Below are 114,855 nucleotides of genomic sequence, written 5' to 3'. Positions count from 1 at the left end.
CATTGGGATCTAAGTGTTTTCATGGTATCAGAGCTTCAACTCCTTACGTGATCTCCATGTTCTTGTCACTGTGAAGAAATTCTTAGAATTCACTTTTGTGTGGCTTCTTAATCTTCTCCCAAATATCCCTACCCATCTACATTGAGCGTTGCAAACTTTGTAACGTTGAACTTAGCAATTCAAAATTTCTTTTGTGAAAAACCCAGCTAGAAAACCAAGATATGATTGAGTTTATCAATGGGGAATACCATGTGCTGGCCCCTTTGATTCAAACTCCAACAAGTGAACAGAGTTTATGGAACCTAGAATTTTAAGCCTCTAAGAAATCTGATAGACTCTTAAGAGGTTGGATTACCGGGACACTCTCAGAAAAGGACCTTGGAGTGGTTGTTGGACTAGAGACATCTGGTGATGTCTGAAAAGATCTTTGTACATCTTTCGCCCACACTTCTCAAGAAAGGGCAATCCTTCTTATTTGGAAGCTTCAAATGCATGGAAAGAGAGACCTCACATTAAATAAGTATATTAGTGGGTTTGAAAGCGTTTGTGATGAGCTTGCTTTCATAGGCAGAGTTATTGAAGGCTCCTGTCATTTATGACTACATTGATTAAACCCCTAATTATAGAGAAATGAGGGTAACAAAAATTTTTGCGGAAGCAATATAGAATCTAACAAAGGCACAATCAAATCACAACACAAGGGTTTACATGTTTCGGTCAACACGACCTACATCCACAAGGCACAGAGAGAATAATCCTCTATAATAAGAGTAAAGAGTACAATATAGAGAGTACAGCGTCCAATAGCATGCCCAAAGCTAAATAGAATAATGACAAAGAATCACAAGAAGAAAGGGATACAAGATTACCTCTCGGGTGCACAACCCGAGTCAAAACCAACACCTCTCTCTGAGGATCAATGCGTGGTGACGAACCTTTTTCCTTCCTCTTCTTCTCTCCACTCTCCCTCTCTCTTACTTTTTCTCTCTCTGCACGTTGCACACAACCACTTTGTTCACAACACTCTGCTCTTCTCCCCCCAGCACACAGCCTCTGCACCCCTATTTATAGATGGCATAGAGCCTTCTAGATGTGAGCCTTCCAGACTCATTCCAAAAACCGAAGGGGTTTTGACTTTTCAACTTCCTCTGCATTAATGGGAAGTGGGTGGCTATTCCACTTTCCCACATCATTAATGAAGAGATGAGGCTGACCCTTCAACTTCTCTTGCATTAATGGGAAGTAGTGGGTGTCTATTCCACTTCCCCACATCATTAATGAGGGATAGGGTTGGACCCAACAATCTCCCCCTCCAGCCCAAGGGGATACTCTAATTCAACTAATCAACTGGAGTCCATGCCTGCTAGCTGTCGACATGTATTTTGTTTCTTCATCAATAAGGCCTTTGTCAGCATATCTGCACCATTATCATTTATGGAGATCTTTGCAAGATGAAGTAAATTTTTCTCAAACACATCTCGGATTCAATGGTACCTGATATCTATATGTTTTGACTTTGAGTGAAAACTCAGATTTTTGGCGAGATGAATGACACTCTAACTATCGCAGTACACCAAGTACTTGTTTTTCTCTAAAACCAATTCTTTCAAGAATCTTTTCATTCATAGCATCTCTTTGCAAGCTTTTGTAAGAGCAATGTACGCTGCCTCAGTAGTAGACAAAGCAATACACCTTTGTAATTTTGACTGCCATGATACAGCTTCCCCCTGCAAAAGTGAGTACAAAACCTGATATGGAGTTCCTTGTATCAATATCATCAGCCATATCTGCATCTGTGTAACCTGTCAAGACAGGTGGTCCACCCCCAAAGCTTAATCAAACTTTGAAGTTCCTTCTGAGATATCTAAAGATCCACTTTAGTGTTGCCCAATGCTCTTTTTTTAGATTTGCAAGAAATCTGCTAGCAACACCTACTGCATATGCGACGTCTGGTCTCGTACATACCATCGTGTACATCAAGCTTCCGACTGCTGAAGCATAAGGGACTTTCTTCATTTTCTCCTTCTCCCCGTCACTTGATGGACTCTGCTCTGAGTTCAGCTTAAAGTGACCTGCAAAAGGAGAACCAACTGGCTTTGCATTATTCATACTGAACCTGTCCAACGGCTTCTCGATGTACTTCTCCTGTGATAATCATATTTTCTTGGTTTTTCTATCACGAGAGATTTGCATGCCCAATATTTCCTTTGTTGGCCCCATGTCTTTCATTGTAAAGGTCTTACTCAGTTCCTTCTTGAGCCTATCAATTATAGACATATCTTTTCCAAGGATAAGCATATCATCAACATATAACAAGAGAATAACAAAATTCTCACCAAACCATTTTATGTAGACAGAATGATCTGAAGCTGATCTATTGTATCCATTTTCAGCTATAAATGAATCAAATTTTTTGTACCACTGTCTTGGAGTTTGTTTCAGCCCATACAAGCTCTTTTTCAATCTACAGACAAGATTTTCTTTACCTTTGACTTTGAAGCCTTCTGGTTGCTTCATGTATATCTCCTCCTCCAAATCACCATGGAGGAATGCAGTCTTCACATCTAGCTGCTCAATCTCCAAGTTCAGGCTAACAACAATAGCTAGATCAATATGAATAGAAGACATTTTAACAATAAGAGAGAAAATCTCTTCAAAGTCAATACATTGCTTTTGACCAAAGCCTTTCACAACCAATTTGGCTTTGTACTTTGGTTGGGAACATTGTTCTTGAGTCTTCAACCTGAAAACCCACTTGTTCTTCATGGTCTTTCTGCCTTTTGGTAGTTCCACCAAGTCATAAGTGTGGTTCTTCTGTAATGCATCCATCTGATCATGCATAGCTATTAGCCACTGTTTTTTCTGCTCACACTCCGGTGCTTTCTGGTAACTCTCTGGTTCACCTGCATCAGTAAGGATCACATACTCATGTGAATAATACCTTCTGGAAGGTTACGACTCTCTGAAAGATCTTCTCAGCTGAGGTTCTGGAGGAGGTTGTTCTCCAACTTCTACATGCTCAACATGGCCAACAGGTAAATCAACATCAACCTCTGTATAATTTTCCTGCACTGCTCTTCCTTCAACTTGTGCCACTAGAAGAGTAACTGGATCCAAGTGGATAGATTCACCTACAGAAGTCTGAATTGGCACCTCTTTCTTGATATCTTCAAGTGTCTGGTCTTCAAAGAATACCACATCTTTGGATCTGAATACCTTTTGCTTCTCTAGATCCCATAGCCTGTAGTCGAATTCAGCATTACCATATCCCAGAAAAATGCATTGCCTCATCTTATCATCAAGCTTGGACCTCTCCTCCTTGAGGATATGTGCAAATGTTCTGTATTCAAATACCCTCAGGTGCTTGTAGGACACATCATTTCCTACCACACCATATCTGCAATATCATTTGTTAAGGCATGAGCAGGAGACAAGTTGATCACATCAACTGTTGTCCTTAAAGCCTCACCCCAGAATTTTTTGGTAGCTTAGACTGCGCAAACATACACCTGATTCTTTCTGCAATTATACGATTCATCCTTTCTGCAACTACATTGTGCTGAGGGGTACCTAAAACTGTCAACTCATGGCGAATTTTATGAATTTTATAATATTTATGGAATGAACCTGTGTACTCACCACCATTATCTGACCTGATGCATTTTAGTTGTTTTCTTGTTTCCCTCTCAACCCTAACATAAAATTGCTTGAATATATCAAGAACCTGATCTTTGGTTTTCAAAGGATATACCCAAACTTTTCTGGAGAAGTCATCTATAAAAGTAACAAAATAAAGTGCACCACTGAAAGTTTTCACATTAGTAAAACTATTAACAGTTTTTGTTCTTAGAGGACCACAAACATCAGTATAAATTCGCTTCAAAATGTGAGATTTTCTGTGAAAGACATTTCTAACAAAAGATACTCTATGTTGCTTACCAGCTAAGCAATAAACACACAGGTTTAGATGTATACCTTTTAACTCTAGAAGTTGCTCTCTTTTAACAAGAATCTGCAAGCCCTTCTCACTCATGTGGCCTAATCGACTGTGCCACAAATCAATAGAAGAGTCATCAACTATATTCAATTGTCCCTTGCATACCTTACCTTGCATCTTATAAAGAGTACAATACCTCTTTTCTCTGGCCTGAACCAATGACCCGTTGTTGAGTTTCCACTGTCCTTAGCTGAAAACACTACTTCTGCCCTCTTCATCAAGCTTTCCTACTGAAAGCAAATTCAACCTTAAGTCTGGAACATGTCTGACATCTTTGAGCACCAACATGTACCTAAGACTGGTCTGGAGATGAATATCTCCAATCCCTATAATTTCTGATGTTCCTGTGTTTCCCATTCGGACAACACCAAAATTATTGGTCATGTATGTACTGAAATACTCTTTTTGTGGTGTGGCATGGTATGAGGCTTCTGTGTCTATGACCCAATCTGTATCTTGACACACACAGATACATTGATCATTAGTAGTAGACAAAATCACAAGCTCACATTCAACTGTGACTGTGGTATCTTCTTTGATTTTTGATGATTCTATCTCTTTTCTTTTTTTCTAATTTTCTTTGGCTTTTTGCACTGATTCTGAAAGTGTCATTTCTTTCTACAATTGTAGCAAGTGATGTCCTTCATTGATCTGGACTTGCTCATATATTTGTGGTCATTTTTTCTGTCCTTTGATCGACCCTTGCCTTTGGATGAACTCACCATCAATTCTTCACCAGAATCCTCATTTGGTGATGATATTCTCCTAATTTCATTTGAAATGAGCGTATCTGTGACCTCTTCCATATCTAATGTTTATTTTTCATAAATTATGGTTGTCACAAGATGCTCATAGGACAGAGACAATGAGGTTAGTGACAACAAAGCTTTATCCTGATCTTCAAGTTAAAATCCAAACTAAACAGACCAGCAATAATCTTATTAAGCATACTGAGATGGTCAAGAATGAGAGTATCTTCCTTCATATGAAGACTATAAAGCTATTTCTTGAGGTGTAACTTGTTGGACAAGTTCTTGGTCATATAGAGGCTCTCTAGCTGCAACAACAATCCTGCTGCTGTCATCTCTTCCATCACGCTACACATGACTTCATCTGATAGATACAACTCAATCACACCAGCGACCCTCAAGTCAAGATCATCTCATTCGTCATCGGTCATGGTCTCTGCTTATTCACCTTCCCGACAAAAGCCTTATATAACCTTTGTTGTGCAAGTAGAGCCTCCACCCTTCTTTGCCATAAGGAGAAATTTTCTTTGCAATCAAACCTCTCCACCTCAAACTTGAAGCTAATTGACTTAGAAGACATGACTTTTCACGAACGTGGCTCTGATACCACTTATAAAAAAATGAGGGTAACAAAAATTCGTGTAGAAGTAATATAGGATCTAATAAAGGCACAATCAAATCACAACATAAGGGCTTACGTGGTTCGGTCAACACGACCTACATCTAGGGGGCACAAAGAGAATAATTCTCTATAATAAGAATAAAGAGTACAATGTTCAATAGCTTTCCCAAAGCTAAAGAGAATAACAATAAAGGAATCACAGGAAGAGAGAGATACAAGATTATCTCTCGGGTGCACAACCCAAGTCAAAACCCACATCACAACAAACACCTCTCTCTGAGGATCAATGCATGGTGATGAACCTTCTTCCTTCATATTCTTCTCTCCACTCTCTCTTTCTTATTTTTTCTCTCTCTACATGTTGCACACAACCACTCTGCTCACAGCACACTGCTCTCCTCCTCCCAGCACACAACCTTTAAACCCCTATTTATAGATGACACAGAGCCTTCAAGATGTGAGTCTTCTAAACTCATTTCAGGAACTGAAAGGGTTTTGGCCCTTCAACTTTCTCTGCATTAATGAGAAGTGGGTGGCTATTTTACTTTCCCACATCATTAATGGAAGGATAGGGCTGACCCTTCAACTTCTCATGCATTAATGAGAAGTAGTGGGTGGCTATTCCACTTCTCCACATCATTAATGAAGGATAGGGCTGAACCCAACACTAATTTCACCCTACAGTGATGTTGTGGCCCTATTACAAGGGCATGAACCTGGGAAATGTTCTCATTGTGGTGAAAAAAATCCAAGTTACAACGCTATGTTTTTGGGTCAACGTGTGCATGACCAAAGGTTTAGAAACAATAAAAAAACACAATATTTCACCTCGAAGGGTAGAGGGTTCACTTCTGTCAAGTCAGGCCAATCAAAATCAAAATCAAAATGGTGGAGAATTTGAGGACAAGAATGCTCAGCAGAGCAACCTGAATCAAAATCAAACCCATCCAGACAAAACAAAAATAAGGAGTGATCTGCCAAATATGTCACAAACCTAACAGTAACGCCTTGAATTGCTGGCATCAAGCCCTGGCAACAATGCAAATTTCTAACAGTCAAGATGAGGCCCGGTTCCTAAATACTGGGGCATCATCTCATGTTTCTGCAAATCCAGACAATCTCATAAACTTATCTAAATATTCTGGTCCTAAAAAAATTATGGTAAGAAATTGAGAAAAATAAAACATTACACATGTAGGGACTGTCAAATTAGATATTGGGGATAAGTGTCTTACTCTTGATAATGTTATGGTGGTTCCTGAAATCAAGAACTTAATTTTTGTTAGTCAAACTTGCGACTAATATGCATTTTGTTTTTGAATTTTTTTCTAACAGGTTTGTGATCAAGGACAAGAAGACCTGCAAGGTGGTGATAGCAGGGAGTAGGTTGGGAGATCTGTACGGATTCCAGACACAAATAAAGGAAGTATTATTCTCATCCAAATGCAAATCTTCAGATAATAAAGTATGGTATACTAGCTTAGGGCATATTCATAAGCAAATAGTTGATTTTCTTAGTGGTAATAATGACATTGATGTGAGGTAGAACTCCCTAAAATTTTTAGTTTGTTCAAGTTGCCAACTCGGTAAGATGAGTGTACTTCCCTTCTTTTCTGTTGATGAATATTGCAATAAGATGTTTGGAAAAGTTCATACCAATTTATAGGGTCCAATGCCTGTAGCATCATATCAAAAATTAAAATTTTATGAGATTTTTGTGGATGAGTTTACACGGTTCACATGGTTCTTTTTCTTAAAGTTTAAGTCTGAATTATGTTTAAATTTTATGAAATTTCATAAAATGGTTCAGGCTCAATTTGGCAAAGAAATAAAATTTTTTTAGGGTGGTGAATATAATAGCAAAGAACTTAAGGCATATTTAAAGAAAAATGACATTCTACGTCATAAGGCCTACCCAAAAATGCCTGAACATGAGTATAAAACATCATTGTCAGTCTAAGCTCGATTATGGTCTGATGTCTACACTCAGCCAAACCATTTTGTTCAGGCATTTCATATGCAATGCTGATAGTATTTTCATCATTTTGTTCAGGCATTTCTTTATTATTTTTAGTTGGCAAAAACAAGTTCCTAGGTTTATCGAAAGAGAAAGTATTTTCATAAAAAATAACATGTTGAGATACAAATATGTTGGGTTGGTAGGTACACACATTTATGCCCTTTATGTTCACTTTATCCAACAAAAATACATAGTAAAGATTTTGCCTCAAATTTATGAGAGTAATATTCTAAAAAATAAGGAAAACATCGACTACCAAAAATTCTTAAACACTTGAAATCAAGTTTTTTTCTCAAACGAAGATTTCATATGCAATGCTGATGTAGGCAATCTATTTATGAGCCAAATTGTGGTAGAAACAAGTGTTTAAGAATTTTTGGTAGTCGATGTTTTCCTTATTTTTTAGAATATTACTCTCATAAATTTGAGGCAAAATCTTTACTATGTATTTTTGTTGGATAAAGTGAACATATAGGGCATAAATGTGTGTACCTACCAACCCAACATATTTGTATCTCAACATGTTATTTTTGATGAAAATACTTTCTCTTTCGATAAACCTAGGAACTTGTTTTTGCCAACTAAAAATAATAAAGAAATTGTTGGTTTCAATGAGTGAAATAATGACAGAATGCTTGACAAATGTCAAACAAGCATAAGCAAAGGTGGGAATGGACCCATAGAAGACATCCAGATGAGATCTACTAGTGAGGATCCAACACGATCTCCGTGGAGGTTCATGATGATATGCAAACCTCTATAGCACCTATAGTAAAAAATCAAAGTCCTACAAGTTAAGAACTGAGTGAAGGGCATGGTCGTCATGATAACAATTCTTTGACTAATGTGGGTGCTACTTCTCAAAACAAATTCTATGATTACAAGGATGAAAGATGCCATTGTTAAACCAAACCCAAAGTATTTTATGGCTATGACTATTCTCTCAAAACCAAGAACTCTCTAAGTTGCCTTAAAATATTCAGGGTGGCTTAAGGCTATGGAGGAGAAAATGAAAACTCTTCATGACAATGACACTTGGGAATTAGTTCCTAAGAGACACATGAATGTGGTCAGTAGTAACTGGGTTTACAAGACCGAACTTAAGAGTGATGAAACTGTAGAATGGCTAAAAGTTCTATTAGTTGCTAAGGTTTTCACCAAACACCAGGGATTGATCTTCTTGAAACATTTTCTCTTGTCATTAAACCAACAATGATCCACATTGTTTTAAGTATCTCTTGTTCACAATTATGATATAAGGCAACTGGATATTAAAAATGCTTTCTTACATGGTTTTTTAAATGAAACAGTGTATCTTGAGTAACCACCCAGTTTTGTTGATAAACAGAAAATTACCTATGTGTGTAAACTTAATCGAGCACTTTACGAGCTGAAGCAAGCACCTAGGGCCTGGTATGATCGGCTTGAAACTTTTCTTTTTGAAATGGGTTTCTAATCTAGTATTGAAGATTCATCTATTTGTTTGCCATCAATAATGCATCGCCTTACTTTTGCTCTATATAAATGATATCACACTTATAGGGAGCAATTCAAAATTTTTGAAAATTTTTATTCATGAATTTGCCATGAAATATCTGGGATATCTGCATTACTTTTTAGGTATCACTACAACAAAGCAGCAGATTAGCGACGACCACATTCCGTCGCTAATCCGTCGCTAACCATGTTAGCGACGGATTAGCGACAACGCGGCGACAGTATGCTTACGTCGCGAATATTTCGACGCTAACTGGCGACGGAATAATTCCGTCGCCAAGTCCGTCGCTAATTGCGACGGAATAACGAGCGCTATATTCCGTCGCCAATCCGCCGGTACTAAACGGCGACCACGGCGTGGCGACGGATTTAATTCCGTCGCTAAGCCGTCGCTAGATTAATATGAATAGCGACGGAATCATCCGTCGCTAATCCGTCGCAAAAACGAAAAAAAATAAAAAAAAAATTATTTAAAAATTAATTACCGAGAACTGTACAATTTATATTTCCTGTACAATTTATATTTCCTGTAAATAAAAAACAAACCACACAAAAAAATTCATATAACAAGTATCTATAATAATTAATCGTTCCACCTTAAAACTAAGAAGTTTAATTATTTACAATTCAACAATTAAATTAGGAAAAATAAAAAAAATAGAACTTCTTCAACACAGTCCTCTAATCATCGCCAAGATTTTGTGCGTCTTCTTGTTCATTGTCTTTATCTGTCCCTTCAGCTCCACTACCCTGATTATCGCTAGCAGCCTACACAAGAAAAGAACAGTCAGTATTGATAAACAAAATATAATGAAATAAATTACACACTATATGTGATTCTATCATGTGCTCATGTGTGATCTAAGGCAATAAAAAAACTCTATATGTGATTCTATCATGCTCATATGTGTGCTAAGGCAGTCAAAAAATTGAATATGTGATTATAGCATGTTCATATGTGTTCTAAGGCATATAAAAAAACTCTATATGTGATTCTACCATGCTCAGATGTGCTTTAAGGCAGGCAAAAAACTATATATGTGATTCGATCATGCTCGTATGTGTGCTAAGGCAGTAAAAAAATTGAATATGTGAATATAGCATGCTCATATGTGCTCTAAGGCAGGCAAAGCCAAAAATTTTATATGTGATTCTATCATAAATGATATATAACATGTTCATATGTGTTCTAAGGCAGTTAAAAAACTCTATATGTTATTATAGCATGTTCATATGTGTGCTAAGGCAGTCAAAAAACAGAATATGTGATTATAATATGCTCATATGTGTTCTTAGACAGTAAAAAAACTGAATATGTGATTATAGCATGCTTATGTGTTCTAATGCAGTCAAAAAAACTTTATATGTGATTCTATCATGCTCATATGTGCTCTAAGACAGACAAAAAGTTAAATATATATATATATATATATATATATATATATATATATATATATATATATATATATATATGTGATTCTATCATGCTCATATGTGTGCTAAGGCAGTAAAAAAATTGAATATGTGATTATAGCATGTTCATATGTGTTCTAAGGCATCTAGAAAAACTCTATATGTGATTCTACCATGCTCAGATGTGCTTTAAGACAGTCAAAAAAACTATATATGTGATTATACCTGAGAGGGACCTGAAATCGAAGATCCCCTATCCTGAACAGCGGCCTTGATCTCATTTCGGAGAAAGGGGGCGACGGTGTATTGGAAGTAGTTATTCAGTGATTCATTAATGATCTCGCGTACATCATCACCGGAAAGAATAGTCGGCTGCTTGGAGCTTATGTCGGCGCAAGAAGTTGGTGAGCCGTAACTGGAAGAACCAATAACTGGTGAAGTGTTCATATTACTCCCAAACCCGAACACGCGACCTTTTTTGGGTTCACCTGCTGCAGTCACCCATGCTGTAGGATCAAATGATGGATGCTGAGTAGCGTCTTCGCCATATCGCTCTACCATTTGTTGCTCATATGCCTCCTACAAAATAATGTTTAAAGTATTCATTAATAATTAATGATAACATTATGATGACTTGCATATATATTGCAATGATTATTAATAGAATTAATACATACCGTTGTCGTTCTCGCCTTCTCTGATACGAAGACTCCCGTGGTCTTCCGTTTATGTGTTTCTACAAACACATCCTTATATGGTACACTGCCTCCTTTTTCTGCTTCCTGCGAAGTTAAATGACAAAAGATTTAGTACACAAATTTGCAATAATACTTATAAAATTAATATTATATATTGATGAGTTACCATTTTCTTTAGGTGGCTCCCAAATGTCTTAGATCCACCTGTGTGTAGATGGGCTTCGGGCATCTTCGATCGATTTTGTGAAGCCTTCGCAGAGCGATTTTTAAATGCATCTCCCGCCCACATATCGCACATTTCATCTCAGTAATCTCTCCTGATAGTAATAGGACCATGGCCCTTCCACAGTAATGGATCATCTACTACGCCAGATGCTTTTTTTGCTGCAGTCTTCATAGTGTGCAGCATGTCTGCAAATCGATTGGCAGCCACCTTCTGCCACACCTTCTTTGCATCATTTTCTTCCACCGTAGTTGCAAAGCGATTCGAAGCCTACAAATATTTTCAGAAAGTTAGTAGACATTGCTTAAATAAATTAAATATGAAACACATTAACTATGAGGAACAACTGTATACCATGAATGAGGACCACAATCTGTCTAATACCTCCTTTGGGTACTCTTTCCATTGAGCAACTGGTCCTGGTAGATGTTGAAGAAGTGAATTCCTAATCTCCCGTACTACTTCTTGTGGCTCAAACCTCGTGCTGCACATGAATTGTTACACAGTAAATATCAATATAAAATATTTAAAAGATATGCAATAATTGAAAACAAAATACTTACGGTCGATTATCGATATACACTATTCGAATGAGTCTTCTTGTGCCAGCCTGAGAAGACCCTGTTTTCTGTGTTGGCTGTTGACTTGTGCGATCAACTGGTGTAGGTGGGTCGTGTACAGGCGCAACATCATCTGTAAAAAAATACACACCAAGTTCTCAGAATGTGCATTTGAACTAATCAAGCATCTAATTAGTTATATGATATACCTATCACAGGAGCCCGTGAAGATGAAGGTTGAGCCTGGCTACTACTGGATGAGCGACCACTATAACCTCCACGAACCATATTCTAACAAATAACATATGTCATACAATACATTCAAATAATTCACATCAAGTATTACAATGCATTCAAGTCATTCACATCAAGCATTGCAATGCATTCAAATAATTCAAATCATTGACATCAAGTATTGCACTAATTCAAATCATTCGTTAATTGCATAAATTATAATACAATCAGATAATTGAAATCATTACAATGCATTCGAATCATTCGTATCAAGTATTACAATACATTGAAATAAAATTTTTAATCATTCACACCAAGTATTGCAATACAACTCACATCAAGTATTACAATGCATTTAAATAGAGGTTTGTAGTATAAGATTTTGCTCACTAGCTTGAGAATTCTTCCTCGTCACTAGTTTGACTTTCTTCTTCTTCTTCTTCTTCATTGTTTGCCCATCCACTTGGTACATCATTTGGATCACATTCCTCTATGAATGTTTCATCAGCCAATGGAGATATGACATGCATATCATGCGCAACATCGTGACCATAAGCGAAGTCACAGACATCATCTGATTGATAGTAATCACTGTCTTCAGCTAACTCATCTTCTTGTAACTGATCATACTCGGGGTATAGTTTGGATTTCACCTTGCAAACTGCCCACCATTCATTTCTATCTGACTTTTTTATACTCGGATATGAAGTATAATAAACTTGTTGAGCTTGCGAGGCTAATATGAATGGTTCATATGTTCCAAACCTGGATTTATGATTCACCTCCACAATGCCTGAAGCTTTGTTGAGTCTTGTTGCAGTTGGATCAAACCAATGACACTTGAATACCGTAACCCTGTTATTCATGCCTAAGTAAGTCAACTCCATTATTTCCTCTATAACACCGTAGTAATCATGTTCATTTTCACCGTAGCTGCTACCCTTGACACACACGCTACTATTTATCGTTGATTTGTTTATACCGTAGTCTTTTGTATGGAATCGATAACCATTTACGATATACCCGTTGTAGCATTGCACAACTTTGGTCGGACCATTTTCTAAATCACATATTCCTTGATCTTTAACATCACCATGGCGAACCTACGCACAGACATAAACAATTATTGTGATCACGATCAATTAAGTAACTTAGTGTTGTTTATAAGTACAAAATTTATGTTAGCTTCTTTACCAACTGTTTCAACCACTCCACAAACTTAGTTTCACATTCTTTTTGTACTTCTGCATTAGTGAGATGTGAAACTTTGCTTTGCAACTCCAGATCAAATCGTCTGCAAACCACAAATACTTATATTACCGAGCCATGTATCCACATATAGAACATAAAAGGATTTATAATTGAGTTGCATATACATATACTTACTCGATGTATGGGTCGATCGCTGAACAATTAAAAAGAATATAGATGTGTGCTGCATCTTGCTCTCGATCTGTCAATAGCCTTGATCGGCAACTACGAAATGCATGCCCAAGTCGTTGAAATATCGACAGCTTGTCAGCTACAGTTACTTGTTCTCCATCATCGTTACGGGGCGGGCATGTGTAACGTGTTGAAATATGAGGTTCGAAGTACATAGATGAGAAATTTGAAATCTCTTCTAAAGTGTACGCCTCACAAATAGAGCCTTCTACTCTTGCTTTATTACGAACCTTTTTTTTTAGGTCGAACATGCATCTGACAAGAATATACATTTCAAATTTTAAATATCTGTCATTAAAGAGACAAATATAAAAAAACATATACCTTTCAAATGGGTACATCCATCGATATTGCACAGGGCCACCAACCCTTAGTTCATATGGCAAATGTATGATCAAATGTTCCATAACATCGAAAAATGCTGGCGTAAATATCTTTTCTAACAGACAAACGGTCAAAACATGATTGACTCAAATTATACTCGGACTTCAAATTCATTAGTTGAAGAACTGCAGACAAGATAGTGTGACTCTCACAACCGTTCCAAAGTGGCTCATCAGCATCTTTAAGTAAATCATAAAATCTACTAGCTGCATCGTTTGGTGATTCTTCATCTACGACAGTTCTTACATCACTAGAACTCATAGCAGAACCCAGTTCTGTTCCTGCAGCATCAAATATCAAATTCGTATATGGATTATCGTGCACCACATTCACCCGTGCATCAAAATCGTTTCTAAATTCTTCTCCATGAAACGCCCAGTTCTGATAATCACTCACAAAACCCTTCCTGTATAGGTGATGTCTAACGCCATGAGGTTCTACAAATCGATTATTCTTACAAATCTTGCAGGGACACCTAATCCGACCTGTGGGATCTACCGTACTGACACTCGCCGTTGCAAATTCAATAAAACTATCGACACCATCCATATATTCATGCGATAACTCATTGTCCACTATCCTACGGTACATCCATTCACGGTTTGCAGTCATTCTGTCGTATGATGTTACGAATAGTATCCTAACAAATTAAGAAAAAAACAATCAGAATGCGATGATGAAGAAAATATCAAATTTATCATGCAATATACTATGTCAAACAATAACAAGAATTTTGATGCATGCATTGATAACTTAATATTTTCATGTGCAAACTATTAATGACATGATACAATCATTTGAAGCATGCTTTTATTATAAAATTTCACATGGAAGTCAAAATCAAATTGAAAGTAACTACATGCAAGCATGGATACAATTACATCAAACATTGCAATACATCATAATCATTCATATCAAATAAATGGCAAACATGTACCTGCAGCAAACACACTTCAATATCTCACTAACTACTACCATGCTTAGCATGGACTCCGTACTCCAAAAATAAGAACACTTCCATATTTCTACATTAAAATCATGCTCAGCATGATCTCCGAACTCCAACAAAGCAGTCCTAGATATCAACAACTAAGTGAGTGTGTGAACAATAAAGTGCTGCATTCAATAAATTAAATAACATGTGATACGTTTGCATCACTTACTCACCACGGGTATTTACCCGATTTGCATTGTTTTTGTCATTTACTTACCACAGGTGGCCGAGCACGAGTTGGTTCCGTTGAAAAATCTGCACAAAAACAAAACAAATTAAGTAACAAACTAACTAATCATGAAACAAGATGAAACACTAACTAAAAAAATTAAAACAAATTAAAACAACTCTAACTAATTGAAAGAAGAGAAAAAAAGAATAGTATATATGTTAAGCCAAATCTAACTAGAAGATGCTAATTTAACAAACCAGCTATAACATGTTGAACCAGTCGACTAACATAAAGTCATAGACAATTTCTAATCTGAACTACTTAGCAAAGGAATAGTAAATCAATCAATTAGTTTACTAGAAAAGATGTGAACTCCGTTTAACCACCACTATCATAAAGAATTCAAATAGCCCTAATCTAACTAACTGATTGTGAGAACATTAAATACCAATCTATCTAAGAAAAATTTAATTATAAAAGACTAATAGATTGAAATACTCTAACTAACCAGATTTCAAGAAAACAAATTGAAGTAAAACTAACTACCAGTAGACATTAACAAACTAACAAATTGAACAACATGGACAACTTGTATATATACATTACAAAAAAAATTTCAACTTAAAATCCATATGGACAACATATATGCAAACTACACTTAAAACCATATGGACATCTTATATACACATATTACAATTTTTTTTTCAAGCTAATCACATGGACAACATAGGGATCACATAATAACTTTTTTTTTTTTAAAAAGAGATCACATGGGCAGCATAGGTATCCATAACAAAAATTCTTTTCAAAATAGATCACATAGGCAACGTAGGTATCTCATAACAAATTTTTTTTCTTCAAACAAACACATAGGCAACATAGTATTCCTACTAAAGATTTTTTTTTCAAACTGATTTACATAGGCAGCATATGCATTAAAAAAAAGATTTTTTTGAAACCAATTCACATAGACAGCATAATATATCTCATAACAGATTGTTTTTTTCAAAAGCAATACACATCGGCAGCATGTTATTCCTACTACAGATTTTATTTTTCAAACGATTCATATAGGCAGCATAGGCATTCAAAAACAGAATTTTTTTTTTGACAAGTCACTTAGGCAGCATAACGCAGGGGGTCGACCCCCCCTGCCGGAAAGCACGGCAGGGGGTTAAACCCCCTGCGTTTCCGACAGGGAAGGGGCGTACCCCCTGCGTTTAGAAGAAGAAGAAGAAGAAGAAGAAGAAGAAGAAGAAGAAGAAGAAGAAGAAGAAGAATATTACCTGCGCTTCGCCGGACGGTGGCGGGAGGTTGACGGGGAGCGGCAGCTGGCGAGCACCGGCTGGCGAGCGGTGGACGGGGAGCGGCGGCTGGCGAGCGACGGTGGCCGGACGGTGGCGAGAGCCGATGGGCGGCGGGAGGGAGCAATACAGGGAAAAGAGAAAGAGGGATGGGATTAGGGATTTACGGGACATTTAGCGACGGCTTAGCGACGGAAAAATTCCGTCGCTAAGCCGTCGCGAAACCAAAATACCAAAAAAGCGACGGAATATATTCTGTCGCTACTCCGTCGCTAATTAGCGACGGATTAGCGACGACAGAGTTCCCTCTCTAAATCCGTCGCTAAAATGGTGTTCTTGTAATAAAAAGTAGCGACAAAAACATGCAGTCGCTAATCCGTCGCTAAGTAGCGACAGATTAGCGATAAAAGTCGTTTCCTCGCTAATCCGTCGCAAATTAGCGACAGATTCTATCTCTAGCTAATCTGTCGCTAAGTAGCGACGGGAAAAATCCGTCGCTAAAATGGTGTTCTTGTAATAAAAAGTAGCGACAAAAACATGCAGTCGCTAATCCGTCGCTAAGTAGCGACAGATTAGCGATAAAAGTCGTTTCCTCGCTAATCCGTCGCAAATTAGCGACAGATTCTATCTCTAGCTAATCTGTCGCTAAGTAGCGACGGGAAAAATCCGTCGCTAATTTCCGTCGCTAATTAACAATTTTCTTGTAGTGTATCGAGGTTCATAAATTTTCTGTAGGACTATTTCTCAACCAACACCGTTATGCATATGATTTATTGGAAAGAGCTCAAATGTATTTTGCACGGCCAGTTCATACACCAATGGCTCTCAATCTTAAACATGGTTCAAACGAGGATAAGATGTTTTCAGATCCTATATTTTATAAAAGTTTAGTTGAAGGCCGGCAGTATCTCACCATTACTCGTCCAGATGTCTCATACGGTGTTAATTATGTTTGGCAATTCATGCAAAATTCTACCAACTTTCATTTTCAAATGATAGAAATGATTTTAAGATACGTTCACGATACAATTGACTTGGGAACTCGATTTTTAGCTAAATCCAGTCTTGATTTGTATGTCTTTTCTAATGCTAACTTGGGCTGGATCTCCACTCGTCCACTCACCTGTCACTCTACAACTAGGTTATGTACTTTTCTTGGGACGGACTGCATTTCTTGGAGTTCAAAAAGCAACTCATGATAGCTCAATCAAGTGCTGAGGCCGAATATCGGGCCATGGCGTATGCAACCACTGAACTTACATGGATAAACTTCATACTCAAAGACATCTATCTACACAACCCATCAGTATTATTCTGTGATGATATGTCTGCACTTCATACAATGATTAAACCTATATTTCACACAAAGATGAAATATGTGGAAATAAACTATCACTTTGTCAGGATCAGGAAAAAGGCTGTTGTTGGTGCTCTTATTACCAAATACGTTTCAACTGGCAGACATTTTTACTAAGGTTTGACCACAGAGACAAATTGATGTGCTAAGAATCAAATTAGGCTTATGAAATTCATCCAAGCCTATTTTGAGGGGGAATGATAGAAAGAATATCAAATCCAATGAAGGAACCAAGTCCAAGATCGAAGATGGATCCAGCTCAGAGGAAACTACATCAAGCGATCTAAATGTTGTCTTATGGCCAACCAAATGATCCAACTAAAGACTTATCATCAAAAGGGTCAACCAACACATTTGAAGGTGATCCAGCTAAAGCTCTATCTAGAGACATATCATCAAGAGGATCAACTACCACATCTGAAGGGTTATCTTAAACAGGATCAAGCAGATCTTATCACCATTAACCACCTAATGTGATGAGGAAAAAATGTGAGGAGATGTCTTGCACTAATGTAGGAGCAGATAAAAGTAAAAAACTCCAAACCCCTCTTACTGTTTCAAATGGTTATAAATAAACTTTTATGGGCTCTATCTCCAAATCATTGAGAGATAGAGACAAAGCTCTTACCATGGATGTAGGCGAATCCCACCGAACCACATATACTGTGTGCATTAATGTATTTACATTTCTGAGTTTCATCACACCATATCTAAGTGTTTTCAGGGTGATGATGGGTGGTGGTGATGAGAATTTTTCATTTTGTGTCACTTTTCTTACATCTTTCTTTCCTACTTTTAAAAGTGCACCTATGCTGCAGCCAATCTTCAAACCTAGTTTTTGTCTGAAGGAAGTTGGCCTAGCTAGCCAAGTCTATATGAAAATTTCTCTTGGATGATTTTTTCTTTCTTTTGGATTTCTACCATCGCATCCCATTTTCATCTGCCTTGGCCCTCGATGATTTTTTATTTGTCTTTGTTGATCAATTGTTTTGATAACTATGCTCCTCCTCCTACCGCGAGCGAGAAGTGGCTATCTCGAGCAGAGAAATTCCACTGTAGGGAATGCATTAATGGACGGAAGCAGGTCATGGACGGCAGATCGAGTAGACTTGAGGTGGTCTAAAGATTATGGGTTTAACGTTGAATAGTATTAGCAGAAAAGCCAAGATCCGCATTAGAACCATTTCCCATCCTTCTTTTATACACACTAGCATAGTTTAATGGTCCATCCACATGTTTCTATTAATATTTTTATGATAAATGGATGAGCAAGAAATAAAAATATGTATTTAAACCAAATTATACATTTTTTTATTTAGAACATACAAACAAGAAAAGTAGAGCAAATGAAACCTAAAAAAAACTTATGGTACCAACGATTGTCTTTATCTTGTTTACCCACCCATCCAGCAAAAAATAAATAAAAATAACAATAATAAATTTTAGTTACCACGCTAAACTTTACTGCTACCATAGCTGCAGGCATCTGCGTGGGCTAAGATTTTCATCAAAATTTAATGCTGAATTGGTTGCAAGCATCCAATAGTATAACTAATAGAGTACAGAGGGAGGGTGACAGAAAAACACATCCCGTGGTGGAACGTAATGGCACTACGAAAACAAGACCTCCCCTTGCACAGACAATGGTAGAAAAAGGGTGCACACAGGACAGAACGGTCGGTAGCTTCATCAGTGAATACTCGGGGACATTATTACACGTCAGAACAATAAAGTTCAGCTTGGGTGAAAGAATTACTCCCATGGTCGAGATTCTGCAAGTTATGCTTCAAATTAAAATGCTTAGTAAATCTCAAAAACAAAGATATTGAAAAACTTGGGTTTGGGGAGCAAACCATGGGCGTCGTTCCTCTGCTCAAGCCAAAGCTAAGCATAGGCCTCGGGGCAGCCTCGAAGTTTTCCGCTATCCGCACGACGATTGTAAGTATGACAGGCTGAGCCAGAGCGATCAGGTTTTTGTGCCGGGTGCAGTTTCTTCTTGTTATAAAAAAAAAAAAAAAAATTTTACGGTGCCGCTAAAAAGTCAATGGCTCTTCATAAGCTTGGTGTTCCCACCCACGTGCGCGAGTGGAGCTTTTCAACAGCGCCCGGTTTGGGTGGGAGGGAATTTTTGAGTTTTGTTTATTGTCAGAGACGCGCCAACCGGAAACCCCCAATATCCCAAACCCTACAGCCTACCCTCATGTTTTTTTTTTTCTTTGAGAGAAGGAGAGAAAAAGAAAAGGTGGGGGTGAGGGGTGTGTGAGATGTTCTTCATCACTTTCTGAAAATGTCACAATCTGAGTCAGATCTCTCCCTCTGCAGTTTCTTATAAGCTGTATAGGCACCAATCATTAACCAAATGCGTCTCTTTACTCTTCTTCGGTAAGTTTTCTTCTTGAGCTGTAAATCGTCGTGTAACTGCCTGGAGATAACTGCTGGGCCGGTGAGAGGATCCTCTTGTGCTGCTACCAATGCCCAAAAGGAGAAAGATTGGATTCGTTGATGGAATTAATTGGGTCCCCTTTGCGGTTGGGGGCCACCTGACCTCGCTTTCCTTCTTTGCTGCTGCTGCTGCTGCTGCTGAATTTCTATGACGATATTAGTCGGTGGGTGTTGCTCAGGAGCGGCATCATGGTCGAGAGGAGGATGGTCAGGCACTCGGCGGCTGATTCCGGCGAGCTTCGCCTTAAGAAGGAGCTCACGGCCCTCAGAAAGGCTCGATTCCTGCGCGACCCGGAGACGTGTTCCTCCTGGAGGTCCCCACTGAGCACCACCCGCTCCTCCGTCGCCGCTGCCCCCCTGAATCGCTCGCCCGGTGGAGGAGGAGGTTTTAAGACCGGGGTGCCAATCTCTGCCCCTGCGGAGAAGGATGACGATGGGTTATTCGAGCTCGACGATTCGAGCTTGCATCCGACGGCTCCCGGTGGCCGGGATAAATCGGTCTTCCTCTACAATTGGAGGAATCGGTCCAGCGGCAAGGCGAGATGGTTGTTCCCGAACGTTTTGGGTGGTGGCGAGAACAGCCAGATTCACCCAAACAGGGACGACATGCAGGGATCGGTTAATGGCAGCAGCGTCGGAGTAGGCGAAAACAGTTTGAGTGATTCTCTTAGGGAAGAGCCCGCGAATGGCCTCGATTGTGTGGATGAATCCTCGGCCGTGCTGAGGAGATACGGAAGGAAACTACGGGGTGGCGGTACGAGGAATGACCGCTCGAATCAGCACCACCATGGTATTATCGAGCCGGAGCAGCAGCAGCGGGAGCAGGGTCGTTCGGACTACTGCAATTCTGAGGATTTTGGAGTTTCTCTGTACGATTTGGCCCATGAATCCCGTTCACGCCCCGAATCGCCGCTGCTGCACGGCTACTCGGTGGGTTCGGAAGAGCACATCCCCAAGGATGGGAAATGGATCCGTTCGTCCAAGCTCGTGAGGGGCTCCAGGAGAGAGGAATCCTCCTATACCGCATCGACGCGTAACCCCAGTCTGATCAGTTCTTGGGATGGAACCGCTTCCTTCGGCGACGACGAATTGGAGGATTATTTGGACGTGCAGAGTCGACAAGGTTGCGGCATACCCTGTTACTGGTCGAAGAAGATGAGGTACAAGACCTCCCGAGCTCAAGAATGCTACTCTCCCTCCTTCTCCGATGCATTGTGGAGGAGGGGCAATAACATCTTGTGCGCAGGCCAATTTACATGCGCCAAACGCTCGCCTTCGCTCCGCCACAAACCCAAGGCCTCCTCTACCAAGCCTTCACAGGGCTTGCCATTGTTGACCAATGGTTCGTCTGGCGAAACTCTAATCGATGAGCTATCGACCGATTTTGCGGAGACTGATTTGGAGGCATCGAGTCGTCTGGATGGAAGAAGATGGTCCTGTTGCAGGAGCACTGAGCAACGGAGACCGGCATTATTAACCACCGGAGCAGGAGATGCGGTGCCTGACCGAGAAACACCCAGGAGTTTGAGCCAGAAGTATCGGCCGAGATCCTTCGACGAGCTAGTGGGGCTGAAAATTGTCGTTCAATCCCTTGTTAATGCGCTGTCCAGAGGGAGAATAGCACCAATGTACCTCTTTCAAGGCCCTCGAGGAACAGGAAAAACATCAGTGGCGAGAATTTTCGCAGCTGCACTGAATTGTTTGTCCACTGATGATGCAAAGCCTTGTGGCTTTTGCAAGGAATGCACTGAAAATGCTGCCGGAAAAACTGTGAGCACTGTAGAGTTGGATGCCACCAACAGGAAGGCAATAGCTAAAGCGAAGCAACTTCTGGAGGATGTCTCTGCATCTCCGCGATTGTCAAATTACACGGTGGTTCTCATAGAGGAATGCCACATGTTATCCATCAAAACATGGACAGCATTTCTCAATCTGATGGAGGAACTGCCATCACATGTGGTTTTCATATTCATTACCACGGAGCCAGAGAATTTGCCTCGAGCTGTTGCTTCTCGGTGCCAGAGGTATTTCTTTCCCAAGATCAAGGATACGGATATTGTGCGAAGGCTCGAGAGGTTAGCTATGGAAGAAAACTTGGATGTTGAACCAGATGCACTGGATATGATAGCCTTGCATTCCGATGGTTCTCTTCGTGATGCAGAAACGATGCTCGAGCAATTGGGCTTGCTGGGAAAGAAGATCACTCTATCTCTAGTCAATGACTTTGTAAGTTTGATTCACAGATCCTGCCTGTTGGTACGATGATGCTTGATTTCCGTCTGAGTGCTATATTTTCTTTTTCCCGTAGGCTGGCATCGTACCAGATGACAAATTGCTTGATCTTCTTGAATTAGCCATGTCGTCCAATACCTCAGAAACAGTGAAAAGAACAAGAGAGCTGATGGATACAGGTATTGATCCATTGGCTCTCATGTCCCAGTTAGCAGCCCTTATTATGGATATCATCGCAGGAACTGACAGATTAGCGGACTCCAAGTGCAATGGTTCAGTTTTTGATCAACAAAGTTGTAAGTCTCTCTCTCTCTCTCTCTCTCTCTCTCTCTCTCTCTCTCTGAGCATCCTGCTTGTTATGTTGGAGATGATGAATGCGGCTTAGGGGTTTGAGATTAAGTAGATATACATACAAAGAATGGTTTGAAATATTGGTCCCTTGTTTATATTCTTTTGATTAAATGACCCATCTCTTAATCAAACAAATTCCTTGCATACTAACATGGTGAATCAGAATGAAAAGTGTGATGTTAAAAAACATACTCAATGAGGGGGGTTGTTTTCATCAGCATCGAAGGGTAAAATAGTAGGGAATCACAAGAGAGTTGGAATCATTAAAGTTATGCATAAAACAGTGATCTAGTTCTTTTTATTTTGAAAAAGATGAAACCATCTCATGGCCCTTTAGCTAGTGCTGTCCATCCTCTTGGGCTGATATAATTAGATGAAGAATAGAGAATGTGAGAATTGAGGATTTACCTTAGTTCCAGTATGAAGTAATGGTTGGGTTACATCAAGGATCTTGATCTGCTTTAAGCCCTTTCCTATTTGCTATAGTGATGGATGAGCTTATGAGATCAATTCAAGAAAATGTGCCGTGGTGTATGTTGTTTGCTGATGATATTATTTTGATTGATGAGTCTAGAGCTGGGGTTAATGCTAAGTTAGAATTATGGAGACAGACATTGGAAGCAAGAGATTTTAAGTTGAGTAAGAGTAAGACAAAATATATGGATTGTCGGTTTAGTAAGCAACGAAGTAGTGATGGGAGTGTAGTGAAGCTTGGTGAGCAAGAAATACCGGTGGATGATTGTTTCAAATATTTGGGATCTATCATTCAAAAGTACGGAGAAATTGATGGAGATGTAAATCATAGGATAAAGGTTGGGTGGATGAAATGGAAAAGTGCAACTGGAGTGTTCTGCGATCGTAGAATGCCATTGCGGTTGAAGGGAAAGTTTTATAGGACGACTATTAGGCCCACTTTATTATATGGTATGGAATGTTGGGCTGCCAAGAGACATCATATTCAAAAAATGAGTATAGCTGAGATGCGTATGCTTAGATGGATGTGTCTCTTGGCAGCCCAACATTCCATGCCATATAGTAAAGCGGGCCTAATAGTTGTCCTATAAAACTTTCCCTTCAACCGCAATGACATTCTTCGATCGCACAACACTCCAGTTGCACTTTTCCATTTCGTCCACCCAACCTTTATCCTATGATTTACATCTCCATCAATTTCTCCATACTTTTGAATGATAGATCCCAAATATTTGAAACAATCATCCACCAGTATTTCTTGTTCACCAAGCTTCACTACACTCCCATCACTACTTCGTTGCCTATTTGAAAAAAAAACTTTTTAAATGTGATAAAATCTAGCGGTTTGATTTGGTTTTTGAACCAAATCAAATGAAATCTGGAGGGCTGGTTGCATGTTTTTGGAAAGTTTTTATAACTTTTACAAAATTTTGTCTGCAAAAAAATATTGGATTTTTAATAAAAAAGCAAAAATGGGTTGTTTTTGTACTTATATATCACAATAATATATATATATATATATATATATATATATATATATATATATATATATATATATATATATATATATATATATATATTGCTGATATTTTGAAAATATCGCAATTTCTTGCTGATATCTTTGGATCAATTTAAAATGCCAATATTTTTGTAATATTTTCAAAATATTGGCGATATCAGTGACATTGCCATAAATGCACCAAAATATGCAGACTAAAAAAACATATTTTTTCATTGAAAACAAGACCCAAGGGTCGATTCCCACTAAATTAACCATCCTGAACCCATCTGTTCATTTAGATTGAGTAGAAAATCACTTGCATCCTATGTCACACGGACTCGGCTCCAAGGTCGCCGCACCCGCGTCGACACGCACCGACACGGGTGCGGCTCGGACTCGGTCAACCCGACCCTGGCTGCGGTCAACGCACCCAGGGTCATTTTGGTCCATTTTTTTGATTTTTTTTTTTTGAATTTTTTTTTTAAAATTTTCTGGGCTACAGCTGTAAGGAAAAAAACCCATCACAACTAAAAAACCTGTACACTTTCAAGTTTTAAGTACAGAATGGGCACAACTCAAGTTTTTGTGGTTTTTTCCTGCATGAAGAAAGTGAATTATTACAGTGTATGAAGAAAGTGCCCAAAAGTGAATTATTCCTGTATGAAGAAAGTGTACAGAATGCCTTCACAACTCATCACCTGTCCCCTAATGGGCACAACTTTGACCGAGTCTTATATATATATATATATATTATTTTATTTTTAATATATATATAGCCGAGTCCCCGTGTCCAAAATTTTTGAAATTGCGCCGCACCCGTGTCGCACCCGCACCCGCACCCATGTGACATAGCTTGCATCTTGTCATGCCAACTAGATTGTAGGTACAATTGATTCTAGAATATATATATATATATATATATATATATATATATATATATATATATTAGCTTCCATCGAGTGTATGTAACCTCTAGTAGAAACCACTTGTTCATTGACATTTTCTTGATTTTTTGTGGAACAAACCCTATTGATATGAATCATGATCTATAGGGTTTGTTCAGTCAAAAACATGTTTTAGATCATCCGATAATGGTGTATAAGCTGATTTTCAAAGGGCAACAAAATTCAATGGTCTACGATGCGCTAAAATTTCTTTAAGAAAATCATGGTTTTCATGATGAAACCATCTGATACAAAGTGCATGTCCTAATAAATGTACCATGCTGAAGGTATTCATGTGATCAAATTGGTCAAATAAAGCTCACACCTATGAGATTCAGCTGGAGAATACCATGGCGTGTAGCCAATATTTTCCCAATTTATATATACACACACATACACACATAATATCTGTGTGTGTACTGCCATGTCCATGTATACTGATTTCTGAGAACTACCATGTCATACCAAATTTATCCACATTGTGTCCCTTTACCCCGTCCTTGTCTATGTGACACAGTTTTGGAGCTTTTTATTGTTTTTTCATTTTTTCTGGTTCATGAATAGCGTGTTGGGCAAATACTTTATACAATTTGCTGTAATAGGATCTTAGTCTTGGATTTTATTTTGAATTGTTACAAAAATATGGATTCCAGCATCAGCGTGTTAAATATGCATTGATTCACAAATGCAAATAGCTCATAATTTCAAGATTCTTAGACATTTTCACAAACATCTGATCTTGGACATGTTTCAACTCTTAAAAATATTAATGTAAGTGTATGCACGAGAGGCTGATGCTGTTAAAGATTGTTAGTTAGTTAATTCATAGGACATTGATGGGCATTAATGTGAAGAAACAATGTGTTGGAAGACACGTTATCATAAAGGTTTGAGAAAAGATATGATCATCCAAAAATTTTCAAGGGAAAACTGCAAATTGATGTTTTTGATTGTTCATAAGCATCAGGTACAACATAATGCTCCTGCCGCCTGTAAGGCAGTTCTGTTCAAAGTTCTAACTGATGGAGGGTACACATGCTTACTATTTGCTGCTGGTTCTGTAACACCCCAAAATTTTAACTTGTGATTTCGAAAAACATTGATGAAAAACCTTTCAAAGTTTAGGATTTTGACTTTTAAAATTGACAACTGAAGCAATTTAGAAAGGAGTACAAGTTGACAAATTCTGGCCACGCTAGCTATAAAATCACCACCACCCATAAAACAACTACTCAAGGGAAGTGAGGAATAAAACCATAGTTTATTACAAAAATGAGCATTTCTCTCATAATCCAAAAATCTAAAGAAAACCCAAAACACAGAGTCAGGACGTCAGCAAAAAGAAGAAAATCTCGAGCCAACTTGCATTGTGTCATCGGTCGTCTATAAAGTCCTACTCGTCACCTGCCCATGAAATGGGTCGGTTTCATAACAAACTGGTAGGTGCACGAATAGACAATGTAAAATAAATAAAGTAGGACATTCATAAAATAAGTAATTTATTTCATTAAAAGTAATAATTAAAATGCGTAATTGAAATACGAGAAAGTAAATCTATTCTAGCATAAGCAACATATGCAAAGAACTACTGTACTGAAAGAGATATTCATCACAAGATATAAGCAACATATGCAAAGAAGTACTATACTGAAAGAGATATTCATCACAAGATATAAGCAACATCGTAAGCAGTATGAATCTCATTAATCTACAACTATTGTGAACATGATATTCTTTAAGTTCTGATATTAACTGACCTGTGGGTACGCATAGACGCGAAACGTAGAAACAACTGAAACCGATCCGAGGGTTTATTATATCAAATATTTTTTATTAACCCGGATGGTTGACTGAGTCCGTTCCTAAGGGGACGGTCAGTGACCGAGAGAGTAAATCCCCAAAGACATTCGTGGCCCATGGATGCATCCAACTTCTGCAGAAGTACCTAGGAGCTACCGCTTAGGATAATTTATGGTAGTCCCACTTTTCCTAACTTCGATGACTGGAAAAATTGAGTCTTTTGCCCGTGGGGTGGTTATTAACAACCTATCCATCGAAGTTTTTGTATCATCCATCATCTCCCGTGATAAACCGTGAGAGTCGAATAGGCATGACGATGGTTTCTTAACTGTCGCCCCATTCCACATGCTCTGGTTTGCTAGACCTACTTGAGCCTCTTGCCTGTTAAGGCGAGTTGTCACCATTTATGTGATCTCAACATTGTGCTATATGCACGCTTCGAGGTTGCCACAATCTCATCATCCAAACGTCGCAACACCAGCGTGACGTACTTGTCTAAAGGTATGGTTACGATAAGAGGGTAACATTTAATATGTTGCAATTCATTTAGTTCAAACTTGACATGCATTGCTCTTTGAGCGTTTGGCCTATGGAGGCGAACATCATTATATTTATTTATTTCAACAAAGTACTCTTTGTACAACTCGAGGTGCTCAACGACCTCTCATACTACTCATCGTAGTGTACATACCGTACCTGTCTAACGGACCAGCTTTGATGGTAGATCATGAGTTTCTCGAAGGATAACCCAATACTATCTTTCATAGGATATAGTATAAGTGATTTCAGTTAGCAAGCTTAGTTTGTACGAAACAAGAACACAAGTCTCAGGATCGCCGTGGATCCAAGTATCTCTCCCGAGTAACCGAATCGGGATGCAACAACTTACAGAGAGAACACTAGCTTTAAAAGTAGGCTTTCGTGCTCAAGAAGACCCTCTTTTCGACACTACAGTGTCAGTACTCAATTTCGCACCCCTTTTGAAAGGTGCAAAAAGTTGTACGCACACCTGCACACCCAGCGAGGCTTGCCTGAAGACGGCAAAAGAACAAACATGTACTAGCAAAACTAAGTAACTACGGTGCGACGTCAACAGGAAGCAAGTACAGGAAAGCAGTAACAGGAATTTACTATAGAGCAAGTCTATGTATATAGAATACAAAAAAACATGTAAACTTCAAGAAAATAAAGACACGCATTCACAAGTCATATTTATCTACATATACGCATGCATGAAATATCAATTATTCTATTTCAGAATCATAATACTTTACTTAATTCATCAAAAGTTCTCGTGCAACTTTTCCCTACCTCGGGAGGTTGCGTCGGTGCGAGTGCCTACGAGTGTAGGTGATGTAGGACTCGGGCCGCAGGGCACGAGCGGGATCTATCGCGCGAACTGCAAAGTGTGAACACTTAGTATGCTATAGTCATAATAAAGAACAGAAAGGAGCAGTGGTACAACCACTGTCCGCCCATCAACAAATAACAAAGGGGCAGGGACGTAGTTCTCGCTCGCCTGCCTGATTGAAAGCGGTAAAAAGCGGGGCAGGGGTGCAGCCCCTGCCGAAAAAGGCAGTCGGCAGGAGCAAAGCCCCTGCCAGAAAATAACGACATTTGGTAGGGGCTTTGCCCCTACTGGAAAAAGGCAATCGGCAGGGGCTTTGCCCCTGCCGAAAAAAAAAAGACTGTCGACAGGGGGCCTTGCCCCTGCCGGAGAAATGACAGTCGGCGGGGGCAAAGCCCTTGCCGGGAAAGACTGTCTGCAGGGGCCCTGCCCTGTTGAAAAACAGTCGCCCTGCCAGAAAAAGGATAGTTGGCCCTGCTTGCTAAAAACTCCGGTGATAGGGGCGAAACCCCTGTCGACCGAACGGAGGTAGCGACTCACCCTGCCTGCCGAAAATCAAGGAGCAGGGGCACGGGCCCCTGTCGATCCTCCAAAACAAGCGACAGAGAGGGAGGGAAGGCACTACAGGGGGCCGCCGGCCTCCTGTCGGCCTTCCGGCAAACACATAAATAGAGGGGGAAGGCATGGCAGAGGCCGCCAGCCTCCTGTTGGCCTTCCGTCGAACACAGAGAGAGGGGGAGAGAAGGAGGGAGGGTGCGTACCTGAGAGAGGGCCGACGGCCCACACAGGGAGCGGGAGAGAGAGGGGGAGAGAAGGAGGGAGGCACAGGCGATGGAAGCCCTCCCTCCCCTCAGCGTGCCTTTAAAGGGGGATCAGGGAGACGAATAGGGAAACCCCAAAGGGGTTTCCTGTTTTTGAAAGAGGGAGCGCAGCTGGGAGGGGGTGGGTGGAAGAGGGTTTAAACGAACCCTCGCCCCCCATAGTTTTTTAACCCTAGCGGCTCTGGATCCGATTTTTTTTTAAGCCGTGGGTTTTACAGGTTCAATGACATGCTTAATATGCTTGCCTTCTCTACATTCCAATATATAAGAGACAGCATATTAAACTTTCACTTCAAATATCATTCATTGGTAACCAACAGCAGTACATCTTCAGTACATTTGATCTGTTAGAAGGCAATTTGAAAATATTAACCATGGGATGTGATGACTGAACGGTTTGAGATGTAGCATCCTAAAACAAATGGATCATGGTCTCATGCCCAACCCTGGTCGTTCACAGAAACAAGAAAGGAAAAAGAAAAAAGAAATCTGCCATAAGTTTACTTCAGAAAAGCAAGTCTTCTTTAGGTCATGGTTGTCACTGCAAAGGTACTAACAAAAAATTACATCGATCTTATGGTTACCTTTCTGACTACTTTTCTTTTGAAATGATCCTCCAGTGACCAAAGTTGAGTTGGAAAGACTAAGGCATGCTCTAAAAGTTTTTTCTGAAGCTGAAAAACAGCTACGTCTCTCAAGTGATCGCTCGACATGGTTCACTGCAGCTTTATTGCAGATTGGCTCTAATCATTATACTTCTCTGGCTCTCACATCAAATAAAACCAAACAAAATACTAAGGATGGTGGTGACAATGCAAGGGAACATGCCAATTTGCCTGCTGAAGAAGCTATTGAGCATAAGATGAATTCAGGTATTGAAAATGGGCAGCAGGAGGCAACATCAATGCCCCTTTCTAGATCAGGAAATGGAGATGCTTCACTGCACGGTATTCCTTTATCTTATAATTCTAAAACAGATGATTATATCAAGTATTATCTGCCAACATGCAGCAGATTGGTGGATGGTACCTCAGCTGCTGCTGAGGAAGAAATTGAGACAAATACTAGCAGGTTTGTATGCATAAACAGATGTGAGCTGGATGAGGTCTGGAGGAGAGTTGTAGAAAGATGTCATTCGAAGACTTTACGGCAGTTGCTATTTACTGATGGAAAGCTGGTGTCAGTTTGTGAAGATAATGGTAAGTTTTGATTGTCATTGGATGTGGATTCTTGTCTACTATTTGCAAAAATATTATGCTTATGTCAAAATTTCCTTTCTAGTTATCATGGATATTCTGTTTTATTCCAATCCACACTACTGTGGTCCACCACAAAGGCCAGGCTTTCTCTGAATTAGTCTTTATCTTGCTGTACAAACCTGGATTGTTGTCTACCCTTTACAAAATATTGTGTTCATGTCAATTTTTTTTTCTACTTTTCATGGATATTTGTGTTTTATTCCAGTTCCCACTTCTGCAGTCCACCAAAGGGACAAGGGATTTTCTGAATTATTCTTTATCTTGCTGTAGAAGGCACAAATTGGACATAGATTTCCATTAGAGATGCAAATTTCAAGGGAGAAATGCTCTCTCTCTCTCTCTCCAAGGAAAGAAAGTTTCCCTTAGGTTTTTTCATATCTGCCAGGATCCTATATAACCTTAAAGGTTTACTCCTCTAGTCTTGACATGGAAATGCTGATTATTTCATGATTATTATATGTTTCTTACACTAGGTATTTATTTACTTTACTGGTGATATATATATATATATATATATATATATATATATATATATATATATATATATATATATATATATATATATATATATATATATATATATATATATTAGTAACTGTGATTGCTTATCTGTTAACTTGTTACTTGGCCAATACTTTTTAATAGTGGATACTCTGTCTTGGAACTGCTGGTTGCTGGCTTTTATGAAGTTCACAATTCATTCGGCTGTGTCATTGTGTACTTTTTCCCATTCCGTTTTCTGTGTTTTCCATAAGTTTAACATTTTTCCTCTGAAACGTGTTCATGGCTAACTAGCATTAGTGCCAGTTTTGTTGTGGAGTGTGCCAGAAAATAGTTTTCTTTTTGTCTTCCATGGAATGGGTTTGAATGCTTCTACCATACCAGTATCCACCTATTACATTTGGACTAGAAGAGTGAATGGACTCTAGAATAGAATAAATGCTGTTGGAAAATGTCTTAAGAAATTATTATTTTCATAATCTTACTTATCCTAACATCGAGTTAAAGCTAACATTATCAGTGTGCTTCTACATGCAGGCACGCTAGTTGCTTCTATAGCATTTAAGCACCAAGATCAGAAAGACAGAGCTGAACGATTTTTGAAAAGCATAACAAATTCAATGGAAATTGTTTTGAGGCACAATGTAAAGGTTACAGTAGGACTTCTATCTCAAATGGCTGATGTATCTTCTAGATTTGCAGATGAGGTGCCAAATACTACCATGGTTAAAGAGACAAAATCAGATCATATCAATGAAAGTGATCACTCTGATCAGCAATTACGGAAGGAAGCGACCATTTGTAACCTGAGTAATCCTGAGGAGACTTTGGAAGACAACATTGATGATTCGTGTGAAGGCTCTTCAGCAATGGAAGAGAACTTCCACAGGTCAAGCTTGCCAGTATTTTCTACAGATGGAAATGGAGGGCCTTTCATCAGAAAATATACTGATCATGAGATTTCTGTTGATGGAGCAGATGTCATTATTGATGAACAGAGGTTAGAATCTGCTTGGTTGCAGGCAGCAGAAAAAGGTACACCAGGAACCATGGATCAGTCAAAGCATATGAGAAATCAAGTAGTCCCACAAGATGATTTCTGTCACAACCAAAACCTAACCACAATGCAACCTGTTACCACCCTTGGATGCCCTGTGGAGGATGTGAACCTTAAAATCCCATCCACAGGGATTGTTGGAAACAGAGGCCAGGACCAAAGTAGGTGTAGGGGTGATCATTATCCACTGTCGCCCAGCTTACTTCACACCAACAGCCGCAAATATGAATCTGACATGTAAGTTAGTCTTGCAATCCATGATGGTCTTGCTTCAAAATAATTTCTCCTTTCACTGCAGCTTTCAGTCAATTGCAATAGCTGGATCGTTGAATCCAACTCTTCAAATCGAGGGGCCTTGGATTTTGATTCAGCCTGAGGTATCTCCCAGGGGAGAAAAAAAGAAACGGATTTTTGAGTTGAGATAATGAGCTTGGGGCCTGTAACATGGACTTGGCGTTATTCTAAGCAATAAAGCTTAGTGCAAGAGGCTGTCAAGTTTGTTTTGTTGCTTCAGTTTTTCAAAATATCATTTGGTTGGTTCTTACTTTGAAGGTTGATGTTTTGTAGGGGGGAATATGAGTCCGGGACAGGTTGCAATGGAATTCTTTGCTGGAAAACCACCAGACCTCGCAAGAAAAAGGTACACAAACTGGGATGTGCTCAAGAGTCATGTATATCCTTAGTTTCAAATTCAATAATATTATTGGAGGCTGCTGAGAATTTCAATTTCCTCAATCTGATTCTCTTTCCTTATGTTACATTTATGACAGGCAAAGCAAGTGAAAACATCTCGGTCTCACGGATGTGGATGGTGTTCATGCGTCAGATGTGGCAGATTAAACAAGACATGATAAGTTTCAGAAGAGGGTCCAATAGGGGTTTGCACAAAAAATTAAGAATTGCATCTATTAAGCGTTGCTTCTTGGAGTCAAGAGATGTATTGATAGGAATGTTCTACCTAATTACAAGATAAATTATCTATCATTTTCATTGGATTTTTTTCCCGGTTACTAGCAGCTTCCATAACAAATCAACCGCTTAACGGCAAGTCACACCTGGATATGGAGTGTATTACAACCAGTGTCTCGTGGAGTAACAGCCCTGAACCCCCTAATGCATTTTTGGGGCAAAGCATCCCGATAACTAAATAATATTTAAAAAAAGACGCGTCCTTGAGTAACATCCCTGAATCCTCTCATGCTTTTTGGGGACAAAGCATCTCCATAATTAAATAGTACCAAAAACGAACTTTACATGTTATACTCTCTCTCTCTCTCTCTCTCTCTCTCTCTCTCTCTCTCTCTCTCTCTGTTTATCGATGAAACCGGGCTCAATCATAGAGGCCTTAGCTCCATCCGTTCCAACTTATGAACCCCAGCAACCGAGTCAATGTCAATCGTGCATGCAAAACAATGTACTTAACCAAGCGTGCCACATGGAGACAAGCAAAAAAGACAAAGTTGAGTGCTGCTTCTATCTTGAATGGAAGCCCGCCAATTAGGCTGCTAATGTGTACTCTTTCATCATTGAAGGGGTGGATAATCTCTCTCTCACACAGCCTCGTTTAGGATGAACCCTCATATTTTACTTTGATCATTACCCAAGCTCAAAACAGAAAGACATGAAATGTTGAGGAATTGTGGGTGCGCATATAACTTTGCTAGAAAAGTAGAACTGGTATAGAAAGGAAACATCATTTAGTCAATGTAAACTTAATAAAAAAATGATCACAGATTTGTTGTCATTCTATATCTCATTCTGTTTATTGGAGTTTTAAGTAGTGTTTCTACTTTTCAGTTCCATGACCTTTCTCTAACTTGTGGTTACACTTGTGGGTGACAAAGTGCTTTCTAGATTTGGTTCTCTATTTCTTATGTCACCAAAAGAAATGAAATTTTTACAGATTGCTTTCCAAACAGATAAATTGGAGAGATGTCAAGCTTTTTATTCATCTGTAGTCAGTATTCTTTCTGCAAGCAACATATCATCTGGTGTTGTTACCTGCACAAAAGGAAGGACCAATCAGAGATACTGCCCTTTTGTCAAAAAAATACAAAGATCTGATTCTACTTAAAGGGAAATCGACAAAACACGTCACATGGACACTTCACTTAGTATGCATATCCCATGTCAACACAATATGATACTTGAACACTCCAGAACACTTCATGGACATAGTCAAACTAGTGTTGGACACAATCAATGTTAAGTCATCAACTTTATCTATTTCCTTTTATGATCTTGATTACTTATTTTGTATTTCACTTATATTCTTTTCCTTTCAAATTTTGTCATCAATTACATTTCAATTTCAACTTAGTTTTGTTTTTAGGCTATGTTTGGAGACTTTTCATCGGAGGTCACTAGAGAGTTCTTGTGGAAATCACCTCTTCCTCCCTTGTTTGGGAGAGAGAAAATAGGAGAAAGGGTAACTGGTACAGCAGTTGCCAATGCCAGTTCCTCAAACCTACTGCCCTCTGATTGACACCTTTCACTTTCCTGTGATTCTTTCCAGTTATACATAGGTGAATGTTCTCCTTCCCAAACATCATGAGGTGGCAGCCACTGGTCCACAGCCGGTGCTCCCAAACAGGCTAGTGGGAGCTGACAAATCCATCAGTTCCTCATATTGCCGTGGATTTCACAATTACATCTTCAAAGGGAGTAGAGATGTCAATGAGTTGGGCTTGATCCGGACCCGACCCGTATCAAACCCTATAGGGTCAGGGTTTGGTGATAAAGAAAAAGGTTCAACTAGAATCTGGGTTGGACCTGAAGGGTCTGATTAATATATGGAGTTGCGTATGGCTTATGAAATTTTATACCAGACCCAGGCCCTACCCGAGTTCTAAGATCTGCAACTTGTCAATGTAAAAAAGACAAAAAATATTATTTTACGGGTATGGTTGAGTCTCATATAATCCTTATAGGATCTGGGTATGGTTTATCTTTTGGTGGGCCCAATTAGACCCGAGTCCGGACCCGGTACCATCATCTCAAATCAGGTCTGGGTCTGGTTCCACCTGGGTCTGAACCAAACCGTCTGAACCCGACCCATTGACACACCTAAAAGGAAGGTTTCCAAACAGAGGCTTAGTTATAGTGATTTAGATTTGTCATTCATGCACACACACATCTGTCGGTGTGTTGGGGGTCATCCCCATGCCCTAAATTTGTAGAATTGTTGTGTCGTACCAAGTGTATCTGCATTTGTCTCGTGTTCCCACATCTGTGTCCATGCAACGTAGCAAAATACTTCCTAACCATAAAATGGCCAACATGAAAATGCTGCAGAACTTTCAATTGATTACATGTGCCATAGTGTTTTCATCTACGAAACTGATTGTGTTCATATTGCTTTTATGTCAGTTCAGTCCGTGAAACCTAGCATCCTTATCTTTGCTTACATCTTCCAACCCTACCTATCCTCAGCTTTTCTTATTTTCCTTGTGCTTCTTTTTCCTTGTTTACCTGCCATCCTCTCATAATAAATGGACCCATGAATCATCCTTATGATTCCTGTTTTTTCGTTTTTCATCAACTCATGGCAACGAATCCTTGTTGATTTCAGATTCATTCCGTACCACAATGTATACAACAACAACAACAACTACGCCTTCATCCCAAAACAATTGGGGTCAGCGATATGAACCAAAAAGAAATTCATTTTGGGTCTTTCACATGAATCCTTTTCCTCCAATCATTTCTATCCAACGCCATGTCCTCGGTGAGGTTCAAAGCATTCATATCCTTTCCTATCATCTCCATCCAAGTCTTCCTAGGCCTACCCCGACCTCTTTTAACTAATATATTTTCCCATTTCTCCAACCTTCTAACTGGAGCATCATTAGGCCTTCGCCGAATATGTCCAAACCACCGTAAACGATTCTCTCGCATCTTATTTTCAATGGGTGCAACACCTACCTTCTTACGTATCTCTTCGTTCCGAATCTTATCTTTTATTGTATTTCCACACATCCATCTAAGCATCCGCATCTCAGCTACACTCATTTTTTGAATATGATGTCTCTTGGCAGCCCAACATTCCGTACCATATAGTAAAGCGGGTCTAATAGTCGTCCTATAAAACTTTCCCTTCAACCGCAATGGCATTCTACGATCGCACAACACTCCAGTAGCACTTTTCCATTTCATCCACCCAACCTTTATCCTATGATTTACATCTCCATCAATTTCTCCATACTTTTGAATGATGGATCCCAAATATTTGAAATAATCATTCACCGGTATATCTTGCTCACCAAGCTTCACTACACTCCCATCACTACTTCGTTGCTTACTAAACCGACATTCCATATATTCAGTCTTACTCTTACTCAACTTAAAACCTCTAGCTTCCAATGTCTGTCTCCATAATTCTAACTTAGCATTAACCCCAGCTCTAGACTCATCAATCAAAACAATATCATCAGCAAACAACATACACCACGGTATCTATCTTCTAAATTGAGCAGTTGAGAATAATATATGGATTAATCTGGTATGCAAATCCTAAGGGATAAAACAACACTAAACTATTTCAGAATAGCTATTGTTCAACAAACAAAAAATTCTTCTTTGGGAAAAATTCAGCACACCTAAATTTTGGATGACAATAAAAAACACTAAATTTTCAATATTGTTAAAAACACACCTAAACTTTTTCCTGGAAAATAAAAAAACCCATGGTTTACTTCTGTCAAAGTTTCAATTAAATGTGTGTTGTATGTTTTTTAATTACTGCCAAAAAACTTTAGGTGTGTTTGAAATTTTTTCCCCAAAAAATATTGTTTGGAGTGCATAACAGTAACTTTATCCTATTAACTCAACTTGGGTTAATAATAACCGATGTTAACTTGACAGAAGTGTGTTTTTGATTAACGGAACAAAAATTTAGGTGTCTTTTTAATAATATAAAAAACTTAGGTGTGTTTTTTATTATTGCAAAACTTCATGTGTGCTTTTGAAATTTCCTTTTTTCTTTCTAGTGCAGAGATACATGAGCACATATAACAGCAAGATAAAACAACCAAATGCAGGGAGTCCAGAAGTCATAACCTTTATATTTGTATATGATCCATGAGTTATGTAAACAGGATGATTAAGGTACTCCACAATGGAAACATCATCAGTGACTTCTAGCATATTCCTGCAAGAAGGCTTTCATGTTTCAACGTTCACAACGATTATGAGCTAAGCCTAATGTGCAGCTGCCAAGTCAGATATTTCAGTTTCCCTGAAAAGAGCATTCCTAGGAATAATCTCCAACAATAGGTACGGAAGCAATGACTGCCATAAAAAATGTTACTTTGATGCGGAAATTAAGAATGTTTCAGCTAGCAAGCACTTTTCATTGCACTTGAAAAATGGATGATCTTGGAAACAGCAAGATTGCAGATAAGAGCACAGCTGAAAATTAAAGGAAAGAACTGAGTACCTTAATAGGCACCAATTCTAATTAGCTAAGTTCTCCTGCTATTCCTGCTTTCTTTTTCACTTTCAGATTATAGTGCGTGAGGAAATCTGCTAAAGAAGCCAGTAACCACACAATGGTGATTAAACCAAGTTGGCATGGGATGTCAAGTTCTATAACCAGCTTCTGCTGCAGGACCAAAGAATTGATATCCTGCCCATACATGTGCTGCTTCTTTAATTGTTATAAGTAAATGTAGAAACCTTATTCCTCACTTTTGGCAGAAAAATATTTAGGATTTCTCTTCTTTTAGGGGAAGGGTGAGGGTTTTTTGGTAAAGACAAGACCGAAAAACGTGATGCATCTCATACCTTTGTACAAGCTCAAAGCCATTTCTTAGTAACTGCGGCTTGATAACCTGTATAAAAATCACATTTTAGCTCTCATATATACTAAAGAACTTCTATGAACTGAATGAGACGCTCCAAACTACACTCAAGAGGTAGAAGACAATGCCGATTAAGATTAAACAAATAATAATTCAAGGGATCTACGATCAAATATTTTTGTAACTGCAATAAATAGAAGAATCTAAAGCCTCTCAGTCTGCAATAAAGCATAAAAAAGTTACATCCATGACAAAGTTGCAAAAAATTGCCCAGGAATGTGAAAGCTGCCTTAAAAAAGTAAAATGACCCAGAATAATACATTTAAATAGAATTGATCTAGTCATTCACTTTTTCCTAGTTTTGACAAAATGAAATACATCCTTGAGGTTGTGAATGAAATTAATCATGAAATTTGACCCACATGTTTCAACCCTTCCATAATATTTTTTTAACAGCTATCACTGATTCATGTCAAGTGCTTCTTGCTTACTAGATTGGTGAAGAAAGACAATACACATGTTATCACACTTTATAAACCTCGAGTATTGTCTATGCACCTTCTGATAGGGACAAGTCATGGCATTTCCAAAGAGTTACGAAGTTGAATAAAATAACATCCATAATGAGTATGTTGAAATGCTAAAGCTTGAAAAAACTCAAAACTTTAGATTTTCAAATTGAAGAGTTTGACTCACAATCATCTTGTAATTCCAATAATGTGAGGACAAAGGTGCCTGTAAACAGGGCATACCATCCCAAACTATATATCAAAAGTCCCCCCACCCCAACACCCTCCTTTTTCCAAATCTTCAATTCCTTATGTCTAAAAGTGCTTAGGAACAATATGATAATGTTCTTAGCTAATTACTTAATATTGATATGACAACCATAATGTCACTGATATTTTGAAAATATCATGATATAAATGGGAAAATAACCTCAGCTAATATTAATGACAAAATATAAGGATATTTTCAAAATATAAGATACATATAGTAATATTATCATGGTAATATCACAATATTTTAAATAATCTTAATTCATATATTTTAAGTATATGTATTTTCATTTTCTGTCTTTTATTTTTAAAAACTTTTCTAACTATTCAATTATGTGTTAAAAAAGCACTGCTAAAACCTATTATTTCTTACCCTCTTTAATTTTTCTTACATGTTACAACTTTTTAAAACAATGGAGATATTTCTGAGATTTTCCCAAGAACTTTAAAAAAAAAGCACCTGAGAAAAACCTTGTGAAGAATGAGATTTGTGGCTATGGTTTGATACCTATGAGTAATTATTTATCTTAATAATTAATCCATTCCTTGGCCAAGAAATTTTTTATAGGAACATTTGAGATGCAGGTATGAACTAGCTAATAATCATGACAAAAGGGCATTCATATGATCACAAGAGAAAACAGGTTGCTACTGCTCATGGATCATTCACTTAAATATATGTTATTTCTTCCCAAAAGAAACAAGAAAAGAACCTGTGGGGTTTGCATTTCCCAAAGAGTCTTGCGATCCAATGTTTTCACTACAAAAGATTTCTCATTTGCCTGCATATGAAAAATGTAGGGAGTTAGAATGTATCCCATGCTATCATGATTAACAACAGCCAGAAGCAATTTCACCAGACAGCCAACACCAACCAAAGGGAACAATCTTTGAAAATGCACCATGAACTGCATGGCCTTTTCCTTGTTTTATCATTTTAAGGGGAACAATAAAATGGATATAGTGAATTTTGAATCACATTCACAAGTGTATGTAATGAAATCAAGCAGAAAGCGAAATCATAATGTGCATAAGTACGAGAACAAGTCCTACAAGGGACAATACAAATGTCAAAGGCAATGCAAAAGCACCTAAGTGCATACAATGACTACAAAGAGCCTAAATGTGCACAAGCACAAGTCCACATGGCGACAATACACAAGCCAATCAATGGCAAATACATGATATCACAATAGGCACCAAAGAGCATACACAAAAGAACACAAAAAATAATAATTTTTATTGAGATAAATTGCTTAGGAAAGCATTAGCAACAAATGGGGTTTTTTACTCCTTTATGTAGGCCACATGAGTCACCATATAGCCATTGGGATCATCTGAACGACTATATGGCCAATGACCAAAAAGTCCTTGTGACAAATAACTAGGACACAAAAATGGAAAAAATAAATGAAAACCAGCCTGCCCCTACTTATTCCATGTACAAAATGACCAAAATGCCCCTGCATGGGCAAAACCTATTACAATAATAAAACAGTTAAAAAGAATATATATGTTGAAGCCGGCTAGGGTTTGAAGTAAATCAGAGAAGAGAGAGAGAGAGAGAGGGAGAGAGAGAGGAAGTAGGAATTGTTAACTCTCATTAGGTCTAATCTCACTTAAAATAGAGAGATTAGACAGAAACAACTTATTTACAATAATGCACCCGACCTATTAAGTAGTTATCAAACTACCCTTAATGCATATGCATATGCATATGTACGGTGACTGCTTCTCAACACTCCCCCTCAAGCTGGAACATATATATCAATAATGCTCAGCTTGTCACAACATTTTGAAAAATTTGAACTCACTAGGGGTTTAGTGAAGACATCAGCAATTTGGTTCTCTGAAGGTATGTGCTTGGTGCAAATGTACCTAGTCCGGTGCTTGGTGCAAATGTATCCAGTCCGGACCAGGTCACGTACATAGTGACAATCCACCTCAATATGCTTTGTCTGTTCATGAAACACTGTGTTATTAGCAATATAAGTGGCAACTCTATTATCACATATCATCTCCATAGGTAACGAGACTTTCACTTGGAGATCAGTCAACACAGATTTAATCCACATCATCTCTGCAACAGTTTGAGTCATAGCTCGATACTCTGACTCAGCGCTCGACCTGGCAACAACAGTTTGTTTCTTACTTTTCCAAGTAACCAGATTCCCTCCAACAAACACAGAATCCAGTTGTTGACTTTCTATCAACAACCGACCCTGCATAATCTGCATCTGAATAGGCAGTAACATCTAAAGAAGGGTTTTGTTTAAACCATAGTCCCTTACCAAGGAAGAACTTTAGATATTTGAGAATCATCATTGCAGCCTCCCAGTGAGCCTTTGTAGGTTTGTCCATAAACTAACTTATCTTGCTCACGGCTAAAGATATGTCAGGTCTGGTCACAATCACATATAATAGCTGAAAAACAAGGAGCGATAACGGCTATTGTCCACATACTCTGATTTTTCATCAATCAGATGAAACTTGGGATCCATAGGAATCCTTGCAAGATTGGCACCTAACATCCCTGTCTCCTTCAGTAGGTCCAAGACATATTTACACTGTAACAGAACCAATCCTTCTTTACTCCTTGCAACCTCTATGCCTAAGAAATATCTGAGTGGTCCCAGATCCTTAGTCACAAAGTGTTTCTGAAGATGGGACTTTGTCTCAGAGATGTCTTTTCCACTGCTTCCTGTGACTATAATGTCATCTACATATACTATCATGACCACAATCCCTGTGTAAGTCTTTTTAATAAAAAGAGAGTGGTCAGAGGCAGATCGGGCAAACCCAAATGCTGACATGACCTCAGCCAGCTTGGAGAACCACGCACGGAGACTCTGTTTGAGACCATAGATTGCCTTGTTCAATTTGCATACCTTCTGACACTCCTCCTGAACTTCAAACCTCAGAGGTTGCTGCATGTAAACTGTCTCCTCCGAATCTCCATACAGAAAGGCATTTTTCACATCAAGCTGACATAGAGACCAACCATGGTGCACTGCAACTGACAAAACAAGACGAATAGTTCCAAGACGAGCAACAGGAGAGAAGGTTTCAAAGAAGTCCACCCCATAAGTTTGATTCGCAACCAGGTGGGCTTTAAACCTTTCAATCGGTCCATCTGAGTTATACTTAATAGTATAGACCCATTTACAACCAACAATATCAGCCTCACGTGGAGGATCAACTAAGTCCCATGTTCTCCGAGAAAGCAGTGCATCCATTTTATCCTGCATGGCCTGCGCCCATTTGGGGTCCAGAAGAGCTTGATGATGATTGAAAGGAATTGATGCAGCAGATAATGCCAATACAAAATTCTTCATATTTTCACCAAGTCTTGCCTCGAAAACAAACTGAGAAATAGGATGAAGTGTATCCTGCATTTTTTCCTTCCGAAGAGCAATAGGTAAATCACCATCAACAATAGGATCGTCAGTAGGGTCAGGAACACTCACCTCTGGAGAAGCTGATGGCACAGGCATAGAGTTGGGTGGAGCTCGATATGTGTAAACCACAGGAAGATTTTTTTAACGAGACGGAGTCGGACTTGGAACAAGAGGCTCAAGACAGACAAACTCTAATGGAAAAGGAGGAACAGGAAGAGGGAAGGAATCACCTTGACTAGCATGTAATCTTGGAGAAGTACTAGAAAAATATGGGATAGACTAAAAAAAGGAAACATCCGCACCGACATACTCTCTCTGGGATATGGGATCAAGTTTATGAACAACAATATCCTTTTTGGTGTTTGAGATACTCAACAAAAACACATTTTATAGATTGGGGTGACAATTTATCTCGATTGGGACCAAGTTTATGAACAAAGCACATACAACCAAACACCTTTGGAGAGATAGGGAAAAACGGAGCTTCAGGTCTGAGAATTTGAATGGGAATACGATCCCCCACAGAGGTTGAAGGCATACGGTTTATTAGGTAGCCCGCAATTAGAACCGTATCTCCCCAGTAAGACGCAGGCATATTAGACTGGATCATGAGGCAACGGGCAACATTTAGAACATGTCTATGCCTGCGCTCCGCTACTCCATTCTGTTGCGAGGTTTGAGGACAAGAAGTCTAAGGTTGGATTCCAAGATTTTTGTAAAATTGTAATAATTTAGAGATTTGGATTCAAGAGCATTGTCAGTGCGAACAACTTTGACGCAAGAATTAAACTGAGTTTTTATTTCAATAATCAAGGATTTGAGAATAATGGAGGCTTCAGCCCTATCTTTTAACAAGAATACCCAAGATAATCTGAAAAAAATCATCTACAATGACTAAGTAATAACGACACTTAGAATGACTAGGAATTCTACTTGACCCCAAACATCAACATGAAGAAGATCAAACAAATTTTGACTTGAAGGACTCTGATTAGACGGAAATGAACTCCTATGATGCTTCCCAAGCTGACATGCTTCACACAACAGAGTAGTGGACGGTGAGATATGAAGAATAACTCTACGCAATTTAAGCAACGGAAGATGACCAAGACGATGATGAGCGGACTAGAGGAGGACTCAACTGCCAAATGAACAGAGCCAATTGGTTGGTGTAGATAATAGACTCCACCTTCCTCATAGCCTCCACCAATCGTCTTCCCCGTCAGCAAGTCCTGAAAAGTGCAACAGGTAGGATCAAATATTACTCTACAATTCAATTCTTTTGTAACACGACTAACAAATAACAAATTTTGAGGGAATGAAGGGGCATGGAGAATATTTGATAACTGAAGAGTAGGGGAGATGGAGATATTTCCCTCGCCAACAATGGGAGAGGAACTTCCATCGGCAAGAACAACCTTTTTATGATTAGCAACACTATTCAAATTTGAAAAATCACATTCATTTCCACACAAATGTCTACATGCCCCTGAATCAATAATCAACCTACTACCTTGGCAAGATAAAGCATCACCTGCAGAGCATGCAATATCAACCACGGAGGAACTAGACGGAAGATGTGCCAACAAATCATCATACTTAGCACGAGTGAGTGTAACCGAATCACTAGGAGGAACAGTGGGGGACTCGGGTTTGGTCACTTGTGTTGTAGGAACAACTTTAGCTGAAGATGCGGGAGGTCGTCCATTCTTGTCAAAGCATTTATCTTCTAAATGCCCAAGTCTCCCGCAGTAGGTACACTGGAGCTTGCCTCATCCTCCCGTGCCTCGACCACGTCCACGACCTCGAGAATTAGGAATAAAACCTCAGCCTCGTCTATAGGAAACAGATAGAGCAAAGGTTTGTGATTCCGATTGAGATGAAGGAAGGGACATGGCAAGCCTGCTTAGTCGATTATATGCCTCAACAAGAGTTGGAACATCTGAGTCGGTCAACATCTGAACTTTAGCAACTGAGAATTCCGCTGACAAGCCAGTCAGGAACCGTGCGACCATGGTATGCTCCTAGTGTAGTTTTTGTTTATCACATCATAATGGTCTTTGAGTATTTAGTCTCTCAAAAGTTACCTTCACGGAGGCATAATATTGGGCTAGAGTTTGCTTTCCTTGCTGCAATTTATAGATCTCCTATTCTACTTGAAGAATACGACTAACATTAGTTTCTTGAGAATAAGTATCTTACAAATTATCCCACATTTGTTTTGCAGAGATGTAATAAATAAGCCTGTCGGCTATGTGAGGTTGCGCAATATTCATAATCCAAGACATGACAATATCATTGTCCTCTTCCCATGTAGCATACTTTCCAGTTTTGTCCTTAAGCTCATTTTCCAACAAAATATGTTTTCTATGATGCCCTGAAACAGACATCATGAACGTACGAGACCATCTAGCATAGTTAGTCTCATCTAACTTTACAGATGATCCATATGAAAATGGGTTTGCAAAGGCTTTATAATCAGCCACTGTTTCGGTCTTCATGTCTGACTTCTACATTTCAGCCATGGAAATACAACCACACGCAACTACCAATTGTTGAAAGCTCGGATCTGACGTGCACACCAACTACCAACTGAGAAGCCGACTCTACCAGATTTTAATCACTGATAAAATCTGATATAAGGAAAAAAACTGTAATACGCTGTTCAGATCCAAAACCGACATGCACACCAACTACCAACTGAGAAGCCGACTCTACCAGATTTTAATCACACTGATAAAATATGAACACTTCATTCTAAAAAGAACTGCGACAAGATGCATACCACGACCACGCGCAAAAAAAAATTCGACAACCTGCATACTACGACTGCATCATGATGGAGGTTGCAGGCCTTTTCGACATCCACACAACCATCATCAGCCACCCTTGACACGATCGGAGTTTCCCTGCTCCTACGCGCACATCCCTGCTACTACGCGCACAGCGATCACTGTAGACGCTGTAGTCATTGTACACAGTGCCACCCGATCTGCGTTCCTGCTGGAGAGGCTTCAGATCGTTCACGTTGACACACAACGCCACCCGATCATGCTCCTACTGACTAGAGAGGTTTCAGATCGCTGTACATGTTGTACGCGGCGATCGTTGTACACGCTGACACACAGTGCCTCCCGATCTTCGTGTGGATCTATCAAGTTAGACGCCAAGAGCCACATCCCGCTTTGATACCATGTTGAAGTCGGCTAGGGTTTGAAGTAAATCAAAGAAGAGAGAGAGAGAGAGAGAGAGGGAGAGAGAGGAAGTAGGAATCATTAACTCTCATTAGGTCTAATCTCACTTAAAATAGAGAGATTAGACAGAAACAACTTATTTACAATAATGCACCTGACCTATTAAGTAGTTACCAAACTACCCTTAATGCATATGTACGGTGACTGCTTCTCAACAATATATATATATATATATATATATATATATATATATATATATATGAATCAATACATTTTAACACTCCCTCTCAAACTTACGGTGTGATTACTGAAAGTTTGAAAATGCAAAAACAAAGCGAATGATCAAAGTCTTCATTGATATTCTTCACCAAATGTTTTCATCAGCTATCTCCATCTTCATGATGCATCGAAAACAGAATTTATTTCTCAACCCATGTCATCTTTAAGAACCGGCAGAGAAAACAAAACAGACTACACAAAGAAAGATATCCTAACCAAATAGTTATTAAAAGAAAACGTTTTAACCCAATAGATAAAAAACTAGCTAGATACATGTATATATTTTCAAAACAAATATATATTTTGAACAAGAATAACACAAATTAATGTATATATATGGAGAGGATGGTTAAGTTCCCCAACAAAACATAAAGGTACTATAAACTAAACAATTAGTAAGATATGCACCTTAAACAATAACTTTAATATAATAACCGTATTTTTCTGGTAATTATTTGAATTTTTTTATATAATGCGTAATTTGTTTGAGTTGAGCCTGGGATCCAATTTTCAGATCCAGGACCCATAGAGGGGTCTATATATATAATTAATATCATATATATATATATATTAAAAAAAAGAAAAGAATAACATTAAACATAATATATACATATATAAATATCTTGTTAATATGCGGACCCGCAGTTGGATCCATTTAGATTCAACCTGCGGATCCACACCGCAAAGGGATGTCGCGGATCCAGATCACGTCTGGATCCCAGGTCTCGGGTGCGGACCCAGACCACGCCCCATGTAACGAAACAGTTAAGAAAAAAAAAACTTAAGTTAAAAGGGCAGGACCACTACAGAGCCTACCCGATAAAAAGAAGGAAATTTTTGTTGTTAGCGTTCTGAAGGAACCCTAACACGATGGATGCAAGGGGAGAGGTTGTGCGCAGCCGCCGGGGGAAGGAAGGAAATCTCCTTCCTTTCTGGGAGGCCTCCCTCCTACAAAAGGAGTCCTGAACCCCTTTCTCCCCCTCTCGTTCTCCTCTCCCTCTCGACCTCTTGCTCGACAACAGAGTCACCGATGCCGGCAACCTCCCCCGTCACCATCTTTTTTTTCTCTCCGCTCGTCGACTATCTCCATCCCATTCTCTACTGACACTGGTGACCGCAGCTGTCAGCAATCTCCGAGCCCTGCTCTCTCTGACCTCGCTCTCCAGCTGCCACCCTCGATCAACAACCCCTTTTCGCCGGCGACCCCCGCCTGAGTCGTTCCTCATCGTTGGCATCCCTGGGCTTTCTCCCCAAGCGTCGAATTCTGAGGTACGGGTTTCTTTTTTTGATTTGAGTGAGAAAGGGAATATGGATTCGATTTCCATGCGGTATTTTAGTGTAAAACTATGTGGATGAGTAAATCTAAACGTTTACTCTATGATCCATGGATGGAATCCATGTATTTTCATTTATGGAATAACATACGTTTTATAAAACAAAATTTTTATTTACGATGGAGGTGCTTACTCATACTAAATAATGATCTCCATGATATGTATTATTAGATGCATGTGAGTGTCTGATAAAATATCGAATAATACATATATTCTTGGTTGAAAGTTGCATAACGGTGTATGAGTCAGAATATTTTTCTTTTAATGTATTAGCATGCATTTATATATTCATCTAGCTGCCACTGAGCTACATTGTGGTAAAGTAAGGATCTTATGCAACATGTTTTCTTGCCTCTGTTAGCACGATACCACCTCATCTTGGCATCTTGAAACTATGACAGTCTGAGACACCAGGTATCCTGGTAAAATGATGCAGGTCATAGCAGATCCCTTTTGATCTTGTAATTCATTTGCATGGAAATTGATATTTACAGGTTTCTTTATTTCCTAGGGCAGTTGTAGGTCATTGAAAAGATGTACTTCTTTGCTAAGGCTGGTTATACCCTGTTAATTTTGGGGCATCATGAAAATGTTTGTATAATCAAAGGATAGTACGTTGGCCTTGGAATGATCCATATTTGTTTTACATTTCTTTAGAGCACCAGAAGTCATGGTAATATCTAATAAAGCATTACTCTTTCCAAAATAAAGTTCAATCAAATCAAGCTCATTAAAAGACACATTGTTATGTTCCATCGTATTATTTCCTGGGTTTATAATACATCAGGTGGCAAATTTTCAAATGCTATTATTACTGCTGCGCCTTTTGTCTTGGCTGATCTTTGGATGCCCTATAATGTGACATGTTTTCTCCTAACATTTCATGCATATTAGTTCTTGTACAAGCATAATATATATGCTATGCACATAAATGCACTCATGGACTCTTAAATCTGAATGAGATGCATATAAATATTACAAAAAAAATTTGTAAACATAACAGGGATTTTAAAAAAGGTTTCAAATAACAATTAACATTTTAAGTTAATGGCAGCTTAACATATTATTAGTATGTTGTGAGCTCCAGTTCTTCATGTAAAGAAGCTTGGACAGAATTTGTGTTGCATGTACAAAACCGCATGCATGTTCACATATTTAATGAGAATGATTCATAAATGAAAGAATGCATGTGATATGAATATGTGTAATGAATGGAAGCATACACTTATCATGGTATAAAATCATGCACATGCATATGACTACTATTGTTGTTCATGCACATCTCTAAATTGGCGTTCATGATTGTGCATTGAAAGACATGTGATATGAAAAGAATGCATTGACATGTTCCTTAAGATTTTTTCATATAAATGTATAGATGATCAAGACGGATCATCGTAGGTTGTGGAAGCCTTGAGCCGGTGTGCTCCTTACTTTACTTGTTTATGCATTGCAAAAATCACATTTATATTATGATTTTAATTGCATTATTCTATTGATGCCACTGGTCGACCGTGAAGAGCTTGGCATGCTGATTTGCAAGCTTATATTATTAATTATGCATGTTGATTTGCAAATGTAAAAGAGATGAATTAATAACAAGATAAAGAGAAAGTAAAGAACAGTGTAATCTATGTTTCTTTGATGTCTCTTCTTTAGTGTAGAAATCTTGGATATTGCGGTTTTGGAGAAACTGTAAGGATACTAAAACTCCGTGTGCGTTGTTGTTGCCCCTGAACCCGATATTAAGGTTTTTATCCTGACCACGGTTTAGGGAGAGTCTGCCACTTTGCATGAGGGTGGTGTATAGACACAGCTGTTGTTTTGATATACCAAGAAAAGTTGTGTAAATAGATGCTGATTTTCATGATGTCCCCAATATTGGATTTTGATTTCCAATGTTCCGATTGATGGTGTTGTTTCCTAATATCGGTCGAGGGCTAAGTTTGGAACCCAGTAATAAAATACAAATTGTGTGTTAAGTTACCCTGGAAATCTAACTTGACCTCGAGGAATTTACCTGTTTTGAGTATCCGCGGGTGGTGGTAATAAAAAGTGAAACTTAAATGTGTGTGCATCCTAACAAGGAACATGCATATGAAAGAAAACTTGATTAAAGATAATAAATTATGCATGCTTTGCATTGAAATCATGCATATTTCTGCTATGCATTAGATCATGCATAATTACTTGTTCCCTTAATTGTGATATATTGATGAATGCATGATGTTGTTCCTTAATGCATGTTAAATGCCTTTAATGCTTAAATTGTGATCTATGTTGTTATTAAATGTTTCTTTATGTTTATTAAATATTCTTTTATGTTTAATAAATGTTCCTTATTGCATGAATGATTATTTGAATTGTGAATCTGATATACTTATATCCCTCTAAAATATTGCATGAATCTTATTTATGTTCTTTTTTCTTATTTAAATCATTAGAGGGACCTGTACGCAGGATTCTTTGGATTCTAACACCCTATTTTTTGTGTTTTTCGCAGCTTCAAATGCCTAATAGGGAAGACTTAGCTTCTGAAAAGAGTCACAAGGGGACTATACGACTGCAGGGCAGATTCTTTGGACGGCGTGGCTCTTTTCGTTTGCTTTCTTTACTTTCATTTACTTATGTCGCAAACTCTTTACATTTGAGTAAATAAAGTCTGGTTTGATTTTGGTTTGGTATGAAAGATGAGTATAAGATCTCTTGTGGTGGTGGTTGTGTTTCAACTGCAAGGCCTAGAATCTCTGAGATTGTTTCCACAATTATTTTAAAAAAAAATCACACTTTTTAAGGGGTATGAGTTGGGGTTGTTACATTAAAATTTTAGAAACATTAGAAACAATGCAAGCAAGATACAATAACCATTAAGATAAACAAAAAAAATATACTTCAAAATCAATTTTAAGAATTTCATAATTAGGCAACCATAATTATAAGAACACCATATTTTTCAAAAAAATATAAATTCTGAATATATATTAGATATAAAATACCAATAAGATATAAACAATTTAGCAATAAAGTCCTAAAGGTGCTTGAGTATAAGATACAACTCATTAATGAAAACACAAGTATATTAAATATAAGAACTTGAAGGAGTTCACATAAAAAAGTATTAATTAAGTTCATCAAAAAATGCAAGATAACTAACATGGAACAAATTTAAATATCTTCAACATATATATATATATATATATATATATATATATATATATATATATATATATATATAACAAGCAATTAACGCATATTAAATGCATATAATAATGCATGATAATTTTTCAATGAATAACCTTTTCCATACAGGAGCAAACGAGCAGTAAAAAGATTAGAAAACACATGGAGACATTTTAAAAATCCCATATACAACAAATCATAATAAAAGAAATGAAATTTGCAAATCTCAATGTTAGTTTGCTCACCACAAGCAATCACCTTTTTTTTACCTCCAACTCAACATTATCAAAATTTGAGTATATTAGCGCATAGGACAAGAGATGAAACACAAATGCTAGCAATAACCAAACCATCATCAATGCACCAACAATACCGGCTATCTAAATCGACAATAATAACCAACTACAACCACGAGAGGTGCACATCCCTCACCTCACAAATGATTGTAAAACTGTTAAACAACATCAGTCTCAACAGGTGCACATAACTCACCACATTGATAAAACAAAATCTCTTATCCAAAGAAAAATTACTCAAATAAGAAGTTTGAGGTGGTTAACTTTTCAGAAACAAGTTGATTGAGGAAACTCGAAGGAAGACTCGATTGAGAAGAATGGGAGGAATCCATGATTTAAAATTTTAACAAAGATATTCACGAAGTGCCCAGTCCACTGCCAGAGAAGCTTGTCGGTCGCCCCTTTCTTTTTCTTTTTCTTTTTTTTTTGCTGAAGCTGGGCAACCTCCAAGAAATTAGCGATCAGAAACTTTCAGATTCAAAGAGAAAACCGGATATGAAAGTTTTCTTCCTCTTGTTATATTTATAAGGTTTGTGATTGATGCACGAAGAAGTTCTGAACAACACACGTTGGACAGAATTTAAAACTGGTGGCGTTTTCAGATAAATCGCAGATGGATATTATGTGGACAAAGAGCATAATGCTATATGAATATCAGATGTGACGACAAGAAATAAAACTGTGGATGCTTGATAGATTAGACTCAGATTTGAAATCTGACATCAAATATCAAGTCTGGACAAAAACGGGACACAGTTCTAACTTTGGGTCTGGTGTATATAGGGCTAATATCAATCAGAAACTTAATATTTCAGATCTGATACAAAGTCACAATCAGATCTGAATATTTCAATCAAGTTATATATAAAAATGAGAATACGCAGGGGTGGAATGTTTCAGATCTAACGCAGATGCACGATTCGATCTGAATATTCAAGACAAATGAGAATGCGCAGAGGTTGAGTATTTCAGATCTGACGCAGAAGCAAGACCAGATCCGAATATTCCAAACGAAGAAGGTGGGTCGATTTTAGGGATTCACGTGAGACGTGATGATTTTAGGGATTCAAGTGAGACGTGAATGAAAAAAGACAAATTTCAAGTAAGACTTACGAAAAGAAAAGGGAAGAAATAAGGGAACCTCTCTTGATTGAAGCAGGTCGATTTCTCAGGTCAGACCTTTTGGAAACCGCTTCAAACCCTAAGTGGATCTTCGCTCTGATACCATGTAAGATTTCCACCAGAATCTGACTTACGAGAAAGGGAGATGAAGATGAGAAGAGGGGTTGCGGCTGTCACGATTTCTGATGATGAAATCGTGACCTAGAACATGTATTTATACATTTTGTTATACAATATGGGTCGGGTCTGGTATAATGTCCAGACCCAGAATACATTTGGTATGACATATGTAATATACAAAACACTACTTTTTCACCCGTGAGACCATTTTGAGCACTGATCTTTGCGTCGGAGAGAGGGATTTCGTCTAGAGTGCATTTTCATTGTTTTTTCACCCAAAGAAGTGGGTTAAGGTAAAAAACATTCAATAGTTAAATGTGAAGAGAGCTTAGGACGTAGATGACGAAGACCCCACGTATATTGGAAATGATTTGAATGTCGAAGGAGGAGGAAAAGAAGAAGAAGATACAGAAGATGAAGAACAAGAAGATGATGATGATTGATGGTTAAAAAATTGGTTATGTATTGTAATTTGTAACGGTTAAGTATTTATAAACTTGTTCTTTTTTTACTTTTTGATGAATCTTGTGGCAAGTTCTTAATTGAAGATACTACAATTTTGCATTGTTCTTATGAGATTTGATGATGTGTTGTGTAGCGCATAGAGACATAAATGATTCACATGTGATTTTATGGTTGAATTTTGCACATTTCATCATTGTTTTGTATGTTATGATTTTTTAGATTTTTTGCTTTTTTTTTTATTTTTTATGATTGTTTTAGAATTTAAATTTTTTTTTCAAAATTTATGACTTTTCTACGATACGTATCTTATTTTGGGCCCAACCGATAGGGGCTACGATACGATACATACAACCTTGCCTTAAACCACCAGGACCCTAACAGCGCACACACACATTCAAGAAAAGTATATATATATAAATCATATGATATAAGGTGTAACAATGATACACTTCTGCATCATGCAACATGGCTTCATACTCTGCAATATAGCTCCTATTATAAATTCAGCTTGTCTCTCTTATTGTGTTTCCCTAAAATTTATGATATATCATATCACATTATACAGTAAAATGTTGCTTCATGATGCATTTATAACCGTAAGCACCCAGCAAAGGAAAAAAAACCTATTATAAGGTAAATTCTTTCCTACAAGAATGATCTTCATAGCACTTGTTTTTTTTTCCTTTTTCAATTTCTTTTAGTAGGCAAGCTGAGGAATTCTGTTGGTGGGATTTCAATAGCTAAGATGGAGTAACTTATCCAACCATTTTTTTTACCCTCTCATTGGCATTGAACAATACAACAAATTTAAAAGGTCCCAAACAATATCTATAAATCAATTCCGTAAATTAACTACACCCATTTTTTGTGCAGAATGTCAATCACTTTAAACCATGACTGTCCATAAAACAGGACACATTTACACACACAAGCAAATAACAATATAAGGCATTTCATAACTCTGAAAACAAACTATATCATCAGCTTCTGCATACCTCCTTAATTGTAGCTTTAACTGGAACACCAAGCACTGCTGCTCCAATCAGCCAACCATCTTTTAGAACCTATCAACCAGTAACTTTGAGTGGTAAAAAGAAAAAGAAAAAAAGTCCAACAATTGAAAACAATTCAGTACAGAAATTACCCGAACCCCAAAGGACCAGTAATTCAAATTAAGTTTCAAATTTTGTCAATTACTGATGCTTAAAGTTAACCAAGGAAACCAACATAAATTTAATAGATCAAGAGCAGGTTGTAATCAACACATGCTTTTAGTTGTATACTGGGTTCAGCTCCATTCTTGAAAAGGGTTGATTTCAACATCCTGCAGATGTTAGCCTTTATCTCATGCCTTTTAACCAAAGTAGGTAAAGAAGAATTAAAGCCTTGAAAGTTGGGGGTCAAATGAGACAGCAGGATGAAAAGATTGCACTATCATATTCAAGAGGTCTTCATTTCGAATCCCACAGGGTTCAACCCCATCTTTCCTATCAAAACCATAAAACCATAGTCACAGATATCACTTATAAATTGAAAATATTGGCTTTATAAATCCTTTTTTTGAAAAAATGTTTTAAAAGATAAAATATCATAATATGTTAAAAACTAAATTTATAGTGCTATTATCGTGATAATATCATGATACTTTCAGTTTTACCTTTTTATTTCTTCTCTATATCTTAAATATGGTTTATCCAAGGTTGTAAGTAGTGTATCATAACCCGTATTGGTCGGGCCCAAAGTAAAATACGTATTGTAAAAATCATAAATTTCACTAAAAAATCTTTAAAAAACTAAAAAAAAATCTGAAAAAAACAAAAAAAATCATAGAATACAAGAAAATATATTTATGTAATAAGATTAACTAAACATAGATATGTCATTAAACATTTAACAACCACGCATTTGGTTGTGCAGCCACACATCTAATCCCCACAAATATAATCAGTTAAGACAAAATAATGATACATTTAAAAGTTAAAAGGTTTTCAAAACTCATTACAAAAGTTAAAGTTACATTTTTTAGTTACAAAATGCCATGCTAAAGGGAAAGGCACACAAGCTAGAGTTCAAAAACAGGTCTATATATAAAAGTCATCTTCAGTATCAAACTTCAGCTCAATGATTTTCTTCGTTCATTGCATTGTTCAGTGGTTTGAGATAATGATGGGTGCTCTTCATCTTTTGAATCAGGGACCACCTCTGGTAATTTCTCTTCCACAAATGTTGCATGTACTCGTGCCTTTCTTCTATCATCTTCTATAAGACTAGTAAGAAGTTCAACACGAATATCAGTAGGAATTCAAAGTATACATAATTTCATGGTGGAATTATTATGCCCCACAACATAATATTTAAATCTATACAATCCTTCATGCATTACAAAACCACAAAAGTTACACTTCGTTATTCCTTTCAAATACATCTCCAAGTGAACTGGTGTACAATATTTCAATGCAGGATCCTTTGAAAGGCAAGACTTTCACCCTCCATCGACCTCCTAAAGCACGGATTACTAAATCTTGCAAAACAATGTTCAATAACACACTTAGAGATAAATTTTGAGTTCTAAGGGCACAAAAAATGAGATTAAGGGTAAAAAACTAAAAGTAAAGTAATATTTTCTAAAAACATCAAAAAAGAAAGGAGCTTACCCTCATTCAATCATACACAAATGATGCAAAGAACGAGGATTTTTTTAACTTATCTCACTTTCTTGAGTGAAAATTAGGTGAACATGCACTCTTATGCGAGAAAACCACAAAGGCATCTTTCTTGCGCAAGAATCGGACCCCAAAACGCTCTCAGGTTTCCTATGGGTGTGTGGGTTTCCCTCTAATGGCCTTTACACAAATGGAGAAATCGGCCCAAGAAAGATCTTTAAAACTTACAATAAAAAAAAAGTTTTGACCTTTTTAAATTGCGCCTGAAGTGTATTGTACCATGCACCTTGTATCGTACAATACGGATGATACAGGGGTGTACCGTACGATACACCCGATATGGATACGATACACACTGGTATCGTGATATGAGTGTGTATCGTGTCGTTAGAATAAATATCAACAATACATATCATACTGTATTGTACGATACTTACAACATTGGTTTTATCTTCTTTATATATTTTTGCAGTTATTTCTTCTATTGCGTTTTATATAATTTATTATATCATTTAAACATATTCTTTTCTTATTTATCTCTGCTATTTTTATATAATTCTAAAAAATTTTAAATCTCAAGATTTTTTCAAGATTTATCAGATAAATCTATATGCTCACAAGGTTTGCCTTGCCTAGACATAGCTGAAAACAAAATTTGCGACTAAGATCAAAACTTAAAACTTTGAAAATACAATCCAAATCAGCTCAGGTGAAGAAAAATGAATTGATGGCCGTAGATAAAGAGATCATTATTTGGGTTGCAAGCTAAGATTGATGGTCCTCTTTGTTAAGATATATATAGATATATTATATATGTATGCTACATGCTTAGTTGTCAAAAGTTGTGCCTAACCTAAGGTGGCTAAGCGTAGGGCCACCACCTAGGCTTATGGGTCTACGCGGTAGGGGCCTGTTTTTTTTACTTAGGTTGTCCATGCTTAAGCCGCAGGGACATAGTTGTCATGTTTTCATAAAATTTTTTGTCTCTTTTCTTTCTTTTTTTGTTTTTCTTCTTTCTCCCGCCTCAAAATCATTCTTTTTTTATTTTCTCATTTTCTTCTTTTGTTTTTCTTTTTTACCTTATTTTTTTCTTCTTCCTTCTCCTTTCACCCCTCTGCTTAGTTGTCAAAGGCGGCCTAGCCGAGGTAGTCTCAAGATCTGATGGGCAATTGGACACACATATATATGTTTTCTGTGTATCATATATCATAAAATTTTCAATATTATGTATTTATATTATATATATAATTGTATATATATACATATCATTGTACTTAAAGCGTATGAGTTATCTATTTGACTGTTTTTATGTAATATAATTGCTTTACAGTGTTCGACTTATTATTTGTTTATTGTTTATTGTTGATTGATTTTATGTTGTATACATGTTTGCTATTAATTTTAGTAATTCGTTTACATATTTTGTATGTTTTTTTTAATCCTTTTTATTTGGGGTACCGCCTAGTATGCCTAGGCCTCATCTAGTCTTTTTAGGGGTTCACAGCCTAGGCTCTGCCTAGCGTCTTTGACAACTAAGGTTATATATATCAGTGTTGTGAAAAGCGTTGAGGCGTAGCGAGGCGCTCCACCAAAAACCGAGGCGAGGCGTAAAGCGTAAGCCTCGAGGCATAAAGCGTAAGCCTAAAATAAATTTTTTGAAAACTTTAAAAAAATTATAAAAAAATATCTAAAAATATAAATAAATAAAGAAATGCTTTATTGATGAAATAACAACCAATAAGAAACAAAAAATCTCCAATAAGTACTAAAAAATATGAGATTAACATATAAAAGTAAATAAAAACTGATTACATAACTGGAAAATATATGAGATTAACCAAAAAAAGTTAAAATATACTAAGAAACTGATTACATAACTGAAATAACTGGAAAATATATGAGATTAACCTACAAAAGTTAAAATATATGAGATTGTTCTAAAAAATATGAGATTAACATATAAAAGTAACTAAAAAAATGATTACATAACTGGAAAATATGTGAGATTAAGCAACAAAAGTTAAAATATATGAGATTATTCTAAAAAATATGAGATTAACATATAAAAGTAACTAAAAAACTGATTACATAACTGGAAAATATATGAGATTAACCTACAAAAGTTAAAATATATGAGATTATTCTAAAAAATATGAGATTAACATATAAAAGTAACTAAAAAAATGATTACATAATTGGAAAATATATGAGATTAACCAACAAAAGATAAAATATACTAAGGAACCAATTACATAACTGGAAAATATATGAGATTAACCAACAAAAGTTAAAATATATGAGATTATTATAAAAAATATGAGATCAACAAACAAAAGATAAAATATACTAAGAAACTGATTACATAACTGAAAAATATATGAGATTAACCAACAAAAGTTAAAATATATGAGATTATTCTAAAAAATATGAGATTAACATATAAAAGTAACTAAAAAACTGATTACATAACTGAAAAACATATGAGATTAACCAACAAAAGTTAAAATATACGAAACTGATTACATAACTGAAATAACTGGAAAATATATGAGATTACCCTACAAAAGTTAAAATATATGAGATTATTCTAAAAAATATGAGATTAACATATAAAAGTAACTAAAAACTGATTACATAACTAGAAAATATATGAGATTAACTAACAAAAGTTAAAATATACTAAGAAACTGATTACATAACTGAAATAACTGCAAAATATATCAGATTAACCTACAAAAGTTAAAATATATGAGATTATTCTAAAAAATATGAGATTAACATATAAAAGTAACTAAAAAACTGATTACATAACTGGAAAATATATGAGATTAACCAACAAAAGTTAAAATATATTAAGAAACTAATTACATAACTGAAATAACTGAAAATATACGAGATTAACCAACAAAAGTAAAAATAAAGTAATATACTAAGAAAATGATTACAGAACTGAAATAACTGGAAAATATATGAGATTAACCTACAAAAATCTTGTTGATCAAGCCTCAGAAATCTTGTTGTAAAAAAAAACTTTTTTTTTGCGCCTTGAGGCACGTGGGGCTGCGCCTCAAGGCGAGGCACGCCTTTTGCGCCTCAAGGCGAGGCACGCCTTTTGTGCCTCAAGGCATGTTTTTTATAACACTGATATATATATATATATATATATATATATATGTGTGTGTGTGTGTGTGTGTGTGTGTGTGTGTGTGTGTATTATTTTTATTGAGTTGTAATAGGTTATGCCCTCTAGGGACATTTTGGTCTTTTTGTACATATGTAATAGGTCCTGCAAATTAGGGGGAAAAATTGTCCTTTTTCTGTTTTTATTTTTTTATTTTTTTATTTTGAATATAGTATAGGGCCTTTATGGTCAAAGGACCATAGAGTCATTGGGAGCTCCCAACGACTCTATTGGGGCTTCCTTGGCTCTCTTGAGGTGTATATAAAGGGACTCCTTGTCCCTATTAGTGCAATGCTTTTCTTAAGCATTTCTTGATAATAAAGATTATTATTTTTTAAGTGTTTTGTGTTCCATTGTGTATGCCCATTAGTAGCTATTGTGATCTTGTGTATTGTCCTTTTGTGGACTTGTGCTTGTGTACTCTCTCTTGATTCTTGTATGCCCTTGGAGGCTCTTTTGTATTCTTCTTGCTTTCATTACACTCTTTACTCTCTTTCAATAGGTCTCCATCAATAATATAAAATGGGTGGATAAAAAAGGACCACCCCCTTCCCCCTGAAATAAAGGTTACTCAAGTGCCACCATTGAATGGAGCCACTGATTACCTTTGCCTTCAGGTAAGGATCAGGTAGTTGGTTCTATTAAGAACTCAAACTATAATAATATAATGAGTTGAGGGTTGCATCTTCCACAATCCATAATGAGGGTCTAGGGAATGCATGCTCAACCTTCAGTCTGGATCATGTAGATCCTTGTCCTTCCTTCTTAATAATGACTTGGCAGCTTCTCCACTGTGACCGAGGGGCATGGGAAACCAAACGACATAACTGGAAGGCTGAGTGACTCTCCAGCTTCCATTGATCCCAATGGAGGAGGGTTTAAGTGAGTTTAAACTTTAAACCAATTTCTAGCAGCTTGGCTAGTTGCATCGATGATCTTAACCACAAAACCACCCTAGAGATTACCCCTGTATGGACAAGCATTGAACCAACAAGAACCGTGCAGTGCCTCCAGTCTCCACATTTTCAACTAGCACATGATGCCTCTTCTAGCCCTAGGACCACGGCCTTCAATGGCCCACAGCCCAGCAGAGAACTCTCAGACCTCATTGAGCCCTTGATGTCTTCCTGGTTCTTGAGGTCATGGCTGTGAGACTAGGGTTGTTGTAATAATGATGAAAGCGACACTGGATGCAAAGTTTCTAAACTAAAAGTTCAGCATAATGCACTTTTCGCACCACTAGTTTTTTTTTCTCGTAGGAAGCTCACTCACTCAGCTAGGAATCATCTTAACTCTTCTTGCTTTTTTAGAGTCCACCTGCATTCATGTGTTTTGGTCACATTTATCATAAACATCCTTAGAGATTATCCGAAAGAAAAGTGGCATACAACTTGCTTGGACATAATTGACGACTCAAACCTCCAGCTTCAATGTTCTTAAAAAGCTACCAATATCCTACCATGTGAACGAAATTTATCGAAAGACATCTGACGAGGACATTGGAGAGATTATCAAAAAAATGCTGGTTCATAGCTAGCTTCTCCTAGTATGATCTATGTGAAGAGACATAGCTAGGACCCAATAGGGTAGCTTCTGCAATATGTCTTCCAGTAGATCTGATTAATTTTCCTTGATTGGGCCCAATGGATCCCTAAGTACTAGGAATTTCACTCAGGAAATCCTTACACTCCCTCCCCTCCCCACAATCTTCTATTTCACCATTAGTTTGGACTTTACTGATGGTCACCAATATTGTTCATGTTTTGAAAATATCATGATATTAACATTTTTCACGACAGTAAAAAAATGAAAATATTGCAATCATTTCAAAATATCACCATAATATATATATTGAGTTATTATCACGATGTTCTAAAAAAATTTACTTTATATATTTTAACAGCATATTTAAGTTCTTGAAACTTTTCTGTATGAATTTTCATAAGAACAAACCTACTAAAACCTATTGTTTCTTATCTTTTTTACTATCCTTATATTTTCAACTTTTAAAGCTTTTGAGTTTTTTCTCGAGATTTTTCCAAGAAGAAACACTTAAAAAAAATCTCAAGAAAAACCTTGCCCTGAAATTGTGGAGAACAATACTAATGACTATGGTACACAGTACCAGACAGAGCCATATGCCACAACTTTAGTTTAAAGGTTCAAGTTTATTTAAACAAGATTTAGTCCCATATCAATTAGAATGAGAGCACTTTTTTTCTAGCATAAAAGAAGGTGAGTAGTGGGTTGATGCATGGTATGACATGTGGTTGTGTAGTATTATTGCAGTCTGCCAACAGTGCATATGGGGAAAGAATATATGAAAAATAAAAGTAGAAAATTCTAGTTTTAGACATGGTTTGACTGTATCAGACAATCAAAACCATGTCCAAAGGGTGTCACAGCATGCTTTTGTCACTTTTAGTATTTCGTGGGACAAGCTTAGTGTTTGGTGTGTCCTGTGACATAGGTCTAGACTCTTAAGGGGGCTATTGCTAGATAAATGAAGCAGTCAAAGAGGCTAGGATAGAAATTCGCTTGGGCGTTTGGCCAGCCAGAAGGCAAAGAATTGAGTAGGTAAGGATGGATAGCAGTATTTCCAAGATGGACGAGTAAATCCATATGGCATGAACAATAATCATGGTAAAAAATATGGTGCATTCAGAAGGGCTCCTTAACATAAACGAAATAAAAATAACAGGAAAGCTCATTTAAACAACAAAAAGTACTCTCTCTTCAACATAGAAGAATTCCCAAATTGCTCCTAAATGGAAATCAGGAAGGAATTTTACTCTAGACAGATTCCGAATTTTGATAGGTGAGAGAAGGAACAACAATTGAAATCATGTGGGAAGGCAAAGAACATATACGATTATCTGTCAGCTACTGCTCAACTTAAATGTGACTCTTGAATATTGATAGCACTTGTTCCTTTTCCAAAGGGTATTGCTTGTCTCTCATTCCTCATATGGTACCTTATGCTAGGCCCATTAAAATACACACATATGGCCATGGGGCAGACATGGATACAACTGGCATGGTATCAGATTAAATCACAATCTAGTTACAAAATGATTCACAACATAAACTTGTTGCACAACCTGCTAACAATCCATTGAAATAATTGAAGTTCACCTTCTTTCTAACAATAGAAATTGATATGATATTATTACAATGTGCAGAATAAAGTGAGATTATGAAACCTTTTTCACATCTTCAGATGTTACAAGTGGCCTTGCAGAATCATGTATGCACACAAGCTTTGAACTCTCATCAATTTCCTGCGATCACAAGAAAGATAAAAAGGGAAAAAGATTGCAACATCAACAAGCATTAAAATCATTATACACAAAATTTTGGTCACAGAGCCACTGTCAGAAATTCTTCCCTGTTACCTCAAATTGACTATCATACTTTTGAGGGATATCATTCTCAACAATCACGCTTTTTTTTAATCCATAGAGTTTCCCCTTCTTATTTTGGAATATTTTCTGTCTAAAGTTTTAGAAGATTAGATTCTGATAATCACTAGATTTCCATTACATATAAGCAACACCCTGCATGAAGTCATTACAAAATTTAAGACAATCTATAAAGATCACAACAAAAAGGATTGTTTGCCGTTTTCTTTCTCACTTCTTTTCTATCTAAATTATGGACATACATTATATAACATAGGGCATCCTTCAGCAGGATTTGTTTTCACATTCTTCAAAACCTTGAAATGAGCTTGTTGTCCAATGTGCCTCTCTCTAAAGGCCGTCTGATGGAACCCTTCCCTTACATTATCTGATTCTTACATCTATTTGCTGATTGTCTTTGCTGCTCTAACTTCCCTAAGTTCTTTCCCACTTGCATTGTATGTCACATGGATTTTTGTTCATAACTGATGTTTTTCTGCACTTGTTTTTCTACACTTGATTTCAGCATCAGTGTTGTTCGTTTATGTACTTGATTTGCTAGTATAAATATGCAGCAGTCGTAGATTTCCAGCACGTTGTTTCCTCCAATTGGCTGTTGTCAAAGTTATATTTGAGCGACCGACATTCATAATAGTTATGCTGAAGTTTTGTTGGTCGCGCAAAAACTTTTTGAGAGCTGGTTGGTTGTATATATATACATGGGGCAGTGTCGGCTATGTGCACCTGCAGATTTGAATTGATCTGTTGATGCACATAGTGTGAACAGATCTGGTTCCAATCCACTTTAAGTGTGCTGGCCGAGTGCTTGGGGGTTGGTCCTAGAAAACCGACAAATCGAATCAACTTTTTTTATTATTGGCCTTGAGCTGACTCGTATAAGGTCTGTCCAGTATTATTATGCATGTAATTATTTTGTTATCAGTGGGTTGTTGTAGGGCAGAACATTGTTGTACATTTATATGTAACATTGTCCGATGTCCACTACCTTTGGCTGCATGTTTCTATATGAGAAACATGTTGCCAACAATATACTAATATTGTTGTGTGCATTATGGCAGCATAGCTATGACTCGGTAGTTATGCTATGTATCCCGAGCAGTGTAGTATGACCAGATATGTTGTATGTGAATGGCAAAAGTGTTTATTGCTATGTCACATGGGTGCGGGTGCGGCTCAATTTAAAAATTTTTGGACACGGGTATATATATATAGCATGTGTTGTTGCACAGTCTTTAGCGCTAAAGACTGTGCTCTGCACAGTCTGGGTAAAGATTGTGCTCTGCACAGTCTCTGCACAAGACTGTGCAGCACAGCTGCACAATCTTTCTCTGCTAAAGGCAAAAGTATATATATTTTTAAAAAAATATATAAAAGATATTTTTTTAGTTTTTATACATTTTTTATCCTAAAAATAGACAAAAATAGACTCGGTCAACATTGACCGAGTCCAAAACATGGACGGAATTGGCCCCGATGCGTTGACCGAGTCCGACTCTTCGTTGACCGAATCTGGCCCGTGTCCGCACCCGTGTCGACGCGGGTGCGTCGCCTTCCAAGCCGAGTCCGTGTGACATAGGTTTATTGGTTATGATATGCATTGGATTATCTTGCTTATATCTTACGTATAGAAAGTCATGAAATTTATTACATGCATGAATATGATCATGTACATATTTAAGAGTTTATGCATAAAATGAATCACGAAGAAAAATGCATGTTGCAAGCATTTATTCATATGCATATGCAATTTGTTTATACATACATCCGCGTTGTGTGTGAATGAATGTGCATTGTGAGCATGTTCTGAACTATTGTGTGTGTGTGCATGTTCATTAGGGATTTTGCTTAAAATGCATCGGTGGTCAGATGTGAACCACTGTTGGCCATGTAAGCCAGGAGCATGTGTTGCTCTAAGATTGTGTGTATGTATTACAAAATTTATTCTATAATTATTGACTTTCTAATTTAATTGCACGATTAAGATTGTAACGGGCCAGATCCCATGTTGGGTTGATTTGCAAAACGGTTCTTATGTAAAGAACAGGACTTTTGTTAAAAAGATAAAAGAGATACACAATGTAATTAATTTTCCTTCCTAGATGTCCCTTCTACAGTGTGAGAATCTTGAATGGCGGTTTTGGGAAAACCGTGCTAATACTAAAACTTTGTGTGTGTTTGTGTCCCTGAACCCGATATGATAGTTCGCCTCCCGGCCACGGTTTTAGAGAGTTTTCAATCACTTTGCCAGGGAAGGTGGTAATACACAACTGTTGTTATTGGTATACCAAAAAGTGACATCAGTGGATGTTGATTTTCCTAGTGTCCCGATATTAGATGTTGATTTCTAATGTTCTGATGGATGATATTGATTCCTGATATCGATCGAGGAACAAGTGTGAAACCAAGTAATAAAATACAAATTGTGTGTTAAGCTAAAGCTGGTAACCTATCTTAAATTTCAGAAATTGGTGTGTTTTGAGTATTCGCAGGTTTAATAAAAAGTGGAATTAAACTTGTATGCATTTAATAAGGACATGTATGCAAAAGATAACTCTGATAATAACTTAATAATTTATTCAAGTATGTGCATTGAATCATATATCTTTAGTGTCCTGCATTAGTTCATGCATTCTTACTTGCTCTGACTCTTACGAGAAATTATTATTACATGATACTTACTTGCAGACGCTTGAATAATAAATGAATTATGAGATTGTTATTCTTATATTCCTCTGAATATTTTGCATGAATTTGATTTATGCTCTTTTCTTATCTGTTTGGATTTTTAGAAGAATCTGTATAAAAATTTTGTGGTTCTTATCCTATATTTCAAATGTTTTTTTCAAGACCTAGAGCTCAGTGATGGGATGACTGTCATAAGGGGCCTACGAGATCACTTTACTAGTTTTGATATTTCTTGACAAAGTGGCTCTAGATTATATTCATTATTTTAATTCTATTCTAAGACATTTATTTATTTATTAATGAAGTTGGCTATTCGTTGGTTGGTTCAATGTAAAAATCACTTGTGGTTTGGATGTTGTTTAGTCTCTGAGGCCTCGGATTCTTGCGTTTTGGTTTCCATAATTGTTTTAAAAAAAATCACTTTTCACGAGGGTTAGTTAGGGTCGTTACACTTGGGACTCCAGTGGAAGGAGTTTGGGGCCTAGAAACCTTGAAAGGTACTCCAAAAAGTCCTTGAAATCATGTTGCAATAAGAACCACAGGTGGACAATATGTAGGTGTAACGAGATATTGCGGAAATATAAAAAGTGCATACAAGCACTTGCAACAATGAATAAAAGAGACAATATCACAAGTCCACAAAGGGACAATGCAAGCACAAGCCTTTAAGAAGGCAACAATATACAAAGCCTCTTATTGAGAAGAGAGAAAGCTCTCAAGAATGAAAATACACAAGGGGTTCACCCCTATTTATACAAGAGGAAGAGGAGGAAAAAGGAGGGCCAAGGGGCCTTAAAAGGAGAGCCAAAAGGGGGCTCCCATAGAGTCGTTGGGAGCCCCCAACGGTCACATTTGTGACCGTTGGGGGCTCCAACGACTCTATGGTTGGAGCCCCTTTTAGTTCTCAAAAAATACAAAAAAGAATTCGAAAAAATAAAAAAAGAAAATTACATTTTATGAAATTCGAAAATAGTTGTTTTCTAAAACAACTATGTGAAATTACAAAAATACCCCTATCAGGTATTGATGTAATATACAATATATATATATATATATTAGATACATTTTAACACCCCCCCTCAAACTTTACGGGGAAATGACAGAAAGTTTGCCAAGAAGAAACATGAAGCGAGGAGCCGGAAGAGCTTTAGTGAAGAAGTCCGCCAACTGATATTCTGAAGTGACATATGGCAGAGCAATAGTTCATCGTAAGAATTTGTCATGAACATAGTGGCAATCCATTTCGATATGTTTTGTACGTTCATGAAAAGTATGATTGCTCGCAATATAGATGGCACTCTTGTTGTCGCAACATAGCTTTGAGGCTTCGGTAATATCAACTCCCATATCTTTAAGCAAACTGCGAAGCCATACAAGTTCCATTGTCGTGGTTGCCATAGCCCGGTACTCAGCTTCAGTGGATGATAGTGAAATTTTCTGCTGCTTCTTGCATCGCCAAGCAATCAAAGAGTCCCCTAAAAAGACACAAAAACCAGTAGTTGAGACTCGATCATTGGGATTACCTCCACAATCCGCATCAGTATAAGCAAGAAGATTCAAGGAAGAAGAGGAGGATAGAAATAGCCCTTTATTGATAGTATTCTGAATGTATCGGATGATTCGGAGAACAGCACTCATATGCACGGTTGTAGGAGCATGCTGAAATTGGCTAACTGAGTGAACCGCATGAGTGATATCTGGTCTGGTGATGGTTAAATAGGTAAGAGACCCAATGAGTTGTCTGTAAGGTGTGGGATCTTCCAGAAGAACCCCATCCTCCAACCGCAATTTGGCATTAATAACCTCGGGAGTCTCTACTTTCTTATCATCAGAAATCCCAGACTTAGAACATATATCTGCAGCAAGCTTCATCTGTGACAAAATATATCCTCTAGAGAAATATGCAACCTCAATGCCAAGAAAATATCTGAGAAAACCTAAGTCAGACATATCAAAATTATCTTTTAACATATTTTTAACATTGATATTACTACTTTGATCATTCCCAGTGATAATCATATCATCAACATAAAGCAACAAAATTACGATACTAGAACCTGCATGTTTAACAAAAAGAGTTGTGTCAGTATAACAAGAGTGAAATCCTAAGTTTATCATGATATCACTGAAATGATCATACCAAGCCTTAGGAGCTTGTTTAAGACCATACAAGGCCTTCAAAAGCCGAAGTGTTTGACTTTGCTTAATATTTATTCTGGGTGACGGATCCATATAAACTTCTTCACTTAAACTTCCATTTAAAAAGGCATTTTTTACGTCAAGTTGATAAATAGACCATTTTTTGGTTGATGCGACAGCTATTAAGGTCCTGACACTAGTCATTCGAGCTACGGGAGCGAATGTTTCTTCGTAATCAATGCCATATTCTTGGGAGTATCCCTTAGCAACTAATCTAGCTTTATATCGTTCTAAAGAGCCATCGCTTTTAATTTTAACTTTGAAGACCCAACGACAACCAATAGGTTTTTTGTGTGAGGGTAGATTAACTATTTCTCAAGTATTGGTCTTTTTTAAAGCATTTAGTTCAACTTGCATTGCTTCAACCCAATGAGGTATAGATTTAGCTTGATTATAGTGGGCCGGTTCAAAATAAGAATGTAGGGTTATTAGACATGCCCGATAGTTGGGAGTTAAGGAATCATAGGATACAAACCTATTTGGGGGTATTGATATTCTAGAAGAATGCCTAACTTGTGGTTCCTCAGTGGATTTAGAAATTTGAGAGTATTTTTCGAGGGCACTAATAGGATTTTCTTGATTTCTTCTTGAGTAAACATTTATATTGGTATCACTGTCATGAACATTTATATTTGAATCACTATCATTTGAGAGTGTTATGTCAAGAGGGGATACCTCACGAGTATCGTCTATGTTTTCAAGAAAATCTTCTTGTATGTCATCAATAAGATCATATAAGAATACATAATCAATTTCATTTGTTTCTTCTATTTTATCAAAACCATTTTCTTCTTCTAGAAATGTTACATCTTTTGAAATATATAGTTTATCATTCTTAAAATCATAACATCTATACCCTTTTTTATTTTCACCATATCCCAAAAAAACATATTCAATAGCTTTTGGAGATAACTTATCCCTTTTATGTAGTAGGACAAAACATTTGCAACCAAAAATACGAAGACGATTGAAATCGGGTGAAAATTTAAAGAGTTTTTCATAGGGAGAAGCATTTTTTAACTTAGAAGAGGGCATTCTATTGATTAGATAGGTTGAGGTTAGAACGGCTTCGGCCCAAAACTTATTTGGAATATTCCTAGAAACAAGTAATGTTCTAGCGGTTTCTATAATGTGCCTATGTTTCCTTTCCGCTAGGCCATTTTGTTGAGGAGTCCTAGGACATGACTTTTGATGGCAAATGCCATTTTGGGTTAAATAGCTTTGGAATTCGTGAGATAAGTATTCTCCACCGAAATCGGATCTTAAAATAGATATGTTACTTTGAAATTGATTTTGAACCTTTTTATGAAAGTCTTTAAAGAAAGTAAATACTTCCGACTTATGACTAAGGAAATAAACCCAAACATACCGAGTAAAGTCATCAATAAACGTAACATAATATGAATAGCCCCCTTTAGACATAACCGGAGAAGGCCCCCAAACATCCGAATGCACCAATTCAAAAGGCCTTGATGAGAGAAAAGTTCTAGTTGAAAATGGAATAGACTTCATTTTTCCAAAAATGCAATCTTTGCAATTAATTTCTTTTTCCTTACAAAATTTGTTTCCAAAAGGAAAGAGATACATTTTGGAATAACTTGGATGACCAAGTCTTTTATGACAAGTTTCCATGTTTTTTTCTTGGCCATAAGAACAAAAAAATTTTGTAGGGAGATCAAGATGGTCCATATAATAGAGGTCTCCCTTTCTATGGCCTTGCCCAATCCGCTTCCCGGACCGGAGATCCTGCACAAAGCAACCATTAGATGAGAAAGATATTTCACATCCATGGTCGGCAATTTGAGAAACCGAAAATAGGTTTAAATTTAGTTTGGGAACAACTCTTACTTTTGGAACACAAAAATTTTGTGAATCTTTAAAAGAGCCAATACTTGAAATTTTCAAAAAAGTTCCATCGGCCGTAGAGACACAAGAGTCCTTTGAATTGGTGCAAACATCACTAAGTGCATTTTCATGAGGGGTCATATGAAAAGAAGCTCCAGAGTCAAGGATCCAAGAATACGTACCAGGTGATGATGATGAAGCAATAGCCGCACCCGATGTGGAGGAAGAAACTTTTAGCATTTGTTGGAGAGCCATAGATATTTGTCCAAGAGTTTCTTTAATGTCATTGTTCTTGCCTTCATCTTCCTTGGTGGTGGTTTTTTCAAGAGAGGCCACTTTAGGCTTGAAGGTTCCAATAAGCTTTGGACAAGCGGGTCTAATGTGACCCGTCTCATTGCAATAATGACAAACAATCATTTTTCTTCCTCCATTGTAGTTTCCTTGTTTCCCAAAATGAGAAGGCTTATAGGTTCTAACATTGTTACCCGGTTTTGATATGGCAAGGACTTCATCAACATGCTTACTCATGCCAAGCCTTGTCTCCTCTTGAGTGATTTCGGCAATAGCATCCTCAATAGGAGGAAAAATAGATCTATGGAGAAGTGAAGATCTCACTTGCTCAAATTCGGGACGTAGCCCAAAAAGAAATTGAAACAATCGCTCTTGTTCCATTTGTTTTTGCCTTAAATCAATATCTTCCATAGAAACCCATTTTGGCTCCAAGAGAGCCAATTCATCCCATAGTGGGTTTAGGGCACTATAATAGTTTTGAATGCTAGAATCACCTTGCTTGGTGGTTCTAATCTTTTCTTGCAAGAAGTATGCTCTTGCAAGATCCTTTTGGGTATACATACCCCTCATAAAGGACCAAGCCTCATTGGCTCTACGAAATTTAGCTATATTAGCACATACCTTAAGCTTCACATTGTTCATAAACCACGCAAGGATTTTTGCGTGATTGCTTTTCCAATCTTCCACTTCCTTTTGATGACTTTCAATGGCCTTGAGGCGAGCATCTCCCTCAAGAGCCTTTTCTTGACCTTCTTCCATCTTCGTGAGCATAAGCTTTGGTTCCGGAACGGTCCCCATGACAAAACCCCAAAGCTTCTTTCCTTTGAGATTATTTTCCATTGCCGATGCCCACATCATATAATTCTTTCCATTGAGCTTGAAAGATAGGTCAATCTTTGTCTCCATGATGTTGCCAAGAAGTGAGAAGATGTCCACTAAATATGAGATACACGAACCACACCTTTCCTTCAAGAATCGAGTGGCTCTGATACCATGTAACGAGATATTGCGGAAATATAAAGAGTGCATACAAGCACTTGCAACAATGAATAAAAGAGACAATATCACAAGTCCACAAAGGGACAATACAAGCACAAGCCTTTAAGAAGGCAACAATATACAAAGCCTCTTATTGAGAAGAGAGAAAGCTCTCAAGAATGAAAATACACAAGGGGTTCACCCCTATTTATACAAGAGGGAGAGGAGGAAAAAGGAGGGCCAAGGGGCCTCAAAAGGAGAGCCAAAAGGGGGCTCCCATAGAGTCGTTGGGAGCCCCCAACGGTCACATTTGTGACCGTTGGGGGCTCCAACGACTCTATGGTTGGAGCCCCTTTTAGTCCTCAAAAAATACAAAAAAGAATTCGAAAAAATAAAAAAAGAAAATTACATTTTATGAAATTCGAAAATAGTTGTTTTCTAAAACAACTATGTGAAATTACAAAAATACCCCTATCGAGTATTGATGTAATATACATTATATATATATATATATATATTAGATACATTTTAACAGTAGGCACATACCGTTAGTAACAATCTGAATTGATATGATCATGTTTTTCACACATCTAACATGTAACATAGCTATTCGATGTGGTCCACCACCCTAAGTAGGCAAAATACCTGACCTTCTACCGAAAGCATTGGACCTTCCACGTCCTCTACCTCTGCACCCACAATCGGGTCCCACAAATGAACCCGTAAAAATAACCTCATTAGATTGTTCATCAATATTTTTCTTCCAAGACACACCGCTAATGTCAAACATAGCTTCACATTCCAATAGTGAGGAACACAACTTATCAAAAGGCAGTCAAAGTGTCCTTCCCATATACATGGTGGCAAACATATTACATTCGGAACCTAACCCTCGAATAATCTACATACAAATGTCCTCATTAAGGATTGGACCTATTGTTGCTAGCTGATAAGTGATAGATTTTACCTTATTCAAGTAATCTATCACACTGGAATCTCCCCTAGCAAGTTTCCTAAACTTCCTTTTGAAATGATAAATTTTGGTAGTTGAGATATGCTCAAACCAACAATGCAAAATCTGCCAAAGATCATAGGCATGAACTCATGTGGGAATATGAAGAACCTTATGGGAAAGAGTAGCCCTAATATAGGCTAACATGGCTTGATTGTTTTTACACAATATAGAAAAAAATTGGAATCTGCTTGTGTATCTATCCGCTTGTCGTCTTTGAAATCCGATTCCATTAATAACTCCGCAGGAACGGAACAGGTAGAACCATCAAAATGCCCCATCAAACTATGGCTGCTGATAAAGGAAAAAATTTGGAATCTGCTTGTGTATCTATCTGCTTGTCGTCTGTGAAATCCGATTCCATTAATAACTCCGTGGTAACAGGTAGAGACCTATCAAGATGCCCCATCAAACTATGGCCGCTGGTAAAGGGAAATTTTTGGAATGGGCTTGTGTATCTATCTGATTGTCGTCTTTGAAATCCGATTCCATTAATAACTCCGCGGGAATAGGTAGAGACCCGTCAAGATGCCCCATCAAACTATGGCTGCTGATAAAGGGAATAATAACTCCGCAGGAACAGCAGACTTTGATTTGATGAGGTACTTACACTTGCCCCCGCTCTGATACCATGTTAATTTTTACAAAGTTGCAATCTTGGGAGTCATGCCCTGAGATGACATGAGGAAGAAAGAAGAGCAATAAGGAAACAATGAACAATGGGCCATTCCTTTCTGATATGTTGAGGAGACGCCATGTATGCCTTTATATATACATAAACAGTGTACCAAAATACCCTTGCTGCTGAATACAATTATAATAATATTAAACACAAACCAGAAGGCCAAACTATTCTTGACAATACAAATAAAAACTGTTGCACCATGGGAACGTCATGTGCTGTCATACTTAACAACCTACACATAGTATTTCCTTATAAACTAATCTGTGAGACTGTGATTAGATACGGACTAGAATTTCACTTTAGTCAAATTATCCAGATGTTTGAATAAGGCCATTTTACATAAAAGTTTGTCCAACTTAATGCTAGTTAATATAGAAGACTGATAATTGTTATCATATAATCTAAACGGACAAGGAATAAAATCAGTCAAGTACAGGAAGAGGGGCCTCGATCCAAATTGACTTGGATTGTTGGGTTGACACTTGACAACGATTCTTTCCCAGGTGACTTGGTGTCGGTGATTAATTACCATGGAAACCAGACAATGCTTCAAACCTCAACAAACTAAATTAAATCAAAAAAAACATAACCAGTGTTACAAGAAGCACTTAAAGCAAGTGAGAGTCATGATTCCTGCTAATGGAATCCTGATTCTCAGCCACAGGAATCCTCAATCCAAGTCATGACAATATCTGGATGTTGGAATTTTTTGTAATATATATATATATATATATATATATGATAAGGTCAAAAGCTTTGGCACACCTGAAGTCCATTAAACACGGAATCTTGTCTCTCCTTTCCAGGCAATGCAAATTTGACATCTACCTGGGTGTTCTCATTGACATCTGGGAAAGAAAAAAACATTCACCCTTGATGATTTTTGGAAATTCTATAGAAACAATAACAGTTGACAACGGTTATATTCATGTTGACAAAAGTACATGCAAGCTCAATGTGCTCCCATTATAATAAACTAAGACCACCACCACAATATTCATTACAAGCGACAACTTCAATTTAACAAGAACAATAGCAAAATAAAGCCATGAAAAGTGAACCTTTTCCAATATAAAAATTTCATGCACCACACCACACAGAGAACTGCACAAGAAAGTTTAAATCAATTCAATGAAACAAAAATGAGATTCCCAAACAAAACTCATTAACTATATTAAGAACAACTTTCTTTTTTCTAGAGAGAGAAAATCTCATTAAAAATGGTGATGAGGAATCACGAGCAGGTAAATTATAAGGGGGGGAATAAAACAAATCATGAGAAAGAAATTTAAGAAAAAAGGACAGATTCTGATTATGGCTAAGTGCAGTTTGCAGCATGTGATCCCACTCTAGGTGGGCCAGCCACTCAATATCTTGGTCAGGCCAATTAACTTTGGCAAAAAGAAAGATCCGCAACTGGGTTCTCCGACACACCATGTCCAATTTCCTCCCTGTTCCCCTTAACAATTCTTTTATTCCTCACCCCAACTCAGCCTCCAAGACAAAATCAACCACCACCTCCATATCCTTTTCCAATTTTCGCCTTTACTAGTGAGTCATGATGACAACAATAAGTCTCTACAGAGTTCACTCCAATATTGTGGCAATCCCATTTAGACCATGTAAGTTAGAAAAGTTTTTTGAAAAAGCCACTAGAGGTTTGGGACCGGAGATGGTCCTGGAAGGGCTAACAGGTGGGTTTGTTGCTTTTCTGTTGTGACATTTGGAACATAGCAACTTCTAGAGAGAAGTTGGCATACGAACATCTTTGATAGGGCAGGCGATAAAAGGATACAAAACCAGAGGGATTCTTATCTCTTGGTCCAGACATGGTTTTGTTAGAAAGTATGCGGAAATGAATTACAAGAATGCATAATGCATTCATAAGGTCCAACATTGGACAAACACAACCCCATAACGAAGAATAACACAATGGTCCACTAAGGGACACCACAAGAAGCCTACGAAGAAGCATAAGTTACACAAACTTTATTGAATGAGGGCTTAAAAGGTCATACCTTACATGGGGGAATACCCTTCTATTTATACACAAAGGAGTGAGAGAAAGAGTGAGAGAGAGAGAACATTGGGAGGCCCAAAAGGGGACTCGTTGGGCCCCCGCCCCCAACGGTCACATTTGTGACCGTTGGGGGTCCAACGACTCCTTTGGTTGGGACCCCCAATGCAATGCATTAAATGCATTTTACAATAAATGAAAAATAAAAAGAAAAAAGAAAATGTAAAATAAAATACATGTAAAAGATGTAAAAAGACTAAAATGCCCCTAATGGGCAGAATTACAAAAATACCCTTTATCGGGTATGATGAGATAAATATATATATGTGTATATATATATACATATATGTATATATGATTACATATATTTTAACACCCCCCCCCTCAAACTTTGCGTGGGGATAACGAGAAGTTTGAAGATACAAAAGGAGGGTTCCAATCCTCAAAAAAAAAAATCTTCAATGAAAGTCACCAACATTATAGCACATGAAAGAACTTTGCATCTGTCAGCCTTTAACTGTCTTTAATGATCATCCCCAAGCTCCTTTCACGATGTATCATAGACGCTTCATTCATTCCATCTTGAAGATCCTGTGGAACAAGCCAAAAGAACTCCAAGTAAAAAGTACCTTTGTATCTTAATCAAATAAGAGATATCAAAAAATGTATAATAGACCATAACATTGATTAAGAAGGACAATGATTCAAAAGATAATTTATGCATTTTGATTGAGTATTTATGCAAAACACGAATTAACCATAAACATTGATAAAACACACTAAGTTCTTGAAGAAAGATAAGTGCACAAAGGCCACACGAAGAACATTTGACCAAAAATATCTTCAAGAACCATGTAAAAAATGCCTTTAAAGATGTGCACTTCAAGCACAAACACCACAAAGGAATATGTGTGCAAAGACACACCAAGAACACTTGAATAAAAGTACCCAAAGGTACAAAGGAGACACTCACACATGCAAAAGATTGAATTTCTTAGAATAGGTGAGCACTAAGGCTCACAAAATCATTCTTACAAAGGGTTTTATCAATATTTGGAAGTAAGGAGTGTGTGCACGGAGGACACTCATAAGTGCACAAAGACATACAAAATATGAGATTTGTATTAAGATCAAGTAAAAAAAATCATGTATTAGAAATATATCTTTAATAACAAAATGTTCACATAAGAACTAATGGCGCCCTAAAAAGAACATACGAATGAAAGCATATTTGACACACAAATCAATAATAGCGAGACATTTTAACACAAGATGATCTAATGATTTCTTTCACATCTTAGAGGAAAGAAATTCTAAACAAATGTCAAAAAAAAATGTCCACCCAAGAGTCAAGAGTGAAAGATATTTGAATAGAAAGCCTTACACATTGAGGAAATTCATACTCAAATATTTGCAAATACAAAAACTCATTAGGTGGCCGAAAAATAAAAAAACACTTAATATATAGGTTAAATGCCAAAATATTAAATTGGTTTCCAAATATACATATCAATGATATGATCCACTAAAATATCTTACAACACAAGTTATGAATGAAATTTTGCAAATTTCAACAATAGTTCATCCACTACAAGCAACTACCTCATTAGTACTTCAAAACTCATAAATCAAGTGTATAAGCTACTAGATCAAGAACATAAATATAATGCCATTAAAGGCCAAAGACATACACAAAGGTGTGTAAAAATATCTCTTGTCTACATGTAATAATACTTAAAATGAGTGCATCAACGACAAGAACAAGAGAATACACGCCAACATGGACCAAAAGCATCTCTTGTCTACGTAAAAAGACACTCAAAATCAAGTATGTTCAGCTACTAGAACAAGATTATCAAGCCAACCATGGGCTAAAACACAATGCATGTAATGCCCCGAAAATTTTAACCCAAATTTAAGAGGATTTTTTTTTTTAACAGCGAAAACAACAAAAAATAAAATAGGGTTAAGCAGTTCGAGACATTACGGTGGAGAGAAAACCCAACACATTTATTTCATTTCAATATCAATGAAAATCATCAGAGTTTTAAATGATATGAATAATTAAAATTACATTAAACCCAAGCAATCTCTGGAACAATAAATCCAAAATTCTCGATCTAATGCCTCATCCCGCAGCCGCTCATAAACCCTATTCTTCACCTGAAAAATAGTAAATTGATTGGAATTAGACTACCACGTCTAAGTAGGAAAAACTGTAATTTTTCTTGCAGGTATATCATGTGTCAAGTAGGTGATGTGGGTGTCGTGGTGATTTTCAGCCAATACAAAAGCACATATAGAAGTCGATGCAATAGCAATAACAGACATATAACTAAGTAGAGAAGTGGGTTATGCAACAATTATAAATAACCCAAAAACATGTTATGCAACTACAACAATTAAGCAAGGTATTAAGCAATTAAAGCAGAACTTACACTAACATGAATAACATCTATATAACATCCATAATATGAATTCAATTAACTAATATATGCACAGTTTAGGATGTTGTTTCATCATAAGCACCGAATATAAAGCATGATGAAAAAGTATGCAAATGTCTCTTTAATGACTCCACACAGTGATACCTAACTGTTCTAGCTGATGTTTATCTTTTCTTATCCCGCGGGTACACACGGGCCAAGGCAATCATCACAGAAGAGAACGTTCGAGGGTATATTATTCAAGGTTGTTTTATTAACCCGAATATTCTAACTGTGACTGAAAATCCCAAGGGAGCGGCCAGTGACCGAGAGAATCTCCCAAAGGCCAAAACCAAAACAGGATGCATCCCTAACTTCTGCAGAAGAGCAAAGAGCTACCACCTAGGACATATTGGTAGTCCGGGTCCCCCAACTCCGAGGACTGGGGACCAACGAGTCACTTTAGCTCGAAACAAAGAAACATGTCCCCGGAGTTTTGTACCACCTACCCTCTCCAAGGTAAGCCCGAATCTGAGTGAGTTAATCTTTTCATTTAATTATTTTCCCGAAGTATGGGGTTTTTCCCCAACTTCCTTCTACTATCATAGCAGTAGAATTCTCAACCTTAGTCATTTTACCAAGGTGTATGAATCATCCAAATCTTTTCTCCCTATTGATTGCTTAAACCCACTCAGAGTGCTCTGGTGCCTTTAAACCAGTCAAGCACACAAGCCTCGGTACCTTTAAACCAGTCAGGCCATAGAATTTAAATTTAAGTTTCTCATCAATGTTATGGTTATTACCCAAAGTGCTTTGGTACTTTTAAACCAATCGGATACAAATGCCCTGATATCTTTAAACCAGTCAGGCTCACAGAAATAAACCTTGAAGTGCAAGCTCATTAACCAAAGTACCTGCATCAGATACCCAATTCATATAGACCAATTAGGCAAGATTCCCAAACTCCCTATCATTCATTTTGACTTCACAGTGGACAAGGAAAAACAATTCACATAACTTGACTGCATGCAACAAACATTGACATTTCTTTAATATGTCTCACAATTCTCTTCCAGAAAACAGTCAAACTCAGACATTTCCAGATTTGAATGTCAGCAGCTTACAAGCCATAATTTCATATATAAACAAATTTCACATCATACCATTTGTATATCAAGTTACAAATAAAACATAGTGTTTCACAAATAGGTAGCATCATATATTTCCAACTACTAGTAGAATGCTCATATGCCATTTTCACAGTGAATCACAATTCTTAATGGCAGTAAAGATCTAGACACAATTTTTCACTGATGTATAATATCACTCGATTTTTGCTATAAGTATAATGCCCGAACACGGCAACCAAGGACTGACTCATGTTATGCCAGGGTCGACTCTCTGGTCTTCCAGGTATGACATGATGCACTAGGGGTCAATTTCCTGAGAAAGGGTCCGGCTCCCATGTGTAGGGTATGGGCACATGTATAGTCATGACAGCAATGGGAATCACACATTAAATTTTCTATGTGGGTGCAGCAGAACATATCCAAGGCGGAGTTCATTCTTCACTAATGTCACAACAGTAAATGTATACATATTTATGTGGGTGCACAGTAATGTGTGCAGCAACATGCATACCAACTGAGAGTGTTCTGCAGCAATACAATATGGATACAAATGAAGATTGGACACAATTTTTTTTTTTTTTGATGCATTCTAGAGCAAGTAACTATTGTTATCAACCTTCTACTTTCTACCATCCAATTGGATACAATGTCAATTGCTAACCAGATTAATAAATAGAATACAACGGTTTCTAGTGCACATCAAATAATAGCAAAACATTTTACAAGTTGTAAACAGATTCCTGACTTCAGTGTAAGACCACCAGGGTTAACAGAACAGAATGACTGCTATAATTCTAAAGGAAATTAAATGAGATTTAACCACCGTATTACAAGCGGTGTTAACACCAATATCATTAAGACTAATCGTCATTCAAATTTGGTTGCAACTGAAGCCCTAGAGGCTCTGCTAGGTAGGATTAGCTCACCCAACCCCCTTTTTTTTTGTAAAAGATACCATCAGTAGTTCACGACATCCAAGAGATCCGTTAAATAAATGCCATAGACAGTAAATGCAAGTGGGGTATCTTTGTAGACACAACTCATGAAACATACTTGGAAAACAATCTCCACAGATCTTGTCAAAAAGTTGGTCAGCAATATAAAATTTCATGTTATTGAAGAAAACATCTGGCACGTGGACATGGAGATACACACCAGTATGAGTTATGCATGGAAACTTTGTTCAACTAGAGCATGTTAACATAACTGAACGTGTACATGTAAAAGAGCAGTGTAAAGAAATATTTATGAATAAAGTTCATATCTCAAAGCTCATAAATATAATCCTGTATTGCCACCTGAAAAGTATGAACTAGTGATTGACAATCCTATGATATTAATATACATAAGTAGTTGATTTGCACTCTGCACCCTATGTGCATGTATCCATTTGGTTGCTGTCTTTAAAAAAAATTCTCCATGGTACCACCCAGATCTGTACCCATGTCAACATGGGAGGCAATATGGTTCTCTGTGTATCCAGGCATAAAAGCTATGAGAAAATCTATTTCACAAATGCCTACCAGGTGCCTCGTATTTTGCCCTGCCATTTCTGACACAATAAGTGTCTGGTAAGCTTTTTCACAAGCTAACCCTAACATACATATATTTTTTTTTCAGTTTTCAGAATTGACACATTAAGTAGCTGCATTACCACAGCCCTCGGCAAGGTCAATTTATTTTCGGAATGGAATAGAACTGCTACGTCCAATAACAACGCAAAACTTAATTGGGTCTATATTTTGGATACCCAGGCTAAACCTGAATAGTATGGTTGTGTCCTAGATGGGCCAGTTCAGCTGATTTGCCCTCCCTACATCCAAGTAAACAACATAAGCAACGAACACCCGAATCCCAGATCAATCAAAAAGGGAGAAGGAAAAGTTGGACAGAGAGCATACTGTAAGCTTCACACAAGGTATCCTGCAACTGTAAAAACCCTACTAATCGAAGTCTGAAATCCCCAAATTGAAGGTCTGGGATTTCGGCAAACCCACATCGACTGCTCGAACACACCCAATACCCAAAACAAGGAAAAATAGCAGTAAGACCTACTTTTTTTCCAGCGTGATGGTGGTTGATGCTGTAAGAGGGAGGCTTCGCCGGCGTTCATGGCTCCACTAACGAGCACGATCGAGAGGAACATGGAGACGAGAGGAGAGGCAGGTTCGGCTATCGTGCAAGGTCGCCGGCAGCATTGACCGACGTCGGCGATGGTCGAGGTTGCTGCACGCAGGTAGACAGAGAGAAAGAGAGAGAGGGAGAGAAAACCGCCGATCTCGACTGCTCCACTGCTATGCAGGGCTTCGGGAGGGAGATCGAGAAGACGAGGGTTGAGACCTGTGTCCATCCCCTTTTAACGATAGGCGACCCCCGGCGGTTACGCTCCTCCCCTTCCATCGTTATCGATTCCCGCTAGGGTTCTGAAAGAACCCTAGCAAGATCTTATCGGGCAGGTATAGTGCCCCCAATACACATAGTGGGGTGCAGTTCGGGTCTGGATCCGAGACCTGGGATCCAACTGAGTGTTGGATCCGTGTGTCTCAGACGATATGGATCCTTAACAGTTTTGCAGAGTGGATCCGAAGGTCGGATCCAAATAGATCCAACAACGAATCCACACATTAAATTTATTTTATATTATATATATTTTGTACAGTTATATATATATACATACTATTATACATATATATATGTGATTCCTTTGTGGATCCTTACTTGACTTATCCGGATCCGTTCATGGATCCGAATCTCTTTCTTAGGGGTTAAAGTATTATATTTTTAATTTTTTTGAATGTAACCCCAAATAAAAATTTTTATCTGGGTGCAATGACGTTGTTATGGATCTCCCATAAACTACTATGGATCCAAGATCCATCTTGCGCATGCAACCCTTTATGAAATCCAGAGTTTTCTTCACACCATGGATCCGAATTAAGATAATTGGATCCAGACAAAGCTAGTATGGATCCACCCATAATTTTGATTGGATTCTACGCTATTTACCTCTTCAATGTCCAGTATCCAAATGTGGATCCAACCATCACCAGTGCTACTTCAAACCCCTCTAAAATGCTATATGTCTGATATAGAAATTCTTCTTATTAAGAATCTGATTTACACTTCGTTGATTCTCTTCATTCATCCTGAATCCGATATCAAATTTGATCCTGATAATGAGGATCCAATACCAGAGATCCAATCCATTTGACCGAAATCCATTATTAAATATCAAATTTAGTGATCCAACATCTAAGATCCAAATGTAATATCGAAAATCCAAACATGATATTATGAATCTGATATTGAATATCCAAACAAAATATTCGATATCCAATTACGAATAACCAATTAAAACAATAAAATATTCGTGTATCACCTTAATGACTTAAAAATCTAAATTTATTTATCTGATAAAAATCGTGGGTATTACAATGCATCTCTTGTCTACATAAAATGACACTTGAAATGAGTGAAAGAAGTCAACCATGGGCATACATCTCAGCGACTAGAACAAGGACACAAAGGCCAACATGGACTAAAATCACACACCATGGTGTGAATCAACGTTTCTTGTCTATATATAATAACACTCAAGACAAGTGTGTTCAGCTACTAGATCAAGAGAACAAAGCCAACAAAGAGCTACCAACACACAAAGATGTAATAATATGTCTTGTCTACATATGAGGACACTTAGATAAGATGTATAAAAAGGAGAAGACTTTTGAGGCAATAAGACTTGTAATGACAAACATTTAACAAATAAAACATTAATTTCAATATACCTTAAAACATTTAAGGTTTCAAACTTCATACATCAATCACAGGTACACATAATTAAGAGCATCCATAACAACAATGGCAAAAAAAAATGAGTGGCACACTCATAATTAGAGATCACATAACAAGTCATTTTAGAGTCAAACTACAAGTTGACAATCTAAAATGACATAACACGAGGTGCCCATAACTCACCTCAACAAACATCTCTAATATCACAATAACAAGGCCATATAAATGATGCATTAAATAACAACCTGTGATGGATAAATATAAATGCCATAAAAAGGCAATCAATTTCCAAATAGGTGATTTTATAAAGAGGGCCGATTTGAAAAAATCAAATCAAAGGTCCAATATAATCAATCACAACAATATGCTTTATAACAACGATTATGCATAAGCACGAATTATGCTTTATCATGATCAATTCTTCAAAGAAGTTATTTATACCAAAAAAGGTTTATTATACAACAAATACAACATAAAATACTAAGCAACATCATGTGCAAGAACTGATTTAGAATAATCCAAGAGTCAAATCAAATCTTAACTACTCATGTAAAAGTATCTTCAATAAGATATCAAGAACAATATTACAATATTCTTGGAAACAAATATGAGCACACACGCACAACAAGAATACTTGTGCACAAAGAGCACAATACAAACTTGCAAATGCGAACCCAAAAGTCATAAGTTTCACTAACAGAGCTTGGGCTATAATCCCACAAGCTTTAACCATGATAGATATAAAGTGCAATTATATGCACACCAAATGATAATAGATGCAATTTTTACGTAATATAAGATGTTGAATGACACTATAACAAATTTAGTTTAATATGGGCATTCTTTAATAGAAAAATTCACAAAAAGAACAAGTTTTGTAAAACTTGCAATATTAGTAAAAAATCAAAACCTAAAGGACCAAGCTTGTAGAAAGAATTGGACTTCTATAATTAGACCTTCAAATGCCCACAACAAAACTTCCTAAAAGAACAATCCTTTTAAGACCGAAACTTTGAAGGATTTTCACAAGAACAAACACTCTTATTACAAAAACTGTAGAAGTCACACATAGTATTGACCAATAATAACCACACAACACTCAAAAACGAGTATGTAAAGCAAAGAAAAAAAAAACTTAACTCTAAATGGAAGAAAACCATACTTTAAGAGTTACTAGAGGTATTCATACATCACTACATAAGGAATCTCTAATTACAAAAAAATGCACTAAGACACATGATTTGAAATCATTTTTGAGATTCTTAAACAATATCACTACATGAGAAATCTCTAATAAACATCACTACTCATAATATATGATAGCAAGTGTGTAGAAAAGGATGTGAATTATCACAAGCTTTTATATGTTAAAGAATTTCAATCTCAACTCAACTTTTCTTTAAAAAAACTTCTCACACATATATAATTCATGCTTTTAAGCAAACATGCAAGAGATAACTTTAAAGTACCAAAGTTATTTGATAAAAATTTAAATTCAATGAATCAAAGATGTCCATCAATACAAAGCTTTTAAATCATATGTAGGATTTGAAAAACAACAATAAGATCACAAAGACTCCTAAAAACATACACACGAGTTCAAGATTGATATCAACTTATGCTTGAAAGATAAGCATGATTAACGACCCTATTAAAGGAAGTTTTAAGCAATGACAAATAAGTTCACCGATTTAACTAATTATCTTTTAAGAGATTTTAAAAATGTGATATACACAAAAGCAAAGGCTCAATGAAGAACCGAATAACACAAGTACTAAAAAACAAAAAAAAACATACATATAGATTATTAAGGAAGTAGATATTTCTTTATAATGCATGATACTAAACGAAAAAGAATACATACCAAATAACTTTAAGAAAGAAAAGAGAGAGAACAAGAAAACTTCACCATTTTTCTTAATATTTCTTGAATAACACGCTTTCCGATGCACCAAAGAGCAACTCGGTCACAACCTTACTCTGATACTATGTTAGAAAGTATGCAGAAATGAATTACAAGAATGCATAATGCATTCATAAGGTCCAACATTGGACAAACACAACCCCATAATGAAGAATAACACAATGGTCCACTAAGGGACCCCACAAGAAGCCTACGAAGAGGCATAAGTTACACAAACTTTATTGAATGAGGGCCTAAAAGGTCATACCTTACATGGGGGAATACCCCTCTATTTATACACAAAGGAGTGAGAGAAAGAGTGAGAGAGAGAACATTGGGAGGCCCAAAAGGGGACTCATTGGGCCCCCGCCCCCAACGGTCACATTTGTGACCGTTGGGGGTCCAACGACTCCTTTGGTTGAGACCCCCAATGCAATGCATTAAATGCATTTTACAATAAATGAAAAATAAAAAGAAAAAAGAAAATGTAAAATAAAATACATGTAAAAGATGTAAAAAGACTAAAATGCCCCTAATGGGCAGAATTACAAAAATACCCTTTATCGGGTATGATGAGATAAATACATATATATGTATATATATATACATATATATGTATATATGTATATATGATTACATATATTTTAACAGGTTTTCCTTCCATGTTGTGACTCTTGTGAGTCATATTCTGATGGTTATTTGTTTCCATATGAGGGTTGCAAACTAGCTAATACACAAGCAATCATCACATGTTATTGTTCTTCATTGGATTCAGACTCCAATAACAGAGATAAAGAAGATGATAAGGAAGAAGAGGCCACGTGGCAATTGTTTAAGTGTCGACTAAGTTGCCATCGCAACATTCTTTTGAGCTTGCTTCTTAGTCTTGGAAGGGTCTCCTGTAAAGCTCATTCCAGCAAGCTCAACTGTGCAAGATAAGATTGGCAATGTGCCTGGTCCAGATAGCACAATGGTATAAACTGGCAAATTTAAACCAACTCTATGCATCGTTTCTTTAAGCAAATTTTTCTATACTCCAAGTTTCATCCAAAACTCTAGCAGCTACTATTTTGTAGTTGTAAGATATATATTTTTAACTTGATTAATTGTCATATAGTTTCAATAGGCAAGTAATTGAGAAAAATAATTTTAAGAGGGAGCGCATAGAAGTAACATTAGTTTTAGTTATTCAGAGATACCAAAAAGCATGGTTTTCATTTTGCCTAAAATTGCCCTATTATTATGAACATCTAAGAAAGTACTAGAGATATCCTGCCCCAACATTTAGGGATGTGATGATCATGATGCTATTAATAATTTGTGTGTACTTGACGAGAGATGATGGATGAGTTAACTACAAAACAGATGATGGATGGGATTTCAATAAAATAACTAAAAGGGACTACTATAAAATGGTAATTGTGCATGGCTATAAAGTTGTCCATGATTTATATAATCAGGAGTGCTATAAAAATCAAGAAGTCATTGAAGAGTGAAACATGAAATGGTCAGGACCTTTATGCCAAGGACCTTCATGGTATTTTGGAAAGTTGTTTCCAGGAAGTTTCAAAATCTGAAGAGATAAAATGTATTATGAAAGAATATGCAATGAAAACAACAAAATTTAGACAATCATTTTTAGGTCCCAATTTGGATTTTATAATTGTTTATGGACTACCTACACTAGCACTAGCGCTATCTGCAGTTGCTTTTGATGTAATATTGTATGATGTGCAGTCCACCATTTAGGCTGAATATGATTTTGATGGGCCAGTGCATTATTAGTATATTTCAGCATCTTTGTTTTAGTTTGGGTAGGCTTCTTGGGTGGCTTCTATATTTTAGATTGGGTAGGCTTCTTAGGTAGCTTGTGTCTCAATAATGATTATACCCTATTTGGCCCTCTTTTGGGTGAGATTCTTTTAGTTTGTTTGTTATGATTCGGGCTTGGGGTTTCATTCGAGTCATGTTAGGATAGTATCTTTTAGTTATAATAGTTTTTAGTGATCTTTATATCTTATTAGACTGATAGTTAAACTTGGTGACTTGAACCAATATTATCTTGTGAGTGGGTGTTTTGTTTTACGGTGCTACAATCATAGACTTGTAATGAAAAGAGGCGGAAGCACCAATGGAGTAAAAAGCACTCTTTAAGAGTGACCTCAAGAGCCAAGAACACAAACACTAAAAAGTGCACACACAAAAACTCTCAAAAGTAGAAAATGACTTAAAGTCATAAGTTGGATTTATTGAAGAAAGGAAAAGAAGGGTGAAAACCCATTGCTTACAAGAGGAGAATACCTCCTCTATTTATAGAGGAGGGAGTCTAAAGGAAGGGACCACAAGGGGCTCTCATGTAGTCGTTGGGAGCCCCAACGGTCATAAATCTGACCGTTGGGGCCCCAACGACTACATGTGTGGGGCCCTTGTGGTCTTACAAAAAGGAGAAAATAAAAAAGAAAAAAGAAAAAAGAGAAAAAAGAAAAGAGTAAAAAAGAAAAGGTTACATTGTGGTTTTACAAAAATACCCCTATCGGGTATTTCAAGAAAAGGAAAACTGTATATATATACATATTTTAACACGCCCCCTCAAACTTTACGGGGAGAAGACCGAAAGTTTGCTAAGAAAAAACATAAATCGTGGAGTTGAGAGCGCCTTGGTGAAGAAGTCAGCTAGTTGATATTCTGAAAGTAACATATGGTAATGAGATAGTCCCTCTGAGATATTCGTCTCGAACATAATGGCAATCCATTTCGATATGCTTGGTCCGCTCATGAAAAGTGTGATTGTTGGCAATGTATAACGCACTTTTGTTATCACAGCAGAGCTTGGTGAGAGTGGAAATGGGGACGCCCATGTCACCAAGGAGACTCCTGAGCCACACGATTTCCATAGTTGTCATTGCCATGGCCCGATATTCAGCTTCAGTGGATGACAGTGAAACCTTCTGTTGCTTCTTGCATCTCCATGAAATGAGAGATTCACCTAAAAAAATACAAAGACCCGTTATTGAGATACGATCATTGGGATTTCCTCCCCAGTCAGCATCAGTAAAAGCAGTTAAGTCAAGAGATGAGGAAGAGGATAAGAAGAGTCCCTTGGATATAGTATTTTTGATGTATCGCACAATTCTCATTACGGCTGCCATATGAACCGAAGTAGGTGCATGCTGAAACTAGCTTGCTGCATGAACCGCATGAGCTATATCTGGACGTGTGATGGATAGATAGGTGAGAGATCCGATTAATTGACGGTAGGGGGGTGGATCCTCAAGAAGAACACCATCTTCAAGTCTCAGTTTCGCATTGATAACTTCAGGAGTCTCAACTTTCTTTTCATCAGATATTCCTGATTTGGTACAAATTTCTGTAGCTAATTTCATTTGAGATAGGATGTATCCTCGCGCGGAATAAGCCACTTCAATTCCTAAAAAATATCTCAAATATCCAAGATCAGACATATCAAAAGTTTCTTTCAACATAGACTTTACATCATTTACTCCCTTTTTGTCATTCTCAGTGATGATCATATCATCAACATACAGCAGAAGCATAATAATGGAGTCACCTGTCCTTTTAACAAAAAGAGCAGTGCCAGTATAACAAGAAGAAAATCCTAAATTGATTAATACATTACTAAACCTATCATACCAAGCTTTAGGAGCTTGCTTAAGTCCATATAAAGCCTTTTTTAATTTCAAAATTTTTCCATTTAAATTCATACCTGGAGGCGGTTCCATATAAACTTCTTCATTTAAATTACCATTCAAAAAGGCATTTTTGACATCAAGTTGAAAGATTGATCATTTTTTAACAGAGGCTATAGCAATAAGAGCTCGAACACTAGTCATTCGAGCAACTGGGGCAAAAGTTTCATCATAATCTACCCCATACTCTTGGGCATATCCTTTGGCTACCAACCTAGCCTTATATCTTTCCAATGAACCATCACTTTTAGTTTTTACTTTAAAAACCCATCTACATCCAATGAGTTTCTTGCCATTGGGAGGATCAACGATTTCCCAAGTTTGCACCCTTTTAAGAGCATTAAGTTCTAGTTCCATAGCTTCATTCCAATGAGCATATTGTTTAGCATCATTGTAATGAGATGGTTCATGAAAAGAGTGAAGAGCAAGTAGGCATGCTCGAAAGTTAGGAGAAAAAGAATCATAAGAAACAAATCTATTGGGTATTTTGGAAATACGATTTGATTTTCTTTGAGAGGTCTCTTCGATTGACTCACTTTGAGAGAATTTTTCAAGGGCACAAGGAGGATTTCTTTCATTCCTTCTAGAGTAGACTTGTATTTGAATTGAAACATTTTCTTCTAAGTTTTGATCATCATTTGGACGTTCAAAATGATCTTCACTAAGAGGTTCACTAGGATCAATATGATCATCTATGATGTTTTCTTGAGGCAATAAGTCAAATAAAAAGGAATAATCAATATCTTCATTTGGTTGGTGCGAAAAACCATTTTCTTCTTCTAGGAATGTGACATCTTTTGATATATAAAGTTTGTTTTTGAGTATGTCAAAACATCGATAACCTTTTTGTTTTTCGCCATATCCCAAGAAAACTCATTCAATAGCCCTAGGAGAAAGTTTATCATTTTTGTGAGTTAGAACAAAGCATTTACATCCAAAAATCCTTAGTCTTTTATAATCGGGAGACATATTGTAAAGTTTTTCAAATGGAGAAAGATTTTTCAAAGAGGATGAAAGGGGTTCTATTGATAAGATATGTTGAGGTTAGAACCGCTTCGGCCCAAAAGGATTTTGGGATATTTTTTGAAATTAATAACGTTCTTGTAGTTTCTATTATGTGTCTATGCTTTCTTTCCGCAAGACCATTTTGTTGCGGAGTGTTGGGACAAGAACGTTGATGACAAATTCCATTTTCTTTTAAATAGCTTTGAAAATCATTGGACATATATTCACCTCCCGAATCGGACCTAAGAATAGATAGATTTCCCAAAAATTGATTTTTAATCATTGCATGAAATTCTTTAAAGAAGGAGAAAACTTTGGATTTGCGACTTAGGAAGTAAATCCATGTGAATCGAGTAAAGTCATCAATAAAGACCACATAATACGAAAATCCTCCTTTAGACAAAATAGGGGAAGGTCCCCACACATCGGAATGGACAAGTTCAAATGGCCGAGTGGTAAAGTAACTTCTTTGAGGAAATGGAGTAGCTTTAGATTTCCCAAAAATGCAATCTTTACAAGTCATGTGATTGTCTTTACAAGTATTGTTCAAAAACGGAAAAAGAAACATTTTTACAAAATTTGGATGACTAAGTCTCTCATGCCAAATTCCAATACTTTTGTCTTTTACAAGATTGCAAGATGACTTAGATGGAAGAGTCAAAAAGTCCATAAAATAGAGATCACCCCTTCTATGGCCTTGCCCAATCAGCTTCCCTGACTGGAGATCCTGCACGGTGCAATTTTTAGGTGAGAAAGAGACTTGACATCCATGATCGGTGATTTGAGAAACGGAAAAAAAAATTAAATTAATTTTTGGAACGATTCTTACTTTAGGAACGAAAAAATTTTGAGAATTTTTAAAATCAAGTGTTCCAATACTTTCAATTTTCAATGATGTTCCATCGGCCGTTGAAACATAAGAGGATATGGGTTCGGAAAAAACATTTGAAAGAGAGTTTTTATGAGATGTCATATGAAAAGAAGCACCGGAGTCTAGTATCCACATACTTGGAAGTGATGAAGAATAGGCGATGGCGGCTCCGGATGTTGAGGAAGAAGTCTTGAGAAGATGTTGGAGAACTTCGGAGATATGATTAAGAGTTTCTTTGATATCTCCCTTTTTGGCACTTTCTTCTTCCTTCTTTGGAGAATTTTCTCCAACCGCGGCTACTTTTCCTTTAAGTTTGGGACAAACCGGTCTAATGTGTCCCGGTTCATTACAATAATGGCATATTATTCCCTTTCTAGGCCCATTACTATTTTTGTTAAAGTGAGGAGGTCTATAGGCTTTAACATTTGATATGGGCCTAGTAACAGACAAAACTTCATCATTCTTAATGCTTAAGCCAAGTCGAGTTTCCTCTTGGCATATTTCGGCAAGGGCGTCTTCAATAGGTAGGGCTTTGCTTCTATAGAGAAGAGATGCCCTAACTTGTTCAAATTCCGGGCGAAGACCATGAAGAAATTGAAAGAAGTGTTCATTTTCAATTTGTTCCCTTCTTAACTCAATATCTTCCGGAGCCACCCATTTAGGCTCAAGAAGAGCAAGTTCATCCAAAGAGGGGTTAGAGAGCTAAAATAGTCCCGGACACTCATATCCATTTGTTTGGTGGAACGGATTTTTTCCTGACAAAAAAATTAACGAGCAAGATCCTTTTGGGTATACATACCCTTAAGGAAAAACCATAGCTCATTGGCCCTTCTAAATTTGGCAATATTAGCACAATTTTTAAGGTCTACATTGTTCAAAAACCATGCCAAAATTTTGGCATGGTTACTTTCTCAATCCTCAACTTTGGATTGATGGTCATTGATAGCTTTGATGCGCTCATCGCCATCTAAAGCTTTTTCAACCTCATTTTCGATTTTAGTGAGAACAAGAGAGGGTTCGGGAGTAGTTCCCATAACAAAACCCCAAAGTTTCTTACCTCTTAGATGATTTTCCATCGCGGAGGCCCACATGAGATAGTTGGACCCATTTAGCTTAAAAGAAAGCTCCACTTTAGAATCACGTTCTATCGGCACCAAATATCCTTCATTTCTTCTTAAAATTTGAGAGGCACACGTTCCAAGATAATAAAGAGAAACCCAATCACCAACCGAGTTTTGATACCATGTAATGAAAAGAGGCAGAAGCACCAATGGAGTAAAAAGCACTCTTTAAGAGTGACCTCAAGAGCCAAGAACACAAACACTAAAAAGTGCACACACAAACTCTCAAAAGTAGAAAATGACTTAAAGTCATAAGTTGGATTTATTGAAGAAAGGAAGAGAAGGGTGAAAACCCATTGCTTACAAGAGGAGAATACCTCCTCTATTTATAGAGGAGGGAGTCTAAAGGAAGGGACCACAAGGGGCTCCCATGTAGTCGTTGGGATCCCCAACGGTCATAAATCTGACCGTTGGGGCCCCAACGACTACATGTGTGGGGCCCTTGTGGTCTTACAAAAAGGAGAAAATAAAAAAGAAAAAAGGAAAAAGAAAAAAGAGAAAAAAGAAAAAAGTAAAAAAGAAAAGGTTACATTGTGGTTTTACAAAAATACCCCTATCGGGTATTTCAAGAAAAGGGAAACTGTATATATATCATATAGTATATATATATATAAGTATATGTATATATATATATACATATTTTAACAAGACTTCATGCTGCAGCTTGGAGGTGGTGCTATGTGTTGTCATAGAAAACTCCGTGTTACTGGCTTAGCCTGATTTCAGACAGGCAGCACCATACTTGGTGTATAGACTAGCATATCACTAGCTTTAAATATCATATATTAGGACATGTTTCTCTAGGTGGACTATGCTCGTGGTGGAAATCACTTATCTGCATTTGCAACTTGTGTTTTTTCCATGCTATTTCTAATTGATGACACCTAATACCTGTAATGAAGTGCCAAATGAAAAGGGGCAAAGTCTTCAAGCGAAAGCACGGAAGCACGCACATACACAAGAGGCCACAAAGGGGCAAAATAAACCACAAAAGTGGTCAAGCACAAAAAAGAGGTAAAAAATATTCTTCACTTCATAGAATGCTTCACTAGAAGCTTGGAAAATACATGGGGCTGAGCCCCTTATTTATACACAGCAAGGGACCCAAGGAGGGGCTCCCATAGAGTCGTTGGAGCCCCTCCAACGGTCATATTTATGACCGTTGGAGGGGTCCAACGACTCTATGTGGACCCCTCTCAAATGTAAAAAAGAAAAAAGTAAAAAATACAAAAAGGAAAAAGAATAAAGGAAAAAGAAAGAAAAGAAAAAGCATATCAAAGATATGCGTGTATAGGTGAAATGACAGAAATACCCCTGTGGGGTTTTACAAAATAAATATATATATATTTATATATATAGATAGACACGTAGACATATATATATATATATATCATATATATGTATATGTGTCGTAATCTATATATATAGATATATATATACATCATATTTTAACACCCCCCCTCAAACACACGGTGAAATCACCGAGAGTTTGCCAAGGTGGAAGTAGAAGCGAGGCGAAGGCAAAGCTTTGGTGAAGAAGTCCGCCAACTGATATTCGGTAGGAACATATGGGAGTTGAATGGTCCACGTAGGAACTCATCTCGAACAAAATGACAGTCCATCTCAATATGCTTCGTTCGTTCATGAAAAGTGTGATTGCTAGCAATATAGATGGAGCTCTTGTTGTCACAACACAGCTTTGAAGGAGTTGAGAATGAGACACCCATATCTTTAAGTAAGCTTCTTAACCATATAATCTCAGTTGTGGTAGTGGCCATCGCACGATATTCTGCTTCGGTAGACAAGAGAGAAACTTTACGCTGCTTCTTACACCTCCAGGAGATAAGCGACTCCCCAAGAAACACACAATAACCTGTGGTAGAAATACGATCATCGGGGTTACCCCCCCAATCAGAGTCAGTATACGCAAGTAAAGTAAGAGGTGAAGAAAAGGAGAAGAATACTTCCTTAGTTATGGAATTTTTTAAGTATCTGATAATCCGCATTACTGCTGCCATGTGAGTAGTGGAAGGAGCAGTCTGAAATTGGCTTGCACTATGAACTGCATGTGAAATGTCAGGCCTGGTGATAGATAAATATGTTAAGGATCCAATTAATTGACGATAAGGCGTGGGATCTGCTAAAGGAGTGCCATCATTGGCTCTCATCTTGGCATTGATTACTTCTGGAGTCTCCACCCTTTTGTCATCTGTCAACCCAGACTTAGCAATAATGTCAGAGGCAAGCTTCATTTGAGATAGGACATACCCCTTAGGAGAGTATTCAACTTCAATTCCTAAGAAATACCTTAGAAAACCCAGATCAGACATATCAAAATTTTTCTTAAGAATATTTTTAATAAGATCAATACCTTTCTTATCATTACCTGTGATAATCATGTCATCAACATATAATAACAAAATTGTTATATATTCATTAGAAGATTTAACAAACAAAGCAGTATCTGTGTAACATGAGGAGAAACCATTATCAAGAACTACTTTGCTAAAGAGATCATACCAAGCTTTTGGTGTTTGTTTTAAACCATAGAGAGCTTTGTTTAATTTTAGAATATTACATTTCCCAATTTCAAGACCCGACGGAGGGTCCATAAGGACTTCTTCACACAGAGTCCTATTTAAAAACGCATTTTTAACATCAAGTTGATATATTGGCCATTGTTTTATGGATGCTAAGGCAATTAGGGTTCGTACACTAGTCATTCTGGCTACAGGAGCAAAGGTTTCTTCATAATCAATCCCATATTCTTGGGCGTAGCCTTTTGCAACCAAACGAGCTTTGTATCTTTCAAGAGACCCATCACATTTGGTTTTGACCTTATATACCCATCTACACCCAATTGCTTTTTTTCCTAAAGGTTGAGGAATAATGCTCCAGGTTTGGGCCTTGTTAAGAGCCTCTAATTCGATTTTCATAGCTTCAATCCAATGTGGGTGATCTTTAGCTTCCTTGAAAGAGGTAGGTTCATGATACGAATGAATTAACATGAGACAGGCCCTATAATTCGGTGAAAAAGATTCATAAGACACAAATTTTTGTGGTGGCCTACTAGTACGAGAAGATCTCCTAGGTGGATTGTTATCAATAGATTCTTCTAAGGAGAAGTCTTGAGAGTATCTGTCAATGGCAGGTTGATGTTCATTTCCTATCCGCCGGGTATAAACATTTATATCATTAAGGTTTTCATTTTGGGAAGTATTCTCATGTTGTGGTATATTATAATGTAAAGTTCCATCACAACTAGTATCACAAGTGATTGCCTCAGGAGACTCAGTCCTAGGGGCTAAGTCGAATAGAAAAGAATAATCGATGTCTTCCTTAGATGTGTGGATATCGAAACCATTTTGATCTTCAATAAAGTTTACATTTCTCGACACATATAATTTATTGTTTCTAATATCATAGCATTTATAGCCTTTTTTATTCTCACCATAGCCAATGAACACACATTCAATAGCTTTAGGTGATAGCTTATCTTGTCCTAGACTAAGTACAAAACATTTGCATCCAAAGATTCTTAGTCTATTAAAATCAGGAGTAATTTTAAAAAGTTTTTCAAAAGGCGAAACATGTTTTAAAGAAGAGGAGGGCATACGATTCACAAGATATGTTGCGGTAAGAAGAGCTTCGGCCCAAAAGTTTTTAGGAACATTTTTAGACACAAGAAGAGTTCTTGTGGTTTCGATTAAATGTCTATGTTTCCTTTACGCAAGACCATTTTGTTGCGGAGTTTTGGGACAAGATCGTTGGTGCACAATTCCATTTGTTTTAAAATAATTTTGAAAATCGTTAGACATGTATTCTCCTCCTGAGTTGGACCTAAAAATGGCTATATTGTGTTGGAATTGATTTTGAACAAGAGCGTGAAACTCTTTAAAATTAATGAAGACATCGGATTTATTCTTGATAATGTAAACCCATGTGTATCTAGTAAAATCATCAATAAAAGAAACATAGTAAGAGAAGCCCCCTTTGGACATAACGGGTGCCGGTCCCCATACATCGGAATGCACAAGTTCAAAAGGCCTTTTTGACATAAAATTGCTATGAGAATATGGAAGAGAGTGAATTTTCCCAAGAATACAATCATTGCATGTAAATGTATTTGTATTACAAAATTTTTCCAAAAACGGAAAAAGGTTCAACTTGGAAATACTAGGGTATCCAAGTCTCTTATGCCAAGTCTCAATATCTTTGGATTGAACGTGATTACAAAATGATTTGGATGGCAAAGACAAAAAATCCATATAGTAAAGGTCCCCTCTTCTATGGCCTTGCCCAATCCGCTTCCCGGACCAGAGATCCTGCACATAGCAATGGGTTGGTGAAAACGAGACATTACATTCAAAATCGGTAATTTGAGAGACGGAAAAAAGATTCAAAATAAGTTTTGGAATAATTCGGATTTTGGGAACAAAAAATTCTTTGTTTTGGTCATAAGTTTTCTCAAGGTTTCCAATACCTTCAACATTTAAAGATGTTCCATCGGCGGTGGATACGAATGATTTAAATTTATTGAGACTTGGTTTTGATAAAAGTGATGCATTTGGAGTCATATGGAAAGAGGCACCCGAGTCAAGAATCCAAGAGGTCATACCTGGAAAAGAGGAGATGGCGGCACCAGAAGTGGAAGGTGAGGAGGATGATGTAGAGGCGCTCATCTTTATAAATTGTTGAAGAGTTTCGGTAAGATGAGTAATGGACTCCTTTATGTCACCGTCCTTCTTTGAATCTTCATTGATGATTGGAGGAGTTTCCCCCACGGAAGCCACCTTTTTCTTGAATCTAGGGCAATCGGGACGAATATGGCCCGGTTCATTACAATTATGACAAATAATTTTTCTTCCTCCACCACCATTATTCTTCAAAAAATGTGGTGGTTTATATGTTCTAACATTGTTGCCGGGTCTAGACACGGCATGCACTTCATCAACATCTCTTTTCAAGGCCAAACGAGTTTCTTCTTGACATAAATCAGCCAAAATATCACTTAGAGGGGTAGAGGCCCTATGAAGTAAAGATCCTCTAAGTTGTTCAAATTCGGGACGAAGCCCATGAATAAATTGAAAAAACCTCTCTTTTTCCATTTGCTCTTGTCTCATAGTAATAGCACTTCCTTCCCATTGTGGTTCGAGAAGGACAAGTTCATCCCACAAAGAGGATAGGGCACTATAGTAGTCCCTAATGCTCATGTCACCTTGTTTGGTAGATCTTACCTTTTCTTGTAGAAAAAAATGCCTAGCAAGGTCTCTTTGGGTGTACATGCCTTTCATAAAAAACCATGCTTCATTAGCCTTTTTGAATTTTGCAAGGTTTGCACAAATCTTCAACTCGACATTATTCATGAACCATGCTAAAATTTTAGCATGTTCACTTTCCCAATCTTCCATTTTAGAAGAATAATCAAGAATAGCTTTTTCCTTTTCTTCTTCATTCAAAGCTTTTTCCTCATTTCTTTCAAATTTAGTTAACTTCAATTGTGGTTCCGGAATGGTTTCACAAACATAACCCCAAAGCTTTTTACCTTTGAGATTATTCTCCATAGCGGCGGCCCACATGCGGTAATTGGTCCCATCCAATTTGAAAGATAGATCGATTTTTGCATCTTTGTTGGCCATTTAGAAAAACAAATTAATGAGACAAGAGAGAGGAGAGATATTACTTGTCAAGGTAGAATCCGATGAAGCTTTCTTAACCTTGCTCTGATACCATGTAATGAAGTGCCAAATGAAAAGGGGCAAAGTCTTCAAGCGAAAGCACGCACATACACAAGAGGCCACAAAGGGGCAAAATAAACCACAAAAGTGGTCAAGCACAAAAAAGAGGTAAAAAATATTCTTCACTTCATAGAATGCTTCACTAGAAGCTTGGAAAATACATGGGGCTGAGCCCCTTATTTATACACAGCAAGGGACCCAAGGAGGGGCTCCCATAGAGTCGTTGGAGCCCCTCCAACGGTCATATTTATGACCGTTGGAGGGGTCCAACGACTCTATGTGGACCCCTCTCAAATGTAAAAAAGAAAAAAAGTAAAAAATACAAAAAGGAAAAAGAATAAAGGAAAAAGAAAGAAAAGAAAAAGCATATCAAAGATATGCGTGTACAGGTGAAATGACAGAAATACCCCTGTGGGGTTTTACAAAATAAATATATATATATATATTTATATATATAGATAGACACGTAGACATATATATATATATATCATATATATGTATATGTGTCGTAATCTATATATATAGATATATATATATATATACATCATATTTTAACAATACCAACCTTTCAGCCTTTCAAGGGAACCTTGCATTGCACGGTTGTCACTAGTCTGGTTTTGGTTTTGGTTGACTATAGAGCTAGACATAGTTTTTTCTATTTTCAGTCAGGTGTTTTGGTCATTGTTTTGACTTAATTTAATTGTTACTACTTGTAGTGTTGGGTTTTGGGTTTGGTTGATTATGGAGCTGGGCATAATTTTTTCTATTTTCAATCAGGGGTTTTGGGTCATGGTTCTGTCTTTTTAGTGTTATTGCTACAGCACTCTACCTTTGATTTCTAGTCACCTTTTCTCTATATTCTTCTACTTCTTCCAATTAATATACTTGTTCTCTTGAGAAAAAAGAAAGGGAATTTATGTCTGTTTTCCTAAGACCTACTCTTACTAACTACATAAACTTGTAATCATTTGTAATTATTTTACAATCACATGAGCGTAGTGGGGTGGGGCCTTGGCTGCTAGACGGGCAGTCAAGGTTTGATTCTCATGGGTGTCACCACTCTGTGCAAGCCAACGCGTAGCATAGGCCCCGGGGGCAGGGATCCTAGCCTCGGGGTTTTATGCTGCCGGCACAATGACCGTAGGTATGACAGGTTGAGCCAGCGCAACCAGGTGTTTGTTCCGGGTGTGGTTTCTTCAGGTTATAAACTAAAAAAAATGCTAGTTTAAGATGGATGATCTTACAAGAAATATGTATATCCGCAACTTAGCATAGATAAAAAGGTAAATGATAACATAGCTTCTGTAAACCCCAACATGAACAGAGAAACAAGTCCCAATACATGAAGTTTGAAGCTAGTGATATGCTAGTTTGTACACCAACCATGTTGCTGCACTGCCTTGGAGAGTTGAATTTTGCATCACACCCTATCTCCAAGCTGAAGCGAGAAGTATATGACTGTGGCACCGTAAAACAAAACATACAAGCAAGCCTGCTACCCGTCTGAAACCAGGATGAGACAATAACATGGAGGTGTCTATGGCAACCCATAGTGTCACCTCTAAGCTGCAGCGAGAAGTATAGGACTATAGCACCGTAAACAAAACACCTACAACATGACGCTATTCCGAGTCACCAAGCCTAAACATAAATCCAACAAGATCTAAGGATCACTACAAACTATTGTAACTAAAAGATACTACCCCAACTAGAACAATCCTACCCAAAAGAGGACCAAACATGGCTTAATCCATACTAAGACACAAGCTACACAAGAAGCCTATCCAAACTAAAACATAGAAGCCTATCCAAACTAAAACATAGAAGCCACCCAAGAAACCTACCCAAACTAAATCGTAGAAGCTAAAATCTACTAACAATGATGCATTGGCCAGTCAAAATCATATTTAGCCGAAATGGTGGACCGCATATCATATACAATAGTACATGGAAAATAATTGTAGATAGCACTAGTGCTAGGGCAGGTAGTCTATAAACAGTTTTAAAATCCAAACCAAGATCTAGAAATGGTTGTCTAAGTTTTGTTTTTTCCATTGCATATTCTTCCATTATACATTTTATCTCTTCGAATTGTGAAGCTTCTTGGAAACAACTCTCTAAAATATCATGAAAGTCCTCACAATTTCATGTCTCACCCTTCAATGTCTTCTTGATTTTCATGGCACATCCTAAGCCCTTCTGACTGTATAAATCATGAGCAACTTTATAGCATATGCAATGACCATTTTATAATAGTCCCTTCCAGATATTTTGTTGAAATCACATCCATCATTTATTTTGTAGTCAACACATCCATAATCTTTCATCAAGTAGACACATTATTAGTAGTGACATCATATCTCTAAATGTTGGAGCAAGGTACCTCCAGTACTCCCTTAGGTGTTCATAATAATAGGGCAATTTTGGGCGAAATAGAAGTATTGCTTCTTAGTATCCCTAAGTAATTAAAATTAGTGTTACTTCTATGGGCTCCCTCCTCGTGAAATTATTTCCCTCAACTATTTGCATATTACAAAAAAATGATAATTAATAAAATTAGAAATACATATCTTACAACTACAAAATACTAGCTACCAGAATTTTGAATGAGACTAGAGTATACAAGAATTTGCTCCAAGAAACAAAAAGATCTCGCAATGGTTTTCTACTTCTTGCTTTTTTAAGGCTGCTGCCCAGGAATGCTAAAAAAATCTTTTGTCGGCTTACCTTAAGAGGTGCCTCTCCACAAGCAAAAAAGTTAAACCTACATCCCTCCATCTATCTCCCTACAGCTAGGACTTGGCAATGTTGGCTTGCTAGCTATTGGCAATTCCAATGTTTTCATTTCCGCTATAGAGATAAAGACTTCGCGAAACCCTAACTCTCGAACAACCAAGGTAAGATATGCAAAAGAGGCTACAAGGAGGAGAGACAAGCTAATAAATGGATAATGGACATGGGTTGTGCCCTATACCTAAAACCTCGCCTTGCAATAAGCATGATCCATTCTACAACCACGTCAAGACCATATCAAGAATTGGAGCCAAAACCCACCCCAATCACACAGAGCGAACAAAGCGGCCCTTGGGCTACCAACGTTGAATGGGAACCCCACTGCCACATTGAGAAGTTTCTCTTGCCTAGTTGTTGCTACGTCACATGAGTATGATTCCCGTCATTGTTGTCAAAAGATCTCCACTAGAGGAAGTGGAACCATCGAATTTCAATAGTCCTCCAATCTAAAAGATTGAGACATTGAATTATGGACAACAGTGAGACCTTGTTTAGTGGAACACTATAGGAACATAGCAATGTCAAGACATCAAAACATCCTTTTTGGCATACCTTCATATCCCTTTGCACATATATTTAAGACTTTACCAAATAGTGCCAATAGGATACCATCTTTAACCTCCTTACTCATTTCAAGCTCGAGCGACATGCCACCTTTAGCTAGTTATTTTTGTCTTCTTTGAATCCCCTATGCATCTCTTTCCCAAGCTCCAAGTCTAGTAGACAACCAAGTTGGGGTCTTTTTTTTTCTTTGTTGGCAGGCCACAATATAAATAAGACCCTTGATGCTTGAAGTTTAGTGTGGTACATCTCATACACCACCAATCTCCCTTGTGAGCTAGGAGATCTCTAACTTTATATAACATTGTACAAATCCTATAAGATCTTATGGATTCCATACAAGCCCATTTCAGTCGGTCCTGCACAGTAGATTAATCTTCCACCCATTTAAAGAACAAGACCCACACTTTATTTGCCATAAGCATTTCCTTGTCTAGACTGAGGAGGAATCCTCCAATCTCCTCTGGCTTCAGGGAGCCCGTCTTCAAACAGTCCAACAAGGTCAAGGACAACTTGATGAAGAAGTTTGTACTCATAGTAATGTCAGGGGTCTTAGCCAGGTTGACATGAATCTGCGTGGCTCACCACCTAGCCAGCACGTAACCTCGGGCTGTTTAGGAAGGAAATATTAATTTTCTTGGCCTACTTGAAATGTATAACCCATGCACCATTCCCATCTAAACTATTTCCAAGGAACGCTCTTTGGTCGGTGAACCTCTCCAATGCTAATCATTTTTCCCGAAGCTCCAAAGAGTTCCTCTTGTAATGCTTTCAAAAAACCCAGGATGCCACCTCATCTTTTTTCCCTCGAACCTAGTTTTTAAATTATTCAAAACGATGTCATTAGATTACTTTGCAATATGGATGTAACCCTATGTCACATGGGTGCGGGTGCGGGTGCAAGTGCGACATGGGTGCGGCGTAATTTCAAAAATTTTGGACACGGGGACTCGGCTATATATATATATATATATCAATTTTTTTTTTGTTTTTTGTCCTAAAAATAGACAAAAATAGACTCGGTCAAAGTTGACCGAGTTCAAAATGTGGACAGACTCAGCCCCGGTGCGTTGACCGAGTCCGACACTTGGTTGACCGTGTCCGCACCCGTGTCAGGGCATGTCGACGCGGGTGCGTCGACCCCCTAGCCGAGTCCGTGTGACATAGATGTAACCGCTTGCTCTATATTAAAGATTATTGGAAGGGTTTATTTGGAAGATTGTTTTTTTATTGTCAAATCTTTGTCAAAATCTTTCTTCAAAGAACTCTATGCTGCAGTTGGATCCCAAGACAAGGGGAACGAGACAGAATGGGCAGGTGTTGAAACAAGGAGGAAGTAAAAGGCAAAAAATGGGAGAGGATAATGAAAATCCAATCCCTGTTTGGAAAGAGGAGAGACAAATTGAGGGGTTTGGTGATTGGGTAAAGTGAATTTTGTCAATGAAAATGCAAACACTTTACCTCTTGTAAAGTGGATAAGCTCAACCATGTACCCTGTGAGGAGGTATTTGGAACAAGTGTAGGTGAAAATTTGCTGGGATTTGCTATCTACTGCCCTTTTTCCAAAGAAGGGAAAGATGCACTCCAATCTCCTATTTTGAAGATATAGTTCAACCTAAGAAAAACGGAGGTTAGAGAGAATGGGGAAAATTGAAATGAAGGAAAAAAAGAAAGAAATGGAAAGAGAAGAAATTTAGGAACATGTTAACCGGCATAGCACAGACTGTCACAAACCACAAAAGAATGATTAGTTACATAACTTGCACTAAAACGGTTTTAAAATGGAGTCAATAGGAATGACCATAAAATGCACTGAATAATAAGTTGGAAATAGACAAACCTTCGAATATGTCCCTATACGATGGATCACAAACAACAACAATTTCCTTTACTTCAGAAATATCAGCAAAAGTGTAGAAACTGCATTGGGTAAATACAAGATCTATTATTTAAAAAAACATGATGAAATTGTAGAACATTAAGAGTAAGGTTAAATAATCAACTATAACTATGTGTTAAATAGCAATGTCCACTTACCTGTAAAGAGCGATTGGTTGCCCCAAGAGTGGCAGATACTGCTTTGGCATATTCGCCTATTAAGCACAAAGGAGAAAAACCAAACACAAACGATGGCTAAGTTGAACGAACCAGAGTGCCATATACTATCCATCTTGATATAAACATTTTCAAAGAAAAGGCTAAATTGATCGCATGTTAAAAGGTCCCTCTTTTCTGTTTTCCATGCAGTGCTACATACTGTACAGTAGGAAAGTTCATGTACAAATACCGCAAAATCTAACTTTTCTTCCAGAGTTGGTGATTGTATTACTGTAACCAATAGTTGGAATCGTTCCAAACATGGAACTTCAGAACTGATCAAGGTTGCTATTTTCACCGGTTGTTTCTGGGTTCAAGTTTAATACAAACTCTTTCATGTTGATATGCAATAGTCCTTAGTGTATCTTACCTCCTACCATTTTCTGGGAGTTATAAGAGATTATTTGTTGGACAGCCATGTTAGCAAATATATGTTCACCATCATACATACCTGAGCTGTTTCACTTTCAAATATTTGGTACATAGTGTATCAGGTCAGCATAGAATAAAAAACCATTAACGAAATTAATGAATTATTTTGGAGTGCAAAAATTGATGATAGAGTAAGCAACAAGACAAAATGAGAAGACATTGAGCTGAAGATAAGCATGGTCATTTGTTTTTCTTTTTACCAAATCTTTATTATCTTGAAATTCAACGAAAGGAGTCAGTTTTTTGTGAATGTGTGCTACTTCGTGAGTAACATAAGTATTTAGAGAATAGTTAGTCTACAGAATGTCAACTTACATTTGTGAATAAGATTCTTGCCACTCAGGGAATACTTCAAAACATAGAGTACTTTGTGCATACTTATTATAGTCTGCATTAAGCTGCTATATATAGGTGTTATATGCTCACCTGATATGTCGCAAGGGCTAAGAGAAGGGCCATATTGTCCACTTCCAAAAATTATAAACTTGTATACGTACATAGTTTAATAATCTGCTTCGTGTATTATGCTCATAAAAGGGGTGACCAGAAAACTGACCTTCATTCAAGTTCAAATTCCTTAAACATGTAATATCTGCTCTATATCATTTTTTTCTCATATAACAAAAACCAGAAACCCCAAAAAATGACAATGCATATGCTAGAAAGGCAGTAATACAGATGACTCACACCCATCCGCTTCCCTTTTCCTCCTGCTAACAGAACAACCGAAACGCTTCTCTCCGGGACCGCCTAATCGAACATCAGAACCATATCAGAGTATTCATAAAGTTGGAACATCATGCTTTATAATAATCTGCACCTTCATGACACAAGTGCTATGCAACAGTATACGTCATAACCATTGACTTTCTTTCGGAACAATAACAAAGCAGATACCAGGTGAATCAAAGAAAACCCAAGTGGGATATGCGCAAAGAAGGAAAAAAAAAGGGGGGGGGGAAAGTTAAAGTGGGTCTGGAAAGATGGTGACGAAGACCCTAATAAGCATTCCATAGGCTCATAACATTTGCATGCGAGTGGAATTCTTTATAAGATAAACGGCAGAGCCCATACATCAAGACTACAATGCTTACCTCTTCCTGCTTCTCCTCCTCCCCGTTTCTCGAGCCGGAGATAGCGGTTATCGATGTAGCAGAGCGTTTCTTAGCAACTAATCCGACCGCATTTCCTGAAAAAAAAAAGAAAAGAAACCAACTTCATCTTTAAGAGGAATTCCGCCACTTTATTCGTTTCAGAGAGAGGAGGAGGAAGAAAGGTGGGTATTGGCGGTTAATTTTGAGAGGAGAGTGGGTAGATAAGCATATAAGCGTGCATACCTGAGAAGAAGGAAAGGATCGGACTGATGGTGGGGTGGCTCTGGCTTGTGTTGGCGAGAAGGGAGCAGCAGAGTGCATTGTGACGAGGAGGCGGTGGTGGTGCGCGCGGAAGGAGATTGATAGTCGATGAGAAGCTAAAGCTGAAAGGCAGCGCCATCATTACTTCCCCCACACCAACTTTCTCAGTCTCTCGGATGCTGCGCGCGCGTTAGCCCACGCCGGCAATTCTCTCTCTCTCTCTCTCTCTCTCTCTCTCTCTCTCTCTCTCTCTCTAGGCCGCGTGCCTGGATTCCCATTTTTCTCAAACCAACATAACCGGGCTCGAGTAGAGCCGCCCAAAGTTGAGCCTCACAATAATTCGGGGACTCTAGGATTCGGGATTCGGATTCGACTTGAGGGTTCGAAATTTTTTCTAAAGTGGGACACGAGGATACGATTTTCTTAAAATTTTAAAAGCCTAAATATTTTAACAATTATAAAAGAGTTTTTATTGATATTATATATAATAAAATATTATTTAACAATATTAAAATAATCCATACGCATCGTGTCAGATTTAGCGTGTCTTCTCGCATCAATAAAGACACGAACAGGGTTGAGTTTCCAATCACAAGGGGGTTTTCCCTCCCAGTTACCAATGGCTACAAAAACCCAGAGCACGTTTATAAGAAAGAGCACGTTTCACATGAAAGAGCACGTTAGCAACGTTCTATGAAAAATATATTGTTTTTCAAAATTATAAAAGGATAATTCCGTGAAACAGACCCGCATTTTATTGGATATTCCATGTCAGGTACTGTCATTTACGGAATTTCTGATGCAGTCCAAAGGATTTTTTAACAATGGCCAAATAGGGACCTTAAGCAGCGGGAAACGAGTAAAGGTGCGAAAAGTTTGCATTCTGCCCCCATCAAAATACATGATTGCCTTTTAAAACCCTTAAAAATAACTAAAAATAAAAATACTTTACCAGTAATTTGACTTGATTCCCTAAAAATTCTATAATTTTTTTATATTATCATAAATATAAGACATTGTTAGGACCCTTTTACTTTTCGCAATTATAAATTTAAGCTTTTTTGCGATAAAATTATATCATTCATCAAACATATTCAACACCCACTTAATTCCAAATTTAGACTTCATAAACTCACAAAAATTTATTTGAAAAATCTCGATGAAACTAAAACTACAAAATGACAATCATGTATTTTGAAAATGCCAAAATTACACGAGTCTAACTCACCTAACTTTAAAAAAAAAAAAAAATCAATTGGTTTAACTGAGTTTGAGCACAACCAATATCATAAAGCTTGCATTGTGTAATCCATTGATTTGGGATCTGGTTCCAACATCATGCAACGTTATTCCAAAATTGAATAAGATAAAAAATCAATGGTTTAAAAAACTCAAACTTTGTGATGTTGGATATGGTCAAAAGGATTTAAACCAATTGATTTTCATGTGAGTTGGGTTAGAACTAATTTAATCCAAACCCAACTATAACACATCCATTTTTAACCTAAATCTGCATAAACCAAAACATTTTTGTTATGGATTTGACTCAAATTCATATGTTATGCAATACAAAAGCATTAGTCAAATCCGATTTTAGATTTGGTTTTTGAGGATTGGGTCTTCTTTTAGATCCGAATCAAACTTGGATTTTACAATAAAGTACATAACCTGATAAAAAAATGCCACCCTGTGACACGGGATCCAATAAAAACAAGAAAAACTTATTGATTTTCATGAGCAAGTAATTGGGTTATCCTATTCGAATCTAAACCTAAGTGTAATGGTTATTCAATTCTAATATGCATCTAAGCAAACCTAGATACTTTGGGATCTGAACCAAAGTTGAATATACGCTATCCACATTCAAAATATGAGTCAAATCCATTTCAAACCTGAGTTGGAGCTCTGATCCATTCATAAACTCATCATCAAAGGGTGAATGAGTGGGCTAGTTGTATTATTTGTAGGTGTTTCAAAAGGAAATCATGTGTTTTTAATGGTTAAGGGCAAAATAGAAACTGCTTACACCTTGATACGATTCTCATGGTTTGTTAAGAAAAAAAAATTTAGTCCCCTATTTATCCACTCTGAAGAAAACTTTGACTGAATAAAAAATTTCAAAAAAAAGTTGGTACCTGACATGAAATATTAGGTAAAAGGTGGGGGTTATATTAAAAAACTTACCTTTTTTTTACATGGGAAAGTGCAAGTTGTGACTATGATGATGTTCACTTGAGAATGTTGGACTCTTAAAACTCTTGATAAAGTTGGTCATGTGACTAGATTAATGACCTACTTTCTTAAGCTTCAACTTTTTCAATAATGATGGCTCATCCCCACCAGTGACCAAATCCAACATGACCTTAAAATTTTAGGTGATGTGTCTATTTGATGTGCGATGGCTACCTCAACCAATTTGGGATTCAGTGTACTTTGAAGACTTGAAGATTTCAATATTCTTAAAACTGATGTTAAAAATCCGTCTGAATCGTCCCAAAAGGGTTTGGTGCAGTGAAATGAGAGTTAAGCCGTTAGGCAGGTGGTCTAGGGATCCAATCTCATGGGCGTCACCACTTGCACAAGCCAAGAATCTAAGTTCATGAAGTTTTACGCTGTCAGCCAGCACAGCTGAATTTTTCGGGTCCAAATCAAACCTTGGTCAATTCAAAAGGGCCGATTCACACGTCATTTCAATTCATATTATTTTTTTTTTTTTATTGTTCAATAACAGGTCATCTCATGGTAAAAAGATGATGGCTGGCAGTGGCGCTGCATATAATGTGAACACTATTATTATTGTGGTGGCGATGGTGAACTCATCAAACTAGCTCCACACGTGACATCTGCCTCCAGCTGATGCTGCTTTCCTTTACACTAAGAACTATCCAAAGCCATCAAAGGGCATGCTCCTTTATCCCTGCAACGTGCAAAATCATCATACATCAGCTTTGGAAGCTATTTACCTTTGGATATGAATAAATCTTACAGATGTTGTCTCTCTCTCTAAAAAAAATAAATAAATATTACAGATGGTAGCCACAACTTTTAACAAATTATCTCACCTTTATAATTGTTTGAAGCCTCTGCATCTTCCGTGATGAGTTCTTCCTTAGCACGTTCCAAAATTTTGATCAACGGTTTGCTTCCACAAATTCGTCCTTCATCAAGAGGAGTTCTACCCCACCTAAAACAATAAGGATCTATATGTTAGCATATGTTTATTAGCGGAAGTGGAAGATCTTATCAAGCTAAATTGCACGAATACTTTGTAGTAGGTGTCTGTTTTAGCTAGATATTATACATCAAGGTTACTACTGGAATTATTAATTCAAGGAGCTCAAAGATCAAATTTCCAGTTTCCTCCGATCAAGTCGCGATGATGCTTTTTTTTAGAGAGAGAGAGAGAGAGAGAGAGAGTCAAAATGATACTTTAGATATATAGTTATCTTACGTGCATTAAAGGCATACTAAAACATACAAGCCTTTGATGAAGTGGAATCGGTTCTCCATTGACAGACCAACTTGTTTGATTTGATTAATTTCATGGTTCGAACATTATAATGTCTGGTCCAAGTTGGTGTGTAGATCATTGTGGTCAGTATCATTCTGAATCAGCCGATTCGCATCATATATGCCCAAAATCAATTCGCACTGACTGAGTGGATTCGGCTTATTTTTACTATTTTCTATATACGATTGAATGCATTGTTGTGATTACCTGTCCTTAGAGAGTACATTTGCTCCATGCTTTATCAATATATTCGCCACTATGTGTAGCCCTTCGGCAGCTGCAATATGCAGAGGTGTCCGTTGGTCATAATTCTTTGAGTTCGGATCAACTCCACAGGCCAACAGGCGTCGCAAAAGATCAACATTGCTCTCGGTTGCAACTTTGCACAGATAGCTTCCAGCGTCCTCTAAATTCAGAGAAGCTCCATTCTTGACAAGAATTGCAGCAACTGGATCATGACCAGCCTTGACAGCCTCTAGCAGAGGTGAATTTCCAAATTTGTCTGTACTGTCCACATGGTAGAACAAGGTTACCAATAATTAAAAATTACAACCAATGACTGTCAACATCTGTCCTGAACCAACCAAACAGTAAATGCAAGCAAAAATGGACAAAACAAAACGTTTGCCTTAATCACTTGCCTACACAATTGACCTCTGCTCCTCTTTGTATCAGGAAAACTACAATATCTTCGTATCCTTTTGATGCAGCTAGATGCTGTAAAAGATAACATGTAGTAACGCGACAAACGAAAAAAAATCATAAACAAAAATAGTAATTCATTAATATGTTGGATACTATGTGAAAAGAATCATTTTTTAATGAGAAGCTTCTGTCAGTACTGTGAAGGAAAGCAAAAGAAATAGGTGGTAAGCTGCCATTGTGGAGAAAAGAAGACGAACCAATGCCGTTCTCCCATCGTAGTCCATCTTACATGGATCTGCTCCAGCACTAATCAAGCTTTTCAAGCTGAATAAATCCCCATGATATGCAGCACTGTTGACTCCTGAAGACAATTCTGCTTCTTGTTTCAGAATAAGATATGAAATATCTGATTCAAGTTGCTTAATTCTTAGTTCAGTATCCTTTCCCTACAAGAAAAGAATATATCGTATCTCATGATTATTGTTCCTAGAATTTCTGAAGTCTAGAAATTGCATGCTACAATATAGCATCATTAACAAAATCAATCTTGTTACCTTCAGGAGATTATTTAGAATTTGCCGACTATCGCTGAAATAAAGTTGCAGAATACTATTTAAAGTTTGCTTTTCAATTCGCAAAAGCCTACACAATTCACAAACACGAACAGTGTATGGTTGTGGAATATTGCAAAGGATCGCAACTTCACCACATATACTATATGGTTCAAGTAGTGCAATGACTTCGTCGGATCCATCCTCAACAGGTGCTACCTCTTCCTGAAATAAAATGAATAAAGATGCAAACTTTAAAGTCAATTTCAAGCACGCATGCGAGGAACTAGTTGTGCATATATAAAAATATATAAACAAATTTGTGAGTTACTTTTTTTAGCATTTAATTTAGAAGATGGCTAATATATTAAAAGAGGGAACATGTGCTTACCAAACTGCCATGACATACGATATATATTTGATCTACAGCATTTCCTTGCTCAAGTATCACTTCCCCAGGAAGAAATAACTCTTCGTTAATCTTTATCACCTGAATGCAAATATTTTTTTATGTTTGAGAAATATCAATTAGTCCGGTATGATTTGTTTGCAATAAAATTTTGAATTAATGACCTAATCAAGAAGCACCAAAATTATGAATTTGTATAGGGCTTCATGGAACGTACAATCTGATTTAGAAACTCCTCACTGCATCCCTTAAACAGAGGAACTTGATGGACTGCCTCGCTGTATAAAGATTGAGAAATCTGTATATAAAACAAAAAGTGGGGAAATATATCAACCAACATTCTCATATTACATTAAATGTAAATATTATGCCAGACCATTTGAACAGGAGTATATGTGTATGATATAGTATTAAAAAATCTAAAATCTAGTCTTTTTTTTTAAGGAAAAAAATCTAAATCTATTTACTTGAAGATGACTATAAGATTATGAAGAAGTATATACAGGCGAGGAAAGGGGCTCAGGAGTACAACTGCAATCCTATACCTTAGATCGAATGGCAACTGGGATGTCTTCAAGAACACTAGCTTTAGTATAGCTGCTTTCATATTGCAACTGTAAGTGACTTTTGATCTGTGACCTGATATCTTTTCCCAACTTATTCCTATTCATGTATTTTATGAGATCTGTCATTTTGTCTCTATATCTCTCTGTCTTTGAGCCTTTGACAATTAGTGCAGTCATGTTTCCGATCAAATATGCTCCCAGTATCATGTCAAATGATGCATAAATCATAATAAAAACCATCTCCCTCGTATTCACAGCATGAATATCTCCGTAACCTACATTAGTTTATGAATAATTAGATTGGAAACAAACTTATCGCTTCATGCATCAAATGATCCAAAAAAGGAATGCCAATAGATTGGATTTTATCTGATATCTGATCGAATCTGATTCCGATTAGTTGAATTTGGTAAGCTAATACCATATCCAAAATTATAAGGGGAAATGGTTTTGATTTTTTGCTACCAAACGGGATGATTTGAATCAGTTTACATGTAAAAAAGCAAATTTGTATAGGCTTTTCACTGTCTGAAGCCACATCCCACCTGAATTCGAGACGTTTACATCCTTAACCAAATCCTAGCCAAGGAAGCTGAAGCATATGGGAGTGGAGTGTGTTTCCTTCAAGTCAAAACTATGACACCTTGTTTGGGTCAAGGCCATAATCATTCATTCTTGATCAGTAATTTTGCTTCTCCCAATTAATTAATTTGTATGGTATGGGGGTGTTTGCGTCACGGGACAAAAGCCTTGCGAACAGGCGCGTGACGTTTGTCCCAGACTCACCGGCCTGTCCTCGCATGGGTGTGTCCCGCGTAAACATGCTAGGAACGTTTTTGTGTGAAGTCAGTCAACATACCTACGGTTGACATGGTAACAATAGCAAAGTAGAGAGATGTTATGTAGCGTGTCCACAGATCGATCTCCCTGAAGTTGATGTATCTGTACTCCCCAAGTGTGAGGCTACCAATCCATGTGTACCCTTCCTTTGTGGGTGGCAGAGTGGTCGCAAGGTAGTAGAAGATACAAGCTGCGGTGTGCGTGCAATATAATTCCACCATGATGAGCTTCACAATTCTCGTGAACAAGTAATTGATGCGAATGTCCTTTTCCATCTTCTGGAAGAACTCCGCGACTTTCCTTGCTCTATACAGCCTCAGCAAGATAAGGCCCCTGACAACTTCACTTCTTCCTGTGACCTGTGGTAGCAAATTAAGAGTGTGTTTCATGGAACGTTCAAGATTGAACGGAACATAGAATATAACAGATAGAACACATGTTTTGTCTGTTCTTTAATAATTACTAGGTTCAGTGTTTGTTTGAATAAGATGCTGTGTTCCTTGTGTGTAGTGTTTGATTTATATGCTGTGTGGACAACTTGAACACATATGGATAATGGGTCGGATAAATTTGTTTTGGATCATATGTCTCAATCTGCCCAACCATACGAGTGTTTTAACATGTTTATTATGGATTTTAGCCTCTGATATGAATCTTATATAGGATCTAATACAAAAAAATGTTAAAATTCGAGCAATTTGCAAAATATAAGAATTAATATTTTTTGATATATAAATGATTTAATTAGTGCCATAATTAAATCTAATTATGAAAGTATAAAAAAATTATGGATTTAACTGCATCTACTGTTTGAATGTTGTGTTGTTCCGCGTGTTATTGGCATCTTGAGTGACTCGTGGGATATCCAATCAAACACACCCTAAGGACAACATGAGAACAACTCATCTTTGACAAAAGAAACAGATACAAGCAGAGAATTTCTTTTTTTTTCTTTTTAGATAATCCAAGGGAAAACCCTCCCATCACTGATCGCACATTAGCTAGCCTATTGTTGGTAAAACACCTGAGGTCTCTCCTGTCCATCAGGGAGTACACTCCACTTCAACCTTTGTAAAACCCACCCACGTGTTATTGGCATCTTGAGCGACTCGTGGGATGCCCAATCAAACACATGTTACACATCCTAAGGACAACATGAGAACAACTCATCTTTGACAAAAAAAACATATACAAGCAGAGAATTTCTTTTTTTTCTTTTTAGATAATCCAAGGAAAAACCCTCCCATCACTGATCACACATTAGCTAGCCTATTGTTGGTAAAACACCTGAGTACACTCCACTTCGACCTTTGTAAAACCCACCCAACACTAAAAAACAAAATCCCTCAATAAATCGAGAAGAAAGTTCCCCAACCATCTCACCCACTCATTGCGGGAAGTGGGTGAGGATAAACCTCGCCCCCTCACGATCGTCAGGTGAGAGGGTGAGGCTTATCCTCACCCGTCGTAAAGGCTATATAAAGAGCCCTCACGGTCAACTCCTCTGCTCACTAAAAGAGAGAATAGAGAGAGAGAGTCACCGGACCATGCCATGTGGAGGAGCCAACACCAACAGGTATGCCCTCCACTTGTTCTTCCTTACTTAATCTTGTTTTTCTTTTAGAAGGCCGGTAGCCACGATTGTCGACATATTGTAGAAAAAAAATGGCAGCCACAACTGCCGGTGTTGTTGGAGAGAGAGAGAGAGAGAGAGGGCCGACAACCAGAGGTTGCTGACAACCTATATGGTGCAGGGTGGAGGTCGGGAAAGGGTTGTGCCCCTTCCGCCTTAAACCCAACTGACTTGATCTGAGGGGGTAATAAACCAGACCAAGTCAGGTCTGCCATGTCTTGGGTCAGTCTGGGTGCGACCTAGACGGAACCAAAAAAAAAAGTTTTGGTCGACCGAACCAGATTGAGTTGGTCTAACCAAACTGGTCTCAGTGTGAACCCAGACCGAGTCGGGTCTGTCTAAGACTGACTCAATCCAGACTGAGTGTAGTTAACGAGTCTCAAACTCGACTCAGTCAACCGAACCAGTTCTGACCAAACTGGACTGAGTCAGATCTGACAGAGTCTCGGTTATCTGTTTGGGTCTGGATTGAATATGACCAGATCGGGTCAGGGTCCAGTTTAATCCACTTGATGAGACTGATCCAAGTTGAACCAGATCCAGACAGAACTGAGTTTGAATCTAGTAGGAACTGAATAAATCAGTCCTAGATCTAGATTAGAACCGGATCTGGATCTAATTCAATACTATTTGGATCAGTTTTGGATTCATCATATAACTAGATTTGAATCTAGTCCATAGCCGGATGGATCAATTCTGGATCCATATCAGAACTAGATCTGAATTTAGTCTGACAGTACTGTTGGATCCAGGTCAGAATTGGATCTAGACCCAATTTATAATTTATTATGAAACTAGTTTGGAACTGAAATGAACTGAACTAGATCTAGTTCTGTTTGTTCTTAACTGAGACAAAACTGAACTAATTCAATCTGTCCCTAATTGAGACAAAACCGAGTCCAGTTGGGTCTAGTTACACCAAATTAAATATGGATCCACACCTATTAGTAAACAGGTCCAATATGGATTGTTGAGAATTTAATTGAGTTTGAACCCAAACCCAGTTTAGTCTGGACTAGGTTTAGTAAACCTATTATTCTAAACTCAAACCAAACCTATTTTGACCTAGGATGAGTCGGGTCAAATCATAAAGTCGAAATAACCAAATTATCCTTGTGTGTATCCAATATCAAATTAAGACAGACAGACATAACTCTACACCTTGAATTTAGAATTGACTGAGGTTTGGTACATTGAATTCGTATCATAGAGAGGAATCTTCTTATCCTATGGTTCTGACCAAACCAAGAGCATAAAAATTGAGGTCTAACAGATCACATTGGGAGGAATATTTTGGTAATTTTGTTCAAATATAAATAATATATGTGTATTAATATGAACATGCTTGTGTGATGATCGAATTCTATTGTTAGAGTTACTTGAGACTCAATTGCGACTAGAGTGCAATATTCACATTCGAGGTCAGGGATATTATATGTAACCTTAGTTATGAATAAATCATGTTGCTTGCATGTTATTTTTTTTTATATTAGAATGTTTAAAAATGTATCTATTGAATGTTAACATGATATGCATAGAATAACCATGCATGAGTTAATTGTAATAAGATGAATGTTTACATATGTTAGTCGTGATATGTCATGCATACTAGAAAAAAAATTATCTTTTAACATATCTATGTTATATGCTCTGAATGACATGCATTGTAATGAAAATTGTGATTAGCCTTGAGTCATTTGAGTTTAACCATGTTGTTTGAATTTAAATTGAGATTAACATGCTTAACTCTTTAAATCTTGAAAGTAATGACCTATAAAAAGGGCTACCTGGTTCGCAGGCAGAGTATAACCACCATCGAGAGTGGGCCGCTGAATTTAACGATATAAAGACTCTACCTTGTTGCATGCTTAATATGATACAAAGTGCGAACCTTAGTACGATTTTAAAATTAAGAATGAGATCTGTCATGATTATTTCACGATGACACTTATGAGAGAACAAGTGAAACACAAGCTTTAGAGTAAGGTTCAAGGTAATCAAATTAAGATATGACTTAGGGTTTTATATTCATATAGTATCTGAGACTCTAGACAACCATAGATGGTTAAAAGTCATTTATTGTTAGGATATAGCATCAACCATATGCTTAGGATATAGCATGAACCATACCGAGTTTGAGCCTGATCACCTTGTTAGCTACAAGTGAGGTTCTTCTTGTTGTTTCACTGCAGTGCTTGGTGATTTGGAGATCATTGGGAGCATATGGTTCATAGTTTGACCAACAATATAGAATTGTGGTGTTCTACATGGGTTGCTATGCCCATAGACAGCTATGAGCAGTATAACCGACCTAATGTTATAATTTGTTGTAAGTGAGTGTTAGATTGAGAGAGTTAAGAATTTTTTTTAAAATAACAAAACTTATGTGGTGTTGAAAACTAAACTTGGATTAGAGACTTAGAGGCTATTACAATTATAAGTTAAAGTTATTTATTGCTTATAAATATTATTTAATGAGTTGTAGACTCACCCTCTAAATAATTACAACTGTAGGTTTTAGGTACACTAATACAGACAGAACATAATCAGCTACTTCGACTCTGCGACAAGGTTATTTGTTAGTTTTATATATTTTCATTGAACATTCATGTAATATTTATTTTTCCATGTTATGAATGATGAACCTTGTTAAAGAATTTGAGTCTATTAAAGAAAAAAATATAGCCATGTTTTCTCTGAGAGAACTCAGTATACATATTGTTTGTAAAGTAATACCAATCAAACCTTAATCGGGGTGTTACAACCTTGCAACAAGGGATGCCATCTGTGGTTTTTGAATTTGTGACGTCTGTCAACTTGGTGACATGCAGAGTTTCCCTACTAGATGAATGTTTGAGATATGTCTATGCATATGTGCATGGGCCTGTTTGAGAAGTGGATGGCTAAAGGAATCGGGTGGTTGTTGAAAATGAATGATTCTCAAGAAAATTTTTCTAACTATGGCACAAGAGAAATTGAAGGAAATGAAAAAATTGTCAGGCATGGGACCGGCCCTATCAAATCTTTGATTTCCCTTGTTTGGATTCCCTCGTATAGAGGACATCATTGCCAATATGGGTTCCCCTTCAAATCCATTCTTTAATTTATAGAGAATTCAAAATTCAGACTTGGGAACTTGATACCTATTTCATTTCTTTATAGGGAATTCGAAAGGATTAGTTCTTTGAATCCTTGGAGGTACCGCTAAGTGCTCCCAAACAAACGAAGGTGATCAGGATTCCCTTCCAAATAATTTATATTCATTTCCCCCTAAATCATTTCCTACTTAGAATCTATGTTGGATGTTGGCAATACCAAAATCACGATCTTTACACGTGACAGTAGAAAAGGTTCAATCTAGTCAGGATCCTACCTGCATCCAGATCTCAGACACGCTAACCTAGGTTCCAAAACTTCAATTCTGTACCTGATAGGATCTAAATGAATCGGTAGACCTTGGTCCAACCAACTTTATTACTCTGGCCTTGGCTTATGTACGCTATTCCAGCATCAGCCTCTTGATTTAAAAATGAGAAAAAAAAACCCAAAAGGTTATGTGGCAGGCAGGCACTCATACCTTGTAGATGATATCCCAAGGGAAGCAAGCCAGAACGTCCAAAGCCAAATCAGTCTTCGCGTATCTACAACCACACATCAAGAGGAAAGCCAGTTAACATATATATGTGTGTAGGAAAGCCAGTTAACATATATATGTGTGTGTGTGTGTGTGTGTGTGGTGGGGGGGGGGGGGGGGGACGGAGGATAATGCTAATGTCATTTGAATGTACAAACACTTTTCTTCTTCTGTTTGTTGTTGTTTTTTAATGAATCTAACTCAGACGCAATAGAGCGAGAGAGTAATGCTATGGTGCTCTGAGATCACCTATCCTCACCTAGTAGAAATCATAGATGTAGGTTGCGTCTTCTCAATCAAGCTTTGTAGATGTGTTCAACGTAGTTTATCTCATAGGAATAATGTCTTGGACCATGTTTTTTGGGCATAAAATAAAAAATTTAAAATCAAGAAACTTTAGTACATTGTGGGCCGTTGTTTCTTGAGGTCTTAAAAGACCTATACAATCATCACAATCACATGATCTAAAACTTATTTTTTACTCTAAGTACATAGGCAGATCACATGTATAAGGTTGGATCAATAAAGCTATTTTTTTTTAAAACAAAGCTTTTACTAGGTGAGGGTATGGAATCCCGGAGCACCTATATATATATATATATATATATATATATATATATATATATATATATATATATATATATATATATATATATATAACCTTCATGATGTGCATGCATGACTGAGAGCTCTGTTTAATTTTCAACTCACTGCAGCACAATGCTCTCCCTTTGATACACCATCTTGTAGGTCTGATGGTCTCTGTAAGCCACAAAGAAACGCAAGACCACATCAGCTACGAATATCAACTGCACGCTAACGTCGAGTGTCATCAGAGGTTCCGGCAGCCCCATGAAAAACCCAAATTCTAGTGGCGTGAAGAAGGTTGAGTACATGGACCACAAGACCATGAAGTTCCCCCAAAACTTGTAAAACCTGCAAGGTAAAGAACATGCACCATCATGAAATTACTTCATCAATCAAAAAAGTTGATTTTTAAAAGAATGTGCAGATGAATGACTACTAGCCCAGACTCTTGAACACTAAACATGCAAGACTAACCAAACAGTGGAACATGTGTGTGAGCTTAATAGTACCTTCCATTGGGGTGTATGACCCATCCCCCATAACAATTCTTTGGAAGCCTGAAACTGCTCTCCCACTTGTTCCTTCCTATCCTCAACTCCTCAGAGAACAAGGCTAACCTGCTTCCCACCGAACCATGTATTGTGTCATTCACCTCGTTCAGCTCGAACTCTTCCTGAATCTCTGGTGCCATCTCTCTCTCTT

General features: G+C 37.3%; 4 protein-coding genes across 4 annotated transcripts in view; 1 reads left to right on the top strand and 3 right to left on the bottom strand.

Moving 5' to 3' along the window:
- Positions 1-9,341: 9,341 nt before the first annotated feature.
- Positions 9,342-10,750, bottom strand: LOC149848446 (uncharacterized). Its single transcript, XM_090011532.1, has 2 exons — positions 10,524-10,750; positions 9,342-9,653 (listed from the first exon to the last, which is right to left on the bottom strand). The coding sequence occupies exons 1-2, from the start codon at positions 10,743-10,745 to the stop codon at positions 9,567-9,569; spliced, it is 309 nt and encodes a 102-aa protein (XP_089867658.1). The 5' UTR covers positions 10,746-10,750; the 3' UTR covers positions 9,342-9,566.
- A 9,159-nt stretch (positions 10,751-19,909) lies between these two features.
- Positions 19,910-32,877, top strand: LOC149848445 (protein STICHEL-like). Its single transcript, XM_089995474.1, has 6 exons — positions 19,910-22,335; positions 22,418-22,637; positions 29,700-30,278; positions 31,377-32,133; positions 32,464-32,536; positions 32,667-32,877. Exons 1-6 carry the CDS (start codon positions 20,299-20,301, stop codon positions 32,745-32,747), a joined length of 3,747 nt encoding a protein of 1,248 aa, XP_089851600.1. The 5' UTR covers positions 19,910-20,298; the 3' UTR covers positions 32,748-32,877.
- Positions 32,878-33,592: 715 nt separating this feature from the next.
- On the bottom strand, positions 33,593-102,051 carry LOC149848444 (2-C-methyl-D-erythritol 4-phosphate cytidylyltransferase, chloroplastic-like). Its single transcript, XM_089995461.1, has 12 exons — positions 101,759-102,051; positions 101,516-101,610; positions 101,109-101,171; positions 99,930-99,985; positions 99,733-99,812; positions 71,591-71,673; positions 60,912-60,989; positions 52,860-52,928; positions 39,190-39,258; positions 37,681-37,727; positions 36,955-37,045; positions 33,593-33,897 (listed from the first exon to the last, which is right to left on the bottom strand). The coding sequence occupies exons 1-12, from the start codon at positions 101,916-101,918 to the stop codon at positions 33,841-33,843; spliced, it is 948 nt and encodes a 315-aa protein (XP_089851587.1). The 5' UTR covers positions 101,919-102,051; the 3' UTR covers positions 33,593-33,840.
- A 2,619-nt stretch (positions 102,052-104,670) lies between these two features.
- The window catches only part of LOC149848443 (potassium channel KOR2-like), an 11,052-nt gene continuing 867 nt past the window's right edge, over positions 104,671-114,855 (bottom strand). The window contains exons 1-13 of the mRNA XM_090004351.1: positions 114,663-114,855; positions 114,277-114,501; positions 113,509-113,572; positions 108,318-108,657; positions 107,438-107,733; positions 107,110-107,190; positions 106,875-106,973; positions 106,487-106,708; positions 106,190-106,378; positions 105,929-106,004; positions 105,495-105,789; positions 104,839-104,960; positions 104,671-104,693 (exon numbers count right to left, since the gene is read on the bottom strand). The exon at positions 114,663-114,855 is cut by the window's right edge and continues 867 nt beyond it. Coding sequence (XP_089860477.1) covers positions 104,671-104,693; positions 104,839-104,960; positions 105,495-105,789; positions 105,929-106,004; positions 106,190-106,378; positions 106,487-106,708; positions 106,875-106,973; positions 107,110-107,190; positions 107,438-107,733; positions 108,318-108,657; positions 113,509-113,572; positions 114,277-114,501; positions 114,663-114,844 — 2,214 coding nt within the window. The 5' untranslated portion in view covers positions 114,845-114,855. The remainder of the gene's footprint in view (positions 104,694-104,838; positions 104,961-105,494; positions 105,790-105,928; positions 106,005-106,189; positions 106,379-106,486; positions 106,709-106,874; positions 106,974-107,109; positions 107,191-107,437; positions 107,734-108,317; positions 108,658-113,508; positions 113,573-114,276; positions 114,502-114,662) is intronic.

This window comes from Nuphar pumila, chromosome 1 (genome assembly GCF_984573655.1).
Source record: "Nuphar pumila chromosome 1, dmNupPumi1.hap1.1, whole genome shotgun sequence".
NCBI lineage: Eukaryota > Viridiplantae > Streptophyta > Magnoliopsida > Nymphaeales > Nymphaeaceae > Nuphar > Nuphar pumila.
This window is presented reverse-complemented; position numbering and strand designations above follow the sequence as displayed.

Coding starts and splice junctions, on each gene's coding strand:
- LOC149848444 (XM_089995461.1), bottom strand. CDS start 101,918: ATGATGGCGCTGCCTTTCAGCTTTAGCTTCTCATCGACTATCAATCTC. Junction 101,172..101,515: donor AGGAGGAGAAGCAGGAAGAG/GTAAGCATTGTA, acceptor ATGTTCGATTAG/GCGGTCCCGGAGAGAAGCGT. Junction 99,813..99,929: donor CAACCAATCGCTCTTTACAG/GTAAGTGGACAT, acceptor TACCCAATGCAG/TTTCTACACTTTTGCTGATA.
- LOC149848445 (XM_089995474.1), top strand. CDS start 20,299: ATGGTCGAGAGGAGGATGGTCAGGCACTCGGCGGCTGATTCCGGCGAG. Junction 22,336..22,417: donor TATCTCTAGTCAATGACTTT/GTAAGTTTGATT, acceptor TTTTTCCCGTAG/GCTGGCATCGTACCAGATGA. Junction 32,537..32,666: donor CCAGACCTCGCAAGAAAAAG/GTACACAAACTG, acceptor CATTTATGACAG/GCAAAGCAAGTGAAAACATC.
- LOC149848446 (XM_090011532.1), bottom strand. CDS start 10,745: ATGAACACTTCACCAGTTATTGGTTCTTCCAGTTACGGCTCACCAACT. Junction 9,654..10,523: donor CGATTTCAGGTCCCTCTCAG/GTATAATCACAT, acceptor TTTCTTGTGTAG/GCTGCTAGCGATAATCAGGG.